This window comes from Papilio machaon, chromosome 1 (genome assembly GCF_912999745.1).
Source record: "Papilio machaon chromosome 1, ilPapMach1.1, whole genome shotgun sequence".
NCBI classification, from domain to species: Eukaryota; Metazoa; Arthropoda; class Insecta; order Lepidoptera; family Papilionidae; genus Papilio; species Papilio machaon.
The window spans coordinates 8,862,173-8,981,269 of record NC_059986.1 but is presented as its reverse complement, the minus strand read 5'-3'; the positions used below and the strand labels follow the sequence as shown (position 1 = coordinate 8,981,269).

Genomic DNA, 119,097 nt, shown 5'->3' with positions numbered 1-119,097 from the left:
TTGTGACAAAATAAGTAAAAACTTAGTTCGTAACATAACATTATGGTACATTTATCTTGAGGCATAAGTCTTTGCAAACTGTCCGCGGGCCCACCTGTGTCCTCAATTTTGGACAAACGGTCGAACGTATGTAGGGCGGTCTAGGTATACGTACAGATAGATTAGAGAAAAATCGCTTGAATCGACCCACTTTCTCGACTCGAAAGGAATATGATGTTTCGCAGATGCATACTTTGTATAAGTCTTTGTTTTATTCATTGACCTAATTAGGCCCAATATTTTGTTTAAGTTGATGTTTTTCAAATATCTTTTTTAAATTTCTTAAAAATAGATAGACTTTGTCACATTCAACAAATTATGTTAAAATCTACAGCATTTTCTAGTAATTCGTTTATTTTACTTTAGGTGTTTTCTATATCAATTCACGTTCCCTTCTACAGGTTGTCAAACGAAGAGAGCAGAGAGCGATCGATGGCGGGCCCTTATGCGCCTCGATCGATTGCAGCGCAGTCTGACCTAGTTATCTTGCTCCTATCTATTTCGGAAAAGAGAACAGAGCGCCTGCATTGGTTCACGCTAGCCATAGTGACCTGATTACCCATCAACCGTCCACGCAATTCTCGTTCGTATTTTTATAAAAACAATGCACATCTGTCTATGAAAATTCATATAATTTTTGCTTGTCCAAAATATTTATAATCTATTTAATTCATATAAAACCGATTTAAGATCACAATAGCAATTGAAAAATCTGTTGTTTAAACCGCGATCAAATAAATTTTGTATTAGTTTACTAGTACAATGTAATTTAATTTTTTTGGCCTTAAGGATCTCAACGAGGATCGAAACTGATTTAAAAAATAACTGATTTAAAATATTTTCAGTTTGTTTTTTTATATTTGTTAGATTAGCAAATTTTAGTACCTGTGAATGCCATTGGTCATCCTTAAGTAGAATGTAATTTTTTCAGCTATATTCATACAGTCATCAGTTAGCCAGTATCCAATAGTTTACAATTAAATTGGATTTAGTTTCAAAATATAACATCACTGCAAACAAACTCGTGTCACAATGTTTTGTCAATAGTTTCACAAATATTAGAGTATATTTGTTGGTGACACCATTAATATAATAATATATCAGGAGCAGTCGAAGCAGGTGTACTAATTGATCGGGCAAATAGCGAGTTAGGCGCCAGCGAAAGGCGGAATTCGTGAGAACCGTTACGCAATGCATTTTTTAGGGTCTGTCGGCGGCGCGAGGGGGTAGTCAGCGCTTTTCAGAAATTACAGGGCTAGGGGGGCAGTAGGCGCGATATGACGTTCGATTTAAAGGGTAGGCGGGGGTTGGGGCTAGGGGGTGCGGGTGGGGTTGTTTCGGGCTGCAGGGCTGTTGACGGGCGGCGCGCGCGTGCGCCCGGAGCCCGCCGCGTCGCCGCCCGATTTCCGCTCGCCTTTGACAGTTGTTCGGGACTTACTTCCTCGATACCGCGCGTCCGGCGCTGTTCCCGGGCCACGTAACCGGCGCGAGCCCTGCGCCCCGCGAGCCCTACACCCCGCGATTCAGCCCCGCAAATCAGCTCCGAAGCCAGCACCGCGAGCCAGCTTCGCGAACAAACCCCGGGAACCAGCCCTGCGCCGATGGACCGGCTTGATTGATTCCACGTAAGTACATATCGATGTATGCTGGCTTCCATACGAAGCCTCACTAACTGTGCCTGTGTGACGTCCTAAGGTAATTAGACGCACTTTTAAAGTGTTTCCGTGTTTATTGTTATGGCTTATTAAAATATTGTAATTGTTGTGATAAATTGTTTGACCCGTTTACTGTTTATTTAATTTTAATTAGTTTTAGTTGGTAAATGTGTTTAAAAAATTTAGTGATGTTTTTATTGACACACGAAATATTTCATCGTATTTTAAATATGGCATTAAAATTTAATAGCTGTGGAATAAAGTATGTGTTATGTACTATTATTAAATTATATTACGTATAATAAGTGAAACAATGAATATGCTTCCGTGTCTTCTTTTTTGTTTTACATAAATTACTTTTAATTATTTTCAATTAACTTTTTTTTGTTTTTAAATAATTTTTTTTTAAAAAAACTAGAACAATCACTTTATTGTCTTTGCCTCGTTATTTTTACTATTACCTTGTTGTTTCGTATAAAACAGTTTTTACATAGGCTAGATTGGTAACATGTTTAAATTCACCATCCTCTGCCCATTGTCGTCAAGTGTGGCTATTTATCAAGTCAGATGCAGGAGTTTGGCATTGAGCGTGTCGGTACGCATGCGCAAATGTTTGACCAGATGCGATCCTCGCCCGCCGAAAACCGCGCCGCTACTACTTAGAACGTTATTTTAAAATTGGAATAACGATTCGATTTACAAATCCTTATTTTTTTATTGTCAGTCTTTTTTGTTTTTTATTTAGTCGTTAAATCTGAAGACTTTACTATGTTGATTTCAAACATTGTTTATTTAATTAAAACTACCATATAATATTTATTCCTTCAAACACTTTTTTGTCTATAATTAATTGTATTTTTATTTCTATTGTTTAAAACCTTTGAGATTTTTTTTATTTTTATCGTTGCCATTATTGTTCAGGGCTATGTTATTTTTTTGTTTGTTCCAATAGGTAACTTTAAATTTTAAATCTTGCGTGTTTTTAATTTTTTATAAATTTATAAATTATTCATGAGTCCGTTTATTGTTTCTGTAAGTGTGATTATTGTTTGTCTTCTTTATAAAATCTCAATTCCTATTATAAAAATCTTTAACTTTTTAATTCAAGAAGTAAAATTTTAACAAATTGTTCGAGTTACGAGAAATTTCGCTTATCGAGAAATGCTATCTACGTCACCGGTTGGGACTATTTTTTAGTATCGGAGGGAAAATATTCTAAAGATACCCTACCCTGCCTTTTGAGGGAAAGACAGAGTTTATGTAAGATTTCTACTCACTAAAATCCCCTAGGTTGCCAATCTCCAAGTGCGACTGCGATGGTCCAGGGATCTTCAATAGAACGCACCTTGAACCAGATTGGGTTTAGCGTCTTAATAACACGGTGGCTGGTTTATTTTTCTAAAACCGTAGGTAGCTGTGCAACTACGATACAATACTACCTACTTTTTTACTATATATTGGACATTGTTAATTCATGTTACTTCCTGCTAATTTTTTAAACTTATAAAAACAATATCAACGTTAAGCAATTCATTCCGAATTTCTTAACCTTCGTCATTTCTTAATTTTCGCAAGTTCTCGTAAGCCAGGTAAAGCTTGCAGAAACTTTTCAAAGTTTTTCGTTTACACAACCTTTCGATCGACTGCGTTAAAGTCTCGAACTTTCAACCAGAAATAATTAATAGCTTGTTAATTGTTGTTACGCAATTTAGTTTTTTTTTTACATCTAATGAAATCTACAAAATTAACGATAATATTAAATGCAATTAGTTCTAACAATCGTTACATTAAGTCTAACACTAAAGCTTTCTTTGAGAATCATGGTTTAATAACTTAACTTATAAATGTGGTAGAAGTACACACGCTAGTTTTGCATTTTGATTTTTGAAGATGCTCAAATTAAATTTTTTTAGTTAGCAAATAACGTCTTCTCGACAGAGCACGAATAAAAAAAACTACTGTTCGTTTATTTTACACTACTCTTAAGTTTTGGTATTCTATAATAATTAAACCAAATGTTCTTTTATTTATTTCACGTACTTCTAAAATTATGTTCATAATAAAGTAGCAACAATTTAGTTGGTATATAAACTCTTTTTCTTTCACGTTAAAGAGCAGTCAATATGTATGCACAGCAATGGTAAAATGTCAATGCATACTTTAAAAAATAAAATTCTAGTAGGAAAATTTTTCAGTTATAAAGTGTAAAATATATATTTTTGTGATGCAGTAGAGTAATGTAGTCGTTTGATAAAAGCGATTAGATATTTTGACAAGCATTTTGTATACTCCGAGATACAGGTTGATTGTTTTTGAAATAGAAGATTTTTCTTGAGAATATCATGTATAATAAGTTATTAAGTTCAGTTAACTTATTCTAATCATAATCAAAAAGTACTTTTAATAAAAATAGTTATAAAAAAACTTGAGAGGTGTCAAGGGACACCCGGATGGAACGAAGTTCCTTTCTATTACTTAGTGAAGGAACCAATGTTTATTCTTTGAATAAAAAACTTAAGTCTTCACAAGAAGTACATTTTATTTCTATGAATTTATTTATACGTTATATATTGTCACGTCGTTAACATACTTACTATAGCAAAAAGTGTCGTGACAACTTTTCGTAAGAATTTTTTCCGTCTAGCCCCCTTTCACAACGTGCGATAAGGAACTTCGTTCCAAAAAATTTACGTTTAAAAAAATTATATTATAAAAAACAATTCGATACTCGTCTCTATCCGTTCGGATCATATATGTAAATAAGATAATATGACCTTGCAAGGACCAGTTTACGTATACTAGTTATAGTTGGAATAATAAAATAGAATGAGCAAGTGAAATTCTAAGCTGTATTATGTGACAAGATCGTTTTAATGATCATTAACACTTAGAGAATAAATGTGAGAGTGATTTAATGTTATTAATGTTGTGATTTAGTTGAAAATCTTTTAGCTATGTTTCATAGTAGAAGACAATTGTTTATTGGCATTAAATTTGATGCTAGTTATAAAAAAAATATTGTAATCAATTAAAATTAAAGCCCCACCCAAAACGAAAGTGTAAAACTGCCAACTGTCGGGTGTTATTTAAAAAAAATAGTACATCACATGTAATGTATATTATGTTAATGAGCTAGATCTGATAGAATCGATAGATAGTACAGATTTTTTTAATAAAAATTTTTTGATAAACAAATTTTTTTAACCTCGGAGATTCTGGTTTTAACAATATCTTCTTTATTGATCCCATATATTTTCGATTTGTGAGCTATGACGTCACAATGTGTTGCGGGTTAATGCAATTTCGTATTTGAAACGAATATGATGAGAATTTTCCTACATCCTGTATTCTAATTTTGACACGTTATCATAGTTCACGTGGCCTTGCAAAAGTTGATAAGGAAACAGAGTCTGTATTAATTTTGTTATTGTTCTTTTAAACGCTGCACATTTAATGTGGTTAGTATTTGTTTAGCGGTAGGTTTTCACTGTCGACAAACTTGTGAAAAACATAATGACATCTTTCACATTCGCTTTGAAATATTAGAGACAACAGTATGTTTGAATGCAAGTGTTACGGCAGTCTAATTCTACGGTAAGGAACTAATGTTTGGCGACACAAGGTCAACAGTTATGGCCGTCCAATTGTAATGCACCAATGGTTGAACACTGTCGTTCTCAATTATTTTATTGCAGTCAAGTTGTCACGACTCAATGACTTATTGATATATGAATCAGTTATATGAATGATCATTTATTTTTGTCGATGATCAGAGGCTAGAATGTAATTATACATTTTCCAGAGATTTTTATAGTTTCCTTTTCTAAGGGAACTTTGCCGGTTCCTAATAAATTTTGTCAATGTTTTACTTATTTATTTTTTACTAAATTTAAGAATTTTTTGAGTTTAAGAGAACAAACGAACCGTGAAGTCTAAAGAAGAAATTTAGCGTGGGTTTCTACTGCTGACTACTGAGGGATCATCCCTCTTATTCTGTTTGACAAAAACGGAAATAACAATGTGTTTTGTACACGTATATGTATGTTAGAGTATAATATTAATTGACATTATTTTTTTTACATTCTTAGTAGCTCTTGAACTTCAGTTATATTTAAATCATTTATTTGTTATTTGAAATACGAAAACTGTAATGGTTTATATGCCCGTTAACGTTTCAATATTCGTCTTTCGTAGAAGGCGTAGGCAGTACAGGGTGTTTACATTTTCTCAAACGTTTTTCGTCTACACGTACGTTAGTATCGTGTGAATGTTTTTTTTCTTTACGTTGCACGTTTTTATGGCTGCTTTAATTTTCTCAAGTGAATATCATCGTATATCATTTTTCTATAAATGCTAGAATTAGATGCCAAGTTTTACAGTTACAATAGATTGCGTAAATTTTCTCATATTTTATATGTGCGTATTTTTGGATTTACATCTCGTGTTCTAAAGGTTATTCGTTTTCTTTTACTGGCTTGTTTTTAATAATGTTAACGCACAATTGTTACAAGCTCCGATTATGAGAATTTCATGTAAATAATGATTGAAATTATTCTTTAACAAACAGATTTTATTAAATGGCATCTAGAAATCGTAGACTTAACAAATAATTTCTAGTCCAAAAGTGCGAAAGTTATATTTGTAAAGCGCATAAATATTTACACAATTGTTTCGTTATCATGATGCCCGTATTAGAAATAAATATTAGTTCATTAATTTTATTATGTACTAAAAAGTAAAAGGGTAAATACACAATAAATTACGGGGATTTTGAATGTAAACTTGGGAATTTTTTATTTTATATTTTTTTATTAATTTATAATTTCTATAGTTTTTTTTATATAAACAATAGTACTTTTTATTTTACAATATATAGGTATTAATATTATACGTGTAAAACATTACATAGTGGATACTATAGAAGCGGTAGTGTCAGTTAGTGATGCAACGGATGTCTGTTTCCGTTTCCGCAAGTGCGGAAGTTCCGCGTGCTTTTCAACATCCGTTTCTGCTTCTGTTTCCGCAACTTTTATAACGGAGATAAAACGGAACTTTACGACGGCTGAGAGATCCAAATGCGCGGCGCGAGACGGGCAGTCCGTGCGCGGCCTTTCGGCACTTGTCGCATTTGTTTGTTTACGTACTATTTTGTGAATTTAAGTGCGTAATATTTTCTGCTGCTGTTTGAAACAATCAGTTTCTCTTGCTGGAGTAAACTGTCTAGTTGTTGTTCATATAAAATTTGACAACTGGCAAAATGTGACTATTTCATACTTACGAGTTATTAAATGTACTTTTGAATCAGTGATAACCATGTAATATATCATCATCATTATATAGTTAGAAATATATTTGTCGTTTGTCAACACGAGTGGTTTGGCGAACTTTAAATTGTAAATAGTGTAATTTTGTTTCCTGAAAATAAATTGAAAAAAACGCGTATTTTAACTTATCGCAGCGCAGTAAAAATACATACATTGAAGGCTAAAGGACACCGATATCCAATGCCTTTTTGTAAATATGTTTTTTTATTATTATTTACACTTCTGTTTCCGCATCCGTTTCCGTTTCCGTTTCTGCTAAAATTTATTTTTGACATCTGTTTCCGTTTCTGGTTCCGGTAAGACACTTCCGTTGCATCACTAGTGTCAGTACATGTCGGTACGGAGTCGAGGGTCGAGGCGCACGATCCGGCCCGCGAGCTAGCGACTACGACGCAGTAGGCGCAGGACGCGCGGCGGCGGGCGGCGGGCGCGGCTGCAACGCCCGGGGACCGCGGGCCGGGGGTCGGGGGGCGCCGCTCGAGCCGTCTTTTTTCATTTTGCGTGCGTCTTTTTTTGGCAGCGCGCGTTAACCTTGGATTTTTTCATAGCGAAGCGCTGCACGTACGCGCACAAGTTTCGGATAGTCGTAGAGCGTCCCCCACTCGGCGCGTCCGAATTTTCTGCATTCGGGCGGCGCGAGGAGTTTTCGGCGGTCGCATTAGCGAGCGAGAGCGTGCGGCGGCTAGAGCGAGCTGACGGCTGACGGTCGGGCGCGGGATTGTGACGCGGATTGTGCACTGGCGCGAGCGCGGGATTGTGGCGCGCTGCACTATGCGGAAGTGAGCAGTACGCAGCGAGCACGGACATCGCCGCACCACAGTGCTAGTGTTACGACAGTGATACGCATTACGCAGTGGACGCCTAGTGTTGCGAACTATGATATTTGTGAGCGGCTCGCTGGAGCTCTAATGTTTCTCTATTGACGAACACACGGACTGTGTTATTACTGGATATTCATGGAATCGAGGAAAGTATTGTTGTTTTTTATTAACCGTAGCCCTGAAAATTATTATGACTATCTTTTTTCACTCGCGAATGAGGTAAGGCGGAAGAGTCTCGTCTCATCTGTGAGTCAATCTGTATCGGAAAAGAACTGAAATACGCAGTCATTGATAAATCTCTGTTGACACCCTGCAGCATGCGATAAATTTTAAGCGTCGAAGGAGGTACAGCATATTGCGCCTTAAAGACGTGTGACGAGAGGATATTTTTGCACATGCGCGTGCGTCTCCCAGGTTTTGCATACACGTGCTGTCTCGCTGGGGCTATTGAACTTGATAATGAGACAACCGTATCTTCTATTTTTTGCACATATATTATTGCATCATTAAACATAATTTTTTTTGGTCTCCGTCGAACCGGTTTGCGATGTTTTCTCCAAATCCGCTCAATTAGATATGCGGATAGTTTCGGCGATAAATGCGTATCTAGTTATTTAATAGGCTCCTGAATTTCAACGACCTCCGGATTATTTCGGCCCGTTGTGATGTAAAGCATGCCATTAACGAGTCCGTCGAGAAATCCAGTTTAGCGGCGTACGATCGGTAATAATTATGGTGAATAGACCGCGGGTAAGAGTAGGCTCGGAACCGCTCCGTGAGGCGAAAACTGGTCTCGCCGAGCGGCATTTACATTTGCATAGAAACTGTCAAGCGGCCCGCAGCCCGCGGTCACCCATTAGCACCTACAGCGCGGACTCGCCTCTTATCGTCTGTTCGCGATTGACGACCGATTCCACGCCTAGTTAACATCTATGTCGACCGTTGGAAATTTGAAATTTAACATCGAAAATCCATTATGACATCGGTCCATGTTTATTAGTTATTACAAATATTGTATTAAACTGTAGTTGATATAGTAAATTTAATAAAGAAACTTTATTTTAAACACTTCAAATCACAGAAGTTATTTTCAGCGAGCTATTTTCCAAATAGTTTATTTTGTTCGTTTCACCTCCTGCATAATTTAAATAGCATTTTTCAACGGCTGCTAGTACACTCGATGATGTTCAGGGTTACTGCGAAGGTCAAGGCTGATCGTTTTCGTATACACTGCCGTTGTACAGCAAAAAGATACATTTTAAAAATGATTTATTAAATCGATTATTCGCTTCTAACAATCGTTTTCCTATTCGAATCCTATCATTGTTTTATTATACATTTATAGGTTTTGTAAAACATTAGGTGTCCAGTTTTCATTCACAGTTTACAGTATCACAGTATCGATGTACAAAGCTATTGATTATCACAATATAAGTAATTTAATTTCGATATAACACACGTAATATATTAAACTTTGAAAAAATGAATGAATAACTAAACCTATTCATTAGCGTTTTTAGGAATAAATTTGATCAATATAACAAATCTATGATTATTTGATTACGATTTCCAATTAACAATTTACCTATATATATCCGAATCTCCCGTGCCGTTGCCAATCGATTTTTCTATTCTTGATTTAGAAGTCATAGTGTAAGTTGGTTCATAGATTCAGCATTTGACGTAAGTATGAAGGCCGAAGGTATAATTTACTGAATTTAAAATTTTTCCTACCGATTCATAGTTTGCTGAAGAAAAAAATCGTTTGCAATTTGCAGACAATTTAAAATAAAGAAATGTACTAAGTTCAAAAAAGGATTTATATGTTTGTAAGAAATTACTGAATCTATAAAAAAATCCTATAAACCTACTATGGACGAATTTCAAATTTGGAATCGAATCACGTTTTTTTTAAGTTGTCATGTTGGTACACGGAATGTGTCTTTGCAACATAGATAACCTTACAGCTAGCCGGCCTACCGCAAAGATAACGACATTAGACGAACATAGTAAAAATAATAAAACTGTTATCAATGAATGCATGAAGCTAAAACATGCGGTTTGACATACACTCTTAGTAATGAAATTGGAAGCTTTAAAATTGTCAATATATATCGTATATCTTCATCAATATTTTCATTTAAATATTTATGCATTTTCAATTAAATTTTCTGTATTTTCCTGCACAAATTGAACTGTTTATGCTGCCTAAAGCCTATCCATGTATGTCTCCCGCCAAAACATATGTACAATAACATTGTTTTTATTGTTTTGAGTAAGAGAGAAGTCCACGATAAAAAATTCTTCACTTTTTTAAAAATCTAGTGGCGAAATGTAATCCCACATTCCCTACTTACATCTGTAAAATCATAATGATGTTATCAAACAATATTAAGTTAAGAACAAAACATTCATTGTATGGATTATATAATTTATAAGCCATGTAAATGCTTACCATACTTGCAAAGTCATTCTTACATGTTACAAGAGGGTCGGCATAATTAAATTTTGTTTGCCTATTTGAAAAAAAAAACATGTTACGTCGTGATAATTAAAGATTTTATAAATATAATATCTGTACTGACTATAAATAATAATATATAATAATGTTAAATGCAATATTATAATTCCATTTTTATAACTATTTAATGTAAAACATTGAAAGTCGATAATTTATGCACTTTCTAGGTAACATACGAGTTTTTGGTAACTAATAAAGTACGTCAATATTTGATAACAGTGTAATACATAATTCTATATAGCTTATTTTTAATACACTAGGCGACCATTATTGGATTGCAATGGGAAATACAAATGCGTTTGACATAATATTTTCAATTGCACCTACTTAGATTTTTTCATTCATCGGATAATGACATAATTTGAATCACATCGTTTTATGGAAAATTATTAACAATCAACCACTGCCGATAATTTGTTATGTAATTGAATAAATATTTTTTTTTCCTAGTTTTTGTAATAGGGACTATTTTCCGTGATAGATTGCGCTATGTATCAGTGCATTATCAGCTGTATCTAGTAGTTATCTAGTTGTGGTAATGTGGGTTAACACTTCCTACATGTCAATTCGTAATCCTTTTAAACTTATTCTACTGTTACTAAGATTTATTAGATACGTAAAACTATAGTAATAATTTAGTTTATGATAAAAAAATGCCAGTTTATGTAGACCACTCTTTGTCTGCCTTTTACGAGTTTTGTTTTAATTTAAGCTCGTCTTACACAAGGCAATTAATCATCGAAACGAATTTTGTATGGTTGCTGAATCGTCGACGCGAGTCTTTTAGTTAAGTACAGGTATAACGACTGTATGTCTAATGTATAGATTTGGTCCGCCATCTTGAAAATAGCAGCGACTTTTTTCACAACGATTTTGACAAACAGGTTGCAAGCGATACTTTTTTGGATGTCAGATAGATATGTCGGCGACGAGCGCTGTGTACTAACCTCTATGACATTGTATTGCGTGAGTAGTTAGTGATAAAAATAACCGTGTTTCGAAGATTTACGTTACCTTGTGTATGACTTAAGTGCCTATTTTCACTTAGGGTTTTCCGCGCGATTCGTATTGTTGAATAGAAGGCGCAAGTAGAAATTAATGGAATACCATGCGAGGCGCACCCTATCTTCATCAGCTTATGTCGCCAACTTGAAATATCCTCTTAGGTTTGACAAATATTAAAATTTACTCGTGTTTTTTTTGTTAAATAAGATTTAAAATGTAAATACAACACAGTAATTATGTTATATGAGCATTTAAGTAATAAAATCTATGTGAACATTTATAATTAGTAATTTTCTAATAATGTTTCCCGAAATGTGCTCATTTCCGAAGCGCTGCGTCTAGGCTCGTTCTCAGCGAGACGGGGGCGAGAACGAGGCGCGGGAGAGGATGGGTGAGGTAGAGGGAGTGCAGGGGTGGAGGGAGAGGAGGGCCAAGGACAGCCTCTCGGAGGACCTTCGAGGCGCGACGCTTACGTAACCAAGGCCAAGGCGCCTCGATGCGGGCCCGTGCAACATGCCAACTTACTAGCGCTCCTCCGTTAAATTTTATCAGGTCAATTTTTTTATCCATTTCGTTGATTTTTTTAAACGTGTACCTATATACAATTGGTATATCCATATCCAACAAGTTATACCCGAAAGTTAAGCTAAAGGTCACACCAAAATATAATATGTAAGTCCTCAAAATAAAGTGTTAATAATTCTAGTCGCTGATTCACTGCCATTAATATGACAAATCGTGAAAGGTTCCTTTAGCGACCATTGAGTGCGTCAGTTTATATGATAATTGCCATATAACCTAAATCTCAACAATTCTAAAACAATGTAGAATGTATTATATATGCAGCGAGACTATAATTGATACTGGAATGATGATTGACAGTCTTTATTTTTAATGAAAATTACAAAAAAATCCAAGTAGTACATGTACATATCAAGTTTTACGTGACCGTAATTATATCTTTACAAAACGAGTTACATACAATGTTTTGAAAGTGAAAAAAAAGGGTCAAAGGGCACCTTGGGGACGCGCTTGTTCCGCGTGGGGCGACCAGGATAATGCAAGTCGGACCTCAGCGTTATAATCCTTGACCTAAATACCTCACAAAACATCGCGGAACCAGTACCCGTAAGTAAAACGTGTCCCACACAGGTTAAATTACATGATTTTTATTCTTCTTTGAATATATTTTTAGCTAGCTGTCGCGCGCGACTTCGTCCTCGCTGAAAAAGATAAAACCTAAAAGTAACCTATGTATTCTTCCCGACTATTTTCTATATCCATGCTAAATTTCATCCAGATCCGTTGAGCCGTTCTGGTGATACCTTCAAACAAACATCCATCCATCCATCTAAACATTCGCATTTATAATCTATATATATAAAAGAAAGTTGTGTTAGTTACACCATTTATAACTCAAGAACGGCTGAATGGATTTGACTGAAAATTGGTGGGCAGGTAGCTTAGAACCAGGAATAGGACATAGGATAATTTTTACCTCGTTTTCTATTTTTTATTCCGCGCGGACGGAGTCGCGGGTAAAAGCTAGTATTAGTATAAAGTAAGATTATGTACTAATAGTACAAGGCTTGCTAAGTAAAATTCTAACAGGAATGTGTTATACGTACGTAACGGAGTTACTGTCGGTAATTACAATTGTATCAAAATCGCTATTTAAGGATGGCCACACTTGCTCCAGCGAACAAAGTTATATTAAGAAAATGTACACAAAAATACAGACTAGTTTTATCGATCAGTTTATAACATAAATATATTTTTTGCTAGTTTAAAGAGGTAACTTATTGAAAGAAAGGCAGCAGTTCATCGTTTTGTTATGTTACAATCGAAGTCTAGAATATTATGCTATCTAGTCTTAAAATAGCATTTGAGTTGCTGTTTTTAGTTGAGAAATCTTTTTAAATCATTCATAAAATCTTCGTACGAAATAAGATTTATGTTTAAAATCCGCATTATTTTATGGTTTCCTAGTATATTTATTGCCATCAAAATTTAATGGCCCAATCTTGTTGTTTTAATTATTGTTTAAAGATGCTGCATTAGTGAATGACCGGTAATTAAACTAGTAGTAATTAAGATTATTACTATGAATATTCTTCGATCAATTAATCAATTTATATTAGAAATAAATTCATTGATTTAACAGTGGTAGACGCCGGCATACAGCCAGCATCTGTTACTGTGAATGGACCGGCTCGCCCGGTGCAATACACAGGTGTAAAGTGATAAGTTAGATTTCTAATGCAGAAACCGCAAGATAAATTATAATTTTTTACCAGTGTTTCAGAACTGAAAACTTACGATTTGTAGACATAATTTTAGTGACCTTTTACCGAGTAAAAAAAAAGTTGCTTACTTTTCATCCGAATTACCTATTAATGTTAATAAGGTCGTAAGTCTCTGGAATTAAAATAAAGCTATAATTTCAAATGATACATAATAAACCCGCTCTGAAACAAATTTGCAAATTCTAAATTGTTAATCTCTTATCGCTAGAATACATTAGAGTTGCGTTAGGCTCGTTTTCATTTTTTTTATTATGATCTCTTTTCCAAACGACATACTGGTCGTTTTCCTTTGAACAAAATAAACATATGTTTCGCTTCCAAAAAAATAAATTAATATGCGAATTAAGTTTTACTTTCCATTTTGTAGTGAATATCTGTCGATTATAGGTTCGCAATGCATCTGTAATTGCGCATGTCTATAGGATGCGGTCTCTTTTCTATTTCAGGGAATTCATGTGGTCGCTTGCTTGTTTATCACCTTATAACATAAATTAAAAAAAATAATGTTTTACCTTATCCTTTAAAATACAACAATTTTATCAGACTTAAATGAAATGAAGCTAACTATATACACAGGGTGTTAAAAATATTTTTTTCATTACAAATTTTTGAATCAAAAAAGCTGTAGTAGAGAACATTTTTAACAGAGACCAATGTTACAAGTTGTTAAATGACATTACATAAGCAATAAAATAGTACGTAAACTGGAAACTCTATAAAATCAACTTAAATATTATCACATCAACTAAATGACCTCGTTTGTTACTTATATGGTCTGTGGTACAATTTATGAGACAGTAGAATAATCTCGCAACGTTTCCGTGGAAATTTTCATAGTTCATATATTATTATAATTATATTGATAAAAATTTGATATAAAAAAATCGTAGAGCTTTTTTGCGATCGATATAATGAACCTGCTCTTTTCCTTAAGGAGAGTTCAGTATTACAAGGGACGGTATTTTCCATGCATCTCTATAAGCCGACGTGTCTGGATTACCCCCAACATGTCCTTTCTTTGGCATATTCTTTTTCGCATCCATACTTTCTTAGTCCATAATACATTTTAATAATAACTTTTTGTGAAATCGATATTTTAAAATTAAGAAATACGATACGTAAGTTGATTACACTTATAAAAGTGGTTGCCTAAATAGGCTTCATAATACATAACATATAAAATGATAAATTTTTACTGTTTTTTCCCCAGTTTCGTAATACTTTTTAAGCCTAAAACCTCTTTAGAAACTTGTAAATAGCGATAAAGATCCTTATGTTCGTTCGTAATGAAATAAATTGCATACAAACTTTCTAATAATAAATTAATTCGAGAATCTTAATGCAAGGCGTAATATCGAATGTCATATTAGGCCATTCACATTAGACTTTTGTTTTTTTCTTCTATGAGTTTTAAGTTTAATCTACAACTCTAATCTATTAATGTATTGAATGTCGTTATACGAAAGAAAGAAAAAAAAAACGAAATGCCGCGAAACGAATACAAATTAGGCAGAATTTTTAATTCACGTTCAAATATTTGTTATGTGAGAATGGAATTCAAATTAGGATTATTTCTTTTAATACGTAAATGTGATGACATAAATGAATTTAAATTTGAAATAGAATATTTCTATCTGCGTTATTTGCAGAAAAAATACCGAATATATTACGCCAGATAGTGATTAGTACAACTACCTTAGTGTTGCGTCAACACCGGCCCCAGTCTGAAGTAACAGCCTGAACCGAGGCTCCTGAGGGAGCCCTCGAGCTTAGTTACTCATAAACGAGGTTTAGGCTAAGCGCCATCTGCCTTTGGCCACCTCAAGCCTGGTGGAACTGTAAATGCCTCTTCAAAGCAAACAGTGGCTAGTCAGTCACAAAAAAACCGGCCCTGAGGTTGATTTTTTTTATGTATATTTTTTTTTCTGTCATTGTTCATTTTTTTCATTCATGTCTTATCACTGAAAACTATTTATAAACAGAAACAGATCTTTTATTTCTCACGAACCAATCTTCTGTTTTTATCATCAAGTTATCCTAAAAAGTTATCGAAGAGTTCATCACATCACTTAGCGTCTCTGAATTACTCAGTTCTTTGGAGTCGATTTCTCAGACTTGATGCACTAAGGGGCTCCCTTAGTAATCACTTAATGTAGCATGTCGCCTCGCAAAAATCTACTCTTATAATATGTAGGTTATTATTTAGAGGACAAAGCCAAAGTTAAATTAATTTTAGATGAAAATGAAAGTAGACCGTGTGATAATTATTGTCGTCGATAGTTTAAGTGACAGGGAACGGATCCGAAACTATATACCGCAGTATGAAGTTACAGTAACATTTCCATATGAGAAATATGATCATAATCATTAATAAAATTATAAACTAGCTTTTACCCGCGACTCCGTCCGCGCAGAATAAAAAAAAAAGAAAAGAAAACGGGGTAAAAATTATCCTATGTCCTATTCCTGGTTCTAAGCTACCTGCCCACCAATTTTCAGTCAAATCGATTCAGCCGTTCTTGAGTTATAAATGGTGTAACTAACACAACTTTCTTTTATATATATAGACTAGCTTTTACCCGCGACTCCGTCCGCGCGGAATAAAAAAAAAAAAAGAAAAGAAAACGGGGTAAAAATTATCCTATGTCCGTTTCCTGGTTCTAAGCTACCTGCCCACCAATTTTCAGTCAAATCGATTCAGCCGTTCTTGAGTTATAAATGGTGTAACTAACACAACTTTATTTTATATATATAGATATAGATAGATGCCAATATTTGAATGGACGAATGTTTGTTAGAAGGTTCCGGCGATACCTTCAAACAAACATCCATCCATCCAACCATCTATTTAAACTTTCGCATTTATAATGTTAAATAATGCAATCGGTCGGTGAAATACCAGGAGTATGCGGAAGACAGTCGTGAAGTAGAAGCAATTCCGCGTTTCGTCTAATGATTATACCTGTTGAGGCTTAATTTTAGTCCACGCTCCCATTCTGACCTTTTCTTTAAGGAAATGATGGGAAGGGGAAGTGGGTTTGGCGCAGGAGGGCAAGCATGGGAAGGGGAAATATTTTCTTTTTGTGCGACTCCTCAGATGATTAAAGGTAGATAACATATTTCGCAATTGCAGATGTACGGGCTACGGCGAACTGGCCGTTTGCACTTTTACCACCTTCTAAAAAAAAAGAAACCGATTGGGTCAAAATATGTCTCATTCAAGTATATATAAATATACTTAGTTAATTATTCTTAATTATACTTATATATAGTATATATAGGAACGTACCAATAATAATTCATCAAAAGCTTTCGACACAAGTGGGCTAAAAATAATTGAAAAAAATATATATTTGGCTACTGTACACTGCTGTTAATAAGATTAGTAACATAAAAGCTTTCACAATAGCTCGCTGACTATAAGCTTACAGCGTCATCTGTGAAATATAGCTTGCATTAGCTGTATCAAATCTGCTCACTCGTTTGTCACTCTCACTGCTACAAACAATAGGATTTCGAAACTAAACTAATGTCCTGTTTTGACAAATCGAATGCATTAACGTTATGCGTTATCAAATCAAGCCGTTAGTCACGCACTAAAACCTAGGTAATTCTAAAACCTGGTATCTTGAATTAATTTGCAATAACTAACAAAAGTTTCATCACATTTGAAAGTATCAACTAAATAAATAAAAGTACATAAAACTAAATTAAAATTAAATCAAATTAAAATATAAAAAGTTTTAATATCGAATGAAAATTGGTGTAAGGAAATTCAAAGGTGCTGTTACGAGGTGCTGGCCATTAATAAAATCTTAAAAGAATTTATTGCTGTAAAAATTTAAAAATATAAATCGATGAATAAATTCGTATCGCCTATAAAGTTACGTTGTTAGAAATGTTCAGTCTTAACGGAACCGTTAACGAATGACGAAGATAATGTAGAACTAATCCGACAAGGTCGAAACTTATTGTTTGGAAACATTTCCAGCTGTTTCTTAATATTGCTTTTGAAAATAAGGTGTGTTGTTTTATAATTAATAGGTAGAACTGTATCAATTTTAATTAAAATTTGAGAGGTAAAAAGATTTTTTTTTTACAGTTACATTATCTGTAGGCATATTTATTTTAAATATTATTTTAAACTAGCTTTTGCCCGCGACTTCGTCAGCGCGAAATTAAAAAAATCTTGATGAGTAGCCGATGTGTTTTTCCAGACTATATTCTATATCTGTGCCAAATTTCATCAAGATACGTTGAGCCGTTTCGGAGATACCTTCAAACATCCATCCATCCATACATCCAAACTTTCACATTTATTATATTAGTAAGATATAAATGTTTTGACAATACAATTGAATATTTTTTAATATCACCAGTATTAAAAATTTATATGACAAGATGGAGATTCGTGCTATATTTCAAACGTTCAAGAAAATAAACACGGATATTATAAAATCAAACAATTGTTCTTTTACTGTATAATTTGACATACTTTCGTAAGGACCTCTTCACATTGTGGACAGTAGGATATAACAAAGTAATTATTAAATTTACATTTAAATTTAACGTACCTATGACTTTTACGAGGCGATCTTTGGGGGAGGCCTATGCCCGGCAGAGGGCGTAACGAGGTTGAATGGATGGATGGATGAATGACTTTTAGTTACAACCTTTATATTTGCAAAAAAAAAAGTTGCGATTTTTTCATTAATTTCATTTACGTTCAAAACATAATTTAAGATTCTCATATTTATCAGTCAGAATTTTTATCAATTACTTTTTACCTTTCATGTAAACTACGTATCCAAATATAGATTTGGATTAGATATCAAAAAGCGGCATGTTTATTTGTGGCTTCCTTTAGTGTGTTTAGAGTCGCAATTATTGTTACACGGCTTGTGAATGAAGCCTTAGCAATCGTTCCCACGACGCGGCGCGCAGACGCACCGCTGCGTACGCATTGCAACGCGCCTGCAACTTTCTATTTTGTCCGCGCTGCGTCGAGCCCACGACACGGCCTTTCTGTGTCGGAAAAGCGTACCGGTGCACTCGTAGAAAGTTCGTCTGTCGTAATGCGTGGGTGTGCGCTGTGTACACAGCTAATGCCTATAAACGTACGTATCAGAAAGCATTTGAAGTCGATCTAGTTAAAGCAGTTTTTTAATATATCATAAAGTGGTAAATGAAAAGAAGCCACTGGAATATGACGGCATAGCAAAGCGACCGCTGCTCATAGAAATCCGCAATTGCAGTCGCGTTGCCGACTTTTAATTAACGGAGGAGCGAACTCACAGAAAAAGAATATATGCCCTTTGTCCGTTAACATCCTTACAAGTAAAAGATGTGTAGGTAACGGAACTAAATCAGACCTTCGGCACGCATACTCATTAGACCAAACGCGGAATTGCTTCCACTTCACGTCTGTCTTCTTGGGGTCCTGGTATTTCACCGGTCGAGCCGGCCAACGCGTGCAGCAGTCTACAGCTGTTAAATACTTAAGTTAGCGTTTACTTTGAACCAATAACCATAGGATTATAATGATCATTCGTGGAAAATGTGGTTCAATCGATTCTCTTTTCAAAATATTCAAGCTGTTTAGGCTACAGTGGGCCACAATAGAACAAACAATACATCAATTCCTACGAGTACGTGGAAACTTCATCGTGTCAGACGGACAAAGGAAAACCTTCAATACTATGATCTCGTACGTTGTCTAATAAAGTGATATTTTCAAATTCTTACTTTATTAAAGAATGTTTTATGCTGAAAATGATGCTTTTAAATAAATAGGCACTATAAATTTTGCATTTTAATGATAAGATTTTAAGTGGACGGCTTAGGATTTTATTCGGGCGTTGATGTTTTCTTCTTCTACTTTCGTCACATTAATAGAGGACATGATTATATGCAGTTTAAAAGCGCGCGTAAAATTTAGAAACTAATCGCAGCACGATGTCGACATGCGTTGCGTAAGCGCAGTGCGGGTCGCTCTCAAACCCGCTAGTACAATTTAGGCGAAAGGTGCACGCAACTTTCACTCTTGACCCCATAACATAGCAACTATTATCCGCTGAGATGCATATGCATTTGTTGTACCGCTTTGCCCTTTCACAATGGGATGACTTATGCAGAAGGCAAACAATTTCTTTAACTGACACGTATTATATTACTTTTCTAAGACATTCATATTTTATTTTTTGTTTATTTTCCTCCAAAATAAATCGATATTCAAAACATTATCCATTAAATTATTATTTCTACAATGTTGCCATATTACAAGGACCAAAACGTCAATATTAGGTAACTAAACTTGTATAAAGCTGACTACAAAGATGTTTTACACCTCAATTTGTCAGACATTTTAAAAACACAAATTAATTTTGAAAACACAAAACATATTTCCACTTTACGTCCATTCTCTATTAGGGTAAAGTACGAGAGAAGACTAGAAGTTGGTAATTAACTAAGTAGTTATGAAAGAGTTCCGAGTATCCGACGAAAAGAGTTACATATCTTATGAGATTCCTTAATAGAACTCTTTTCCTGCCTATCTTTTGTTTCCATCAGCTGCATAGAGACGCGCAGCCGTGACTAATAAGTTAATGATGGTCTATCCCTGCACACTCGACGGTTACTCGTAGTACCGTTGTAACTGTATTTAAGGGTCCATTGTACATAGTTTATATTACGAAAATATAAATAGATGTTCTATTTAACGTAATAATATGCGTATTATATCAAGGGATACTATGTGCTTAGCGATGGTTTTTAGTAAAAAGCGGTGGTGTTGGTAAATGAATAAAAAAATAAATACATTGAAAATACATACAGTCACACACGCTGGTTGATGAGTAAAAATATTATGTACATTAATTTACAAGTTTTTTTTTAACAAATAATTATAAACTGTATTAATATAATTTTTATTCGACCAAGAAGATGTAAACCGATGGAAAATAAAGTTTTTTCCACTAACTCAGTTATCAAATGTCAAGTTGTTTGTAACATACGATATACAAGTTTAAATTTTGTAAGGCATAAATCCATCTTTATTAAAATCAATACACGCAGACTCATTGCTTTGCGGACAGAGATGGAGTGGTAACTAAACTAATTGGGCCAACAAATTCTGTATTTGGTTTTGCTGCAAATAAATGGATTAAAAAAAAATCTTTTAACTAGACCCAATTAAATGTTGAAGCACAAAAAACTTTTGTAATACCTTAGTTATTTTTTCTTTTTAGAAAAAGATCCAAAAGAATTGATTTGAGATTGCACATATGTAAATCTTAGCAGGTACGTAGTACATAGTTTGCGATAATTTTTATATATCTATAGTAGTTTTATTGATACTAAATAAGTATAGTAAAGTTGTTTACAGTAGTTCGTAGCATAATAAGGATGTTTTCTTGTAATGAATGGTTTATTTGTTATTCCGAAACGGAATCATTAAGTCTCCAAGAGCTCAATTTTTTCTTGTGAAATTCGTTAGAGGTACAAACAAGTCATACGCTCCATGGAGCGATAGAAACTTAGGCTTGTAGCACACCAATGTTAAAGCGAAACGAAACCGAAACGAACATTTAATATAGCGTCAAAATATGCATGGAATATTTCAGTAAAATAATATTAAAATTGAATTGTCAATGCTAGTTTACATACAATTTATTAAGAGTATGCTATATTTTTGATTTGTTTTGTATTTTATTTCATAAAATTTATTCAAAGTAAAAGTAAAGTAAGAAGATTGTAGGTTCATTTCCGTCGGCAAGTGAGTGAGGAAATTGCTTCCCGTTCAATAACTTGAAGACGAAAATGCGAACGAATCCAGTAACAAAATCTTTGTTGCCGTAGCAATTTTATAAATTTTATTATTATTATATATTATATATTACAATATAATAAATTTATTTTAATTCTATTATAGTATTATTTTACTACGAATTTAGTTTTAACCAACTAAAGTTTTAATCCAACTACTTCCGATAAATATTGTTTATGTTATACTTGAAGCTTTAACTGATATTTATTTGTTACACAAAGCTTTGTAAGGCAAATTTTAATCACGGAATACTTGAGTATAACGTGTTTAAAAAAATTACGCACTCTATTTAACGTAATTTTTTTAACGAATACAAGATGAGATAAACTTGTGTGCGTGACGAATGAAATCAGGGCTTGTAGAATCAACGAGTGACCGTTGTGGTTTGCGCAACGCGTTGCAACCGACTCCCCCCTTTCCCCCTACATCGTAACTAGTACGCCTGCGCGTGTGCTGCATTCCGGAACCGGGTCGCAGCCGAAATTTTCAAAGACCATTCCTATTTGACCCTCTTCCCGCCCCGCGGTAGTACAACCGGTATACAGAACGTTGTGATGACAATAGATATAGCCCGGCTCATCTTAAGCCGGCCGGTATACGTGCACGCATGCAAATGTACAGTTAGGCTGTAACGGAGTGGGAATCAAATCGATACGATATCGGCACAGCTTTGTTCTCGTATACAGGGCAGGCTTGGGATTTAATTTTAGGTGACGCTTGAATACAACAATCACGCGTTTAGTTTCTAGGCCCAGGAAAAGATCAAAAGGTTTTATTCAAATTAACTAAATATGTGCGCAATGTTTAATACATTACGTCTTAGTGTTTGTAACGATACATTGAAGCTGATAAAATAGTATTTGAATAACTAACGTGAAAAATAAAAAAAACAAGATAGTACAAAAGTAGTGTTGTGGATGCACTTATCGATATTTTGATAGACTTCTTATCGATATGATGATGTAGTAAGTATACTTACGATAACATGACGCATGGTTAGATGAGACGATAGTATGTAAGTTTATGAAACGCATGCGCAGTACTAATACTAACATTAACAGCTTGTAAAACAGGCGCGTAATTGAACTCTAACGTGGGAACGAGCAGGCATGGGTATTAAGAATTCATGGCCACTGCTGGGGCCCGCATCTGTCATGGCGGTTGTTCACCCGATGGCGACATGATGCTTCAAATAGACTAAACTACTGAACTATTAAACTATCTACTAATTAGTTATTGAAGGTCAAAGGTGTACATTGCATTAATATTCGAAACTTATAAGTTCGAAATCTTGTTGTTAGTAATTTTATTTAAAATAACATTTACGCAAAAAAGTTTTTACATCACTAAACAATTTTCCTCCATTTATATTTGTTAATATGTGTTAAGTTTATATTAACCTTGGATAGTCGAATTATCGTATAACTTTATTAGGTGCCGGCGCCAAACAGGTGGTATTTGATACGATATTGATTCATTGCTCCAGTTGTCGAGTTTTATGAATGTATGTTTATTTCCAGAGCTGGGCATTAACTCGTTAATCCGTTAATCGTTAATTAACGAAATTAACATTTTCCTTAACGGATTAACTTTTAAGTTAAATTCAAAAAGTGTTAACGCTCTTGTTAACTTCCGTTAAATTTCACTTCCGTTAATTTAGTCCGTTAATTGTAACAATAGACACTTATTGACGTGTTGTCATTTTATTTAAATTATGCATCAGGCTACATTCGTAAGTTCGGCTATGTTCGGGGACCGTCGGCGAGTCGAATGGTGACCGAGAACGAGAGAGAACGAGAACGAGCGAGTGCGAGTGTATGTAGGTTATACAATACACCGAGCGGCCGGGATAGACGTGATCAAAAGAGTACCACAGAATCCTTGTTAGAAAATAGTGACGATTTAACCAAACTTACCTCTATCAAATATTGCGAAGTTTAGGCGCTAGACACCTTCAAAGTTTATTAATTATTTCACATTTTCACAAATATCTCGAAAAGTCTATATTACATTTTATTCACATTAAAACTGGTTTTCATTTATTTAACATCACTTTTTTTTAGAACATGATTTTGTTATAAAACCAACATAAGGTACGAAAGTACTTTATTCTAAATACAATAATTATACACTTTGTCTTATACGTGAAACGCAAAAATCTAGTAAAAAAGATAAACACTGCGTTGAATTGCAATCAAAATAATCAAGTGTGCATAACTCTTCAACGTCGTAACTAAATTACAACTAAACTTTGTTGGCGACGAAAATGTTTATTTTAATATAGAAGTTTAAAGACAGCAAAAAATATAAAAAAAAATCATTTATGGTTCATTTGAAAAAGCGTACAAATAGGATTTTTTTGTCATTGCGTAGATAAGAAACAAACAATGAAAAATAAATTTAAAAATACGAAAGACGAAATGTGCACGCAATAAACATTCCTCAAAAACAAAAGGGATTTAGGTGTTTATTACCGTCGTTTGTTTTTTTTGGGGCTTCTTCATAGTCAACGAAAAATAATTTTGCATTTTAAAAATATGAACAAAGGATCAAATGGACAGCCGCACAGAGAATGCGATAACGAACTCGATGGATTTATGGCCCCAACCCTTCTAATGGTCGGGGATGCACGTGCGCTACACAAAGACAATAGCGAAGATAATTTGTTTGTTTACAAAAAAAAGTATACGATAAAACGAGAAAGAATGAGGAAAAAGATAAAATAATTATGTTAGTGAAATAATGTTAAATTGAGTTATACTAAAATTAATATATGAAATGTCGTCGGCACAAGTGACCTTTACAATAACATAAAAAACAATCTCAAACAAAATGCACTGAAAAGTAACAAAATAATGTCATAAAAACCCTCTAAACTCTAAAGAAAGTTCTCTTCTTTCTGTAACATTTATTGTATAATTATTGTTATTTCGCAGTCGGTGTCGGCCGAAGTAAATAGGTGACATTTTATATTTGAGATGTATTAAACATACTTACGTTTATGTCCCTTCTTAGTGCATTTTGTTTGAGATTTGAGATTGATATTCTTTTGAATATTACCATAATACGAGTATGTCTCACTGTCTAATAGAAAACTTGTGTTGTCTAAATTTAGTTAGTTCTCTAATTCCGTGAAGTTGGATGGTCGATAAAAAAATGACTGAAAAGGTCAATTGTCCATCATTGTCAGTGAAGTATATAAGTGTGTGTAACTAGTGCATGCTATGTCATTAGTATCGTACAGGCAGTAGTACATCACCCCAATCGTCAAAATTTTATTTGAGTATATTATATAACTAAACTATAGATAGGATTAGCGCTCGCCCGAGATTTCGTAAGTCAAGACAAAATCAGTCCATATGATTCGGAGATTATTCGTATGGCCATTTCCCGCTTGCGCCCTATATTCGTAATATAAACCAAAATTAACTTTAACTGTTAACTTTAACTTGCGTTAAATTTTGTTAAATTAAACGCTTTAACGATTAACGAAGTTAAATTTTTATTTAACGAATTAACGATTAACGAAGTTAACTTTTTGATTAACTGTGCCCACCTATGTTTATTTCCAAACCATTACGGTGGAATGTTATTTGACGTTCACAATGCAATTAGGTCGAAAATTTGTTATGGCAACATACTTATGTTCTTAATTATAGCTCTTATGGTCACAAATTACTGTACGATACTCGTTCCTAAGAGGAAAGTATATTTGATTATTTGACTTGAAATGGTTTACACTTAAACAATTAAGCGGTTTCAAACACCGGTTCTCTAGGTACCGCGATTAAAATGTTGACTACTCCTGGCCTATTGTCTTATATGTCGTTAGTTTCAACTATCTCTGGTCTTGGTACCACGGTCCACATGTTGACAACTCCTGATTTCGTAGACTATATCGCTAGTATTATCCATAAAATGTATAGGAATAAATACTTAACAGTTACATATCGACAGTTTTTGTCGGACTAATTTTTTGTACCTATTGTCTTGAGGAAAAGCTTTAACAACAGTGTTTGTTGTTACAGGGCAGGTATACGAGGCGGCCCGGGCATGGACTCCCAGCAGCAGCAATACTGTCTGAAATGGAACAGCTTCGGCTCCAACCTGGCCACGTCGTTCGCGAACCTCTGGAACTCGGAGAGCCTCGCCGACGTCACGCTGTACTGCGAAGGTGAGTCCACAGCATTCATATTTTTATAGTATGTTTTTTTATTATCGATAGATGGCACTGTATTAAAACGTAACTATTAAGTTCACTAAATGCTGTGATTACTTAGAAAATATAATTTATAAGTTGTAAATATTTTTAGATAAAAGAAAGTCTAGACTAGTATTGAAAACATCCTTTTTACAATGTAATGTTTGATAGCCGTGTTTGGTGTGCCTTATAAATGTTATGTATTATGAAAAACAACATTGTTCGTATGGAGAGGTCCCGGTAACCGATCCATCAACATACAAAATCTTTACTACAAAGTTATAACCAACATAATAGATTACGGAAAACAATGTATTCGTGTATAATTCAATACGACGTATAACCTTATCAAACTGATTTGCAATTAAAAATGGCGCTACGCATCTATTGGCGTAGATAAGAGAGCGCCTAATGTTTGATAATGGTACAAGAATAGATAACAATTGTATTTGATTCATAAAACTAATGCAAGCGTTAAGATATCAGCATTTTTGCAGTTAAAATAAAAACATGAAAATTAGAGACGCCTAATTATCAGAAATAAGGTATAGAATAGTGGTTATGCATAATAGATGTCGCTATTAAAGTCAAATACAGTACCCGTACTCATGAATTAAAAAAATAGTAATTATAATTTTCTAAATGCCCCTATTACGGCACACATTAATAAGACCTCGGATGATCATCGTGAGTTCCAGCCCTAATGCCTATTTATTCATTTCCAAGTATATTTTTTACGTCACTGTTATTTAGTTGTGATACTACCGCTTGACTCTACGTCATACTGGCCTTATATATGAACTATTCAAAATTACTATCTTGTAAAAGATTATATTGAAACTGACAACTGTTATCAATCACTAGTTATCTGAGTATGTAATTTTTCTATGATGTATGGATATTTTAGCAAGCACCACTTAGTGCGTTGACTCTAAGCAGCATTCAAATGAGCCGCACATTGTCGAGGTCGCATGCAAACTTTGACAGCCAATGCCAAGACTAACTTTAATGTATGCTAATTGGCCAAATCGTAATGGTGCGTTTTGAATTTTGCTACCGTATGAATATACGTACATTTTACGTGTATTTTGTCACTATAATTTACTTTGTTTGTGAGCTATTATTGTAATGGTTCGACAGAATACTAATCTCTGAGAGCCGACAAGTAGTCGGTATCGAAAGCTATAAGCGGCATATTGAATTTTTAACAGCGGTTCGTGTATAGCGAACGACGTTACTAATATCCCAACGCTGACCGCTCGAAACTGTGGGTACCGACTTTTTGAGACAGTCCGTGTATGTCGGCTCTTAACGTACTTTTTATTTGCACCACGACCCTGAATCTAAATTACGTACATCCTTCTAATTGTAATCAACCCTCATACGTTTTGCATATGGCCTCAAGCTAGTTGCATAAAACATGCGGCCGCTGATGAATAGGACGATAAATTGTCGACACAATTGTGTTCGTAGAATGCAACGTACGTACGAACATCATCCGTCTTGAAGTTGCTAGGCGGCCCGAATATATTGTAGTTTCACACGAGGGCAGCACAAAGTAGCAGAACAGTACTGCTATTATTTGGACGTACATGCCGATACAGAATAGTATATATTTTAGTTCTACAATTCTTGTATTTCATACATAGAACAGTAGACATTGCAGTTCTGCTGGAATACTTACTCTCAAAACAGCACTGTTCTGTCTTGGCGTTTTTATTCAAACAATAGCAGAACCCTCGTGGAAACTAACTGCGAAATCACGTAATATTTCGCAAGTAAGACTTCACCAAATTACAGCGAGTTTGAGTGAATTTTTAAAGCTTCAAAAATCGATAACAACTTCTTAAGTAGTGTAATTTGTTTTGACATTATGGTATTAAATGCAAGTTATCGTTTATAAGGTAAAATATAGGCATTGTGTTATTTCCCAGGGAACCTATTTTCTCATAATTAGAAGGACAGTTTTCCATTTACTTATTAACTGTTCAGGGCCGCTATCGATTGAACTCATTTTAATACATGTTGTAAGAAGACTCGTCGACTAATAAGAAAATAAACGACATATCAATAATCGCTTTAAAATAACTTGGAGACTTAACTTTAAAAGAATATATTAGGTCCTTACATATGAAATTGGCGTTTTTCGTACTGGCCACTTTAATCACGAATTTCTCCTCGAATGAAGGAATTCCAAATTCAAATTTGTACAGCTATAGACTCATGTATTTGTGTTTCGTTGACCGTTATTCATTTGTTTTTTTTCTTCTGTTTTTTTCTGTTTGCGTCACTCATTTTACAAAATGGAAAACTTAAAATATCGCATTATTTACGAGTACGAGTTCCGCCGTGGCACTAGTGCTGCGGAAACGACTCGAAGGGTGAATGATGTGTATGGCGGTCGTGTTGCAAAAGAAAACACAGTTCGTTTTTGGTTCCAACGTTTTCGTTCTGGAAATTTCGATCTGCAGAACAAGCCCCGTGGACGGCCTGAGACTCAAGTTGATAATGAAGAGTTGAAGGCTATTGTGGAAGCGGATCCATCGCAAACCACGTCCGAGTTAGCAGCAGGCTGCGATGTTAGTGATAAAACTGTTTTAATTCACTTGAAGCAAATTGGGAAGATTAAAAAGCTTGAAAGGTGGGTACCTCACGATTTGACTGAAGCAAACCGGCAAACGCGCGTCGACTGTTGCGTTACATTACTAAGCCGGCACAATAATGAAGGTATTTTAAACCGAATCATTACCTGTGATGAAAAATGGGTTCTTTACGATAATCGGAAGCGCTCAGCGCAATGGTTGGATCCTGGCCAGCCAGCCAAATCCTGCCCCAAGCGAAAATTAACCCCAAAAAAGTTACTTGTAAGCGTTTGGTGGACTAGTGCCGGTATTGTTCATTACAGTTTTCTCAAATCTGGCCAGACTATTACGGCTGATGTCTATTGTCAGCAATTGCAAACCATGATGGAAAAGCTAGCGGCTAAACAACCTAGGCTGGTCAATCGCTCCACGCCACTGCTGCTTCACGACAACGCTAGACCACACACTGCGCAACAGACAGCTACTAAATTAGAAGAGCTTCAATTGGAAAGTCTAAGACATCCTCCGTACTCCCCGGACCTTGGGGGACTCAACTCCGATGGGGCAGTCCAAATCGCCTTCAAAGATTTTATTGATTCCCGTCCGACTGGTTTTTTTTAGTAAAGGGATCAATGAACTACCTATGAGATGGCAAAAATGCATAGAAAATAATGGTTCATACTTTGATTAAATAAATATATTATATTAAAAAATATTCGACTTTTTGTTCCTCCCATACAAAACGCCAATTTCATATGTAAGGACCTAATATTAATAAAATTGGAGTGTCTGTATGCAATATCTAAAAAAAAATATATTTACGTTGCTAATAACGAAAAATCAATTTAAAAAAAAACTTCGTCTGTCTGTCCGCAAGGGTTTTTGGTTCCGGGTAATTATAGAAACTTCTGGATAGATTTTGTCGGGACTTTGAAAGGAATGAGTTGATGAACGCATATTTTAGGCATATAATAGGATACTTTTTTAAATTCTATAAAGTTGCGGGCTAAGATACGGGTTGAGATACAATTAATTACTATGTTTTGAAAGATTATTATTACGTTTGATTAGAGACTGTACTAACACGGCTTATCTATTAATATTAAAGAAGTATGAATGTAAATTAAACATATGGACTTTTTGAAATAGATATGTGTGTGATCTTTTGTGGATCTTATTATTAGATATACACATAGTAAAATATTCAGGCGCTTTCGTCTGTACTTTTACCTTTTGTTAGCTCTTGAAAGGTTCGACTGACCCATTTCTTAAAGCTTTCACAAAGTCGCCTAATAATAGATAAGACATTATTGTCGATCGATGTATAAAATATTTTTGACACCTTTCGAAACTATAAATAAGTTGAAAAAACCACCGATTTTTTTTTAGTTGCCTATTTTGTGGTAGTTTTATCTTCCTTGAAATTTGCATATATAAATCATTAATTAATGCTTAATTATAATTAACAAAAGTAAATAATTTTTTGAAGTGTTAATTATTATAGTTTTTTTTTTGCAAATAATAATGAGTGGAAAATATTTTGGCGCCGCTTTGATGCTGTGGATGCATTGTAAATTATATTTCTGGTTTTAACATCTACTGAAGTAAATTATTATTGTATAATATACAAATGAGAGCGTCGGTGGCTCAGGGGTTAAGCACTTGACTTGCAATCTGCAGGTCCTGGGTTCTAATCCCGCCATGTACCAATGTGTTTTTCGATTTTCGATTTACATATGTACATTTATCCGACGTTCTTACGGTGAAGGAAAACATCGTGATGCAACCTGCACATATCTGAGAAGAAATTCAATGATATGTGTGAAGTCAACCAACCCGCACTTGGCCAGCGTGGTTGACTATGGCCTAGTCACCCCTAACTTGGGGTAGGCTCCGAGCCCCTCAGTGGGGACGTATAGTGAGCTGATGATGAATATACAAATTATTTCGGTTTCCGCAAAATACACTTGGGTAAAAAAAAACAGTTGATAAAAAAAAAGTTTTTATAACGTTTCAAAACAGCTTATCTAGATAAAAAAATCGTGAAGTTTATTATTATTATACTCATTCTGATTCATATTTTCATTGTTAATAAAATTACTTTAATTAAAAAAAAATACCGACTTATTGAGGTTACAATGGATGAAATAGCGCCATCTATTGGCCGCATTTTAAAACATAGATTTTGACCATTTTTAAAACAAAATAAACTGTAATGGTTTATATAACACTTTCTTATTCACCCTTACCGGTTAGAATTGCAGCATTAGTTATAAATATTTCGTTTTTCTCATGTAATTGTAATGTCATATATATACTTTTTTATCTTACTAATTATAAATGCGAATGTTTGGATGGATTATTGTTTTTTTTTTCAAGAACGGCTGCACGTATCTCGCTGAAATTTAGTGTAGATGTAGAACATATCCTGTAAGATCACATAGGCTAGTAAGGTTTTTTTTTCATTCCGCGCGGACGAAATCGCGGACGACAGCTAGTGTATTTATAATTACTTTGTGATGTGTTTTTTTTGCTTTGTAATTGTGAAAAGGATCAAATGTTATTTTATTTATTTGTTTTTAAATATAATCGGAAACATGGGAAAATTATTTAGAAATGTAGAAAAAAAAACAGGGAAATCGATTAACGTTTGTCAACATCAGTTTAGTCGTTAAGGATCTTGGTCGTCACAAATGAATTTACAAACATACAAAACAACACATAAAAACAACGGGCAAAGAAAATTATCATCTTGTTAGTAGGATAAAAATACAATATTTTTTAATTTTTATAGTTTTCGTAGTACCTTTCTTTCATAATACGTTAAAGTTTTAAAACAAAAAAAAGTCTGTAAAATTTAGCAACCGCTACTCTAGAGATGTAAAATTAAAATATCAGGATGACTGTACATTTGAAAGCTTGAATCTTAACAACTACGAAAAACGGGTTTACGTCCGGTACGGAAATTCCGTATCTAGCATTATTTTGCGTAGAGACACCGGGACAGGTGAATATACCAATTATGTGTAAGTACTTCAATGTAGCTGTTCATTTGCCTTTCCTATCCAAAATTTCAAATAAGGACAAGCCACACAGCACTATCAAATACATTGAAAATCACGTAAAAAAATTATCATTTATCGGGCGCATTTGGTTTCGAGAAGCGCTATTATTTTTAAGGAAACAAAGGGAAGGGAAGGTTAAATATATCGTTTATTAAGATTTTTTTCAATCTTTCAAGGTACTTGCTCATTACGCAACAGGCTGTGTAAAGATATAATTACATTATCATCACTTATCGTTGCGACGTCGAGCTTGCATGTCCGCGAAATCTCGCTAAATTGATAAAGGGGTCGTTGACATCAGCCGTGATAAAATTTGCTTTTTTTTATATATCCCAACATTTGAAGGCTATCGTTCAATGCACAAATTTTGATAACGGCTACACGTGTTTTTTATCGTATGATTTTATTTAGTAAACTTTTTGACTTTAACATAATATTAAAGTTAGATGTTGAATGTTTTAAAAATTACGAGTATAATAAATCATTTTAATATAGAATTGATAAAAATAGTTTTATGTGTATATTTCATGTGTATTCCTCTTTCCCTTCCCAGCCTTTAGTTATATAGAATGGATGGGAAGGGGATGTGAATTTGTCAGAGTAGGCGATGCATACCAAAGGAAAATATTCTCATTTTGTGTATCCATCTCTCCGTCGATTAGAAGTAGGCAACGCTCGCTTCACTATTTCGTCGATTTCTTTGATTTGATTGATAAAAGATGTGCACGCGGATGAATTTCAAATTCACCTACACCTCCAAAACTGTCGGTATGTATATCCAATGCCCCATTACGGGGACATAGCACATTAAGTTAATGTCCAAATGTATCAATAACTTCAGACTTTATTACGTTGAATTAGAGTATATTTTTCCTTTTCGTGGTTGTTTGTATAATTTTACGCAAGTTAACAGAACTTATGGAGGATCGCATAACTCATTTCTTTCTATCTTTTTTCTACTGTGACTATAAATACTAAGAATCTTTATAGAACTTAGACTTAAGTATAAAGAAGTTGTTATTTCCCGCTCTATTTTAAATATTTGTTTAAGGAAATATTTTATAAAAACATTTATACTGAATAATTTTTAGGCGTAATAACGTAGGTTATCTAGTTTTCGTAAAACGTGTTATATAAAAATATCAGATGACGAATGCATACGTTATCAACATCGCACAAACATGTTTATTTGAAAGTCTTTGAAATTGCGTTGCAACGTTTCATTTCCTGGTATTTAGTAATATGAAAAATAATATTGCGTTGTAATTTTCCTGCTGTTTTCTGTCTGGTTTTCCTGACAAGTTTAATATTTGAAAATATTTATTGTTGTTTTTAAAGATAGTAACATTTTATGACTAATACAAAAGATGTTTTGATAACATTTAAATAAACATTTTACAAAATTATTTAACATATATATTAAACAAACAAACATTATCAGCTTGATTTTTTAAAACACTTTTAGTAAATCAAGCTGATTTTTCCATTGAAATTAAAAATTTAAAGTGATAACACGACCAATAAATTATTTAAAGAAGATTTTACGAAAATTAAAATATACCAATAAAACTTTATTTTAAGAGTATTGGTAACGGTTACCTCTATAAATTATAATAGTGCAGTGAGCCTACGTAGAGCAAATTTGCGCTCAACCGCAAAACGGGAAAATAATCCAAATAACTTTATTCAATATTGCTGACAAAGATTGATCGAGGTTACGGTATCCATTATTTGGTTTCTAATAAATTGCTGTAATTTTGAGAGCGACTGTCGTTTTATAGTCCTACAATACTTGACCTGAAACATTTCGTTGGTCGCCTTCTAAAAACTGGACAGATTGCGTTTGAAACTGTGGCAGAGTTTTCAGCAGCAGTTTTTAATTTTGTGCCCTAAACATTGCAAAAAATAGATCTAATATATAAAATTCTCGTGTCACAGTTTTCGTCACCGTACTCCTCCGAAACGGCTTGACCGATTCTCATGAAATTTTGTGAGCATATTCAGTAGGTCTGAGAATCGGCCAACATCTATTTTTCATTTTTTTTTTAACTGCGCGCGGACGGTGTCGCGGGCGACAGCTAGTAACTGATAAATGACTTTCGATTTTAATGAAACTTTGTTTTTACGACATTTTGATTTTGGAATTATAACATATGGGTTATTATTCTAATATATCCAACAGTAGAAGTTTAAAAATGTACCAATACTTCGGAATAAGGAAAAGGTAAATTGCAAAGAAGTTATAAACGAACGTACGCTGACTTTGAACTTTACAATGCCGTCTAATTGCAACTCATTTGTTACCTGTCTCAATAGCTTGAATTTGTAAGAGTTTTTCCTTTAAGACTTCGGGTTCTCGACTTTTCGAGGTCGTTTCAGGGCTAGACGCGGCAGAGGGAGGTAGGAGGGAGGATTTAGGTTACAGGGTGTGTGGGCGGTGGAAGGTGAAGTGCGCCCCCCCTGCGTGAGAACCGGGCTCGAGGAAGTTTGCACTCGATGTACCTAACGTCTATTCTTGAAAATGGAACGTTGATTTATTTATTACTGGCCAGGTTGTGTTACTAGTTTAGGAAAGTGTGGTTACATGTAAAGACCTAATTTCATCGCCTATCGTTAGTTAAAGTGGATTTGTATTTGTAGAATTACGTCGTTATTCATTTTTAATAATCCTTATATCCTTCAATAGATAAATTTAATAAAAAATCTGATTAGTAATAGGTTAACATACCAGTAATTATAGATGTTTTTGTGGCACCGGTAACTAAGACAAATTTCATATATTTTTTAAAATTAAAATTATTTTTTAAAAGTAAAGGTTTTAAACAAAAAAAAAATGTTAGCTGCTAGGAATATTCAGAACTATTACTACGAATGTTTTTTTTTGAATATTTTATTCCACAGAGGTTTAAGATTGATAAAGGCTCTGCCATAGTAGGCTTGTTGGAGTCTTTCGAGTGCTGGCGAGGGGAGAATCTCGTTACATGGTCGGCCGGTTCAAGATTCGTTAGCGGCTCCCAGATGGTACTCAGTCGTTATCTGATTTGAATCGAGCTAGACTATGTTTGGAAATGGTTTTCAAGTAGATATGCGTTATATTACGTTGGATTATTTGTTACAGTCCGCGCCTAATGACATGCATATTTTAATCATATAAAATTGTTAGGTTATTGGTATGTATTAAACCATATTAGACCCTTTTTCCACTTAGCTATTTGAGTGAGTATTTACCATATTTCCATCGGTGCTATCGATAAAAAACAATGGCCAGTCATGTACCTAATAGTAAGAGTGACGCCAGTTACACGGCTGGAATCGCTCCACTAATAGCTAGGTGGAAATAGGAACTTATTTACTTTAAGTGCAGGTATGTTAATGGTCTAGCAGAAGTACTATCACTCGTTTAACAATCGCCTTTTATATTTCCGATTGAATAACATCGACCGGTGAAATATAAATGTAATATTGGTTTAGATATTTTTTAGGTTAAACTTTTATGAACAAGTTTTTTTTCTTTAACCTATAAGGTTGTTTTTAAACTACGAAATTACCATGTAAATCTTATTTTGTAGGTGTTGTGAATTATAAGTTAATGTTCATACGTCTTGCGAGTTCACTTCATTATTCATCATAGCAGCTTGGTAAGTATCAATTCATAGTATTTAGTATATAATACGCACTAATTCCGGCTCCGCTGAGAACCGCAGCCGTTGCGTATGGCGAACGCATCGTTGTCGGGGTGTCCTTATCGACCCAGGCTTGATGTGTGTCGCTCGGCAACCCGCCCCCGCACCCGCACAGCACCCCTCGCTCCGCGCACTTCCCGCAGCCGCCCCTGTTTCAGGGTTAGAGTCGTGCAGTGTATGCCTATGTAAATTTGTTAAGTTACCCGGTATCAAATTAACTGTAGAGCATTTTTGTAGTTAAGTGCGATACACATTCACAAGTTGGACTAATAAGTAGGGCCAAACAAATTCTTATACACACATATTTAGTAAAAAAAAAAGAAACGTTTCAAACAGTCAAAAGTTATGTTAATGATTTAAAAAAAAAGATTTATCAGTTAAATGATTTCAATGATTGTAATTTTTTTTTTTAAATCTCGAATTATAAGTTTTTACCTATTATTCGAATTTTAATTAAATAATTTATATTACTATTTTATGCCTGTTTGACAAGTTTTTGAATATGTAATTAAACTTTAGTATTGTTTTAGTTGAACGACGTTGTCAATCAAGCCGCGTTGTAGGAATCCCAGACAGTACGAAATGAAATTTCTAATTAAAATACTTGAAAGATATCTGTTATAAGTTAGCGTACTAAACACGGCTATATTTAAAATGACCACTATGGGGGACGGTTCCTAAAATTACAAAAGTCTCATTTCTAAGTTCACTTTTCAAATAACTTTAGAAATCCATGACATAGAATTAAAAGAGCTGTTTAGTTATTAAATTGCGTGCGTATTTTTAACACTTACAATGCCACTGCAATTTTTACGTACTAAATTGAATTCGTGTATCGTGTCGGTGGCACTGAGCGTGTTAAGTGAATTTATAATAGAAATAATATAACGTTATATTTACTTAAATCTAAAAAATAGCATTGTAATTGAGTATATCGATATATCTTAGTTATTTGTGTTTATTTTTTTACATTAAAAGATAAAATTAATGCTTTAAAAAGTTAAGAATGAATTTGAAAGTCACGAATGTGTTTTATTAATCTGCACAACCATTAAATTTGCCTATGACGCATAGATAAAAAAACATCAACACAAATATTTAACAGTATCGTGTAATAAAAAGGATTTATGTATTAAATTAAGCGATGATAATAAAATGAGGTATATATGTCTCACGTATAATGAAATAGAAAAGATATAACTTAATGCAATTTTTAAATTCAAAAGTGGAAAAAAAATATAGATACAGTTTGAAATAAAAAAAAAATGCAAACAATTGTACTAAAATTTTGTTAGATAAAAAAAGTTATTATGAATATATTTACCATCGAATAAGTAATTAATAAAAGCATTAATCAAACGCTACATTTTATCAAGCGTTGAAAAATCAAACTGTACCTGATTTGAGGTAAACCGTAAAGGGTGGGAGAAAGGGTGGTTACCTCTCACACGAATATACGCTGCATACGTAAAACAAAACCGCCCCTAGCTGAATTTGAATAGGGAGCATAGTTGTGCATGTTCTAATGTACCGTATTCTGGGAATTTGCGGGAACGCGTATATCGATTTTATTTTACAGTCGGCGAACGTGCGAATGGTAACATGAAATCGCAAATCATTAGAGCGAATTCACAAAGGTTCTTTGCGACAATCTTAATATATATATAAATCTCGTGTCACAATGTTTGTCCTCAATGGACTCCTAAACCACTTAACCGATTATGATAAAATTCGCACACCATGTGCAGTTCGATCCAACTTGAGAGATAGGATAGTTTAAATCTCAAATTATAGTCGCAATTTTAATTTATTGCTAATTATTTGTCTGTTATTATTTGACAGTCACAATTATCTGTTAACTCAAAATGATTCTAACAGATGTTATGTAATTAATAGATGGCGCTGCTATGGTAAATCTACGAACGTGTCATATAAGCTTATTAACTGCGCGCGGACGGAGTCGCGGGCGACAGCTAGTATGCTTATAATTTAAATATTGCAATGTTATAGAGTTTGTTAAAGTTTGATTTATAGACACGCAACTCCATCGCCGCGAAATTAAAACAAAAAAAAAACTTAGTAATTGGCCTATGTGCTATTCCAGACAGTAATCTTTGTGGTAAGTTTCCATCTATCCTTCCATTCACCTGCTTCCTCTTTTTTGTAATATTAGTAAGAACATTTAAGTCACAGTTAAACTACCTAAAGAGAGGAACTCAATTAAAAACAACTGTTTATTACGAAAGTAGCCGTTGCCAAATTATATTTTCATTGCTAAACAAAGTTACTGGAAGTATTAATGTACGACTACCATAGTACTTAACAAATATCAAAAAATAACAACAAAAGGAGATTAACTATGTAATCTATGATAATTTTGTTTACCTCCTACACGGATATTTCTTAGCAAGTTGTTTCTATTTTACATTAATATGTATCAGGATGTCAGAATTGATAGCGGAGTGAACAATTGCTCGTTGATGTAAAACGAGAGGGTTACGTATACATATATGTAATTATAGACATGCAAATTGTTAGGCAGGAACGTCGGGGGATGTTTATCAACGTTGAAAATCAATAGCGCTGCGTGCCGTGAATTATCTCATACAAGCTACTGATTCTCCGAACTAATTACTGATGTGTTAATTTTAGTATGTTTATATTCTAGTTTTTTGATACATTTAGAAACGTAAGGTATTGTATAAGGTGCACAGAAATCTTTTATAATTAAAATTGTTGTTGTAACAAAAAAGTGTTGGCAGTTTTTTCACTTTATTAGACTCTTACACTAATTTTTATACTCTAGGAATCGAGGTTCAGTATTATTTGAACGGTGTGTCTACGTGGAAAAGTTTAATGTTCAAAATGTATTGTCGCTTGACTCTAGTTACACCTCCATTAATATTGTCCACGAGCCCAGCCCTGACGTCGGGTTCGGTTCACCTAGTTTTTCACTGCCCCTCTCCCGCTCCCCCCTACCCACTGCCCCGTGCAAGATTGATTTTCTCTCGCGCATTCACTTGCACTTTCACTGGGGGTGGATATAGCTGTCTCACTCCAACGCGCCCACTCGAGCCGACCTTGAAAGGGGGGGAATGTGGGCGAACGCGCCCACTGACGTCTAGCCTACAGGGTTGTACCGTTCGGTTTCACTTCCTCAGGGCTTTGCTAGGGTAGAAGTATATGATAAAACAAAAATTAATAAAGTGAACAAAATATTGACAATATTTTCAGTTACAAACATAGATATGCGAGTCTAAATCAATTTTTAATTCCCTTGCTCGGATATTATTTTTCTGATTTATATGTACACAGCAAAAATTGTTAAAATCCTTGTTATACATGTATATACTATGAATAAACCTATTAAGCGTAATTATATTAGATATTCTCACCGTTTGTAAGTTGTTCTGACTCGAAAAAAATACATGAATTATATCTAATAGGCTTTTATTTTAACAAAAACGATAATAAATTACAAATAGTACAGTACACAGCCCTATAAAATCTGCGTCCTGTTTGCGTGGGAGGGTGGGGGTGTCTGAAAACGGGGTTAGTCGAGCCCCCCCACAAATTTAAGCTTTCACTTGCATCCTGTAGAGTTTACATGTACATTTACAGCTAGCTATAGGCCGACTAAAATCGATCGTCTCATCGTTCTTGTATGTTAAAGTTTTCCGATTTTAATGTTACGTTAAATGTTATAGACATGTTTTTAATTCATTATTTACAATAAACTAACAATCGCCCGCGAATCCGTAAGCGCGGAATTAAAAAAAAAAACGTAATAAGTAACCTATGTGTTCTTTCAGACTATGACTATGTTCTACATCTGTGTCAAATTTCCTTCCATCTATCTAAACATTCGCATTTATAATATAATAAATATTAGTAAGGTTTATCCAAAATATTGCTTTGCAATTGATCATCAATAATGTCAGGTCAACTTTAATGTATGTACATAAGAAGTATGTCAATATTTGTACTTCCATAGACTTCAAAATTTTAAACTATCCAGTAATTAAGTGCATACATAACTGCTCTTATTTTAGCTACCCTACTTCTAGGACAGACTTATTAAAATTACTGTCTTCCCGTCCTATGGGAAAAACACACTTTTAGTAAACAGGCATCTTTATAAATACGATAAAATGAATTCCGTGAAGTCCATGAAATGACACGTGTTAGGAATCAATTCACCGCTGTGCCCGGCCGAGCTGCTAAACGCTGCGTAATTTAACGCTCAATACATATTTGTTGGGAACAAAGTTCCAAAAACTAATTTGCGCTCGTAACCCTCCACCCTTTGATGTTGTATCGTTGCACAATGTTTAAATACCTTTGTCTAAATGTGAATATCCACATAAATTTTACGTTCCGTCAAACTTATGAATATCAGTAGTACTTAGTGTGTTAATAAAGGTATTATTTCTAAAACCATTTAGCTGTTAACTTTTATGACAATAAAAAGAGTAGACACGACTAACGGGAAATTCCGTTTAGATATTTAATAGTATAGTCTTGCCCAACGTATACAGTAGCACTTGATTTAATTTGCCTACATTGGTCTCCACTCGTCAAGCCTCGGCTAACGTAACCAAATACCCGGCATAAAAGGGATGTGAACTCAGATATGATAGAGATATATAGAGAAATAGCTCTGTGACGGCTCTCTATAGGGAAAAGGATCGGGAGATAATTTTATGAATAATCATCGCATAGTAATCATTAATCGCCATCGTACCGATATCGAGAAACTTGTATTAAAATTTGTGCAGCGCCTCTATCGGGCATAAAGTACAACAAAAATCGCATACTAATTTTGACAAAATTGACGTTGGCGATACGAAGGTTAACGAATATTTGTGCTAGGCCCAATGTTTCGATCTAATTTCGTAAATTGTAATTCAATTGTTTCTAATAAATAATTAAAAACTAAATGCTTCGAATTATTTGTTACAAAACTAAGTAAATTCTATTATTATGTTCAATGTGAACTTTGTACAGAGGAAAACATTTTTTTAATACTTGTATTTCAAAATTCTTTGAGTGTGAACATAGTGTGTGTAAAATTTTTTTTGCGATTACACAAAGAATAAGTTCCTGTTTACAATTAAATATACGTAATTATACGCATTAAATGTTTCAAATTTACTGTCTTTTAAATTAATTAATTTGTTAAATGAAGTTGCATAGTAATTTTATAACAAAAAAAGTTTTGTTTATTTTTGAATATGAGTTAGTTTTCATAATATACAATACTAATATTATAAATGTGAATATTTGGATGGATGGATGGATGTTTATTTGAAGGTATCTCCAGAATGGCTCAACAGATCTTGATGAAATTTCGCATACACGTAGAACATATTCTGGAAGAATACATAGGCTACTAATTATGTTTTTTTTTTAAATCCGCGCGGAAGGAGTCGCGGGCAATAGCTAGTTATTTAAAAGATACAATTTAGTTAACGAGAAAATTAATAAAATAAAAAAATATAAAACGTTGTTTTGCAAGTTACTGCCGCACTCAGGGTATTTAAAATCTACACTGATAGAGATCCTTAGAGTAAATTGTATGGTTGATTAACAAAAGGGTATGTTTTCTACAGGTATGTATGTATGTCTATTACATTATGATCTAGTCCTAGTGTCCTTGTACCTAGATATCACTTTTTTATATTAATATTTTATATTTTATTATATAATTGCATATGCGGAAGCTTATTGGACGACTGTACTTCGATCGCCTTCGTATGAAGGACAAAGGGCCGAATTTCCTACTAGAAGTCATTTAGGCGAGGTCAAATGACGTCAACGCCGAATTGACTATAAAACATTAGAATTTAATGATAATACATATGTTAATATATTGTATATTAATATTAATTTCAAAGGTTTTAGACAGTTTTATTACATAGTAGAGAATTTAAGAATTTTAAATGACTATTTTAATCTTACATGATTATAAGTCGTCATATTCTATCTTTGGGGATATTCGAATTTAAATTCCAATCTAGATAACAGCAATACAATAGGTTTCCAGTTTTAAGGTTAATTCAAAAAAAGAAAACTAAAAAAACTTAAGACACCGAGACGTGTTTGAGTTCATTTCTAAAAAACACGTGAAATGTGGAAAGGGAATACTACAAAATGGTTTCGACGGATTTTTAATTAGAAGTCGCTTTCAGTGTAATTCTAAAAATTACAATCATTGAATAATATACCATCTATAAAACTAGCAGTACGAGTTTGCAATCGGTAGTTTTATTAAACAACAGATTTGAGTAAATAAAGCATTTCTAAATTTGTAAGTATGTCGAAGTGTTTTAAACAACGATGTGACCGAAACTAAAGTTTATGAATTCCAATTTAGAAAAAAATAAATATGCCATACGAAGCGCCGTCAGATAAGCGTTAGTGGGTCTCCGAATGGGGCCAATGTCGCGGTGTTGCAAGCGCATGCGTCGACCAATGTCGTTTGTTTCCTCGTTGCTACGTCGCGGCGCTACTGTTGCAATGGGTCATGCATTCCCGAGCCCATAGAAACACGAGTAAACGTTGATTGTCCTAATTTTAATTTACATTATGCAAAGCTAAGTTGCTTCATTTTTTTTCTTTAGCTGTAACAGTTACCTCTTTACTAAATATCATTAACTCCTCTTATACTTTTCTAATAACTGACACTTCTTTTCCCCTGGTAGTTCTAAATTCTGTCACAAAACTTATGTCTGGCCCTTGAAGTGGTTTATAATGTCTCTCATATCTAATCGTATGTTCTTTTCGTTATCAGACTAGAATGCGTTTTGGTTGAAATCCATACATAATTTAGCCACAACAAAATATAGTACGAGTAGATGTGTTTTAAATGAAAATATATGTTGATTAAAAAAAGTGAATTTTATTTTTGGGGAGTTTATTCTTAAATAATATATTTATATTTCTTAAGCCCATGTAATTAATTTAAACAATGGAACGTCAACACAAGATATTGTATATATATGAAAAACTATTCTTACCTATACCACGTTACGTGAGCTAGACTTTTACGGGATATATTTACGTATTTAAGCATTTTAACGTAAAATGTACAGATTGTGACTGTGTACTATTCTTCTGTCAATGTTATTTTTTTTTTTTTTTTTTTTAATAAGAGAAGGGGGCAAACGAGCAGCGGGAACACCAAGGTGTTCATCGACGCCCATGGACATCTGCAATACCAGAGGAATCGCAAATGCGTTGCCGGCCATTGTTGTTATTGTTAACAATTCTGATTCGTTCTTGCAAATCTTTAAGGAATATCTATGAAATCCTTACCTACTCGTATTAACTATTACAGTCACTTATCTTTAAATGCGATAACAATGCGATTTATCTTGGTCTGAGCGTCTGACTACTTATTTATTCACTTCCCTGTGTATAGAATTGTGTTGTTCTATCATATAGTAATGTTTTTACATTGTCAACTTTTTTAAAGTTACCTTTAAATCTGTGTCGTACTATTACGATGACTCCTATGAATAAGCCAATGTGCAAATTGAAAACTTTTCAGGAGACACTCTTAAAGTTTCAACCATACAGGAAAATAGGCCGCGTAGGCCCTTATACTTCAGCAACAAAATAAAGCAACATTTTAACGGTAGCTTTTAATACTAAAAAGTAAAAATCATCAAATCGCTACTTTGGCCCTTATTCATAGGTCCATTGATTAGTCCACTATTCTTTTCCATCCTTTTACTATGTCGAAAGTTATTGGTAATTTTAAATAATATACTTTCGTAAAATAGAATATTTATGTAATGACTTACTTTATATTCTACAAGTACAAGTTCCTACAGTTTTATTCGCTCTCACATACTAATGCGGTGCTATTATTTTTATTAATGTGGATTAGACAGGTATTAAGTAGGTTAATGGTAGAACCATTACAAACTAATACCGAAAGGTCGGTAGCGATAACGTATTTTGGTTGCTAACATATCTTACAAATTATAGTGTCATATGCCAAAGTTTACTGTTGAAATTACAAAATGATTATACTAGGAAAAAAATTGTAATATTGTAAGAAGTTTAGTGAATATTGAGAATGGAAAGGATAAACGAAAACAATGGCGCTTTTCAAATTTTCTTCGACATACTTTTTAAAATAAATATAATGAACATATTTAATTAAACCATTGTAAAACATCAATTAAAACAAAATACCGAAATTAAAGTTATGTGATTGTTTTTGTGGAATGTACCAACTTAAAGTTTACACAAATTGCTTAATTAAATTACCAATAGTACAATCGCCGTTGTGTCATCATCGTCAAATATGTCAAAATTAGTATGTGATTTTGGTGTACTTTACGCCCGATAGGAAGCGCTGCACAAATTTTGTCGTTGACGATACGATGGCGATTGTCACAAATATACTAGGCTCACAGTTTACAAGAAATTAAAGAAGTTCTAATTCGATATTCGAATTTTTATGTACACGGATAATCAAGTGCAAGTCTTGTAGCAAACAAATGAAGCTGAGAACGAAACGAGGAAGTGTTTGAGATAATCTGTGGGCGGAACGGCTGTGAATAGGACCGGGGTTAGGCTGCCCACGGACTTGCGACCGACTACATCGATAGAAAAATCGATATTTGACACATAGATCGATAAATCGTTTTTTACACTGTCTATGATATGCACAAATGGAGAAGATTTTTTTTTACAGAGAATGAAAGAGACTGTGAGATGTCTTTGTACAAATGTTTCGGCAGTGAAAACTGTTCAGATCGCAGGTACAGTTTTGACGTTAGGTTTGGCCTTCCGCATCTCATGCGACGGCCGCGCCAAGGCTATGATTTTGTTCCGCGCCATGCTCTCTGACGTCACACTCCAGATGTAGGCATTCGCTTGTTATTTCGCCGCCATTGTTTCTAAATGTTGACATGATTAAGCTAAATTTTAAGGGTGTTGACCTTGCTTAATGATTTCCATCGATGGGTTACGTTTCAATTGACATGTTCGTTCGGAAAAACTAGTTTTTTTCTATACATGTTTGAGAGCAGGGTTTATTAACGCAATCGTTTTGATTTTAAGTTATTTATTCAAATTTTAAAACAATTTAATAATTAATAAAGAATGATTTTGCTGCATTAAGCTGGGAAAATTTGAACCTTACACTGGTACGCAGTAGTAACTAATGAGCTCTTACGAGGTTTAGGTAGAGCACATACTTGCATAGTCGCGCTTTGCTAACTCCGATTACGTAATAGTTTATACACATACCGCATAATTTTCCTTATTAATAATAATGTAATATACCTCTATGCGTTTAGAGACAGGAACTTATTTGGTAAGTGCACGCTCATAGCATACTATTACACCAAATTCGTCAACATCATTTGCCGTTATTTTGATGCGCTGAACAAATAACTAGAATGATGTTTGGGTTAAATTATGAGTATTATTAATTTATGAGTTTGTGTTCTACTTACATAGTTATTGTGTAATTTAAAAACGGTGGGGGACAATATTAACTGATTAAAAACTATTAACTTTTTAGTAGTTTTTGGTAGGTAATATTCTTAATAAAACTACCTGTCAAACCTTACCTTGATGAAATCAAAATTACTTGCTTAATTTATGATAACTGTTACCCAATTAATCAATTTAGAGTTTATTAGCTTTTAATATTTTAAAATTTAGTCTATGTCGGGGAGTTATTTGTAAACCAACAAGGTTACAAAACACCGAACATTTCATTTCTAATTAAAAACAAATCGCTCCAATATGAAGCTCCGGTTCACTTCTTAGAACTCTCGGACCACCGTGTGTTTTGTCTTAAGGGTCTACGTTATGGTGTCGTATACACTTACATAGATATCTTTATGATTAGCTACACTTTTAACTTCTATACCAAGGTCGATTATCGCGTAGCAAGCTTCGCTTATAACATGATTGAAAAGGTTAAGTATTGACATGTGCGTTTGTTTTTAAATATTTATATTTGTCCCGATCTGGATGACCCCAGTCGTCTAAATAACTTAGACCATTTTCGCTAAATTTCCAGCTGCTCCCGACCGTTGTAATTTTTCCCATTTACATAGCCAAAGTAACACTGTGTAATGTTTTGTTGCAGGTCGTCAGTTCAAAGCGCACAAGGTGATACTGGCGGCGTGCAGCAAGCACTTCCAGGAGCTGTTCGACAGCGCGCCACCGAGCCATGCGGGCGCCTGCTACGTCATTCTGGAGGCCACCAGTGCCGACAACATGCAGGCGCTGCTCGAGTTCATGTACAAAGGCGAGGTGCACGTCAGTCAGGACGCGCTCTCCAGCTTCCTCAAGAGCGGAGAGAACTTACAGGTGACCTTGATTTGCTGTTTCGGTTTAGCGAAGATCTATACTGGCAAAACAGTCTTGTACTAAGTCTCGTAGAGAAGTGTCTATATGTCTAATATTTTTTGCCATTTTAAAGTTCCTATGCATTTTGTAAATAGTGTAAATTATTTAAAATGTAACTTTTCAGGTTAAGGGCCTGTCAATGGAAATGTCGCAAGACGCTTGGGTGAAGCAACAGACGCAGCAGTCGACCGGAGAGCGTCATCAGACCAGGATCAAAACGAGCCCGGTGTCGGGGTCGGGGAGTTGCGAGGCGCAGGAGGCGACGCCACAGTCACACACGGCTACTTTCGCGCCCATCATGCCGCAGTACGGCGTGCCCATACACAGCAGCAGCGGTATGGGCCGATACGCGCCACCGGCACACATGCCCATGCATCAGCCGTCGCACCGGCGACCGGCTGCGCCTAAAACTGTACCCAGTCCGCATGCTAGGAATTACAGGTACTGTGATGCATTCTTCATTATCAGTATTTCAAACGGTAAGAGCTGTCGAAAAGTCAATATCGATGTATGGACATAGGACACGTAACAATTCTTCATCTTTCTGATACCTATTTTATACCTGTTGCAGGCAAAGTTCGTCATCGTCGCACTGCGGCAGCGTGGCGGACGAGCCGGACACGCGGTCGTCGCCGGGTGCGGGGGCTGGAGGGGGTGCCGGCGCGGGGACAGGAGCGCGTTATGAGGACGCGCCCGCAGAGTGCACTTCCACACTCGCCAACCCCAAGAACAACGGCTACGAGCGCAGTGCCAGCGCCAACGAGGAGATGGAGCGCCTCTCCAATGATCAGGGAGCTGAAGGTTCATTTTCATCTTTACATCCTGTAGTCTTAAGTACTGTTGAATTGAAACCCGGCTCTTCTTAAAACCTATTTTTTCAACCTATTTTATCATATCTTTTCAACCATCGCACACCAAGCAGATACATCTGAGAAGTACGTTGTTTCAATTGAATATACTCAACATAACTGGAAGGCCGTACATAATTTTTAAACATATATAAAATTTGTAACGATAAAACAATAGAATTTAAAAATCTTTGGATGAACATCGTGGGAAAAAGATAATTCATTATGATCTTGTTTTGGATAAGCTCGTATTACCGGATGTTTTGTTAAAATGCGACTCAAAACAATTACAATTACATAAAGACAGGAAACCATGTTTATATGCGTTGATATTAAATTCACTGCAATTGTAAATTAATTTCTAATTACGACTAAAAGATAAATTTAGTGAGGTGAGGAGTGCAGTCGCAGTTGCCAAACGATGAAGAATCGTCATCAGTCTTGCTAACGTTTTTTATTTTCAGATTTACGAATAAAGAGTGAGAACGACTACCAGGGTGGATACAACAACTCGCCGCCACCGGCATTGCCCATGCCGACTACCAACTACCACGACAAGCCCGCTGAGACGTCGCCCGTGCCGCAGAAGACGAGCCCCGACATCTGGCCAGCTAAAATCATAACTAGTAAATCCGGAGGAATTGCTACGGCTGATGGTAAGACCGAAAATATTTATCTTCAGCAAGAAAAGTTTAGACCAAAAAGTCTCGTTTTTGTTTGTGCTTTTGCTACTGTCCCATTTTATTCATTTCATTGGGTCCTTCACACCTTATAAGTAATAACTTGTATATTATAATGAAACTATATATTATATTACTCTAAAATGTAATTTTTTATGCAACAACATAATGATTCCAGGTAAAAAACTAAAATGTCCATATTGCGAGCGACTGTACGGGTACGAGACGAACTTGCGAGCGCACATCCGGCAGCGACACCAGGGCATCCGCGTGCCGTGCCCGCACTGCACGCGCACCTTCACCCGCAACAACACCGTGCGCCGACACATCGCGCGCGAGCATCGCCACGCCGTCGCGCCCCTCCACCAGGGCCCTCTCCCTAACCACACGCAGTAAGACTTACATTTAATTCCCTACAAATTCTCTATCAACCGATCTACCTCTGAAACTTCGACCGGCTAGTGTGACCTCAATTAGAATTACGATTTAAGATTGTCCCGATTATATTTTATAAATCATGGTCACCCTAGCCGAGTCTCTATTTTCGTAAAAACGTACAATAATTATACCTCAATGATGCATATTATGTAAACAGTCTACCTCAGAATTTGATCTTAGAATTTTTATAAGATTTTCGGAAGTTTTGCGATTTATAAATGTTACTTAATTTTGTTTTTTTTTTATTGTGTCAGTCACGTGTTGACTTCGAACGGTTGCTCATCGCTCGTCTGTACTACCTCGGTACCGTGTTTAAAAAATATAGTACCTACTTTTCGCACCCCGGACGTGTTATGTACCTTAATTTGACTGTGAGATAAAGTTACCTTTGTAGACGATTTATTTTGAGCTCTCGGTCGAGTGAGACATGGCTTATTTTATATTATCTGAGCTAGGGAATCTTAGAAATGATGTTGAGACTGATGGTCATAGGCTAAGTGTATGTAAATAATAGGAGAATATTGTATTTCGCCTTGGCCTAGGTTGAGACACGCGTTAAACATGGCTTTGTGGCAAATTTAACACAATTATTATTTTATTTTATTATTCTGTACATACACAATATGCAATAGTCTTATATATTATATACGGGTTTAAGTTTGTAATTTTTAAACGCATCTGTGATACAATAGTGAACTGGCTCTATATTTGTTTAACTTTTGCCACATTGTCATTAAAAGTTGACGTAAGTAAGTGTTGAGATAACAGGATAAACAGTTTTATACTGTGCAAGAAATCCGAACACTTTTAGTTTGTACCAAGTACAATTTTGCCCTAGATACATAAGTAGTTAGGTAAAAAAAGTGTTATTAAATTTTTTGTGTGTACGTTTTTGAGGCATGAATGTCCTACAATCCGTTACTGTCGTTCGCACCGGGTCGCATCGCCTGAGCGGATGTTATTATTGAGACCAAATTATTATATGTTTTAACGCGATGGTGTCGATTTTAACATTCCGTTATTTTGTTTAATTATAGTGCATTTAGACGAAGGACACTTGCTACTTTTATTTACCTAGTCATAACAAGTGCAACCGGTTGAGATTTAAAAGATTAATTTTTAATTTAGTTGCGTTGTCGGCGCAATTGTATTATAATGTGTGTGCGCCTGCGCCGGCGGCCGCGATCTTTTAAACCTTAAATTTACTATCCGAGCTATTCTGTTACTAAGTTTAACTTAAAGTGGGACAGTGCCAAATATCCTCATTAAGTTCACATATTTTATTTATTTATTCCTTTTTTTGTTAAGTGTGAATGTAGCGACTGTGTGTTACATTCCTGATATTTAGGAATGAGTTGCATTCATGTTTAATATTTATATTTTAGGATACACTGAATTATGTTATACTATTTGCTTTATGAAGGCTCAGTGATTTCTTTACATTAGTTGTCATCATTTTTATATATAAGTTCGTTATATACAGTTTTTTTCTTTTTTAAATATTAATGGAAGATCAAAATACCAGTAATGTCACGTCATACATAATTCCAGATGATATTTTCCGTTTTATAAAGTCAAACTAATTTAAAACGAAATAATATAAAATAAACGCATTTATACCACGGCAATACTAAGTACATTTTTTATATTTTGTAACATTTTTTTAACAAAACTATTTTGTAATTTTATTAGCACAGGGGAAATATATTACAAGTAATTTTATTGACTACAATTAAACGAATTATAATTAACTGCCAGTATTAAAAAATACTTGTTTGACGATCAGTACAATAATAATATCTAAAAACGCATTTGTAATGCTTGGGTCTTTGAAATTTTGTTAAATTTAAAAAGAAAATCTTAAGCATTAACTACACTTCGTTTGCACTTTAGTATCAATTTTTCAATTTCAATCGATTTAAAAAAATGTCTTGGATTTTTGAATTACAAACTACAAATTTACGAAGATGCGAATTGTAGAAACCTCGATGTTACCATTCTTTTATAAATCAGACTTTGTACTGGAACTTTTGTGCACTTTTTTTATTTATATTTTGCCCAAGTCATTATAATGTTTGTGTTAATTACAAATTTATACTTTTCTTTCTTCTATAGACGTATTTGTATTGTTAAATGGAAATATTTTTCCTATTTCAATTATAAATTGTTGACAATTATGTTTATGATAAAAAAATTGGGGTGAAAAAATATTGTTCTGTTTTTGTCATTTTGTTTTTTTTTCTCTCTCTTATGAATTCAAAATTCATAGTTGTGATTTCTTTTTGACATTTAATGTTTTTTGTGATATGGAAAAAAAGAATTGCATTAATGCATCAAGTTTTTAAGCTTTCTTTCGTTTTGTTTTGGATAAGTCATCGAGGGGTATCGCGTGGAGTCATGACGATCGACATTAGAGTGCGCTGTTAATTTGGTCGTATTTTTTTCTAAATTTATAAGGTACTGTAGATTACAATGTTGTCGATTTATTTTTCGCTGTAACAATATTTTAATGAACGATTTTTGTTTCGACGGTACGACGTAATAATTGTACAAAGGTATACTAACATTCGGTTAACTTGTCTAAATTAAGCTGTCGCATTGTTATAACTAATGTAAGAGGGCGAGTTACTAGATGTCCCCAATAGTTATAATGTTGTATTGATGTGATAAGAGTTCACATTTAGTCGGTGTATGCAATCCCGATTGCTCGGGTCAATCCCCTTACCTTTGTGGCTCGATGTTTAAATAAGAAAATGTTTGTAGGACGGTACGTCACGGATCACGTGGATCTCAAGTCTTTGGCGTACGTGGCCAGTGATTGTTTCTATTCTTACTTTAAGTTTCTTTCTTTATTTAATTTGTTTTAACATCACACAACAATGTAGGTAAAATATTATGATACGCTCAAAACTTGTTACCATTTATATAAGGAACATCAGAGTGGTGAATCGAAATTATTAATATCTACATTTTCTTTGCTTATTTTATGACTTTGATTATAATTTCGCTTCGTTTATCATTTATATCTATTGTTTAGTTATTTTTTAAAAGTTTTCTTTTAATTGTAAATATGTCGCGATGTATCGTGATGGTAAAGCCAAAGATTGTTACGGGTATGGTGACCCTCTGCCGTCACATGGACCGAGCAGTACTGTAAATTCATATTGCCTATAACAACATTTCATTGAAGTCGATCTTCGATTTTTTAATCTATGGTACCACTGATATCTATAAATGGATTGGCTATAAGACGTAATATTTTGTGCCTATTTGATTTTCACCATTTTGGCGCTAATGGTAGCGTGTGACGGTTGTGTGAATTCCAAAAACAGAAAATAGTACAGATAAAATTAACTGGCACGTAATATCAACTGTGCGTTTAAATCGGAACGAAACAAAAGCTGTCATTTCTAAGCAATCGCCTATACATTTATAGAGATCAGTGTATGGGACGCATTATAAATATACACTGCTGCCCGGTTCACTTAGTTTGTAAGTTAATCTACCTCGAGGAATATAATTTAGTCGTAAGTAAGCTTTTAAATAGATTTTTATATGAAGAAAAAAAAATTAAAACTCTAGATGTTAAGTGTATTAAGAAAATTAAAAAAAAAATTAAGAGTACAAAAAAGCTACCTCAGGATTCAAGTATAGCGATACGGATTTTAACGCCGTCACAGTTTTCTAATGTTTTCTAATAATATTATTAAATGTATATCAGATTTTAAGTGAATGTCTATTGAGTAAATTAATGTAATGTTGTTGAGATTTGGACGTTTATTCGTACAATTTTATTGAATTATTGAAAAATGATGGAAATTAAAAGCATGTAGAGCAAGATCACGTGAATTGAATCTCTGGAGAGTAGTGAGTGCTTTGACTACGCGACTGGCTCAAGGGTGAAAGTCGTGATGTTACCGCGGGCAATACAAATCTACCTCTAGCCTGAGTTGGGCTCCTAAAATCTTAGTTCGTAAGTGTTAATTAGGCTAGTTATAATAATCTCACTGATGTTCTACCTCATTTTATAGCACACTGCGTGTCGGGGATTGGCCACGAGTTTTATTTCGACGTAATCTAAATGTACCTTTCTTCACTCTCCGGAGTATAAAACATTTTAATTCATAACTTTATTATTATTAATTTTTCCCCAGTTAATTTTTGTGTTGCATAGATGTTACTATGTTTTAAGGAGATGAAAATGAAAAATTATTGTTTGTTAGGTTTCTGCGAATTAAAAATTGTAACAAAATTATTTTTTTGTTTTGTTTTTTTTTGTTTCCCTTCTTCCCGTTATGCTTTTCTTCGTCCAAATCCTTGTTTTGTTTTTCTTTTGTTTTATCTCGACAAGTTACACCCGTCCATCGTGTTTAATGTTTATTGTAATTTTAAGTAAATTATTTAAGATATTCGAATTGTACCTAAACTTGCACTCGATCGTTAATATTTGGATGATCATTCAATGTTTATATTCTTAGCATGTACTAGCATTCAACAGTCAGCTATTCTCAAGGATTCATCTCAACGAATTTGACCGTAAGAAACATCGTATAAGCGTTCTCTTAATATTTCTTAGACATAATTCGTATTTCTAACATCATTTTCACTGCGGATTTCACTTGAGAACTTCAAGTCACACTTCAACGCGTCATGTCCGAGACTTCGAAGTTACAGCGTGTATTGAAACCACTAAACCTGTGTAACGAAGTTGAACATTGAAATACCCTTAAGAAATGATTTACACACAGTCGGGCGCGGTACGCGTAACTTATCATGGCTTTAACATTTAACAGCTGCATTTTAAAGCCATGTAATAACGTCACCAAAGAGTAGGTAAACTACAGAGGGAACAGAGATTTTTCATCTTAACTTCGACAATTTCAATAAAACTGTTTTTTTCTGTCATAAAAAATGTGAATCAATTAAAAAAATTTATTAAGTAATTAAAGGGGCAATATTATTTAGAAATTAAACTATTTTTATTCTTTTTAACAAAAAGTTATATTTGTTGTTTAGTTTGTTACAGTCAGTATCGTAAATATTGCCCTTGGTAATGTTTTAACGGATTTGATGTATTTAAATGTAGTTTTGAGATAATGTGTTAATCAGTAAATGTATATATCTAATATATAAATTTCATGATATTTACACATCTTCTATATCCTATATACTTAATGTCGAATTCGAGTGAATGTCTCTACATTTATATATGTAATTAAATAAGTAAATAACAACACATAATGAGGTACAACGAACACGGTCATTATATAAACAACTATAGTACAAATTGGAAAGTCTTAGAGCTACTGTCAGTACAAATTTAATTAAAAAATTTAATATGAAATGATATCGGATTTTATATGTTGCCAAAATTATATTTTTGGTATATCATCAATACGATATAATTTAGCTTAGTTTATTCGTGAAAAGTACAAAGGGAATACGGGTGAAATTTGGCGACTATTATGTACGGACAGCCCGCGGATGGATAATGGAAAGTTCGAGAATGTAAGATTTACTTTCCTCTTAATGTTAGTACATGGTATCAGGGTTCCGTGCCTTTAATACTGAAGACACTAAATAATTATAACAAAAGCATTCATTTTTATAAGACATTCATAATAGCTAGAGACCGTTTTAAATTAGGAGCATTATAATTGTTGTGGGTAAAGCTACAGCACGGAACCCGTGATATGTTGGTGCGTATGCATTTAATTTGCCTTTGATTTGGTTTGTGTCTCGCGACGAACAAGGGTATACTGATGTACTCGCCCGAGTACATGTTAGGATGATAAAATCGTGTTAGGATCGATTGTAAGATTGTATGTAAACCACCATGGTTGTAAAACTAAGTAGATTTTTGTACGTAGAAGTAACAATGCTTAGTAAGGGAATAATCGATCGATGGTATATGTTTGTAAAGGGGAAAGAGATTGTCTGTGATTTTTTTAAGCGACTTTTTTATATATGAAATAAAAAATATAAAATTTCTTAACAGTAAGAATAGCACTACTTGTGATTTTACATTAGATATTTTATTAGTTGACTTCATTTTTTTGTATTATATTATACGATGTACGGTTAAGGCAAGTAAGATGGAAGCGGGTTGAATGTACATAAAATAAAAATAAATGTACAAATATTAACATAAGATGGATGTAGCAGATAATTTGGCGAATGGTTTGACCACATGCAACGCTTGTTTGTGTTGTAAGTCGCGTTCACTTCAAATGTAAAACAAAACGCCTTCGAGATTTTAATTTCAAAGGCCGGTTACGAATTTATAATGAAATTTGAAGGCGCGCGACTTGTTTTTCTATTAGAGAATTTTTTTCTTCTTATTTAAATAATTATTTTATTCATTCTAGCGAATTATTTAGCGTGGTAACATTTTGGAATTATAATTTGTTAGGTTAATAATAAATTTAGGGCGTAAATGTTATGTTTGCTTCGGAGCGGGCAATATTGAGATGGAATTCTGAAATGTGTGCATGACATGGGTCTGATCTCAGAGTCCTGTTTCATGTAAACATATAAGTATGTTTATTGTGTGTGAGTTAGTAATTTCGCTTGACGTTCTCGATGTACTGAATCGGATACGTGTTGGATATATTTGATTACAAATGTTCTCTCACAGTATTGTTTTAAAACGTGGCAAGTTATTGAATACCAGTGTTACCTTTCTAGTATGTTTGATGTCAGAGTTTTCAAACATATTCAATACGATGATGTAAATAAATTTTGTTAAAGAATTCTGATACAGGTAATATTCTAATATTCCATGAGCAGCAATTATTGAAAGTAAACGCAGTTGGATCCCACTACACGTACCTACATCTTATTTAGACATAGATATTATATGGAAGGAAACATTTGTTCCATTGTGGAATTCTTAAATTAATAAAAAAATGTTGCTAAAATGTACAATTGTGTTTTATTGTCCCTTAATTGTATTCGTCATGTTAGATATATAATTATTTAAGATTGTCTTTATTGAATGGAAATATAAGTGCAATTAGATGGGCTGGTGTAAAATGAACAAGTATATAAAGGGGTAATTGTAAAAGAATTAGAAAACTAAAGCAGATTTACACTATGTACTAATGGATAATGCACTTTAATGATTTTTTGTTGTACTAAGTAGAATTTCAGAGAGCGCTAAATTTTAGACGCCTGTCATATTTAAGTAGCAAATAAGCTATCCGAAGAATTATTATTTAATTCGTCATTAATATCCTTTGCCATAGAATAAATATGTTTGTTGTTCTTATGTATAACTTTGCTATTCCTTTAATACCTTAATAATTAAAATGTAGCTGCGTCCAAGCCCATAGATTAGTGGCTCATGTACTTATCTTACAAAAAATATACATAATTATTATATATAATATTTTTGCTTAGATAACAGCCTATGTTTGTAAAATGAAAAATTACAGTAAATCTAGTTCTCATCATTTATTTCATATTATGTAGAATAGTATATATTTTAACAATAAAATCCACGTACACGTTTGGTATTAATGGTAATAAATAAATTAAATATAATTGTCTAAAATATAAAAAGATGTCTATGAAAAAAACTGCAAAAAGTTGCCCCCAATGAGTGAGTATATCGAAATTTTTCAAAATTATTTTAACGGAAAATGAAAACGATTTTTACCTATTGAAAAATATATCCTTAAAATCCCAATCCAACAGATCCCTTGCTTTAACTCAATTCGACAGACATACATTTTTTCAGTAACAACATTGATTGCCAGATAAATCAAGTTTATTAATTTAGTTTCACAGTTAACACAAGTAAAAATTTAAATTACCTATTTTATATTTTTGATTAAGTCAAACCTAGATCGTTTGAAACATATCAATTAATTTAAATTACTATAACTACTATAAAAAGTACTCCTACCTAGTTCATACCTGATATCCCTTTCCGACCAACCAAATGAATTGGCATATAGTATATCCGGATCAAATTGAAGTTATCGTCATGATTGGGGACAGCAGTTGCGGCGGCGGACCTCCGACACATATAGGTAAATTTATATTAACATAAATTATAACGAAGAAAAAAACATTATGAAGCCCCGTTTTTAAAAGATTAGTTAAAATATACAACTAACGCCTGTCCAATTTTAATCGCAATGTTACAGGAATAATTCTTGCTACCAAAATAACTTTCAAAAACGGGGTCTTTTGATAGCTAGGCTTTGAATTACTTCATTTCAAATTCACGATTGTGGAATTTTACATAAGCTATTCATTTAGGCAATATTACTTTTGTGTATAAATACATAGGAAATAATATCATATAAACACACATTTTAGTGTTAGGATTCTGTACGTATTAGCACCTTAAATTATATTTAGTTAAATAAAATCACAAATATTCAGTTATGAAACCATAAAACTGGTACAATCAAATTAAATGTTAATAGTTACTATCACAATGTCTAAAGGAATTGCTTAATGTCTTAACATTTACCCAAAACTACCGCATTCCAGTTTATACGTTGTACTATCAAAATATCTACATATATAATGAATAAATTAAGAGTCTAATGTAGGTCAAGTAACAGATTAAATTCATTATTTTTATTTGGGCACAGATATAATTTATTTTAGTAAATACAACGAACAATTGTTTTTGAAACTAGTAAATATTATTTTTAAATTAGTTTTCAGCATCAAAGAGATTTCCAAATAAATATCAATTTATTGTTTATCTTTATTTATAATTTCATAGATTTGTAATATAGATTATATTTTCATATCAAAAATTATTATTTTAGCCGAAATTTTGCAAAGCACTACTTTATAGGTCACCTCTAACCTAGTAACCCAAATTTCGTTTTAGAAAAAATATTCCAAATTGCAACACTTACTTTAATCGGAAGTTGCCAGTGTCATTTTTCCTTCAAATTTTGACAAGGACACGCGAGTACCTTGTAGAGAAAATGTTAATTCGATTAAATCACTAATTGTTGGTTTCCGATAACAAAATCTTTGTATAAAACATAATTCCTGTCATTACAATTTGACAAAACAGAAATAACAATATATTTTATACGGGATTTCAGAAACCCACGGTAAATCGGTGGATGGATGGATGATGAATTTTGAGAAGAAAACAAGGGTTTTGATTTTAAATTTGAATTTAGAATATCTTGTAAACGATTTTTTTTAGGTTAATCGCATTCTATTTTTAAATTTTTGTTAATAATGCTATTAATTTTCGCAGGTATGCGGAGCCGTTGCTTAACGACGTGTCTCTGACTTGGGACCAAATGAATTTGGTTTCGACTGTGATGTCAAAGACTGACGGAGCGACGTACTTTATGCCTTGTGACAGCACTTCAACTGTACAGTGGATAGATACAAGTATAGGAAATGAAATAACAATTGTAGATAATACGGAAACGACAGGCGAAGAAATGGATTATAAAAATTTCGAAGCAATCCGAGTAAGACTTACTATGGACGAAAACGGCTATTTAAAGACCGAATGAAACAAAAAGTGTATTGTTGAAACTAAAACTTATTTATATAAAGGCTTTTATATTAATATCAATGAAAAGACTACCTAAAGAACATCCAAAATTTTAAATTGTTTAAATCTATATTACCTATATTACTGTGAAATTATTATCTTCGTAAAACTGTTGTTTAATTTGGAAACAAAAGAAGACGGCCCGTTATCAGAAAGGGTACTAGCAATTAATGTAATTTTTACGATTTTTAAAACAAGAATAATGTTATAAAATGTTCTATACCTACAATTTATTAGATTTCTATATTTTGTGAATTTTTTGATATTAAAAAAAATCTTGATAGAAATTTCTAAACTATTTATGAAAAGTGTAAATTTATATAATATTTTTCTCTATAATCGCATTTTCCTGTAGATATATTAATATCAATAATATAAAATATGATCAGGCCAAAATGTACGGTTAATAGCAAAAAAGTTTTTAAGCGTTATATATATATAGTATAAAAATATTGTTGGATTGTTGACATTCATAACGCATAATATTTTTTTTAATAATCATGCCAAAAATTAACATATTCAAGTATATTACATTTATGGCCGCCTATTAGGACAGTAATAAATTGTGAACACTGCTTGTATAAAAATGAATCGGTCATTTCAAAAACCTCATAAGTCACAAAATTATAATTTTTCAGAAATCAATAAAAACTGTTTCATACACAAACAAATGAGTTTTGAAGAGCTTCTTTATGGTTAATTTAGTATTCGAGGGGTAAAAAATTAAAATAGCGTATAATCTTTTCGCTTTATTAATAGAAATAATGAAAAAAACCTGATAAACAGTTCTTGACTTATGTTGTTTTAGCGAGAAATAGCTTTAGTGGTATATAATTTAACCAAAAAAATTGTAGTAATCATATTTTTTATTGCTTGTAATTAAGAATTACACTTAAAAATAATCTTATTAATATTTCACATGTATTAATTTGTCATGTTTTAATATCTTTATGGTACATAGTCATATTCTCCATCATTCTCATCTGGATTATCTTCAACATTTGCAGTTGGCTAAAAATGTTGTTATAAAATGGCATATGCTCTTCCGGAATGCTATCTTGAACTAGTTTTAAATCGTCTATTTTATTTTTATTGATGGGCACTTTTATTATAGGCTTTCGTTGATGGAAGTGAAACAGAAGTTGTTATTTTCTTCAATAATGAGAATGAATGTTCAATCAATCGGTATTATTAAAAGAGGAAGGAATGTTTTGACTTAAGTTGTTTTCACCCAGAATACACATCTACCTTTGAAAAACCATTTTCTGTAAAAAAAGCATGTTGGAAAAAATGTTGACTTAAGTGGTTTTTGAAATGACCGATTCAAATATATTTGTCCCTCTTTTTCTTTATGACTAAACAAAGACAACAATAATACAGTGTAAAGATTTTTCGACAGAGGAAACATATACTCAGTTACAAATAAAGTTCTAACTACTCTAAACAAAATTTACTATTTTTATTTTGTGAAAGTTATGAAATTAAATATATTGTATAAATGATGTATAGTTAAAGGGTCGTCCATTAATTACGTGATGTTTTTTTGTAACTTTATGATCTCCATTATTTATTTCTAATATATAAAATTCTCGTGTCACAGTTTTCGTTCCCGTACTCCTCCGAAACGCCTTGACCGATTCTCATGAAATTTTGTGAGCATATTCAGTAGGTCTGAGAATCGGCCAACATCTATTTTTCATTTTTTTTTTACTGCGCGCGGACGGAGTCGCGGGCGACAGCTAGTATTCGTATAAAGTTTTATTTAAATTTGAAATTGGAATTGAAAAACATAAAAAATTTGAAGTCATTCAGTAAATAAATGGACCTGATATCTTATTCTATCCCCCTCCCCCCACGTGATGTATCGTGATTTCCTTAGGAACCTCTCGAGCTTCACGTGATTAATGGATGATCCTTAATATTATGTTATGGTAATGTGAGAAAAAGAACAAACCAGGTTGCGTAAATATTTTAGTAGAAATAGTCTACAAAGGAACAAAGTATAGGTATACTCATAGGTCAAGAAACAAAATTATAATGAAGTTGACGAAAATTGTCGTTTTATTAGAATTATTTTAAGACTAAAGAGCTCAAATATATAAGTCAAGCAGAGCTTAGTTTTATGAGTAGAGTGTAACCATTTAATAAATTTTGAATGTAGGTAAATATGTATTAAATATGTATTATTAAATAATGTATTGTACTTCTATATTGATATGATGTTGGTGAAAGGGAAAAAAGTCTTAATTTTTAATTTTTTAAACAACTGATTTGTACATGAAAAATTTACTCGTTTTTACGATATGGAAAACCATATTTATAAAAAAAAACTACTATGCTATTTTCAGCTATTTATGATTTTATCAAAACTGCGGGAACAATAATGGACGCTTTGCAACCTTAGAAAAATTTATACAGTGCAAAATAATGTTTAAATTCTTAAGGTATAAATTCATTGATTTAATTTTTAAGAAACATCTCTGAATATGCATACTCTGTGTCATAGTTAGAACTAGTCCTTCATTAATATTTACTTTAATTGTATTTATATACGCACATAATATTTAAGTGTAACTTGTTCCTTCTGTAAAATACTTCACAAATATTATTTGTGGACATGAAATGTACACAATGTATTGTATTATATGTAAAGTTACCTCATTATTTTTTGAATTAAACTCTTTTAATATAAATATGTAATATTCTTATTGCAATAGTTTTCTAAACAGGAATATTTTTAATCTAACTCAATATAACTTCATAATGTCATTCATTTTATTGAACCCCCTTGGACCTGTTGTGCTTTGGTCAGTAGAGTCATTGACTAACCGTGGGTTTCTAACACCAAAATCTGTGTATAAAATATACAGTCATCTCCGTCTTCATTTTTGACAAGACAGAGATAGCAATATATTTTAAACATGGAATTTGATCTCGGAGTTCTAAATACCCGGCCTTTGTGATATATAGTTAGTTATTTTTCCTTTCAAGTCTCATGTGATAATGAACGATCCCAAAAGTGTTATTCTACAATGCACTACATTGATATTTATAGAATCTGTAATTTTACTTTTTAAATTGTAATAAAAATATATTATACATTTTCCATTTGAATCTAATTACTTTAAAACTTATAATTGCAATTGTATCATTAAAATAATTTAATGATGTAGAACAGATTTAAGACTTACTGAAAAAAATGTCTTAAAGATTTAAAGTTTTTAATTGTTGGTACATGTTACATGCGACAAAATTAACTCATACATATATTTATTTCTAAACTATTTAAATGAGGAAAAAATGTGAACTATACGAGTAAATATGATCAATTTCGTTTTCTTTGTTTCATTTTAGCACTGAAATGGATGTATTAAGTTTTATGTTGCTCTTCGTAACATGATTTATTAGGTCCTAATTAAAATGTTTTACTTAAAATAGCTGCATATGCTATGCGTGCCTCAACAAGATAGCTAAGTTTAAGAAGATAACAGAAAATAAAGATTATTTAATCGAAACCGTTTATTATCCAGCATACAAATATTTTACATATTTACATCGCAAGAAGTGTTGATTATTTAATAATAATAATTCAATGGGGCAGCATAAGAATTGTAGGTGGTAGAACGCGGATAATAGTAAGGTGCGACGTAACTCCTAGCGTTGTAGACACTTGGAGAGGCGGTGTAGTACCGTGGAGATCCTACAGAGTAGACCGCTGGCGAAGAAATGGAACGTAATGGAGTGGATACAACTGATTTCACGGCGGGAATTATGGCAGGAGATACAGGAACTACTGCTTGAGTAACAATCGGTTCCTTCCTGACGACTGCGTTGAATCCGTTAATATCATCAGCGGTGTAGTCAACGATACGTTTGGTGCCATCAGGGTCGATTAAGGAGTATTGACCTTTGACTGTGCCTCCGATTCTTGACTCTACTTGACTCTTGTAGTCACCAGTGTTAGGATCAGCGACATCGTATGCGAAGCTTGTATAGTCGTTGTCTTGAGAGGTCGCAAGTATCGACGCTTGAGTCGCAGCCACGAAGGCGAGGATGACGAACAACTGAAAAAGAAAAAATGTTATCACAAAACACAAGAAATAATGAACTAAGCATCAGGATGTACCAAGTAATCAGAATTTTGCAATTAATTGGAGAAAAACTTAACGTTGCAATTTTGAAATATTTTCCACTTACCTTAGCTGCCATTTCTTAGTGGGTTTGGGACGATGTCAGTCGTTAAATGATGCCGTTTAAGCAAATCTCAGCATTTTTATACAAATCTGCTAAATTTGCGAAGGGAAGTCGTTAGCTATTAAAAATACTTGATAATTGTTAATTTCTATTAATATAGGATATATTCAATGACATGAGATCGTATGTCAATATGTGTGATTGTAATAAATTTTATAATTTTAAGTAAATCCTGTGTATAACATTTTACTAAGTAACTTATTATTCATGTAGAAGTATTAAACTCATAAGGTTTTAGACAAAAAGGTATCTTGTGACAACAGCACTGGCCAAACCAAAATTTTACCGGAGCAAACATTTTGAAAATCAAACTTTATATTTAACAAAAAAAAGGTTGGCAGTGATAATTTTGTTCTGATATTCGTGTTTCCGAGCCCCCTGTAGGTTTTATGACAAAGATTTGTTTTAAGAAAAGGTGTTGCTTGTGAACCAAAAACCGTGTTTAATATGAATTTACTATTTAAGACTTTTTGAGGTATTTCTATAAATGTAAAATAATTTACAAATTTTAAAGCCCTCCAGCGGCTAAACGAAGCAACTTTGGATAGTTGTAAGTTGGGTTAAATTGTCATATTTTAGACCAAGGTATGTGTACTCCGTTGTACACGTCATTCCCGGATATCCTGATCAATCTATGTTTACTCAATAAATTATCTTTGCTTAGAATCTATAATTTATCCTAGTTAAGTAGCATCCAGTTATATTATTCACATGAACAACGAAATATATTTCTTTGGATGTGTCTGTTTTAAATGTTTTCAAGGTCATGCTTAGTAGCCTAGTTTATAAACTCCAGGCACGTTGTCATTTCCTCCTATTAAAAGGTATATCTCTGTATTAAGACATAATTTCCAATCGCTTTTATACTCATTAAAAAACTAACGCCGTGGTTGGATACGAGAGTTGAGTTATTCTTCTGTTTTTACCCGTATAGTACACAGATGGCAGAAAGTTTAATGTCCCTCTTTCTTGAACACTATTATTTTTTAACAAATATTTCAGTTATCGTTATTGATTCTCATATTAGTCCTATTTAAGTGTATAATCACAATCAGATCTTTACTTAACTTTTTTGGGTATAAATTAAATGATTCGTAAACAATTTATTGTGAAGTAAAAAATAGTCTCTACATGAATGGTTTATTAAAAAAAGTAACAACTAGAATAATTAAAATTAGGTTAAATATACATTGAGCTAGTAAGAACAAGAAATTATTTATCATAGCTTCTTGTTCGACTTAGTATAATACTGGACTAAAGTACTTCATGTTGAGTACCTTGAAAGGTTCTAGAAATATTAAACTTCTAGATCTTACTAATATTATAAATGGAATAGATTTAGATTCTCTGACATAATTCAGGGACAACTAATGCAATTCTTTTTAAATTCCTTGCCAATAACTAGTCTTACTAATATTATAAATGCGAACATTGGAGGGATCTTTTTACGACGTACCTCGAAAACGGTCACACGAATTTAGATGAAATTTGAAACATAAATAGAATATTGTCTCCAATATTTTATAGGCTAATTTTCAACCTATAAAAGACGAAAGTAAGTTTTTCTTTCATCTTAACTCAATGAACCCGCAATGAATAAAATAAGTTTTTTCTTAGTTTCACACCGATGAAATTGCAGTCAACAACTAGTAGTATTATAAAAGTTGTATATATTGCGAGTTTTTTTTAAATAATGTATTCAGGTCGTGGCCAACTTATACCATACCGATGCTATGTACGATCAATAGGATATCCGTTGCTCCTATGTCGTGAGAATTATTTGAAAACACATTTTTTCTATGGTTAGTGACATGTTTTGCAGTTTTTATTAATATCGAATTGAATTGTTTTTCATTTAGATCAACAATAAGGCATTCTTGACTTCGCAATCAAAAGTTTTTTTATTTTGTTTTAAGATCTTAACTTTCTTGTTATGTCTTATTCTTTGACTAGCTGTCGCCCGCGACTCTATCCGCGCAGCATTAAAAAATTCTTTATAAGTAGCCTATGCGTTCTACAACCGTGCCTAAATTTCATCAAGACCCATTAATCCGTTCTGGAGATATCTTCAAACAAAAATACATCCATCTAAACATTCGCATTTTAATATTAGTAAGATTTTTTCTTGTAGAGAACTTACACACAAATGGTCTACGGATATATAAAACTTTTTAAATAACTTAAAAAGTACAGGCCTAATAAAAATTATTGAAGACAGATTATAAAAACATTAACAAGTTCCTTTATAAGTTCAAATTTGTATATAAAAATATTTTTGTAATTCTTGTCTGGAATTTTTTTTTTATCAAATTGTTGTATATCGCTTTACATTCTTAAAATTAATGGGTAACTTATAAAAATAAAATAAAAATGTAGACAAATTGGAAATCATTTTTTTATTATAACCGCACTGATTATGTACAAAATTAACTATTTACAAGCCAAGTATTTGGATACGTCCTAAACATTCCAGGTATTTACCAGTAGGTAACTGGAGAAGAGTAAGCTGCGTAGCTGTAGGGGGATTGGGCCACGTAAGTGGGTCCGGCGACAGTGCGGGCGAAGACAGGGGCGGACGCAGTGTAGTAGGCAGGGCCGGCCAAGTTACGGGTCACGACGGTAGGAGTACCGGCCGCGTACACAGCGGGAGAGTAGTACTTCTGGGAGTACAAGGCACCAGCGTACAGGGATGGAGCGTAGGCGCGGGCGGCTACTACTGCGGGGGCGGAGGCGACCACGGCAGGAGCCGAAGCTACAACGGTAGGAGCAGCAGCAACAACAGTACGGGCAGAGGAGACGACAGCAGGAGCGGTCGCTACAACGGCAGGAGTGGCCACAACCGCGGGGTCCTTCCTGACGACAGCGTTGAAACCGTTGACGTCATCGGCGGCGTAGTCAACCGTGCGCTTGGTGCCGTCAGCATCGAGGAGCGAGTACTGGCCCTTGACAGTTCCACCGACACGGGTCTCGACCTGGCTCTTGTAGTCCCCTGTGTTGGGGTCGGCGACGTCGTAAGCGAAGCTTGTGTAGTCGTCTGCTTTCGCGACTGGCACCACTGGCACCACAGAGCTGTGGGCCACGGCCACCAAAGCGAGCACTACGACGAACTGCAGATGAAAAGAAAATAAAAATAAAGGGCTTATTACAGCGTTTCACTCCTTTGCATGCTTTCATCTGTCATAACAACTTGTAAAAACAATTAACCTTCAAATGGTTATTAAAACGCGATTTGTTAGATTACATTAGGAGACATAGAAGACTTCGTAGCACATTGATATATTGTATATATTGCAGATATGATATACATTGTTAGTTTTTAATTCAAGTTGGTGTTCAAAATGGAATAGAAAATGAGCTTTTGATTGATTGATATGTAACAAGTCTGCACGTAGTTAATGTAAAAAGTGCAGTCCTACATTCTTAAGTAACCGTCAAAAGAATATTAATGGTCCGAGTTTACGTGACTGGTGTGCTTGAAAAGATTACTCTATTCTCTAAGTTATTAAACACTAAGTTATTTTTGTATACTCTAGTTATAAGTAAAACAAGACAATTAAATGGAAAACAATTAAAAATTTAGATCACGTAATAATAATCTTGAACAAGTATTGTAAAAGTTAATTCTTTTAAGAAATTTCGTCTTCGTAAATTTTGAAGACTAGATGAATTATCCAAATGGAATTGTTGCTGTATTTGATTTAGAAACTAATTGACTAAAAACTAAACGAATAATTTAGGTTATTAGTATTTTAGTGATGAATAAAACTTATATATAAATGATTTAGAAAATACGAAACAATTGAATGATTAAGAATTTTAGGTCACTTATTAGATAATTTAGATCTATGTAACCTAATATAAGAAACAAACACATTTTCTAATCCTAAAACTAATCACGATAACACTACACTGTAATCACCTTAGCTGCCATTGTGGTTTAGTCGGGATGATTTCCACTCGTTGAATGAATGCCGACAAATGCGAAGCAGAGCTTTTATACAAATCATACATGCGCGGGCGCGGCTGGCTCACTTGGTGATCTTTAAAAAATGCGTGTACGTCAAAGTATAATATGCTCATTACGAAGTATCCGGAAACGCAAGGCCGTTGCTTGATCTCGCTGGAAAGTAATACAAAGAAAGATTTATGGGTACATGTGTCATTTAAACAGGTGCGTATGACAAAGCATGATAATATATGGAAGAAATTTTTGTAATACAGGGTGTCCAAAAATGACGCGAATAGCGGAAGACAATTAAGGTCGTAAAGTTTGATATCAACTTATTAAAAAAATACATCAGGTAACTTGTTTATAAACGAAACATAGCATTTGGGTTTATCAACTAACACTGTAAATGTTTAGAAACTGAATAATGTCAGAGCTTAAAAAAATTACGAACTTAAAAATAAGATCATTTTAAACTTAAAGCTTATTGTTAAAATAAGAAAGTACATATATTTATTAGTCTATTTTAATGTCAAATCTATTTAACACTGTAATAGTCAAGGTTTCTTTAATATAAACTAGTTAACCTTTATCAAGTTATTATTATGTACATACGTAAAGTAATTCATCTAACACCTACTGAATTTTAGTATTAACATTGAAAGTGAAACAGATTTTAACAATTACATCAATACCAGGTCTTCCCCATTCAAATCCAACGACTGCCGTCCTCATGAGGTCATCAGACTACCTTGAGGTACCGTCCTTCACTTCTGGTCTCCTAGTACTCAACAAAAGATGTCCAAAAGTGAAAAGTTTATGAGTTAGCCTTATTGAGAGTTTGTTTAAAGTATTTCAAAATCATCTCCAAAATTGTATTCGCTTCAAACAATTGTAACAATTTTGGCTAGTGATTATTTTTTATGCAAAACATTTTAAATTTGAATAACAGAAAGCGCTTCGCAAACACTTTGTACAGTCACCAGACTGAGTCTTTGTTTTTAAATTGGAACTGAATTTGTTTGTGTACATCTGAAAAGAATTATCTTTAACGGACGAGACCTAGTTACATTGTGATGCTGGGATTACCGGAACTAATTCACCTATCACGTCAACATCATATTTTGAGCTGAATATGACGCAGTTTTTTCTGAAAAATTAAAAAAAATGCGAAGTGTTATAGTTCAAATATTTTCTTAGAAATATGTGTGTCATTTGTTGAACTGCTCGTGCTTGTTGAACATGCAATTGGAGTACCTTTTTAAGAAACAAATATTCTAAATGTTTTTGTTACAATTCCGACTGACGTAATGAGCGTCGGTGGCTCAGGGGCTCAGCACTTGACTTGCAAATAGCCGCGTACCCACCTAGCGCACAGGCTCACGTGGCAGCCTCGGTGTCCGGATCGCGAGCGATGGCTCCTGCGGCAGCCTCAGTAGTTTTGTTCCGCGGAACAAAACTACTGAGGCTGCCGCACGTCCACACCAGCCGAGGCATTGGCTCGCGAGCCTGCCGCGCGAGCCTGTGCGCTAGGTGGGTACGCGGCTATTTACAGGTTCTGGGTTCGAATCCTGCCATGTACCAATGTGTTTTTCGATTTACATATGTAATGTATGTATGTATGTGTACATTTATCTGACGTTCTTACATTGAAGGGAAACATCATGATGCAACCTGCACATATCTGAGAAGAAATTTAAAGATATGTGTGAAGTCAACCAACCCACACTAGACAAGCGTGGGTGATTATGGCCTAGTCACCCCTAACTAAGGCTAGGCTCCTAAGCTCTAGATAAGCTCACAATAATCTATTTTTTTTATCAAATCTGTGACTTGAACCAAAAATCAAATATGTGTATTAGATTAGAACACAATAACAAAGACGATGAAACTGTTAAAGGAAAAAATTATTATTTTATTCCAAAGTGAATAAGACTTTGTTCTTGTGGCTTGAATTATGAAACATGAGACATTGTGTTTGCAAGATCACCGAGATATGATAAGTAATGTACTCTATTTAAGGCAACCGCAGATACGAAATGTTAACCATTTTAGTATTCTTGTCGCGGATCACACAGCTGCTGGGCTTTTTGCATGCAATTTTGGTTAAATATGTATTATTTTCTTAAAGGATAATGGCTTTAGTTGCTTAGTTTTACCCGACTAACAGGAGGGTAGTGTAGGTGTTTGTATGTAAAATATCAGTTTCAAACCACCTTGACCGATTTCAAAGAGAGAAGACCATATTCTTTTACATATTACTCGAAGTTATTTTAGTCAATTGACTTTCTTTATTTAAATATTGTTTTATTCGTTTTTTAGTTTTAAAATATATAAGCGTACATTCAATATTAGTTACATTGATATAGATTATTTATTAAACATTAATTATTAAAGTTTATTAAGATTAATTATTTATTAAAGTTATGTACTCTAAGCTAAGAATAAACGAACAAGGTCTAGATGTAATAACCGCCTACGTTAAAAGGGTTGAGTCATTTGATATTTTGTAGTAAGTAGATATAAATGAGGGTCTACAATATGGCTGACAACTTACAATCTTTGGTGAAAACGAGGTGGCAACCCTAGGCGTTAGTAAGTAAATTTCAAGCTACATTCGCTTTTGTTTTAAATTGCAGGAGACTATTGTACATGCTATAAAAAACATATGACAGATTGCAAACCTATTTACAGTTAACATAAAATTTCTTATTTCTTTTTTATTCGAATAATTTGTTTTATTGACTTTTTCTTTTCTTTTAAGAGGTTTTTTTAAATTATTATAAATACAGTGAATTATAAATTAAGAGGTTTCATTGAATGATTATGATTTCCTAAACATTTAAAATAAAAAAGTTAACTTGTTTGAAAAGAAAAATATTTGGAAAATGTATATTTGATTTTTACACACAAAAAAGAAAAAACAAAATAATATTCCGTCTGATTTTTTAGGTATCTTGGCAAAGCAAAAAAAATATTTCGATAGAATTTCAATTCGACGTCCGGAAATAAAGCCGTCGAATGCGACGTTCGACGTAGCTTAAATCAGAATGACGTAAAAAATGTAGCCGTCGAGATAAAAGTTATTTTAATTTCGAAGAAAAATCTTTTTGCAGTCAATTTAATTTCATTATAAACTCTTCTTATGTACGACTGGTTAATAATTTCCCATTTTATTAGGATATAAAAAATTCAGTTGATTATCAATTAACTGTTGTTAATCATCAAAGAAACAAGAATAGCAAATGTTTTTGCAAAAAGCGTTACACAAAAAAAGAAGACGAATAAATAGGTTTTAAAGCTGTCTTGTTAATTAAAACTAATCTTAATATTTTGAATCGATGTTTGTTGTACGGAAACTATTTTTTTTAAATTAAATAATGTGTTACTATAACTAGTAAGGTAATTAAATATTCTTACGAGGTACTATTACAGTGAGACTAATATTATAAATGCGAAAGTTCAGATGTATGGATGGATATGGATGGATATGGATGTTTGTTAGAAGGTATTTCCAAAACGGTTCAACGGATCTGAATGAAATTTGGAATGGATGTAGAACATAATATAGATGAACACATAGGCTACTACTTAAGTTTTTTTTTTATTCCGTGCGGATAGTCACGGGCGACGGCTAGTTTTATTCATAAACTGATTCACATGAAATAGGCGCAAGGCCTTCAAGTGTCATGCTCTCGGAGTCAACGGAAACTTGCTAGGAAGCGAGAAACCTGTATCTTTTCCGATGGCATTAAAAGTGGTCAATATTTTTGTCACATTATATGGACAATTTATAATCAATAAAAACTTGTTCAAGTAAATCACGGTCATAATGTAATTAGATCTATATATTCAAATTTATAGACCCAGATTGAAATACCACTAGGCGTGGTTATTTTTAAATATACATTATAAGCAGATACATGTTGATTTTTTTAATGACTAAAAGCACTTGATCACGATCCAAATGTTAAGTGGTAATTCCATCGAAAAGTGTCCCGGAAATAATCCTGAAACCCTTAACAATATAAATTTATCAAGGACTATAGAAAATTAAATAAAAAGTTAATTCAAGGCGGTTCTCAAAATTATATTCATTATGGGGACACCCTGTATAAAATAATTCTGAAATATTAAATAATTCTAAATGCAATTACTTATGCGTTTGTTTTAAATTAAACCGCTTACATGAATTAAAGCGGTCGTAAATTAATAAACTTAGTTGTATGCAACTGATTTCAGTTTTCGAGTTTTAGTTAATACCAACCGGTTTATTAATTTACATTCAACTTACCTATTACTTAACTAACTTATAACTGGACTTAGTATGCATTTGTATTTTATTTTAGCTTATTGATAAGGGGCGACTGGGGTTAAGGAAAATTGAATACACTTTAGCATCTGCTTATCAGGGTTTACGTAAGCGCTGAAAGCAAAAATGTCCCTAATATTCGCAACACATTTTGAAGCTAAATTCAAAATCTACTAGTCTTCTAGTTATTTGAAAAAAATGGGACCCATCTGCAAGCACTTCCTTTCGATTAAAATATTTTATATGAAAATCGGACCACCAGGGGCGGAGCATCGCGGTAACACACATAAAAAAATACAGTCGAATTGATAACCTCCTTCTTTTTGAAGTCGGCTAAAAAGGAGATGAAAATAGTTTTTTTTTATAAGGTCCACTCCTCCACCAAATTCACTTCCCCTTTCTATAATTTCCATAAGTAATGATAAGTTTTTTTTATAAAACTACTAGCTGTCGCCCGCGACTCCGTCCGCGCGCAGTTAAAAAATGGGGGGGGGGGGGTATGAAAAATAGATGTTGGCCGATTCTCAGACCTACTGAATATGCTCACAAAATTTCATGAGAATCGGTCAAGCCGTTTCGGAGGAGTACGGTGACGAAAACTGTGACACGAGAATTTTATATATTAGATAATCCTGCTAGAAAATTGTTATTGCTTTTTGCTATGCTAAATCATGATACGGACATAAATCGATTAGCAATTAACCAAAGTAAATATAATTAAGTAAATACAAGTTTCATGCAAGTTATTAATAAATAAAAATTAATTTATTTCAAAGTCATGCATATCCTTATTATATTACGTAATAATATCCTTGTATTTAAGATCAAGGACACGGCAAAGTTCGTATGAATTTTTTGTTGAAGCACAAAACCAGTCATGCAGGAAATGTACTTACAGAAATTACTTATTTCAAAGCTGTCCGACCCATATTTAAGGCAAGTGCGCGGGCGCACATTATTATTAGCCAAATTGCTGTCCTATTGAACCGTTCTCTTAAATAACATACTAGCAAACTTAGATTAATATAAACGATAGATTAAATCATAAAATTAACAACAATTCGTTAATATTACTTAGATTGATTTCGAATTTTTAAAGACCATATCAATAGATTTTACGATTCCATTCTTCAGGTCCTATACGTCTTCAACAAAGGACACAAGCCTACCCCATGTGAGGAATGGCTGGACCTTAGTCAACCATTCCTATGGGAACCCTGGATAAATGTACATATGAAATTCAAAATAAAAAATAGCAAATTGTTATAAGGCTTTCAGATCCCGGATGTGAAGATTACTGTCCGGCTCGAACTATTGTTTATCGACTGCTTCACCTACGCCTTTTTTCCCCGTATATAACCAAAAAAATATATAATTAGAACCGTTTTGCTATATTTATTTATAACGTATCTTCAAAAAAGGATAAAGACAGATTATAAAATTATAGGTATATAAGATACTCCTGACTTTTTTTTTACATTTAGGCAACCTAAAATATTTTTTTATTAACTTGATAAATTAATGAATGCTGTACTACCTATACATAAATGGGAATTGTGTACAAATATATCGATTTGTGAAAGATTAGTGGTAAACAAGTAAAGCTGAAGAGGAGAAATTGCAACAGAGATAAAAATTTATGTGCAATAAATCACTAATCGGTGATTTGTAATGTTCCTATGAAAGACGACACAGTATCTGTTTAAATATCATTAGAAAATAATAGGCAGTGGTTAAATAAGTTGACAAGTATTAATTGTTAATAAAAATAATGTATACGAATGAATAATTTTATTTCGTAAATTTTTTACACAATTACAACATTCTATTTACAGGTATAAATCAGACAGTCTCTAAACAATCATTACTTAAGCCATTTAAATATCTTGAGTATTTTGTTCGCTAGTACCGAGTTATTTATCAAGTATGCTAGGTTCACGTTTTCTATTTCGTTATTACTAAAATCACAGCACAAAAAGATTTATTTAAGTTCATGTTTACCAACCCAAACGACCGTAACCGAGACCGTGGGCGCCGTAAGAACCGTAGGCGACAGCGCCATGGGCGTAAGGAGCAGCGATAGCTCCGTGGGCTAATGGAGCAGCGTATGCTCCGTAAGCGACGGGAGCAATTGCGGCATGAGCGATGGGAGCGGCGTGGGCAACAGAGCTGCTGTGTGCGGAGTAAGACACGGAGGCTGGGACAACTTGAGCGGCTACCGCGAGGGGAGCGGCGTGGGCACCATACGCTACGGGAGCGACTCGGGTGGCGTATGCCAGAGGAGCAGCGTGGGCAGCGTAAGCTACAGGAGCGACACGAGCAGCGTACGCCAGGGGAGCTGCGTGGGCAACGGGAGCGGCGTGGGCGATCAGAGCGGGCTCTCTACGCACGACGGCGTTGAAACCGGAGTGAGCGTTAGCGGCGTAGTCCACAGTGCGGCGGTGGCCGTCAGCTTCCAGCAGTGAGTACTGGCCCACTACACTGTCGCCGACGCGCGTCTCCTGCTGGCTCTTTACATCACCGGTATGTGGGTCCGCCACTCCGTACGAGAAGCTGGTGTAGTCACCATGACTGGCGCTGCCGTGCGCAGCCGCCACCAACAAAGCGAGAACTACAAACTGAAAAAAAAAAACAAATAAAATTTCTTGCTTTTATTAACATGCCTTCAATGAAACTCTCATAACATACTTTGTAGTACTACTAGTATTTAATTATTCTATTCTTTAACAGTTAATAGTAGCTATAACTGAAACTACACAGAAGACACTCGCCCAATAAAGACGGAGTTAAGAGTTTGGTTGGAGTTGAAAGCGTAAATTTTTGGTCTTTACTAAATTCCATTGATGCACCGCTTATTTTTCTATGGTAACATGATCTAGCAAATGACTAAATTTTTACAACTCTGTAATTTTTTTACCATGTCCAGGTCGCAATAAAAAAATGATATTAAGTAGATACCTTGAACATTTTGTATAGTATTTGTGTTGTCAACCTTTCGACTGATGCATGTGTAACAATGAATGGTCTTTATATAGTTGGTCAATTTACTGTTACGTATCACCGCCGTACGCAATCGGATTTGTAGCAGGAAACAGCCGACCTCACAAGGATACCCCCCACTATTCAATTATCGTTCGCAAACAAAGCAACGCTAGTAAAATTTTATCGCTCAGTTTGATCTAGTTTAGAATAAGAATGCAATTAAAAAAATAACTTTTGTAATATCCTTTAGTTTTATTAATATATTTGTAGGTCATGCGTCATGTGTTATATTTGCATAAATGTATATAAAATTATCACAGACTTTCTTAAATCCGGTCATTGGAATATTATAGTAAACCATCTCCTAGCACAAGTTTCGAGCTTATTTGGAATGGTAATAACAAATGTGGGCCAAATCTTTCTGTTACTTTGTATTTTACTTATAGACACAAATTGATATATTAAAATTAAACAACTTACGCACTGTCGAAAAGGCTGATTGATTTTTAATTTCCTACCAAAAAAGCTGTACTTTAGGAGGTCTTGCGAAGCTTTCAACTTTGTCATAATTTATTTAATATATTTAGAAAATATATATTTTTATACTTTTCTAACATATGGCGTTATAAATATTACAATAAACTTATGAAATAAAATCTTTAACAAAATATTTTATTTATAAAATACAATTTTTTAATATCGATAACATATCTAGAAATAAATTTAAATTGCTGTGCCAAAGTTTAAAATTAAAATAGTAATAGTGTTTTAATAAAATGTTTCCTTATGGAATTACTAATTGTCGCCCGCAGATTCGCAGATTTTGCATTTATAATATTAGTATGATATATTATGGATCTTTTTGATGACTTAAAATCAAAAGTAAAGGATATTTTATGAAAAGATAATAAAGACAAATAAAAAAAATGAACTTGCAAATGCAACCAGGTGAATTGATGTATAATGAACGTAAAGAGAAAATCCATTGTTTACTATACGAGTAGAAAGTAATCTTTAACGTACGCAAATTAAATAAGGCAATTAATCACATAACTTCCTTTAACGTACCCCCAAATTATGTTATTGAAACCTTTCGTGTGAATATAAAAAGAGAATAAAAACTTCAGGGTTACTCAGTAACTCACTGACGTTGTACCAAACAACATACAATGGCCGCTAAGGTAAAGTTCGCAGCTTGTGCAATGTGTTATTTCTTTTTTAACTAACATAACACCAGTACACATGAATTGGTTTTGGATTCGATTTCAAAATTACAGAACAAGTAGCGTTACGATTTTTTTGTCTATTTTTATAACCGCACATTAAATGATTAAATAACATTCTAGAGCACCAAAAATTTTTCAAATCAATGAGTTATTTTTTTTTTCACAGTTTGTCGTTCTCGCTTTGTTCGTTGCGGCTGCGCACGGCAGCGCCAGCCATGGTGACTACACCAGCTTCTCATACGGAGTGGCGGACCCGCACACCGGGGATGTGAAGAGCCAGCAGGAGACACGCGTCGGCGATAGCGTGGTGGGCCAATACTCACTGCTGGAGGCTGACGGCCACCGCCGCACTGTCGACTACGCCGCTAACGCTCACTCCGGTTTCAACGCTGTGGTGCGCAGAGAGCCTGCTCTGATTGCCCACTCCGCTCCCGTTGCCCACGCCGCTCCCCTGGCGTACGCTGCACGTGTCGCTCCTGTAGCGTACGGTGCCCATGCTGCTCCTCTGGCATACGCCGCCCGAGTCGCTCCCGTAGCGTACGCTGCCCACGCCGCTCCTCTCGCGGTAACCGCTCAAGTCGCCCCTGCCTCCGTGTCATACTCCGCGCACAGCAGCTCTGTTGCCCACGCCTCTCCTCTTGCGTATGCTTCCTATGGTGCTCACACCCCTCGTCTGGCGTATGCAGCCCCCATCGCCCGTGCTGTCGTCTCTCCTCTGGCTTACAGCACATACGCTGCTCCCCTGACCCACAGCGCCGTTGCCTACGGTGCTCCTGGTGCGTACTCCGCTTACGGACACGGCGCTCGTTTGGGCTGGTGAATATAGTATGAAATTATTCGGACCAAAGTTTAATATTGTTTAAGAAGTCAATAAATTAATTGAAGAAAATTTACTTTTGTTTTCCTTCGATATTAACCCGAAAAAACGAATTTAATTCGAAGCACATAAAACAGATTACATCAACTTACTGATACTACATACATCATTCACATTCTTACACATCTAGAATATCATCTCCAATACTGAAGTTCCTCATGTTTAATCCTTTTATTATCTTTTATTAATATATCCAATAAACACGAGATCATCTGAGGAATGGAACTGTGTTTTTATATCTTAAGTTATGCTAATTCAGATTTGCCTAGGCATCCGATCAGTGCTTTGAAAAAAAAAAGTCTCTCAACTCTTCCTCTAATTACTTACCTTTATTTTTGGTATACTTCTAATCTCATTTAATTTGTAATAGAAATATAAGATAGTTGCTATTAAATTTGTTGTGACCTTTACTACTTCGATATCGTTAACAGAACAATAAGGAAGGTAATAAGTTAGTTGGAATGACATGTGCGTGAGAATGTTACCTACGTCATTATCTCGATATGTATTAACACTGTTATAATGTTACATATATTAATAAAATATTCAATGAGTTGAATCAATTAATGTGTATTTACTACACACGTCAGTTATTGCTGTTATTCATGCAGAATAAATTCTCACGCTTTCAATACTTTATGACATAGAAATAAAATTATGACCGAGAGATCGTATTACCGATCATATTCTCTTTGAAGAAGTAAGAGAGCGATATGGTTTTGTACAAGTATCAATGACCGTTACATAAGGACAGGTATCTGCTTGGATATATTTGCTTCGTTCTTAAAAACAAAAGCGGCTTAAAAGCAGCTGTTACAACCAATTAATTCAATCTCTATTATTAGTTAGAATTTTCACCACCGCCACCAACCGCAACCATCAGCGCCAAAGTGGATAAAATCAAATAGGTACAAAATACCACTGCCCATGTATAAAGATCTGTGAAAAAGTATTTCAGCAATTGACAGTTCCATTATGAATTGCTAAAACGTTTCTCATATTTTCGATTAAATAAAAAAAATCATTTTAACATTTGTAAATGAAAAAATTAAAAAAAAATCTACTTTAAATGGACTTGACCTCATTACTTAATGTGAATATAATTTTTGGAATATGTAAAATGGTAACAAAATTATGGACCGTTGACTTTTACGCATGTGTAACGGGATAAAGTATGGTAAAGTGGCGTACCTACTCATTTATTATTTAATTTTGTTATGTTTTATATTTTTCCAACTACCTTTGACCTGAACAAAATATGAAAGCAAATTTTAAATAATATTTAATACAGAAATGTTATGGCCTATGAAATATACCACATCGTGTCGGTAGAAAACTTTAGGAATAACTTAGGTATATTGATCAGTTTTAAAAGAGCCTAGAAATTTTTATATACGGACATGCGAAATACCTTCTTTCTTCATTAAAATAATGTTATATAATAATTAATATTTTAGTATTAAATTGTGCGCTTTTGGCGTAGACGATAAAAAGTAACAGATCTCTTTTGTAAAACTAACTTTTTTTGCTTATTCATATTTAGGAAATTCGAAGAACTAAATGACGTTTGTACGTTTGTTCTTTTCTGTTTGTTGTTTTGAAAAAAGTCCATAATTTTTGCTACGCATTTTGAAGCTAAATTCAAAATCTACTAGTCGTCTAGTCATTTAAAAAAAAAATCAAAAAATGGGACCCATCTGCTAACACTACCTTTCGATTAAAATATTTTTTTATCAAAATCGGAGCACCAGGGCGGAGCTTCGCGGTAACACACATAAAAAAATACAGTCGAATTTATAACCTATCCTTCTTTTTGAAGTCGTCTAATAAAATGGGAGAGAGGAATAAAATAAATATATGTGTTAAACTTATTACAAGTTTATTCATAAATTTCAATCACAGTTGCACATCATTTACTCACATGTCGATAGAATAAATTACAAGTATATCCGTTGTTATATTATTATTGCCTAGTAGTTGTTTGATATGACCCTAATGACCGTAGCCGTAGCCAAGACCATGACCGGCGAGTCCGAGACCATGCGCGCCGAGACCGAGTCCGTGGGCACCGAGGCCAAGACCGTGGGCACCGAGGCCGAGACCGTGGGCACCGAGACCGAGACCATGCGCTCCGTAGGCGACGGCACCGTGAGCAAGGGGAGCGGCTACAACGGCTCCATGGGCAAGAGGAGTTCCATGGGCAACGGAAGTACTGTGAGCAGAGTATGATACAGCAGATGGGGCCAAATGAGCTCCGACAGCGAGGGGCGCAGCGTGGGCGGCATACGCCAGAGGAGCGGCTACAGCATGGGCGGCGTGAGTCAGAGGAGCGGCAACAACAGCGGGAGCGGCGTGGGCAACTAGGGCTGGGTCTCTGCGGACGACCGCGTTGAATCCAGAGTGAGGTCCGGCGGCGTAGTCTACGGTGCGGCGATGACCGTCAGACTCCAGCAGCGAGTACTGGCCCACCACGCTATCACCGATGCGAGTTTCGTGCTGGCTCTTGACATCACCGGTGTGGGGGTCCGCCACGCCGTAAGAGAAGCTTGTGTAGTCGGGGCCATGGATCGCGCTGCCCTGAGCGGCTGCCACCAACAAAGCTGCAACGACGAACTGAAAGATAAAACAAAAGTTACAGTATAATTTTAAAAAGTACTAGAGTATTTTATTCATTAACATGTTGGTGAGCTTATATTGATTGATTTTTGAAATTCAATTTACCTTAGCTGCCATTTTGGTAAGTATTACTTTGCTGCACAGTGAACTGTGAATGATCAATCTGGGTTAATGCTGGTCATTTTATACAAGTCCTGCACAATCATTGTGTGCTATTAATAGGAAGTAAAAGACAGTTGTCCGCTCTAGGTCACGCGGTATAGCTTTAGAGTTCAATTTCGTCGGTTAACTTTAACCAATATTAACAACGCGGAACTCGGCAGGACATTCTGACCACACCACTAGGTGTTATTTACCTCTGAGATTTTACGCAATTTACGAACAAAAAATGTAACTTAGAGTTGAACATACAATATTACTAGTAGATGACAAATAGCTGCAAAAAACGACGAATATTTTTTTGTAAAACAATTAACATATTAAAACTAGTACTTGCGTGAAACGAATCAAAATCGTTTTAAAAATATTTACGTAACAAGTTTCATCCGATTCCTCTAGCTGCAAGCAAGCATTTCTGATTCAGATCTTAGAAATCCCGAAGCTTTCGCTTTTTATATAAAGCTTTAATACCTATCCCATTTATTGTTCACACACATTATTCCGTTTCGTAATAAAGAGTAAGAATTGAATACATGTTATCTATTAAGTTGTAAGATGATCGAAACAACTATACTACTTCTTTTGTAGGTATCGCTGGATATATTTACATCATGTGAATGTTTAAATGAACTGACCTGCAAATGTGATCTTAGTCTCTCCGAGTTAAATAAAATTCATTTTACAAAGATATTACTAGGATTTAAATAAATTTTTCAGTGAAACGGGGAATGAAGTAAGATTACTTTCGTAACATTAATTGCCAAAAAAATAATGAAGTCATAAAATTAAAAGTTAAAAATATTATATCTTGTTTTTACTCCAATCAATCTTAACCTCCCTATAATATTGAATGCATTGTTCGGTGACCTTGTAAGTTAGTAACATTCCCAACTGATATTGTACTTGGACGTAATTAAATAGTTAAGACATTTGAAATATGCGAAGGTAATACTAACCTTTTGTGGAATTTCACATTCTCTGTATTGATTTGATTTAGGAACTTGACCAAAAAATTATAAGATCTTATTGTGATGAAAATGGTAAAATTATTTTTATAAATTCAAAATAACTTTTCTTGGTTATTCCGAAAAAAATGTTATCTTATTTTATAGATAACTAGCTTGTTGATGATTTCATCCGCGCGGAATTAAAAAAAAACTTCGTAAATAGCCTATGTGTTCTTCCAGACTATGATCTACATATGGGTCAAATAAACATCTATCCATCCATCCATCTAAACATTCGAAATCATAATATTAGTAAGATTTGACGAATAGAACGAAAATTAATGTGAGGAAAAAAAAATTAAGAAAGAATTATTGACATAATTGGATACCTGATTGTAACACAGCGGTTTCTCTAAGAGTAATAAACCGGTGTTTTGATACATTCTTAAGAATTTCATGAATTTCTACAGCTTTATATTTACCACGCATTAATATAATAGCTTCGTAAAATTATTATAACGAATATGAACATGACGATTGGTGCTTATTTTATTTACAAATCATTTATTTACAAATTCACTGCCGTAGTGGTGTTTTAATTCAAAGAAGGCGGTTGTATGCGTATGGTGCGATACCAAAGCCGGGGTATGCAGCCCAGTTTGCATAGCCGTATGGGATGCTAGCAATCAGAGCCGGGTCCTTCCTCACAGCAGCATTAAAACCTTCAGATCCAGCAGCGTAGTCGACAGTTCTACGGGAACCGTCAGGTTCGAGCAGGGAGTACTGGCCCTGAACATTATCACCAGCACGACTCTCAATCTGGCTCTTGAAGTCACCAGTATAAGGGTCGGCGACGCCGTAGGAGAAACTGGAGAAGTCGACAGCGTTTGCCACAGCCACAAGAACGAACAATATTAAAAACTGGAAAGGAAAATGAGACTTGTTATTTTAGATTTAAATTACTATGTTTTAAAATTATTACCAAAGCAACAAGCTTTAACAATAAGCCAAGAATCTCCAGTTCTATCGGGAAAGACTAACTTCTTTAGGAATTGAGGTAATGTTTGTTCTGTGAAGAGATATGTCACAGATTCAGTTTTTCTTCGTCTTATGTTTGTTCACTTTGTATTCTGGTGTTATTAAATGAAATCAAAAATGCAAATATTTTACCTTCATTGTCTCGGAGATTTGATTTTTCAGTGTCACTACAATGGTGAATCTTTAGACTATGATGACCGGCACAAAACTACAGGGCATTTATATAACTTGTAGACTGTTCCAGTTTCACTTCTTAACCTGTTTTCTTATTAAAAAAATCAGGAAGTATCTAAAAGTCAAGTACATCAGGACGATGCACTAAGTAATGTCTCAGTGTATTGTAATCTCATTGTATTTATATTTTATTTTACAATACCTTGTTTATTATACACGATAAACATGAATCTTGTTGGAGATACGAAGTAGCACTTATTTACTTACTTCATTAATCAAAATTATAATTTCACTATCTCCATAAAATTATGATACAACGCGAGGAAAAAATATCCGTAAAATAAAAGATGCGAGAGAAGAAAAAAAAACTTTTTACGTGCAGATTTATTCCATAAAACAGCAAACTGTATCTTTTTGTGACATGAAAACAGTGTAAGTAGTAAAAAAACATACAAATTTTGATCAGACTTCAAGACATTTGATTAGTGATTAATATTCCGAAATTCTAACAGCATTAGTATAGGTAAATTGTTTTACTCGTTGTCGCTCGTTGATTATATCCAAGATTTATGGCCATGCGAGTAGGTCTGGTGGTAGACGGATGTTTGTGTGATGGTTACAGGAGTTGGACTTGCTTGTTGGATGCTGGGAATTGGCCATGGTTGGTTTATTTGCGACACTTGGTTGCTTGAACGTCTGGCTTCTTCGTTGATATTTTCCACATATCTGTCACTACCTACATTGCTTTGTCTCCTATCGTTATTAAGGTATGCGTTGTATCCTGCGTCATCAGACCTGTATTCACCAGCTCTCGGAATGTTATCTGGTTGACGGAGAGAGTACTGTCCTAATCCAGTTTCTCCTCGGCGAGTTTCTTGTAGATTATCTCGACCATTGAAATTTCCAGGCTGACCATTGTTAGCGTTGTAATCAAAATTGTTGTTTTGCACTTGGTCTTGATACTGGAGAGGGTACAATGGTGATGGTGCTTGATGTAATACCATACATGTCGCAGACACAACCAGGCAATATAGAATTGCAATCTGTTAAAGAAAAAAAAGAATCAGTGTCCAACCTACTCGTAAGTACAAATACGGTCTATTTGAATGATTTTCCAAATGAGGTAGTTGCGAGTTTGTAAAACCAATTACGAAACTGAATAAACATCTTGGTCTTCCACAGGGTACTCTGTAGGTACTGTGTTAATCCGAAACAAAATTTTCGTGTCTAAGTAAATGCTTAAAGAATTCATCATCAGATTAGTGATCTGATGATGTCCGTCCCCACTGAGGGGCTCGGAGCCTACCCCAAGTTAGGGGTGACTAGGCCATAGTCAACCACGCTGGCCAAGTGCGGGTTGGTTGACTTCACACATATCATTGAATTTCTTCTCAGATATGTGCAGGTTGCATCACGATGTTTTCCTTCACCGTAAGAACGTCGGATAAATGTACATATGTAAATCGAGAATCGAAAAACACATTGGTACATGACGGGATTCGAACCCAGGACCTGCAGATTGCAAGTCAAGTGCTTAACCCCTGAGCTACCGACGCTCTCCTAAAGAATTCAATACTATCTAATGCTGGTTAATTGTACCTTTTACTATAGTTCACGGCTGTTTGTTACAAAATGTTATTAACCTAAATTACAAGACTCAACGTAATCGATTGAATCGAATACCATAAGGTCAAAATTGGACTGAATAAGAATTGTTGGATACTTGTATTTAAAATTATGACATCGTTAAATTAATATACTTCGATGACGAGATCAATTATTGAAAACAAATGAGTATTCATATACAGAGCAGTTGGGATTGGAACCAATGTAAATTTAAATTTGAAGCACCCTTATGTAACTTTGGAATAAAGATTTTGTTAATTTTAATTTCTATTTCCTTACCTTCGAAATCATTTTGATATTATCTTATTACTGAATGATGTTTCTTCTTAACACAATTGATGTATGATAATTTGACAAACTAATCTCAATATTTATACCAGATTTAATGTAAGACAATACTTTATTTCGCAATAGATATAGAATTTCTGAATGAATTGGAGCGTTATAGTGATAAATTGTTCAATATCTAACCGTCTCGGATTCCTCCGCAACTGAATCGTAATGTCACATGTAATTACCAGGCGAGAATTCTAGAACGTTCGAATGTTCTGAAAACCATTTGAACAATTTTCTTATTACATTCCGGATAACGATTTTTCGTTTTTTTTATGGTTAAAAGAGACATCGTAGCATGTTGCGGTATTCAGTCTTAACCGATCATATTGTATTGTTTTAATACAGTCTGGATCTTCGGTTTTAGTCACCGTTATGGTGTTTACATAATTGTCACAGAATTTATACGTAGCTTTAACCGAAATCGGTTATTAGTAGAAACACATAATATATTATTAAACATATAAACCTTCGCGTACATACGTACGAAACTAGTATTCGATTTTATTCTATTTATATCTCGTAATGTACTTATTTATTCTTATAAGTTGGTTGTGGTTGTTGGTTGGTGTTGACCCAAAAATAATAAATCGTTAAAAAATCTAAAGTACAGTTTACTAATTACTAATGCACCGAGCGTGATATATCTATAGTAATTCCACACACGAACGATAATTACGAGGCGGAGTTAACCAAAACTAAAATGTACGCTGAGCTTATGACTTAATGACGTCATCTGCCTGCATCTTAAAATAGTTCGACCGTGGCAATGAACTTAGAACGACGTTATTGTAGCATTACGGCCTTGAAACACCCAAAAACTTACGATCTCACAAAGAGAGAAACACAAGTTGAATTGAACTCTATTCCAAAAGTTTAAGGTTTGAAATTGTTTGTACATTCGTGAGAAAATTATACATACTTAAAGTTGCTATTTTAAGATAATTTAAAATAGTTTAACACAAGTCATAAGAGATTCATAGTGAATCATAGATTTTATCTTAATCTACGAATACGGAATAAGTTTATGTTCAAAGTTTGAGGTAATGTTCAAAATTTATGTAATCGTAACGTCAAAGATATTAAACTTTTATAAAAAAACAGCTAAATTTAGAAACACAAAAATGTTTCATTATGGCTGGAATTTAGCTGAAAATTCTTTACGCCTTTATAAGTCTTTTCAAATATCTTGGCGGCTCAAGGTCATCTTCTTGCTACGCAGCGCCCTCACCACGCATCCCTTTATGCCCTTTATTATACCTAAAACTGTGCTCTGTGCAGCGATACTTAACGATGTCCTGAGCCGCCAATAAGATCGTTAATAGGATATTCAAAAACTTTCCGCTTTTCTTAGCAACTTGTACCACACATTGATTCAATAAGCGTGTAATTATAATTTGATTTTTTAAAATAATTTAAACGCAATGCTTAACCGTGCCTTTCAAAGTCTATTATTATAATATGTACTATCGATCAAGAAGCATTGAGTGTACTTCTGTAATATAAGATTCCAATTTTAGTGCTGCTCGTGTTTAGTCCCACCAATGTCTAAATTTGTCTTCTGCAGCTTCTCGTGTGAAATTGTAAGCCGTCATAGTTTCGATTGCTCTGATACCTCTTGTTATTGACGAAAACATATACTGCTCGTTTACCAGAGACTGCGGTCGGAAGGGTTTTTTCTTTATCTCCACGAATGACATTTTAAAATAACGACACGGGTTTTTACGGTCTCGTAAAAATAATGAGTATTACAATGATTAAGTAAACAGTAGAAATAGAGTAAATTTTACTAATTTCATGAATGCGAAAGTTTGGATGAATGGATGGATGTTCGTTCGAAGCTATCTCCGGGACGGCTCATTGGATCTTTATGAAACTTGGCACAGATGTAGATCACAGTCAGGAAGAACACATATCTTACTTATTAAGTTTCTTTTTTAAATTTCCGCGTGGACGAAAATTTAAAGAAGAAACGGGTGACAGCCAGTTATTACTAGTTTCACAATCAGTTGAATTTGATATAGGATATATTGAACCCAACATGCTACCTATCTTTTCATGTCTTTTATGAGATTTCCAATAAATAAATAGTAAGTATATAAAAGGTAGGAGAAAACTTCAAAAGCTCGTCCAAGTCATCTAATCATGTCTATTAAATCTATGAGTATATTAACCGACATATAACATCACTTCTGTTTAAGTATAGAGGCATAAAGTATACCTCGTATCACAAAAAAAGTATCAAAATTCATGTCGCCAATTCGAGAGGTGCTGACGCGTCCGGTTGCGGCCTTCGGAAAGTGGGTGGGGTATCCAATGTCACGCTGAACATTCTCCCGGCTGTCAACACCACTGTAAGTATATAAGTCGAAGAAATCCGCCGCTCGAATTGTAATAACAACTTGTCGAAATCTACTACCGGAATATAATTTTTAACAATTAAAGATTTAAAAGAAAAATTTATGGCCGAAACCAAAAATCGATCTCGTACCATTTTTGCTTCTCCGCGGAATTTTAACTAAAATAAAATATTAATTTCAAATTTAATTTGAGATCGCCATTAAATTTAGGTGTAATTATTTAAAATGTCTACACAAACCAGTATTTTGTCGATATTGTGGAGCGAAATGCACCATTTATCTTAGAAGGCGCGGACTTCGTGTTTCGAAATGGTTAGCCAAAGCCTTGCTCAATATTGTTAAACGTAGTCATAACACCTTTATCTCCCGGTTAAAAGGAACCTTTAGGCCCTTCGTACGCAAGGCAACGTAAATCTTTGAAACCTGGCGAATTCAGTTAGTAAGAGACTTATGCATTACATACAATGTCACATAGGTTCGTTCACAACGCGTGTTACCGACATTTTCTTTCTGTCATCGCAAGTCGCTCGCAACCAGTTTGTCAAGATCGTCATAAGAAAAGTCAAGATGGCGTCGCAAATATTAACAGTTGACATGTAGTCGCTATGCTCGTATACCGAATAGACAATACGCGTTGACGATTTAATGTTAGGTGTACAGAGCGCGCGCAACGCGATTCTCGCGACGCAACTATACAATATTAGTTACTACGATTTACCTTGTTTTGTGTACGAAGGGCTTTAATGCTTTAAAAGCAAAAAGAATAGACAGTACATACATGTTATTTAAAAAAGTGACGTTTTAATCTCTTTAGTAAAACTTTACAAGTACAACTTTAATTTTAAATTCCTAAATTGACATTCACAACTAACTTAATAATAGAAGACAAACTTCCTTTTACATGTAGCTTAAAAATATATATTTAATGATGGACCAAGTGACTACGTGGAACCAAGAACCTTACTCGCTATATGGCCATGAACGTTGATTGCAATCTAAAACATTGCGAAACTCTGGCGCTATTAAATGTTACTACGAATTAACTTAATTGCTTAGGAAACTAAACATGCTAATTATAAAAGAAATAATTCTACGCCGAGGACTTGTTGTATAAATTTTACTAACCTGAATCACAAATGGAGTAATAATAGCTTATAAGTAAAAACTTTAGTGTGAAGTCAAAATAATAATTAATGAGTTCTTTTTTTCACAAAGCAAGAATAAAAATACATATTTTGCTGAACCTATCTATTTTTTGAGTATGGCTATGGCTTCACATGCACATATGGTGCTTTTTTTTGTGAATAAGTAGTCGCTTTTTGCCTTGAAGAGGCATTTACAGTTTCACCGGGTTTGAGGTGGCCGGGCGCAGATGGCGCTTAGCCTAAACCTCGTTTAAGAGTAACAAACATAATATGGTGCGGAATTATGTACATTCTTATTTGAAACGAACTATACGACTCTTTCTCTCTTCGTAGCTCGTGTTCCATACGCTGGTAGAGTTAGCTTTCTTTGTATGTTCCTTCCAATTCCCTCTATCTTCGACCTTGATATTAAACTTGCTAGTTGCTCACGTCTCACAGCATGAATAATCTAGAGAACCTAGTGTTACAGTAGTCGTGTTGACGTTTACGTAATTTTTACTACATTTGCAGACGTCCGGATAAAGCCGGCTTTTTGATTGCGTGTCCGGCCAATATAAACGGTTTTCCGGCTTTTGTTAGGCTTTTTACATTTCCCAAACGAGAATGTACCTATTAATACTGAGACAAAATCCTAAATAATATAGGGTGTCCGACCTTTCTACCCAAATGTCCGGCCAAACTGGCTGGTCTGTCCGGCTGGCGACCTGGCAACCCTATTTGTAATTGTAATCATATATTTATAGTCAATACCTGTAATCTAGTTTTGTCACGTGTCTTACAATATTTATTATATAAATAAAAACAAGTTTCTTATGAATGGAGCTCATCGTAATTCTGAAGTCAATGGCATGAGATGCGTAAACTAAGATAGGTTTTTTTACTTCCGTGCCGTATAATTTTCTGTATAAAACACCTGTAAATATATTACTAACACACCTCATTGTTGTTCATCCTCATTGTCCGCTAAGGGAAACAATTATAAATTTAGTATGAAAAATTAAGTAACAATTCTAAAATACTAGTGTGGCACTTAGTAAAGGAGAATATCCTCCATCTGTGTGTCGAATATCGGAATATCCTCTATCGATTAAAGGTAGGCAGCATATGTGCCGATGTGGCAGCAGCTACTTCGTTATTATGACAAATTTAGGTGGTTACTTATTCGTTGGCCATGTTACAAAATTATGTACAAAAATTATATTATTTGTATAATATCCTGAAATATAAATATTATTAATATTTTTATGAATTCATAATGTTACATATTAAAGTAGATGTAAAATGAAACTAGCTTCTTTTATTTGTTCGTTAAATCAAATTAGAAACAAATAGACATAGAAATATGTTCCACTAGTCCCGTTTATTTCGTTTAGTAAATTCGTAAATTCTTTTATAGAGCTTTAGGTTAATCTTGTTAAGAGCCTGTCTAAGGCGAAGAAGGCCAGCTCTAAGATCTAAATAAACCTGGTGTTCTCGATAAAAATTCTATCCTATCTTGGCAATAATTGCATTGATAAAATAAATGAAACTTATTGTTTAAATATAAGTACCATTCATTTTAATTTTTATATTCACAGGTGTTCACTTTATGTTACTTCTTCGTAAATGGGCGTAAGTACATATTTATTTAATAAGAAATTTATATAAGAGTCGAGCCGTCAAGCTTTCGTAAAACAAAAGATAAATACAAAAAGGTTTGAAGGATTATGGGGTTGATATTTTCTTTTGAGTATGTTACTATGTACTATCCACAGATAGTATTATGCAAGACTACATAAGTAAGCTTTGCAAAAAAGTTTCAGCTCTATATAATAATATCTGAATAATATTCCACTTGAAAAAATGGTACTATTTAAAGCACATCACAAAATATGTATTTTTATTGTAAACAAACCGTAAAATTATAAACATAAGAGGTCACTCACACGAGATGAGTATAATAAATGTTACATCATAACGATTCATCGCTCAAGTTAATTTAAATGACCTCAAACGGACGAATACATCAGCTGGAGCATCATCAAAGGTCACTGACCGGATACTCACGACTGAATGAACATAAACTTTATCACCCAGAGTAGAATTTTTGTGATAAAGCCATTAAAGGTTAATGACCTGATGCGCACGAGTGAGTGAATGAAAACAAATCGATCTCGTATGTTTCGGACGCAGTTAGACAGTTGACGTTTGAGTCAGCAAACGAGTTTTTAGATGGAATGCGGATTGCAGGCGGCGACTGGCAACCTTTGGTAATAACTGAAAAAAAACATAATTCAATTTTTTTTTTCAAGTATTATAATTAATAAATCTAACGGAATAATTTATTTGGTAATAGTTAACAGTATACATTATGAATAAAAATAAAAAGGTATTTCGAAGAACATGTAATAGAGTACATTATAATTATCAAGCATATTCTTGGTTTCTAATAATCTAAATAAATGGCAGACGTTTAAAACTTAACAAGTGCTTTTTTTTCTAACTGTCAATGTCCACGGTCGGTCTAACCAAGGCTAACGTGTAATTTGTTTAACTCATTGTTGGTAAACTCTACTTTCATAATTAGCCGAGAGACATGTTGCAGTTAATTACATAACTAATTTTATATACAAAAGTTTGAACATAATTTTGTCGTCCATATCCTCTAAACAATACCCTGGACACATTTTATAAGAGAGGCACAATTTAACTTCTTCTATTATAGTAATTACATATTCTCTCATTTACTAACACGACCTTTTATAATTGATTAAATTAATACAGTGAGCAGGTATATTTTTAAGCATTGCGTATGTTGAGTGCGGTCTTTACGCTCTTTATTTTAACCAGAAGAAGCGTCCATCATCTGGGAAGCTTGTTTACGTGGTCGACATTTGATGACTTTTTGATTTCATTAGTTCTGCATTTGTCTATGTCATCATCATTAAGTTCATTATACGTCCCCACCGAGGAGCTCAGAGCCTACCCTTAGTTATGGGTGACTAGGCCATAGGGCCATAGTCAACCACGCTGGTCCAGTGCGGGTTAGTTGACTTCACATATATCTTTAAATTTCTTCTCAGATATGTGCAGTTTGCATGACGATGTTTTCCTCCACATAGCAGGATTTAAACCCAGGACCTGCAGATTGCAAGTCAAGTGCTTAAGCCCTGAGCCACCGATGCTCTCTGAGCCAATGACGACGCTCTGTTGTGTAATGTGGGTACTGTAAATATATATCTAATTTAATACCAGCTTTTCAAGGTATGTAAGAGGTCAAACTATAACAGTTTACAGTTGAGGCTAAATTAAACATTTTCATTAGAGAATATCTAAGTAGAGTTCAAACTTTGTGTTCAATGATGAGCTCGCTAAATATTTAAGTCGAGTTTGTGTACTGTAAGGGTCCTAGGGTCGGGTCGCCCTTATTTTGGCTGGCTTGTTTGCACAAGACTTCCTATAAACTTATCGTTCACGTTCACTTTTGGGATACATCGTATGTTTAGTGAACTGGAATCGCTGAAGAACCGTAAAAAGATCGTAAATGCCAGAGAGGTATCGACCACTTTGCGTAGTAAATTTAAATAGTTGAAAAGCGCCATCTATTAGCAACTATAAATACTATTGTTAAATGTTATGCAACGCTTTTACAATAAAGGCAAATCCAATATTTAAAAACTGAACCATTAACGAAAAATTGAACGATTGAATGTTACAGAGAATAAAATTGATCTACATTTTTTCAGAAATTTTGTAAGACTTCACTGTCATTTTCGGTAAAAGATTTCAGATTTCCTTAAAATCTCAATTACAATTAACTAGTTTCGCTTGTTTTTTGAACATAATCAGAAGCAATTCTTTTAACTTATATTTCTATTCTGCTCTCAGTACAATTAAAAAACACCAAATATAAAAATGAACGAAGGTAAAAATTTTAGTTAAAGTTGAGATGAATGTGCAATGCAAAGACAAAATTCTGCAAAAAAAAAAAAAAAAACAAATAAAATATAGTCATTTAGACAAAAATCCTTGCTTTAGCATCCTGCCAAAACTATATAACAATCTGATCAATGGTATAGCATAGATGACAACATTAATTTTAATCTAATTACTAGTTGTCGTCCGCAAATCCGGCCGCACGGAATCAAAAAAAAAACTTAATTAGTAGCCTACGTGTTCTTCCAGACTATGTTCTACATCTATACCAAATTTCATCAAGATTTGTTGAGCCATTTTGGAGATACCTTCAAACATCCATCCATCCATCCATCCATCTAAACATTTGCATTTATAATAGTATGATTTACACTTTTGCTATCATAATTTGCTGAATACTTAAAACTGTACAATTCACTAACCTATATTTATTCACTTACTTAAAAGGCTAGAACTTGAAACTACCAAATAGCAGTTCAAATTATCAGATCATATGAGTGAATGGGCGGACATTGTAATATGCCATTTGTTTTATAATACGACGTCTGTGACCTTGCTCCAACTTCCTAGTACAGAGAAAGGCTTATGCTTCCTTTAACGGCAACACAGGGCGTACAACTAAATCACATAAGACCATGGCATTATAGCCTGTATTCATGAAGACATAAGAATTTAAATAGTATCAACTTTACCTCCTTAGAGTCGCAATTTTTATCACTATGGTACAGATATGTCGATCTTAAAAGGTGTTACGCAAAAACTTAATTGGTTAAAATTATTTATTACACTTGTTTTATCAAGTGTTCTTTGTTTTACGATTATATTTTTTCTTAATCAAACCATTTATATGTAAATCTTAATTCGAGATATTTTTTTAATGATATTCAGAGTTGGTCAAGGTTTTAGAGAACTTTATATTCCAAATATATGTATCTCCAGATAGGATAGTGTTGAATAATTTGATTCCCAGAGGTTTTTCCAAGCTCAAATAAGACTTTAAAAAATAAAAAATACAGAATATTTCTTTAACGTATTTCCCTTTTATAGTTCTTATATTAAATCTAACATTGTATACGTTTATCAGCTGCGAATACTTTTAAATTTTGACACAATTCAATATCTATCTTTGGATCCAAGCCTAGGCTAAAGAATAGATATCGACTCTTAAAAACATTAAAGTTATTTCAAATCAACTTTCTTTTACTTTTATTTAAATTTATAATTCTTTTTTGATCCTACAGTTAAATTATTTTATACAGTTTAGTGGGACTTTGCTTATCCCAAAGATTGTTATTGTAAATAACGTGTATTATAAATAAATAAATAAAATTATAATAAGCAATATAAAAATATCTACTAAAATATAATGTAATATTTGAAATTTAAAAAATAAGAATGTAGTATGTTTGTATATTTAATTCTTGTTAAATCGTACTGACAAAGATACAACACGCTGAGATTAAAAATAAATTATCTCGAGACGAAATCGAGACTGGCGCCCATTCCGATGTCAAGACAGCACCGAATAACCGCGGCGTTCACGAAACTTCTATTTTGGAACGCCCGTGGGTGCTCCATTCTATTTTCACATCGCATTTTCTTCGAATCGCTACCGCGCGGTTTATGCTCGCCTGGTACCTACGAGCGCGAGCCGACAGCCGTGACGTAATGGACATGTGCCTGTCACTGTCATTGACCTGTCATTCAGATGACTGCGAGATAGATAAAAAAATATTTTCCGGTATTGTGGCATTTTTTTAGAATTTTTTTTTCGAAATGAAAATTAAGAACTTTAACAAATAAAGCCAGATCTTTCGGTGAGGGTGTAATGGTGAGATGATAAGTGGATTTTGTATGGGCGAGTTCATATAGGAAAGGGAATTACCCTTTTTCTGGAAGTCCCCTCTTCTGTCCACTTAATCTAGACAACGTATTTGCAATCTACTAATTTCAAAAGTCTATGGGAATGGGATGGGGATGCATTTTGTCTTAGGGCTCATGGACCATGGATGATTCCTGGAGGTAAGGCTCAGTCCTTTTCAATCTCTGAAATCTTTCGTCAATCAAACTAACGAAACTGTGTAGATGAAGAGATTCAAAGTGTATCAAATTACTTGAAGGGAAAGCAATTAGCAAACAATAAATTCTAAATTAATAATGAAACAGACATTTTGATTATAAAAAATAATTTTATTTAGAAGTTCGTTTTCAGTAACCATGGAGAATTTTCCTTGAAATTTCAGTAATAAGGTTAGAAATACCAGGGTAACATAGATCGTTACGAGTTTATTTTCAGGCGGCGATTTCAATTGTGTGAGTACTTGATACGTATTAGAAGTGCGCGTGTGTGCCGATAGCATTTGATATATTGACAGATAACTTGATAAAGTGCACGAACGATATAGGAACATCTATAGAGAAGTGATAAGTTATTTATTTCTTTATTATGTCAGTGAAAAGTACATGAGTTTTTTTCCATTTATCCCTCCGTAACTCTTGAACTCTTGAATAAAAACTATTATAAAGTGGTACAATGGCGCGAAAATTTCTACCTACTGGCATTATTTATTTAACCATTTGCTGGTTGGAAAAGCGCTTTAATAGCAATAGTTATCAAAATATTAAAAAAAAAAAATTGTTACTATTTTCAATTGAAAACTGTTTTTTCTAATGCTATTTAATCTACTTTTAAAGAACCTTTTTATTTAAAAAAATAACTTTCGAACTTCTAATTACGTAATTATGTCGATTTCTACTACTTCAATTGTTTAATGTCGGTTCTTGGAAATTAACTTAACTTTATTTTAGAACTTCATAATTTTGTTCTAGTAAAATTTTACTAGTTTAGTTAGGAAATTATAGATCTTGTGAAATAATCTAGATATTTTCCGTAAGACTTTAAGATGTTATAGCGTTATTGGAGAAAAATAAAACAAAGAATGGTATAAGTATTTGATTACAGTTTAATTTCTGTCTTTAAGAATTACTATTCTCACAGTACCTGAGTACACACGTCTTAGAAATATTTCTCTGATATGTAGGTCGACTTAGCACGTGTTAATTTAACACTTGCATGCGAGTCTTTTGTGAATTTTTACCCAACTAATATGAGGTGTAATGTTTTTGTGTGTTAGTTTGAATAATGAATGATATTTGCGTAAATTTAAATTCCTTTGACCTAGAGCCTAAACGATTGAACCGATTTCAACGAAAACCTCTCTTGTCATGCAATCCGTCTTCTTTTCCGGAGTGTTATAGGCACAAAACATGCGTAGTAGTTGTTGAAAGTAAAATTCTAAATTATTGAAGACTAGCTGTCGCCCGCGACTCCGTCCGCGCGAAATTAAAAAAAAAACATAATAAGTAGCCTATGTACTTCCAGAGTATGTTCTTCTACATCTTTGCCGAATTTCATCTAGATCCGTTGAGCCGTTCTGGAGATACCTTCAATCGAACATCTTTCCATCCATCCATCCAAACATTCGCATTTATAATATTAGTAAGACTAGTTCAAAATCTTTGTTTTTGAAAGCAACCAATAGATTTCATTTACGTAGAGCCTCAGTTAATCATGTTTTTTTGTTTTATAAAGTAATATTACATTGTCAAATACTTTTTTCGATGTTTTCAATTATGTACATTACGAAAAAAGACAGAATCGCATATATTACAATAACATAAAATTTAAATTTATTTAGTTTATTAAGACCGGCAACGCGTATGTGGTTCCTCTGGTGTCGTAGAAGTCTATGGGCGTCATTGAACACTTCGGTATTCCCGTTGCTCGTTTGCCGCCTTATAAAAAAGGTTATGAAACGGAGCACCTGTTGATTCTACTTCAATTGAAAGCGCTGAATTTAGTAGAAATAAGTTCCCTCTAAATAGACCGAAGAATAAATACAATATGCCAAGCGGAACTAGATAGTCTTAGTGTGAGTATCGACACACTAGTCGAATCAGTGTTAACTTCGTAGACTGCTTGGCGCTTCCCGATTTAACTTTGTAGCCGTTGCGTTCGCACCCCTATTTTTAGCGTGCGCCCGTCCCACTCACACCCGTCGCTTTTCCCCTAGCTTTTCTCGTTCGAGCATGCGCCGTGCGTCCCGACGCACGTGCTCGACTTACTTCTGGCATGTCATGAGGTCCTGGTACTGGGCGCGCCTAGGGCGGCTGGCGCGCCGCCGCCCAACGCCTTTCCCGCCCTAGCGACACAACCCTCCCTCAGAAGCTGATACGTGCGCCAACGATACGGTCCGCTCTCATAATTCCAGCGGCACATTTTCACACGTGTTTGAAATTACGAGCGTGTTCTACCGCCAAATAATTTACTTCAGTTGATGATGAAGCCTGTGCTCTCATTTTTACTACATAATTTTTAAGCTTTATTCTATTGTTATCATTTAACAACTTATTTAATTTTATTTAATAGTCCAAAAACTTTTGACGCGTTTGTTCGTTAAGTGTTTTAAAGTGTTACAGTGTAAAGTGTTTTTTCCAGTTGTGGGTGGTCTTCTCATGTTCTTCTGATCCTGGCAGCTGAGACTACGGAAATGAGGCGTCAAGTGACTTTACCAGGTACAGTAATATTGGTATTAAATATTTTTAAACTACCTACGATATTTTTATAAGATTATTTTAAATACAAAACAAAAATCAAGTATTAATAGTTTTTATAGGTCACGATAAAATTATTACCATGTAAAAATTTATATTCCTCGACATTAAAAGTTTTGCAGTAAGAATTGTGCAAGTGCATTTACTATTATAATTTTAAAACTTATTTAAAATAATACGCAGTATTAAATATACACCAAATGTAAATTTATGAGTTATGTTTTCTAGTGCAGCTTAAGGTTAGGCCGCACTATAAATTCAAAAAAAGTTTAACATAAGCCAAAGATTGTAATTGATAAAAATAAGTATAATATAATGGTATAATACTTATTTTTATCTTAACGAAGTGTAGATTATTCGTTCATACTTCTGTAACTTAGCCTTTTTCCTTTTCAACGAACTCTCCCATAAAAAACTATTCCAATATTGTACAGTAAAATCTCAGTTCAATGCACAATTTTCACTCACTTGGCTCTATTTTACTAATAATTCAAAGATTGAGAGAGTTGTACATTAATTTAAAGATTTTGATGTTGTTTACTGTAACGTTGAATCACAAAATTTTAATAATTATGTAATATTAAAACAAATTTAATTCACAAGTATGTACTATCAAATACTATATTAAACTATTCACCCAAAGAGTACGGTTTTTTTCAAAACCACAAATTTTGTTGATAGTTTTAAGTGGAGAACTGTGCGTATTTGTTTGACACAATGTTTCGGCTGTCCACATTACTTGCAGCGAAAAATTAATTAATGAGTCTTTATTACGTAATTTAAATACGAAAACTGAAAATAAAAAGTTTTAAAATAAACAAAAATTGTACAGTTACCTAAATTGTCGGGATCGATGTTTTCATAAACTTTCTTGCTTTTAAGTGTGGAAGAAATTTCAAAACTTCATTGTTCCTTGTGTCTCAAATAGGAGGACTATTTAAGTTCATTAGGCGAGAAGGCGATAATGCTTTTACATTTTTTGTTCTCTCCAGTGTCGAGAGCAGAGCATCGTAAATTGTCAGTCCATTAGCTTGTCAACTACGCTTCTCCTAGTCTTGTTAGCGAACGATCAAAGGACACTTATATTTAAAATAGATTTTAATGTCATAGCCTTATTAAAATTATCTTATAAAAGCGTACACTCAATTGACTTTTAATCCTTGACTACATCTTAAATTGACTATCACTTCTTGACACTTTTAGTTGATCTTCTTATGATGATAACGCTTTAACAAACAAAAAACCTAGTATTAAAAGTAATAACTAGTGTTAAAAGATAATCAAAATTACTGTCAATTTTAGATAACTTAATGTTTTTATACAATTGGTTCTGCGGTAAAAACATTCTTGTGCATTTTTAACACTATCAAGAATGAACTGCGTCTTTTATTCGTTGTTGAATCGGTATCCGATCAATCTCCATTTGTAAAAAAATAGCTCAACGGTAAGTGCTGTACTGTTTACGAATGCTCACATCACTGTAATAAATCATGTGACTTCTACACTTGTTAAAAGCTGCAAGGATTCGATAAGAAAATACTATACTTCAGACGAGAAACGTTACGAAAGGATTCTCTTGTATCCTACTTGTTCTTTGTCTCCTTAACAAAATAGTCTAATATGATTTTTTATACTTTCTTTATAGAATAATGCTAGGCACAGGATTCCGAAGCGTTCACTTTGAGAGATCCAATAAAATTCTATGAATGGAGAGATGAATAATGATTATTAATATTTATTAGTACAAAATACGTGTATATAAATATATAAATACTAGCTTTCGCCCGCGACTCCGTCCGCGCGTTGTTAAAAAATGGGGGGGGGGGTTATGAAAAATAGATGTTGGCCGATTCTCCGACCTACTGAATATGCTCACAAAATTTCATGAGAATCGGTCAAGCCGTTTCGGAGGAGTACGGGAACGAAAACTGTGACACGAGAATTTTATATATTAGATCTAATACGTGTAAATATATAATATATGTAAATCTATACATATATATTAATAAAATTGGAGTGTGTAATATCGAAAAAATGTCATATATACACGTGATGACTTTGACTGCAAGGTAACTGATTATGTGAGTAAAGTTACTTTTTATGTGTTTTTTTAAATTCCGCGCTAACAAATTGATGGCGACTGTTAGTAGTAATATAATTTAATAAACTAAACAATATCTTAACCTAAAATGTTATTTAATAAGTCATCTAAGGTGTTTTATGTTTATTGGCTAAACATTTAGCGGTAGTCAACGTTAATGGGCGTCGCAGCTGTTTTTGTGGGTTTATGAATAAGCCAGTTTATACCTATATAGTGCCAAAATCTAATACAATATCTGAAATGGTACTCGTTTACATACAAAATTAGAACATTCATTTGTTTTCAATTAAAAGTTTTATTTCGTATCTAATGTAAACTACAATGCAAAAGGTCCAGCTCTTTTTAATTCCTTTTTTTAAATTAAAATGGTAATTTTGTTCCAAAAACAAATGAATAGGGAAATTTCTTTTGCTTTGCATTTGTTTTTTTTTTCGCGAGGTAACACTTTATTCCATTAGAATAGGGAACCAAACAAGAAAATATGTTAATTAGATACTGTATGTTATGTTCTTTTCTCGTAACCGTGGGTTTTCTCGTACATCACTCTCATTTCGGGTTGCCTTTCGACAGTTGAAAATATAGTAAGGGTTACGGAAAGATGTTTAGGGAAAGTAAAGTAATAAAATTTGTCAACGATAGGTTTTTCTTTCACATAAAATCATCTTTAGAGATCACCAAAAATAATGTTTTATGTAAATCGTTAATATTCAATTCTCTAGTATTACGAATGAAAACAAGTAAATTGTCTTGATGATTGAAAATTCATAATGAAAATTTAGTTCGAAGCAAATGAAACTTTCCCAGTTCGGTATTAAATTGGGGCCAAGTTGGTATCCGACAGTGCGGCATTTATATTTCTCAGTTGAACAATGAGGTCTTTCAATTTAAATTCAACGTAGCTATTAATTGCATTGAATTGTCCTTAATGTATCGAATAAAATTTGTACGATATTAAGGAGAGGAAACTTTTGAGTAAAGTTTAAACTATGTTTATTTTTTTATTAATTACTACTAGCTGTTTTTTCTTAAGGTCTTGATCGCTTTGAATGCATTATTTCATTTGTATCGCCAGAATGTTACTGGGAAATAAATAAATCAGAGTCACAAGGGTTTTTTGTTTCTCTATCTAAATATTATTATTTATCGTTTCACTAGCTGTCACGTGCAACTCCGTCCGCACGTAATTAAAAACAACATAATAAGTAACCTATGTGTTCTTAAAGACTATGATCTACATATATGCCTTTCATCAAGATTCGTTGAGCCGTTCTAGAGATACCTTCAAAGAAACATCCATCCATCCATCTAAGCATTCGCATTTATAATATTAGTAAGATTATGTACCTATCTGCTTGAAAGCTTATATATATCTAGGTAGTCTGTTTTGTTTCATATTTTGTATGTTGTACATAATAAATCTACTAATATCGTGCTACTGTTGTGTTGACATCAACAAGGTGTACTATACAATTGTATTATCCATTTATCAAAAACTTATTTACGATGTAATCTAAAGAATTGACACATGTACATATATTCCTCATGTTTATGTTGTCTGGATAATTTGAATAGATAGTATTTATTTATGAGTAAAGGCAAGTCCACATACAATGTGAAAATTTTTACTATCACTTTAAGTTAATATAATGAAAAGTTATTCGTTATTTAACAGGAAGCTAAAAATCCTCACATTGAAAACAAATATTGATTTTGCATATAACATACGCGCGTTTCCTTGACAAATAAATGGTGCGGGTTTAACCGAAGTGGCTGCCTTTGAATAAAGGACTTGATACTTGAATAGGTTCAGGGGTTGATCCTCCTGATATATGTTTAATTCCATTTTATAGGATCTTGTCATTTCTAATTCATTGCGTTTGTTAACGAGGTTGATTATGATTAGATACAAGCTAATATTTCCATCAGAATCTATGACTTAATTTGAATTTAATTGGTGACATTTAAAAAGGAACCTACAGTTTTTCGTAAAAACTCGACATAAGTTGGGTCCGCAATTTGTCAAGACTTTAATGAGGTTGCCAGTTATCTAGACAGATTATAATTTTCCTGTGCATTAATACTAGGAACCAATTACTCTTTTAAGGCATATTTGATGGCAACTTGTATTCTATTTATACTAAGTAGAAACTTGTCCAAGATCTTGAATGTTTTACATCGGCCGAGGCACGTCTTTTTGAAACAAAATTAGGTCAGACGGATCTCTCGTACGAGCTATAATTTTTGAATATATTGATAGCACTTGAATAGCAAGAAATACATTTTATTTCTTGCAATAAAAAGATTTTAAAACTATCTTTGAAGATGAGGAATTGTAAATGCAAACATTATTTTCAGTTGCTCAAACTATTTGCCCCCTAACCGTAACCAAATCATAACTGGAACATCTACAGCATTCACTGTGTTTAAAAAAAAAGTTTAAATATTGGTTAAATATAGAGGCCATTGTAGGTTTTAATCATAAGCCACGTATACACACGTTAGTAGCTGGCATGTAAGAAGATGGCGCGATATTTGATTTTGTGACAAGTGGAGGGAAGAGGTCGACGTACTAGGAATACGAATTTAGAATGTTTTCATATGTATACGTCTTGGAAGTAACAAGCATGCAAGTATCTTGCACCAGTGACATACACGTACTAGAAACAAGCATGCCAGGTACTGCTCCATTTTACAGGTATGTGTATTCACGCCTTTACAAAAGAAAAAGCGACTGCAATATTTTATAGACAGGTTTTTGTTTACAAATGATTTTAAAGACTAGCTGTAGAATTGTGACGTATTTTTAAACTTGACATTCATTTATTTCCTACTACAATTCAAAAAGAGAATTCTTGTCGATGATATAAATATCGCAGAAGGACTTTATGAAAGCATCAGATTATCAGAAGCTCTCTCAACAGTAACAACTGTTAAATCAACAATCCAACAATGCTTGCTAAGGTAAATAATCATATAAACGAATATATAATTTTGTGTAATTTTCATCATTTAATGAAAATTAGAATTTCAAATAATAGTGGCTATTTTTTACTTTTTACAGTTTGTTATCCTTTTCGCCCTTGCGGCATTTGTAGCTGCGGATTACTCTCAGTTTTCGTACGGTGTAGCGGACCCTTACACCGGTGACTACAAGAGTCAGATCGAGAGCCGCGCCGGAGACAGGGTACTGGGCCAGTACTCCCTGCTCGATGCTGATGGCACCCGCAGGACTGTCGACTATGCCGCTGGCGCTGAGGGCTTCAACGCTAACGTCAGGAAGGACCCCGCCCTCATCGCTGCTGCGCCCCTGGCGTACGGTGCACCCGCCTACCCATACGGATACGGATACAATAACCTTGGTTACGGATACAACTTGGGTTATGGATATGGTGCCCCAGGATACGCTGGCCCATACGCTTTCAGACGATTCTACTGAAGAAACGGATTGTAATAAATTACGAATAGAAAACTATGTTGTAAATAAATAAATGAACTTAAAAGTTTCCAAGATTTCGTATTATTTAATCCTCGATAACTTAATGATTTTATGAAACGAAAACATAAGGATGATAAGAAATATATACATAAATTTAACACCTTGAAGAAAATGTGATCAAAGCGCATCCGAATAAAACACATATTAAAAATAAGCATTACTTGTATGAGCTATGAATATGACTGTCCTTATGCAAAAAATGTTTTAAAACGGTTATAAGATATCAAGTACCTAACTAAGAGTTTTTTATTATTTCGATGGAATTCTGAATTAAAGGACCGGGAAGGTTAAGAGTTATCAAGATACTTGAATAATTTAATTACAAGATCACTTTAAGATATAAATTTTATTTCTAAAAGTTATTGTTTTACTAGTTAATTTTTTATTGTTTTTTGGCATTTATAAAACATTTTTAACACAACGTACGAAAAAATTGGATTCTTACCACTATTGAGCTTTTTGATTTCCCGATATTTTGAAGATAATCCATTCGTTATGGTCGCGGGAGTTCAGAAAGCCCAATCGTGGTAATAATACCGTTTTTTACAAATTTTAAGAAAGTAGTAACCACAAAATTTAAAAAGCATTTTTTATTGCTACAAAACTGTAAATTTTCCTTTATTAAGTAAAACATTGTAAATTAAAATACTCGCATTACATAACATTAGTAATTTTACTAATAGGAGTTGAAACGCAATAAATGGTTACTATACATATACGTAATACGTAAACATTTAAGATCTTATATTAATTCTACAATACCTGATTATTTTTCTAGTAATTACGAAATAACCGTGTATAGATTTATAGGATGCAAAACAACATTTACTTTAGGAAACAAAAATAAAGTGTCATGTTTATAGGATTACTAACTGTGCCCGCGACTTCTTCCGCGTGAAATATTATACTATCTTCAAGTAGCATGTTAATTATTCACGTTAATTATTTTACTTAATCGATATGCTATGAGTCGATGTATGAATGTGGAAGAAGGTTCGTGGTCTCTGCCTACCCCTCTGGGTTACGGTTGTGAGTTATGTTGTTGTTGTTTGATTTTATTTAAACTTATAAAACCCTAGCTGTCGCCCGCAACGCCTTCCGCGCGAAATTAAAGAAAAACTTAATGAATAGCCTATGTGTTCTTCCGGAGTATGCTCTCTATATACCTCTATGCTAAATTTCATCAAGACCCATTCAGCCTTGCTGGAGATACCTTCAAACAAACATACATCCATCTATCTAAACATTCGCATTTATAATATTAGTAAGGTTCCAACAAAACATATTAAGATCGAGTATATTAAAGGTAAATTTGAAAGTTACGCTAGTGATTGATAAATTGAAGTAAGCGTAGTATAGACGTATTACGAGATGATGAGATGATATTAAATGTGACCGGCTAAAGCGGTAGAGGAAGATCGAAGAAAGTATGGATGGATCGTGTGAAAAAGCATATGCGTATTAAAGGAGTGAATTCAGGTATGCCAGCTGATGGTGATGTACTGTGCATTGAAAAAGAGACATGATGATGATTATCTAATTTCCGTTAAAGCACCACATTATAATCGTAATTTATATACCATTGCTTAGCTGTAAGTATGTATTGAAATGAACGAAATATTTGAATTGAAATTTGAAACAATTTAAATTAAGAATTCATACATCTTGGTTAAATTTCGTCATCTATCTATATATATATAGGTAAAAGAAAGTTGTGTTAGTTACACCATTTATAACTCAAGAACGGCTGAATCGATTTGACTGAAAATTGGTGGGCAGGTAGCTTAGAACCCGGAATAGGACATAGGATAATTTTTACCCCGTTTTCTATTTTTTTTTATTCCGCGCGGACGGAGTCGCGGGAAAAAGCTAGTTATATATATAAAAGAAAGTCGTGTTAGTTACACTATTTATAACTCAAGATCGGTCGAACTGATTTAGCTGAAAATTGATGGGGAGGTAGCTTAGAACTAGGAAACGGACATAGGATAATTTTTACCCCGTTTTCTATTTTTTTATTCCGCGCGGATGGAGTCGCGGGTAAAAGCTAGTTCTATATAAAAATAATAAGTTCGTCGTACTTTTTTGGTAAGTTTTGATTTAGTATAAACTACATTATTATCAATTAATAAAGGAAGTTGAATATTTTTACTTGACATTTAAATGTTTCCATTTCGTTGCATTCATTTATAGTGTTCTGAAAGTACTATTCGATGGTATAAATATCTGTAGAGCTAATTTTATAATCAGTCTTACATCAGCTTTCGTCTACCAACTTGCAAGATGATTGGAAAGGTAAATCACTTTTACTTTATATTAAGAGAGTATTTATGAAAGGTTATATTCGATAATTTTTTTTCGCAACCTTTTCAAATATTTTTGGTTTCATGTCATCTTTGATAAACTTCTTTATTTGTAACATGTGAAGGGTTCAGATGTTCCCATTTATGTACAATATTTGTCAACTTTTCAGTTCGTCGTCATTTTCGCCCTTGTGGTCGTGGCTAGTGCTAGTGACTTCACAAGCTTCTCATACGGCGTGGCGGATCCTTACACCGGCGACTACAAGAGCCAGATCGAGAGCCGCGCCGGAGACAGGGTCCGGGGCCAGTACTCCCTGCTCGATGCTGACGGCACCCGCAGGACTGTCGACTACGCCGCCGGCGCTGAGGGCTTCAACGCCAACGTCAGGAAAGACCCTGCCCTTATCCCCGCTGCGCCCCTCGCCTTCGCCGCTCCCGCGTACCCATACGGATACGGATACCCTTACGGATATAATAACCTCGCGTATGGATACAACAACGCAGCTTACGGATACGGCGCATACCCTTACGCTTTCAGACGATTCTATTGAACAAACGGATTGATATAGATTATACATAATTTTAGATAATGCTTTTTAAATAAACTATAAAGATTACATAATTTTTTTTCTAAACTTTTCACTTCCCTACACATTAAGAGCGGTAATTAGGTTATAATTAAAGACGTTAAGTTGGTAAAAATGCATTATTAAATGCTTTAATAGTAATGCAATAGCAATGTAGGAAAAATATCGAAAGTACATACGCTTCCGTTATTACAACGATTCCTGACATCAAAGTAACTTTTTTTGTTAAATAAAAGTACTGATGATATAAAATAATGAAATATTTTCTGCGCTGTGAGTGCCGTTCTTTTAGTTAAATATAGCAAAACAATTTACAGTTTTCATTCGTTATGATTCTTATTAAAAATGTTTTTCCAATTCTCTTTTACTTTATTCAGTTTCAGTTATTTCCTTTATAATATTTATAAAAGGAAAGAACAGAATCAGGTTAAAAACAAGTCTATAAAGTGATAACTAAATGAGATAATGGATTAGGTTCTAAGAATTTTGTAAATTTTTATGGTTTTCTTGGTTGATTGATTTCAACATATGATTAGGTACGCGTTGTTTTTCTCGACCATAGAGATTTCACTCTAACTTATATCTCGCTTATGGAGATTTTTCGATTACACATGTTCGATTGCATTTGTAAAAAATGTTCCGGAATAAACCTCACCTTTATTTATTTAACTATTGTTAAGAAAACTTTACCTCACAAAAAGGCGAACACAATGAAGAAGAATGTTTGAGAAAGATTTAATAAAATACAAAGGATAATCAACAATATATGAAAGGGCGAGCCCTCGATCTATTCGAGTAGTAACCCCTTTAATCTCGACGAAGCCACTTCGCGTCAACCCGTACCCGTATATTTGTTTACGAACTACTCTTCGCGTACATTATACGCAGGCACGGGATCTCGGAATCTAATAAAAGACTTCAACGTTCCCTTTATATGGTAAGTCATATTGTTTGCTTTGTGGAATGTTTTATTGGCGTATTATTGATGCTCATATGTTCATATAATGTAATTAGAATGAAGATTTAATCTTTGTTGGTAAATTTCATAACTAGTGTCTGTGTATTTGGATAAAATCATTAAAAGAATAACTTAATCTCATGTAGTCATAGATTGTGTGTAAAAATATTAAAAAATAAATTTTTTTATAACCAAAACTGTGATATAAATAATAAAATTCACATGTTTAAGGTTTAGAATTTATTAAAAAAATACATTAAACTAAATTGTCAGTTCAGTAGAATCTTCTAAAAGCGTAAGGAGCAGCATATCCGTAGGCGCCGTAGCCGAAAGCCGCGTTGTTGTACCCGTAAGGGTATCCGTATCCGTATGGGTAGGAAGGTGCGGCGTAGGCTAGGGACGCGGCAGGGATAAGAGCAGGGTCCTTCCTGACGTTGGCATTGAATCCTTCAGCGCCGGCGGCGTAGTCGACAGTCCTGCGGGTGCCGTCAGCATCGAGCAGAGAATACTGACCCCGGACCCTGTCTCCGGCGCGGCTCTCTATCTGGCTCTTGTAGTCGCCGGTGTAAGGATCAGCCACACCGTATGAGAACTGGGAGTAATCCGCAGCACAAACAGCCACAAGGGCGAAGAGAAAAACAATCTGAAATAAAACATTTATATTCATAAAAATTCATGATAGTCCTTAAATTCATTACATTTGATTTTCACAACTTGCTATGAGTGCGGCATATTATTTATGTACATAGTTCGGGTAAGGGTCCTCTTAGTTCGAACCTTTTCTCTGGTTTACCTCTTTTCTTATCAACACTTTCCACATTCATTTTACCGCAAAATGTCATATCAACAGTATTTTATATTTAACTCATTTATAAGCTATAATTTAATATGTTAGTGTAAAACATTTCCATGTGTTTTTACACCACAATTAATTGAACGAGAACATCGGTCCAATTACGAATACAAGAAAATTCAACGTAACTGTTGTAATGATTTAATTAAAATTAATTACCTTAGCGAGCATTTTGTTTGTGCAAGTGATTGTGATTGCCTGAGAGATTACAGACTGATGTCCATTGAAACAAATCGTACGATATTTATACTAAAAAATATCGAGAAATAAAATTGATAAGTCGGAAATTAAATGCCAAGTTTGCAAGTCTTCAATAAAATTTTAACATCGATAAAACATTTCGCATTTTTAAATGTGTGAAATTAAGCTGCATTTTACAGATGAACATCACATTTTGTTAAATACCAAAAAATAGTATTTACCAAATTCATTTTTGTTAAGTTTTTTCCGCTTTTTCGTGACATGTAGTTATTTACTAGCTAAAATATCGTAGGGTTATTCTCAAAAGCTAATGTACTCATCGCGAAGCATACTTAAGGCGGGTGAAGGGAAAATGTTTACGACGGAAAGTGTACCCGAGACCCTTTCTCCATCATATCATCATTCCAGCAAATTCCACGAATATGTAATGGAATAAACGATATGTAACACTACATACTCATTAATACATAATGTCGTTGACAAGTACGACGTATTTTTTCGTTCTTAAATAATTTTTCTTACCTATTAAAAATAGGATAAATAAAATAATCCCATGTATTCGATTTGTGGATCAAAATCAGGACTATTCGATAATTATAACAGAAAAAATTTATTTCTTCATGTTCTTTTTTTGCAATCAGTACTTTCAAGTATTTCAGTTCAATTTTATTTGCGAAATACAAATTGATTTTCATCTGTATCGTAGAAATACGTGGTAGAAAAATTAAAAAGGCAAACCTAGAGCTTTATCTGCTAACCGTACAGAATATTAAATAAAACCGCAGTTTTAACATGAAACAGAAGCATCGACTAATTAAATTACGATCTTGTCGAGTCCGTGTCCCGGAGGTCGAAGATTTGTCCGTTTTACTGAACTCTGCTCCCTTAATTCGATTTCTAAGCGAGATAACTTTTAACGTAATATTGATGTTTTTGGTGACTGTACACAAAAATAATTTGTTTTGTCTATTAACTTAAAATGAAGCATAACATAAATTGTATAACATAAAATACTAATCATATTGTGTTGATTGTTAAACAATATTACATTCTTTGCAGTGGGTTACCGATCAATCGGACCAATGGGAAAAAAATCCCATTGGTCCGAGTCCAAGTTAAATTGATTTGTCTGTACAATAAAAAATAAATTCAAATGTCATAAGTGTTGTCTGGTGTCTTCAGAGCATTTTACCAATATTCATCTATAGACCGACAAGACCGGTGGGCATCTATTCAGCCTCGTAACGCCCACTGCTAGCTGCTGCTGCTATGATCGGTCCTGTTGGCATAAATAAAGTTGTGACAGCGCACCCTGTCAACGTCAAAAAAAAAATGTCACAAAATCCTTTTTGTACTGTAGCTGTCATCTCATATGTACATTACATTTAAATATGTACATTTATCCGGCGTTCTTACGGTGAAGGAAAACATCGTAATGCAACCTGCACATATCTGACAAGAAAGTCAAAGTTATGTGTGAAGTCAACCAACCCGCATTGGGACAGCGTGTTTGACTATGGCCTAGTCACCCCTAACTTGGGGTAGGCTCCGAGCCCCTCAGTGGGGACGTATTTTATGTCATGTAATTTTTATGTAATTTTCTATGTCTATGTAGGTGTTATATATATTTTGACAGAACCAAAAGCGATAGCAGCGCCTTCCTCACCGGTTCAGATATCCTTGTTTGACTATATAACTCTAGCGGTTAAAGAACGAAGAGGTCACAAACTTATAAACATTGTTTCTTACTGTGGGTCACTTACCGTTGGTTTCTGAGATCGAAAGCTCTGTACAATACATGTCGTCATCCCTGTCACTATCTTTGACAAAATTTAATTAAAAATAAATTTTAAACGGGGATTTTGGCGTCAGAAACCCACGATTAGTAATCTTACTAATATTATAAATGCGAATATTTAAATGGATGGATGGAATTATGGATTGTTGTTTGAAGTTATCTCTAAATCGACTCTAAGGATATATATAAAATTTGACATGGATGTAGAGCATAGTCTAGAAGAACACATTGGCTACTAAGTTTTTTTAAATTCCGTTCAAACAGAGTCGCGGGCGACACCTAGTGAAATGATAAATCATAAAGATACGTGCTGTTTTAGTAGTTTTCACGTTAATATTTTTAAAGTTCAGTATATTTGTTCATTTTTTAAAGTGCAATATAGAGCGAGAGAATTTATTAAAGTTATAAATCTTGCTGACGCCAGTGATAAATTATTTTTATAAAAAGCTTATAATGATTTAGTTTAACAAAAATGATTTATTGGAATTAATTCTAGTGTAGTAGAGTTTCTAGACTTTTCTTTCATAATAATCTAGATAAAAAGGGTATTTAAGAGTTGGCATCCTAAAAAGTTGGCTGGAACAAAACATGTTTAGCCAAACAATCATATATCATTCCCTTTAGCCTTGTAATCTTTATAAATGTACTATGTTTAGAGTGAAACCATTTTGAATTGACATTATCGTAATAAAATACAATTTTGGTCAGATCAGATTTCAGATCACTAACAACTTTCTACAAGGACGCCTACAAGGTTCTCTATAGCAATTAAAATTTTGCCTTTTGATTGTTGTCTTGCGCTTAAAATAGTTTTTTTATCTATAACTTGTTTTTTTTTACATTTCTTTTCTTCCTACTTTTCGTTTCTTAATAAAAGGTAAAATGTACTTTTTGCCAATAAACTGAGGCTGTCAAATCGATTACTATTTTTTTTCAAATAAGGCGCTTATTTTTTATATTCACTGAATTAAAAAAAATAAAAGTACTTCCTACATTTTAGAGGTGATAATTTTAGATAGGAATTTAAATGTCAGAGAAGAGAAAAATACGAAATTCTAGGAATAAAAGTAAATCTGCTTATAGGAAATTAATTAAGTTTGAAAGCTATTGGGAACAGAATTAATTTAAGTAATTGAAAGGGAACATTTAAGTAATTAAAAGAGGACGAGTTCGTTCTAGAAATACGTAATTGTTTTAAGCAAATCAACATTATCAGTGGGCCTAGCACGAATATTCAGTTGCCTTCGTATTGTCATCGTCAATTATGTCGAAATTATTATGAGATTTTTGGTATACTTTACGACGGCGAGATTTTAACATGCACCTTGGTAAAACTTATTTTAAAACACTAGCTGTCATCCTCGACACTATCCGCGCAGAATTAAAAAAAAAAACCTAATTAGTAGTAAGTTAAGTAAGTAAACTTAAGTAGTAAATCAAATTTCAGCGAGATCCATGAAGCCATTCTGGAGATATCTTCAAACAAACACCCGCCCAACCATTCGCATTTATAATATTACTTTTTAAAATTTTAATCTGCTACGTGTTCTATTTGATACTCTATGTTTATGTAATCTATCTTTATAATGCTACTTATTATATTACAAAACAATTAATATATTAATATTAACATTTTTGTGTTAGGAAGATCAAAGTATACCTTTACTTCACTTTTATTTTATTTCGAAGCCATAATTTACATTTTACTAATATTATATATGAGAAAGATTTAGATGAATGTATGAATGTTTGCAACCATGTAATTCCAGACCAGCTCAACAGATGTGGATGAAATTTGAAGCAGAAATATATTACGTTCTGGAATCATATTACTTCCATGAATTAAATAAAATTAATGACATGTATAAATGAAACTGCTTCGTAAACGTGTGCGATGTAACAGCGATGATATTTTATCGCATTCGTCTATCAAATGAAAGCGAATTTTCATCAAACGAATTCATCAAAGCCTACATTTCATTCATAGCTACGTTTCAAAAATGATGACATTTTGTTTTATTACTTAGCGTTTTACAATATTACGTCATAATTATTTATAAACTAGCTGTTGCCCGCGATTCTGCGCTTATGTTTTTTTCCAGACTATCTATATCATCTATGCCAAATTTCATCAAGACCTGTTGAGCCGTTCTGGAGATACCATCAAACAAACATCCATCCATCCATCCAAACATTCGCATTCATAACATTAGTATGATTAAGCTTAATTGTCAATTTGATTTCCTTAATTTTGTAACAAATTATTAGAACATATTTTAAAAGAGAACTTAACAAGATTTATTTAGAAAACTTGAGTATATTATATATAATCTGTACTAACGTACGCCTTATTACCGAATTATTGTTGAATGACTGTCATTACTCCGATGGCACTCACGCACTGAACTCTATACATGGACAGGCTATAAACCCGTGATATTTGATGATATAGAAGGAAATTCAAGAGGCGCGTATAAAACGGAACGAAGCATAAGCTGTTCATAGAGGCCAGTGCGCTCACGATTAATAATCTATAATATAAAAATAAAAAAACTTTAATATAGTGTTGCAGTAAACTAGAACATGATAAGATGAAAAAGATTTCATCCACCGTTAAGGAATAATGCACAATTCTTGTTGTTGACCTTTTCGTGTTACAACCAATTCGCAAAACCAAGGCATCCTAACGATACTAGGAATGTATTAAATAATTGAAGCTCGACAACAAAACACGCGACCAACTTGGCAAATTGTTGACTTATCTATTGCTATCACGCAAAACACAACAACGCAGATTAAAACCCGCAAACAAAATCTAATATTTGTCACTAAGGTAATACCTTAGGGTAGGTTTCTGTTACTAAATCTCCACTGATGGATACCAGGCCATTCAATTGTTTTGTTATGGGTAGGTTAAGTGAAGTAGATACAGTGAAACCTGGTTAAGTGAGACATCAAGGGACCTGCAATGTCGTTTCACTTATAGAGGTATTCCACTTACCCAGTGTCTCAGATATACAGGTATAAATAAATATCTGTCTCATTTACAGAGGGTTCCATTAATAGAGTTGAGAATACAGGTTATTTCAGTTATACAGCTGCGATCATTAAATAAAATAACGTTCAAAATTTGTACTTACGTACTTGGAATTACATGTGGAATTTGTGGGTAGAATAAGAATGAGTAAACAATCAATGTTATCTCAGTTACAGAGGTTTATGCATATAAAATTTACTCGCTGTCTCAGTTATAGAGGCAAATATGATGATGAATCGAAAGAACAAATCCCAGATATAGAGGTTTACCTCGTCCCACTAACAGAGGTAATTCAATGCCAAAGTGTTGGGACCTCAGCATGAGTTCCAGTTATGGAGGTTTCTCGCTTATCCAGGTCCTACTTAACCAAGTTTCACTGTACTATAAAAAAATCTAAATCTCTGAGCTTATTAATTTACCCACAAAGGTTAGTTTTAGTAGAAACATGTTCTTTTTTCATTTGTAACGTGTTAACCTCTTTATTTGATATGAGTTGTCGTAACCGTGGGTTTTCATTATTTAAACACTCATACAAAAACATATCCTCTCTCTCTTTGTCATTGTAAAATCATAGCCATATGTTTTTTCACTTGTGTTTTGGCATTGGAAATATACAGTGTTAGGTTTAAGTAATTTTTGATAAGAAATTCAATATTTAAAATTGTATAAATAAAATAATATAAAATTTAGAAAGAATTCTAATAATTCCAATGTAATATTAAGTCATTATAATGGCCACACTGGGAAAATTATGTGGGGGGTAGGATTGAAGAGGTGGGAGAAAAAGTGTTTAAAAGGTGATGTTTTAAGTCGAATCGGCTCCTTTTTGCTGTAATAATTGTGCAGACGAAGAAAATTACTGTGTGTATCGTGGAATAAATTGTATCTCCCATCTACTTGAAGTGTTTTTATTATACTTCAGAAGTGGTATACTCGTGCGTCCACAAAAGTGTAAGTACAATTTGTTTCTCTTAATCTGTGCATATTATACAATACATTTTTCGTTTTAACTTGGTATTAACATCGCAATAGGCAAGTGTAGTTTAAAATTAGTGCAGACAACCATATTTAAAAGTGATTTTTCTCCACGTGGTTGCTGCCATGTGGTTGCAAAAGTGATTCCTTTATTAAGTGAATGGTGAGCACCAGTCTTCTTCAGCAAGGTACTCGCCTACCCGTTCACAAGTTTCACAACACCTTCGATAGTTTTCCTTACGATGTTTTCCTTTACTAAGTGGTCAAGCTACAAGAGTATGCGCAAATTTGGAGGTGCTTCATGGCACGTGGCCGTGCTGGGGAAACCTAAAAATTCTTAATAAGACCATGTGCCATCCGTCTTCCATCCAAGCCACTAACTGTCATGTTAATAAGATCCAGACTTATTCGTATATTTTATTCCTATGTTGTGATGTTTAGGATGGTGTCTTCTTGTAATTTAATTGGTTACGATTACGGTACAAAAATCACAACTTCACCTGTGGCTTTTTTATGCAAATTAGTGGATTTCACAAGTTTTTCGAGACACCGCCTTTTAAAAAAAAAAAAAAAAATTACATATATATATACAAAAGTAAATAATATCGGGGGGTTTTATAAAGGGGGCTGAAAATTTGCTCAAAAACGGCCTATCTTTCATAGTTTCCGAGATATCAATCAAAAAACATAACTCGGGTTGTGAGATCATTATAGCGGCTGTTAGCTTAGCTATAGATTTTACGACAGACATACCTGTAGAATCGTTACACTATAACATCAAATCTTTTCTTTAAAGTATTACCGATTATATCTTATTGTACGAATATATCTAAGGTTGGTATGTAGTACTGTGGTAGAACATAGGAATTACATACATTGAAATTTGAGAAAAGCACCATCTGGGTTGGCGTTAAAATATATCTCAGGATTTTATTGTTCTTGGTTTTGATCAATCAACGTAGAGTTTTTATGTTCCTAATGTAGGAAGTTTAATCAATAATCTTTTAGAATTAATATACTTTATAATTGTTTGATAAACTAATAATTGTGTTTATGATTGAGTTTCAGGATATGGAGAAAGAGTCTGAACAACGGCGAAGCGATGACCGTCGCAGTTTGGAAACTCCCAGAAGGAGCATCGCGCGAACCCATGCTGAACATCGCGATGACTCGAACAGACGTAGTCGCAGTCCTTTGCGGTCAGGGGAACGAGTACGAAGTGCTAGTCGGAATCGAGTTCGTGAACAAGAACTGGAATCGGAGCTTGAGCGTCTTCAGCGGCTGATGAATGAGGCGCCGCCATCTGCAGTACGCGAGCAGCGGCGATCTCGCTCGCGCACGCGAATTGGACGTTACAACGAGCACCGCAACCGAAGCGGCGTGCACCGCGACCGAGGCAGCACGCAGCGCGACCGAGGCGACGTGCATCGTAGCAGAGGCAGCCTACTCCACCAAAGAAGCACATCTCCCAGCATCCGAAGGAATGCCAGGTCACGTACTCCAGCTTATTCTACAAATGATTTAGTTAACATTCTAAATTGTTTAAGGGATGGTGTTAAGTCTCAGCCAGATACGCAAGCTTTGCCTAATAGTAAACGCGTTGACCATAAAAATATACTTCCTGATTTTGATCCTTCTGCTAAGAATCAACGCATCAACGTTTGGCTGCGTAAAGTTAATGAATGCGCTACTGTATATGGCTGGGACGACAAGACCATAACTCATTTTGCTTTACAAAAACTTCAGGGTTTGGCCAAAGTTTGGTATGAGGGTCTCGACTCTATTCTCTTTACCTGGCCTGAATGGCAAAGCAAACTTCAGAACGCGTTTCCCTGCGAGCAAAACTATGGCCAAGCACTTGAAGAAATGCTTAGGCGAAGAAGTAGGATTAATGAACAGATAGAGATATATTATTATGAAAAGTTAGCACTTCTTAGCTTATGTGACATCTCGGGAAAACGCGCTGTAGACTGCATTATCCACGGAATCACTGACAAAACAATGAAGTCTAGTGCACTCGCTCTTCGTTGTTCGCATCCCGACCAACTCTTACAGTTTTTGATGAGTAATAGGGATCTAGCTTACGATCGGTCAAGCTTTAGAAGGTTTGATAATAACAATGCCAGTACTAGTAAACCATTTGCCAAACCACCAATTAAACCTAATCAGGGTCCAGGGGTCTTCTGTTTTAACTGTAGAGAGCGAGGACATCCCTACCTACAATGCCCAAAACCTCTGTTAAAATGTGACCGATGTAATAAGATTGGGCATAAGACCGAAAGTTGTTTTTCAAACCCTGATAAGGGTAACAAGGGTGCCGGACAAACAACCACCGCTAAAACTATGTGCATCTCTAATCACAGTCCTAATTCCAAATATAACAGGGACGTGCTGGCGAATGGGCAACCCCTAGATGCATTCATAGACTTCGGTAGCGAGGTGAGTCTGTTGAAAGAATCTGTAGCGAATACTCTCTGTAGCAAATACGACAACGTCCCTTCTTACATAAAAGGTTTTGGAAACGAACTAGTTCAAACTATAGGCAGTGTTACAATCAATCTGAACATAGACGATGTGAACGCTAATGTGCCCTGTAAGGTAGTCAAGGATAGTTTTCTAGAAAAATCTTTACTAATTGGACAAACATTTACTGAACAACCACATATTAAAGTTTACAAGGATGCAACAAAGTTAACGTTCACATCGGATGGATCGGATTTTCTGTTTCCTGATTTCGAATGTTCAGATAATGATTACGTGCGAATTATAGCCCATGAAAATGTAAAGATCCATGGAGCAGCCACTATTCGAGCATGCGTTGATCCAGTTTTCAGTGGGACAATATTGTTAGAAAATACAGTAATTGGAAAACCCCCCCAACAAAGTCTTGTTAATGGTGGCGTTTACTGCATTAAAGAGGGGCATTTGGACATCACTGTTCTTCCATTTATGACTCCTTGCACCGTACGAAAAGGGACTTGTTTGGGTAGAGCTGAAAAAGTACAGCTTGTAAATCAAATTTCTTTGGGTTTATCCCAAATAACCGACCGCCAGCTTCCTGAAATAGAAGAAAGTCAGATCAAGTTAGGTGATACAGTCGCTGAGGGAGACAAGGATAGGCTATTATTAATGCTTAATAAATACAGACATTGTTTTGCATCAAATTTGAAAGACCTGGGATGTACAAATGTAACACAAATGAATATAGAGCTCAGCACTCAACGCCCCATTATTTATCGACCTTATAGATTGTCTCACGGGGAGCGCGACACGGTTAGAGAAATGGTAAACGAGATGATGAACGCCGGAATTGTCCGCGAATCTGTGTCTGAGTACGCCAGTCCGATCATTTTAGTACGCAAGAGAGACGGAAAGGTCAGAATGTGCGTGGACTATAGGATGTTAAATTCGGTTACCATTAAAGAAAGATATCCAATGCCAATCATAGAGGACGAAATAGCCAGACTGTCGGGTCAAGCTTGCTTTATTACGCTTGATTTGGCCTCCGGATATTATCAGGTACCTATAGCTGAACAATGCAAACATCTGACTGCATTTGTCACACCTGACGGCTTATATGAATTCAATCGTATGCCGTTCGGCTTGGCAAATGCACCAGCAGTATTTCAGCGCATGATGAATCGAATCTTAGGATCTGCTCGATACTCAAAGGCCACAGCTTACATTGACGATCTTCTAATATTCGGTAAAAATCCTTCAGAATGCCTAGACAGGCTTGAAGAGATACTCCAGCTATTGGAAGGGGCAAAATTGACATTAAACTTATCCAAATGTGTTTTTCTTCGAAATAAAATTGAGTATCTCGGATACGAAATCTCAGAAGCAGGCATAAGACCAGGTGAAAGGAAAATAAAGAGCGTAAGTGATTTTCCTAAACCAAATAATGTTCACGGGGTACAACAATTTCTGGGACTTGTGAGCTACTTCAGAAAATTTATTAAAAACTTTGCACAAATAGCTTATCCTCTCACCAAACTATTAAAGAAGGAAACTTCTTGGCTTTGGACTGAAGAACAAGACACGGCTTTTGAAATGTTGAAGGCTAAATTAGTCAATAGACCAGTTTTAGCAATTTATGATTCAAATGCCGAAACTGAGCTGCATACGGATGCGAGCAAAGTTGGCATAGGAGGCATTCTGTTGCAAAGGTCTAATCCGGAAGACAGTTTTCGACCCGTAGCGTACTACAGTCGACAAACGTCGCCCGAAGAAAAGAACTTCCATTCTTATGAATTGGAAACTCTAGCTGTCATATGTTCCTTAAGGAAATTTCGAGTCTATCTGCTTGGTAAGGAATTTAAAGTAGTCTCAGACTGTAGTGCTTTGCGTTCGACTTTCCTAAAACGCGACCTTATACCACGGATAGCTCGTTGGTGGCTGTTACTGCAAGAGTTCAATTGCAGCATAGAATATAGAGCAGGAACCAAAATGGCTCATGTCGATGCACTCTCTCGAAACCCGGTGACGCCTAGCTGTTCGGAGCCAGCAGAACTGTATCCGTCTGTTATGGCTATTAGCAATGACGATTGGCTTCTCACTCTCCAGTTAGGTGATTCCGAACTGTGCAGGATTCGAAACATCGTAGAGACTGAACTAGATTCGAAGGGACTACAATATATAAGGGAAAATTACTTTATACAAGACAACAAATTATTCAAGCGTGTCAATGGTGATGACAATCCTAAATGGGTTGTACCAAAGGGAGCAAGATGGCAAATATGCAGGATGAATCATGATGATATCGGGCATTTCGGTGTGGAGAAAACTCTTGAGAGAATCAAAAGAAACTATTGGTTCCCCAAAATGTCCCGTTTTGTGAAGAAGTATGTCAACGCCTGTATAGAGTGCGCGTATGCAAAAAGCAACACAAAAGGACGTGAAGGATTTTTGTACCCTATCAATAAAGTTGAAATACCATTCCACACTCTGCATATAGACCACCTCGGTCCCTTTGTAAGATCAAAAAGGGGTAATACTCACTTACTTGTTATTGTCGATGGCTTCACAAAATTTGTGTTCATAAGGCCGGTGCGCAACACAAAGACATGCAATGTGATACGCGTACTTGATGATATTTTCTACACATTTAGGATACCTGATCGTATAGTGAGCGATAGAGGCAGTTGTTTCACGTCTCACGCTTTCAAAAAATACTGTTCTGAAAAAGGCATCAAACACATTCTGAATGCGGTCGCTAGCCCAAAATCAAATGGACAAGTAGAGAGGTATAACCGTACCATACTAGATTCGTTAACGGCCCAGAATATGAAACACCACGAGGCAGACTGGGATGTTCATGTTGGTAAGGTCCAATGGGGTCTTAATAACACTGTACAGAAGACTACAAAAAAATCCCCAGTAGAAGTCATGTTTGGTCGATGCATGAATGGTGAAAGCAACCCCTGCCTCAATGAGTTAACAGACAATAGACCTGATGACCTGGCGGCGGTGCGTGAAGAAGTTAAGAACCGGATCGATATGGAACAACACAAACAGAAATCTTACTACGATAAGGGTAGAGTCCCCGCAATCAACTACAGTGAAGGTGATCTGGTTAAGATAATTAGGACTTCATTTGATAATGATGGGAAGAGCAAAAAACTGATACCTTCTTTCATAGGCCCCTTCAAAGTTACACAAGTCCTGGGTAATGATAGATACCAAGTTGCACCTATACCCGGTTTCGCGGGCACTCATAAAAAACACAAAACTGTAGTAGCCTCAGACCGCATGCGTCCATGGATACATGTCGCCGCTCTTGGGTTAAATACGAGCGATACTAATAGTGATAGCGAACACAGTAACGATGACGACCCTGAAACGTAATCACAAATAATTTTTTTGTAAATAAGCCTAGTTTATTTTATTAGGATATTGATATACTTCACTACATATATTGTTTCTGTTCTGTTTCAGATAGAGCGCGAGAAGTGATTGGCTCGTGTCTCTGTCTTGAATGAAAATGATTGAAAGAAGGAAGAGATGACATAAGGTCATGGACGAGGATTGATTGGTTCGTCATTAACTATGAATTGATTACATATTGAATATAAATTGAGATCGAGATAAAGTGATTAGAATTGATGAGTTTGGTTAATTGAAAATAACGATGACTATTCCTCTTGAGATCTGCAAGAATTGATTGGTTTGCAGATCATTGTAATAATATCCATTTAATAACCTCTATCTATAGTTTCGCTGGTACTGTACCCATGTGTATTATTTGGAATAAAACTGTAAAAAAAAAAAAAAAAAAAAAAACTTATAATTATTGTAAACAAATAAATTAATGAGATCAATTATGTAAAAATGATTAGATAGTTATATCATAATCATTGGAACCTAAACGTTTATATTTTTGAAAAACTTCTTATTTCCAATTAAATTTGATTTGTCTTAGGTTGGTATTCACATAATAGGATACGTGATATATATTCTTTTTCTGTACTACAATTTTTCATTTTCGAAACCCGATGAGTTGTGAATACCTACCTATCCTGTGTTTATTCAGGCCAAGTGTTAGGTTAATCACCTGATTCGTGTTCGAGGGCGAACACGATGTCAGGATGGTCGAGTGTTAGGTTTAAGTAATTTTTGATAAGAAATTCAATATTTAAAATTGTATAAATAAAATAATATAAAATTTAGAAAGAATTCTAATAATTCCAATGTAATATTAAGTCATTATAATGGCCACACTGGGAAAATTATGTGGGGGGTAGGATTGAAGAGGTGGGAGAAAAAGTGTTTAAAAGGTGATGTTTTAAGTCGAATCGGCTCCTTTTTGCTGTAATAATTGTGCAGACGAAGAAAATTACTGTGTGTATCGTGGAATAAATTGTATCTCCCATCTACTTGAAGTGTTTTTATTATAACAGTAAGACGTTTAAGGGAACACAGTTTCGTGACTAGAGCTACTAGGGTTAAATAACAACACTAATAAATTCGTAATATCCACGTGTGGAAACCGACGGACAAGTAAATACGTTCTATTATTACTAGCTTCGAGTTACCCATACATACTCTGTTTTGACACGTTCGCGATGAGTTCACAGCAAAGTAATTAAGCAAAAGAAATATTGTACCGTTATTTGGTACTAACTAGTTTTTTAATTTAAAATTAAACGTTGTATCTTATCTCATATCGTGTGGTTGTCTTTTGATTTATCCAGAAATATTTAACAGAACGTTCTAAGTTCCTACGAAGTTACTGTTCTAACACTGAGTTTGGCTTCGGAGTTATTCTGAACGGCGAAGGAAAACACATGAGAAAAGAAAAAAAAAGTATATTTTTTCGTCATTAACAAAAGCAGAGTAATGATAGAGAAAGAAAACTGTCTTCATTGAAAAACTTAATTTACACCTAAACCTAATTTGTCAATAGAATAAAAATCACGAAATTTTGATGAATTTTGTCCATGACAGTACAAATATATTCTCGCAAATTTTCATGCTAGACCCCCCGGATCTATTTTGCGTAAAAACAATTTCGATTCTCTAAATTCAATCTCAAACGAGGCTTATGTAAAAAGTCTCAAGCTTAGGTTAGTGGAGAAACAAAATCAAAGCGGATCAACGAAGCAATAAATGTCTGAAGGCAAAGAAGTTCCGCGGATCTTTGCGCAGTAAATCGGCAAATGCGATGGAATTTAATTTAAATTTTATTTTTGCAATGAAAAAGAGATTCACTTTCAAATCGAGTTTATTTTGTTAATTAATTTTCTAAACAAAGATCTATTCCGTATGTATAACTTTTCAAATAGAAGTTTACCGTGAAGTGTTTTTAAGTTAAATTTTAAAACTCGGTTTAAAATAAATTTTATTTTTTAACCAAAATTGTTAAACAATTTCATCATTTTGATTTTATTTAAAACGATGGCTATAAAGTCATTTTAGATGAATGTAAGGCTGTGAATTAATCTTCATAACATAAGAAATTACTTAATGTTTTGTAATAAAGTTGACAAAATACAGTTTTATTTCAATGTCGATAAAAGTGTGTACTTGTAACCGGTATTTTTTTCTACTTTTCTGTGCTTGAATGTTTACTGACCGCTCTTACTCAGATTTGGACTTGACATTTAGGCACTTCCTGCTCGCTTGGTATGGAAAGATAACTTGAAGATTTTCTACGATATAAATACATGTGGACAATGAAATTGGTATTAGTACATCAGCTGTCATCGACATAGTCGCAACAGTTACCACAATCACAATGTTCGCGAAGGTAAATTGTGTTTCTTTAAATGCAAAATATAAAAGTAAAAAGTCACTAAACATTTTATAGTCTAAATGAATTTAATGAATGTAGCAAATGGTTTGTCTTGTCTTGTCTTGTCTTGTCAAGACAAGACAAACCATTGTTGACAAGAATTCAAGACAAAACCTTGTTTGGAAAAGGAGTTTCATAGTCAGTTTTAGAAGATTAAGTGACAAAACATATTAGTGCCGCATAAGACTATAGCTATAGTTCATAGTTAAAGACATTAAGCGGTAATTTTTATATGACGATTTTTTTTTTTCAGTTTGTTGTTGTTCTCGCCCTTGCGGCTGTGTGTGCTGCGGATTACTCCGAATTCTCATACGGTGTGGCGGATCCTTACACCGGCGACTACAAGAGCCAGATCGAGAGCCGCGCCGGAGACAGGGTCCGGGGCCAGTATTCCCTGCTTGATGCTGACGGCACCCGCAGGACTGTCGACTACGCCGCCGGTGCTGAGGGCTTCAACGCCAACGTCAGGAAGGACCCCGCCCTCATCGCCGCCGCGCCTCTTGCCTACGCCGCACCCGGCTACCCTTACGGATACGGATTCCCTTACAGATACAACGCAGCTTACGGATACGGTGCCCTAGGGTACGCTGCACCCTACGCTTTCAGACGATTCTACTGACCTGACACTTATGGATCATTGTAAATATTGGATTTCTAAATAAACTGTAACCTATATTCACTTGTTTTACTTATTCACATACAAATGTCCTTTTGGGCTTCATTATTTAATGAGCTATGGCTCGCAACTCCGTCCGCGTGGAATTAAAAAAACAAAATAAGTATAATTTACAAAAAAGATAACTTTAAATCAAGGTACTACTGTTGTTCAACTTCCAAATATAATTTACAATTATTTTATACTCATATTCAATGTAGACAAAAACAAAGCTTTCAGTGTACCAAAATAAACATAAAATGAGTACAAAGAACGTTACAGTATAAAAACACTGGTATTTTAAAGTAGAATTTTCTTTTAAATGTCCCAATTAGTGCGAGCGACCTAACTCTCCAACTAATGATGTACTCCAACTCGCTTGTACACTGC

The 119,097-nt window shown here is 34.2% G+C and overlaps 12 protein-coding genes across 12 annotated transcripts; 5 read left to right on the top strand and 7 right to left on the bottom strand.

The window, feature by feature from the left end:
- The first annotated feature begins 7,435 nt into the window (after positions 1 to 7,435).
- LOC106719277 (zinc finger protein chinmo) lies at positions 7,436 to 49,008 on the top strand. The gene is made up of 7 exons (XM_014513582.2): positions 7,436 to 7,985; positions 25,525 to 25,670; positions 45,148 to 45,371; positions 45,535 to 45,851; positions 45,982 to 46,211; positions 46,723 to 46,914; positions 47,117 to 49,008. Exons 1-7 carry the CDS (start codon positions 7,975 to 7,977, stop codon positions 47,332 to 47,334), a joined length of 1,338 nt encoding a protein of 445 aa, XP_014369068.2. The 5' UTR covers positions 7,436 to 7,974; the 3' UTR covers positions 47,335 to 49,008.
- Positions 49,009 to 60,460: 11,452 nt separating this feature from the next.
- On the bottom strand, positions 60,461 to 61,174 carry LOC106718833 (larval cuticle protein A2B-like). Its single transcript, XM_014513027.2, has 2 exons — positions 61,124 to 61,174; positions 60,461 to 60,990 (listed from the first exon to the last, which is right to left on the bottom strand). The coding sequence occupies exons 1-2, from the start codon at positions 61,133 to 61,135 to the stop codon at positions 60,502 to 60,504; spliced, it is 501 nt and encodes a 166-aa protein (XP_014368513.2). The 5' UTR covers positions 61,136 to 61,174; the 3' UTR covers positions 60,461 to 60,501.
- Positions 61,175 to 63,563: 2,389 nt separating this feature from the next.
- On the bottom strand, positions 63,564 to 65,182 carry LOC106718825 (cuticle protein 8-like). The gene is made up of 2 exons (XM_014513012.2): positions 65,100 to 65,182; positions 63,564 to 64,287 (listed from the first exon to the last, which is right to left on the bottom strand). The coding sequence occupies exons 1-2, from the start codon at positions 65,109 to 65,111 to the stop codon at positions 63,658 to 63,660; spliced, it is 642 nt and encodes a 213-aa protein (XP_014368498.2). The 5' UTR covers positions 65,112 to 65,182; the 3' UTR covers positions 63,564 to 63,657.
- A 6,088-nt stretch (positions 65,183 to 71,270) lies between these two features.
- On the bottom strand, positions 71,271 to 72,477 carry LOC106718827 (cuticle protein 7). The gene is made up of 2 exons (XM_014513015.2): positions 72,397 to 72,477; positions 71,271 to 72,056 (listed from the first exon to the last, which is right to left on the bottom strand). Exons 1-2 carry the CDS (start codon positions 72,403 to 72,405, stop codon positions 71,436 to 71,438), a joined length of 630 nt encoding a protein of 209 aa, XP_014368501.2. The 5' UTR covers positions 72,406 to 72,477; the 3' UTR covers positions 71,271 to 71,435.
- A 1,058-nt stretch (positions 72,478 to 73,535) lies between these two features.
- LOC106718829 (cuticle protein) lies at positions 73,536 to 74,529 on the top strand. The gene is made up of 2 exons (XM_045678194.1): positions 73,536 to 73,601; positions 73,813 to 74,529. Exons 1-2 carry the CDS (start codon positions 73,590 to 73,592, stop codon positions 74,464 to 74,466), a joined length of 666 nt encoding a protein of 221 aa, XP_045534150.1. The 5' UTR covers positions 73,536 to 73,589; the 3' UTR covers positions 74,467 to 74,529.
- Positions 74,530 to 76,381: 1,852 nt separating this feature from the next.
- LOC106718821 (cuticle protein 18.6-like) lies at positions 76,382 to 77,327 on the bottom strand. The gene is made up of 2 exons (XM_014513009.2): positions 77,245 to 77,327; positions 76,382 to 77,136 (listed from the first exon to the last, which is right to left on the bottom strand). Exons 1-2 carry the CDS (start codon positions 77,254 to 77,256, stop codon positions 76,516 to 76,518), a joined length of 633 nt encoding a protein of 210 aa, XP_014368495.2. The 5' UTR covers positions 77,257 to 77,327; the 3' UTR covers positions 76,382 to 76,515.
- Positions 77,328 to 78,792: 1,465 nt separating this feature from the next.
- LOC106718823 (larval/pupal rigid cuticle protein 66-like) lies at positions 78,793 to 79,421 on the bottom strand. The gene is made up of 2 exons (XM_014513010.2): positions 79,416 to 79,421; positions 78,793 to 79,166 (listed from the first exon to the last, which is right to left on the bottom strand). Exons 1-2 carry the CDS (start codon positions 79,419 to 79,421, stop codon positions 78,846 to 78,848), a joined length of 327 nt encoding a protein of 108 aa, XP_014368496.2. The 3' UTR covers positions 78,793 to 78,845.
- Positions 79,422 to 79,839: 418 nt separating this feature from the next.
- LOC106718834 lies at positions 79,840 to 81,419 on the bottom strand. The gene is made up of 2 exons (XM_014513028.2): positions 81,363 to 81,419; positions 79,840 to 80,500 (listed from the first exon to the last, which is right to left on the bottom strand). The coding sequence occupies exons 1-2, from the start codon at positions 81,372 to 81,374 to the stop codon at positions 80,012 to 80,014; spliced, it is 501 nt and encodes a 166-aa protein (XP_014368514.2). The 5' UTR covers positions 81,375 to 81,419; the 3' UTR covers positions 79,840 to 80,011.
- A 17,035-nt stretch (positions 81,420 to 98,454) lies between these two features.
- On the top strand, positions 98,455 to 99,011 carry LOC106718812 (larval/pupal rigid cuticle protein 66). The gene is made up of 2 exons (XM_014512999.2): positions 98,455 to 98,512; positions 98,613 to 99,011. The coding sequence occupies exons 1-2, from the start codon at positions 98,501 to 98,503 to the stop codon at positions 98,985 to 98,987; spliced, it is 387 nt and encodes a 128-aa protein (XP_014368485.2). The 5' UTR covers positions 98,455 to 98,500; the 3' UTR covers positions 98,988 to 99,011.
- A 2,319-nt stretch (positions 99,012 to 101,330) lies between these two features.
- LOC106718811 (larval/pupal rigid cuticle protein 66) lies at positions 101,331 to 101,901 on the top strand. Its single transcript, XM_014512998.2, has 2 exons — positions 101,331 to 101,342; positions 101,521 to 101,901. Exons 1-2 carry the CDS (start codon positions 101,331 to 101,333, stop codon positions 101,899 to 101,901), a joined length of 393 nt encoding a protein of 130 aa, XP_014368484.2.
- Positions 101,902 to 103,169: 1,268 nt separating this feature from the next.
- On the bottom strand, positions 103,170 to 103,952 carry LOC106718810 (larval/pupal rigid cuticle protein 66). Its single transcript, XM_014512997.2, has 2 exons — positions 103,908 to 103,952; positions 103,170 to 103,538 (listed from the first exon to the last, which is right to left on the bottom strand). Exons 1-2 carry the CDS (start codon positions 103,917 to 103,919, stop codon positions 103,170 to 103,172), a joined length of 381 nt encoding a protein of 126 aa, XP_014368483.2. The 5' UTR covers positions 103,920 to 103,952.
- A 14,006-nt stretch (positions 103,953 to 117,958) lies between these two features.
- On the top strand, positions 117,959 to 118,724 carry LOC106718839 (larval/pupal rigid cuticle protein 66). The gene is made up of 2 exons (XM_014513034.2): positions 117,959 to 118,007; positions 118,306 to 118,724. Exons 1-2 carry the CDS (start codon positions 117,996 to 117,998, stop codon positions 118,669 to 118,671), a joined length of 378 nt encoding a protein of 125 aa, XP_014368520.2. The 5' UTR covers positions 117,959 to 117,995; the 3' UTR covers positions 118,672 to 118,724.
- The last annotated feature ends 373 nt before the right edge of the window (positions 118,725 to 119,097 follow it).

Excerpts from the sequence above, each read along its gene's own strand:
- LOC106719277 (XM_014513582.2), top strand. Across the intron at positions 45,372-45,534 it reads AGAGCGGAGAGAACTTACAG|GTTAAGGGCCTGTCAATGGA; the intron begins GTGACCTTGATT and ends GTAACTTTTCAG. Across the intron at positions 46,915-47,116 it reads AGGAATTGCTACGGCTGATG|GTAAAAAACTAAAATGTCCA; the intron begins GTAAGACCGAAA and ends TAATGATTCCAG.